This window comes from Heterodontus francisci, chromosome 31 (assembly GCF_036365525.1).
Source record: "Heterodontus francisci isolate sHetFra1 chromosome 31, sHetFra1.hap1, whole genome shotgun sequence".
Classification (NCBI taxonomy): domain Eukaryota; kingdom Metazoa; phylum Chordata; class Chondrichthyes; order Heterodontiformes; family Heterodontidae; genus Heterodontus; species Heterodontus francisci.
The window spans coordinates 54,391,816-54,513,711 of NC_090401.1; the positions used below are offsets into that span (position 1 = coordinate 54,391,816).

The following is a 121,896-nucleotide window of genomic DNA, read 5'->3' on the forward strand; positions in this document are numbered from 1 at the left end:
GTGGTGGTTTATGATACTTCACGAATAACCCAGAAGTAGTAGCACTGTGACATTGAATTCAGTAATGCTGGTATTTTGAGGGTGGACCTCCCACTCTTGCCTGGTCTGGTCAATACTCCAGCCTCACATTGTATGTTTGACTCTTAATACCACTTATGAAACAATTGATACGAACAAAAGTCCAATACAGTCCTTCTTAGGCCAACTTCATGCAAATGTAATGGAAATTTGGAACTTTCTTCCCCCAAAAAGCTATTGAGGCTTGATCAGTTGAAAATTTCAAAGCTGAGATTGACAGATTTTTGTTAGGCAGGTGTGTTAAGGGTTTCAGAACAAAGATAGATGGAGTTAAGGTCCAGATCAGCCATGACCTAATTGAATGGTGGAACAGGCTCGAGGGGCTGAATGGCCTCCTCCTGTTCCTCAGACTAGTTATGGACAACACAAGTAATGTCAGTCCAGGTTCAGCGAGTAGCACTCTTGCCTCTGAGTCAGAAGGGTGTGGGTGTGAGTCCCATTCCATTGTGAACACCGCAATCTAGGCTGACATTTCAATGCAGTACTGAGGGAGCACCACACTGTCAGAGGTGCTATCTTTTGGATGAGACGTTAACCTGTGACCCTGTCTGCCCCCTCAAGTGGATGTAACAATTTCTTGGCTCTATTTCAAAGAAGAGCAGGGGAGTTATCCCGGGTGTCCTGGTCAATATTTATTCCTCAACCAGCATCACAAAAAACAGATTATCTTGTCATTTATCTGATTGCTGTTTGTGGGAGCTTACTGTGTGCAAACTGGCTGCTGCGTTTCCTACAACAGTGACAACACTTCACTAAATACTTCAGTGGCTGTAAAGTGCTTTGGGATGTCCCATGGTCATGAAAGGTGATATATAAATGCAAGTTTTTTTTTTCACATCCTGAGAACAAAACTTTCAAAACCGTTCGGTTTTTCTTCGATAAACTCTGACTCTTCCATTCAAATATATGTCAGCAAACACAATTCAGACGCACTGAGATTACAGTATATTATTTTAATCATTATTAGATATTTGCAAGTTCTTTCTAATATTTAGTACATTTTTTGCATCATTTCATCTGTCTGATCCAGCCAAACTAATGTCAGTACCACCTGTACCAGTACTGAGGTTGTTACAATAGGAACACGCACAATATAAGTTCTTGCTATGGCAATGAGTATGCTTCACTTTCCTCTTTTTCTTCAGAGAGCTCAGGATAGCTTTCAGTAAACCTATCTTTAACTCAACCAGCTGCATCTTTTTCAGTATAACCTTTTGGATGGTGATTCCATAGTGCAATCTTCTCGTTTCATCAGGCGTAAGAGGATTAAGTTTGTAATGTCTTTCCTGAGTTGGAGAAAGTAAAATGGTCAGTGCAAACCAACATGCCAAAGGAAACTTTGTGATTTCAAACCACTTTTAAATATAAATCAAGTCTCCTGCACTTGATATGTGACATTTTGTCACTAACCAAATATATTCATAACTTTTTAATTATAAATGATTTCTATGCTATAATTGATATTCTACAGACTTGGTAACTAGCAGATATTCCCCCAAACACTAGCTACTTTTCTTGACATTTGGTACTTAAAATTGTCAACATTTTTCTGATAAGGACCTTTTCATCAATTTATCACTTCCTCTCTGCTTCATTCCTAAAGACATAGACTCCTGCTAAGGTACAGTTCCATGTGCAGCAACAACTGACTGATACCTGAAAAGGGGCCATTCTTCATGTGTAAGTCTGCATGGCGAGTGTTGGTGGGGAGCCACAAACACCAAATCCTCACCTTCATTCACCCACGTACATTTTCCAGCAGGTTTATTTTAAACTGGGAGCAGTAACCCTGGCTACATTTTCCCCAATCCTAATCATTTGGCTATTTAAAAAAAAAATTCTATCGGGTTGTGATGATCACTGGCAAGGCCAGCATTTATTGCCCATCCGTAATTGCCCTTGAGAAGGTGGTGGTGAGCCTCTGCCTTGAACCGCTGCAGTCCATCTGGTGCGGGTACCCCCATAGTGCTGTTAGGAAGGGAGTGAAGAAATGCCGATATAGGTCCAAGTCAAGCTGGTGTGTGGCTTGGAGGGGAACTTGTAGGTGGTGGTGTTCCCATGCATCTGCTGCCCTTGTCCTTCTAGATGATAGAGGTTGTGGGTGTGGAAGGTGCTGTTGAAGGAGGCTTGGCAAGTTGCTGCATTGCATCTTGTAGATTGTACACTGCTGTTACTGTACGCTGGTGGTGGAGGGTGTGAGGGCGTGAGCATGTAAGGTGGTGGATGGGGTGCCGATCAAGTGAGCTGCTTTGTTTTGGATGGTGTCGAGCTTCTTGATTGTTATTGGAGCTGCACTCATCCAGGCAAATGGAGAGTATTCCATCACATTTCCTGATTTGTGCCTTGTAGATGTTGGACAGGCTTTGGGGAGTCAGCAGGTGAGTTACTCGCTGCAGAATTGCTTTTATAGCCACAGTATGTATATGATCAGTCCAGTTAAGTTTCTGGTCAATGGCAACCCCAGGATGTTGATGGTGGGGGTTTCAATGATGGTAATGCCATTGAACAGCAAGGGGAGATGGTTAGATCCTCTCTTGTTTGAGATGGTCATTGCCTGGCACTTGTGTGGCACAAATGTTACTTGCCACTGAACAGCCCAAGCTTGAATGTTATCCAGGTCTTACAACTGGACACAGACTGCTTCAGTCTGAGGAGTTGGAAATGGGACTGAACACTGTGCAATCATCAGCTAACATCCCCACTTCTGACCTTATGATGGAGGGAAGGTCATTGATGAAGCAGTTGAAGACAGTTGGGCCTAGGACACTACCCTGAGGAACTCCTGCAGCAATGTCCCGGGCTGAGATTGGCCTCCAACAACCACAACCATCTTCCTTTGTGCTAGGTATGATTCCAACCAGTGGAGAGTTTCCCCCCAATTCCCATTAAAACTTCAATTTGACGAGGGCTCCTTGATGCCACACTCGATCAAATGCTGCCTTGATGTCAAGGGCAATCAATCACTCATCATTACTTCCAATTTTTTTTTTAAATGACCTTTTGATCTGAAACATTAACTTTGTTTCTCTGTCCACAGATGCTTCCAGACCTAAGTATTTCCAGCATTTTCTGTTTTCATTTCAGATGTCCGGCATCTGCAGTATTTTGCTTTTGTATTCATTTAAAAGTGATGCTTTAAAGTATAGTGTATTCATACAGATTTTTTTATAAAAACAGGTCTCACCAACTAGGTAGTTGAGATGTTAATGAGCTAGCTTCGTTGTTTCCTCATAGAATGTAAATAATAAGAAATTTGTCAGCATGTTAGAGTCATTGATAAACGCCTCACACCCATTGTTTTGGAAAGTAACTGGGCCTGGGCAGTTCCTGGAAATTCACCAAACCTTTCCTTTATGGCTGAGGATAGCATGTGATAAAGCAGACAGATGCAGGCAGTCAACAGAGCTACTCAAAGGTACATGCCTATATAGGATTCTTAAGTAGGTATATATATATCTGAAGGTATCATGCAATTTGCAGCACACCTAGAGTACCATTATCATTGTTTTCTTCTTTTCTAAAATATTCAAATCATTTTATTGATTAATCTGTGGTATTTCTAGTATGACCATAGTCCCCAGAGAATCTCACATGGGCTGTAGTAACTTAATTAGCAAGAGAATTATCACTAACCTTTGAAGGGTGATGGGAGAAATGTTTAATTAGAAAATTGACCACATGGACAACGAAGACAGCGAGGCAAAGGAATAAAATAACATCGAGCACAATCTGACTAAGGATTGTAGTTTGTGTTGTTGAAGGTTGGCTGGCCATCCATAGATTAAAGTCCTCTGGAACCATCTCCATCCTGACTCTTGATGTTCTGAGATCTTTTAACAGAAAAGGGAAAAAAAGGATGCTTGAAATTTTTCAGGGCCTGTAATATTTCAGCTCAGTTCATTATTAAACGTCATCGTGTTGAGCGTTGGAAGTAGGTGAACCCCACAGAGCAGGAAGGTCCCAGGCTCAAACCTCAATCAGCGTTCACTCAGTTTATCTCAGTTGGGGCAGTGGGAGGGTTGCTACAGTATAGGCACGATGGGCCAAATGATCACCTCCTGTGCTGTATGATTCTACATTTGGACGTGATGATTATTGAATGGACAAGCATGTGTGGACATCAGTGCGGACACGATCGTCAGCCATGGGCTAATAATCACAAGCAAGGCTCACACAGGAAGAATGGCCACTCGGGCAAAGTACTGGAGCATAACTGTGCAAATACCCCCCAGCAATGAGTCAACACCTTCAGGACAGGAGGGTGTGATAATGGTGGAGAAATTACTATGTGGGAGCAAAGTAGCCATGTATAAATAACAAAGTAACATTTAAAACTCACTTTTTTGTCAACTTTATGTTTGACAGCATGCAGTAAATCTGTTATTCTGCCAATCAATTGAGAAATAAACATTAGCAGTTCCTGTTTGTCTGATTATAGTGGGCATATTCTCGACCTGGAAGTGCATATCTCACATTTAAGCCCTGAGAACTTTGGTACAGGTGGGCGAGACCTCCAAGTCTGTGCAGGTGTTTAACAAACTAAAACGGTGCATCCTACCACCACAAAGCACTGGTAAGCTTCCTGCTACCTGTACAGATATGATCACCATACGCTATTGGCTTGCAGAGTTACCTGGAGTTAAATACAGACAATCACAACATCCAGTAACTGGTCTATGCCTCCAGCCCCCATCATTCAGCCAGGCTCACTGCTCCATCATTAACACAGCCCTGAAATACTGCAGTCATGCAGTCAACTTGACCCCGAAGATATTCTCTCTATCTCCTCAACCCTAACATCCCATACGAGAATAGGTAAATTAAACTCATTGGCGCATGATGAAATAAATTCTTTCCTATCGGTTTCTGCCACAGTGTTGCTTGTAGATTTAAGAGGCCTGACAAACTACAATGTGACCTTTCGAAATTATCTGGCCCTTTCGAATTACTCTTTGTGCTGTTATCTTTATGTTGCATGCATGATGTTTGCAAGCAGGGTGGACTCTTACACACATGACAGTAACAACCATATGTAAACATAAGGATGACCAATGGTTAGTCTGAGAGAGTGAGGGACAATCTCCAGATTCAGATGATTGCAAATTGTTTAAGGTTGGCTCTAATATTTTATGGCCTCACCTGTTTTGTTGAGATACTGCTTTGTGATGCACTCTAGCCCTCTTAAAGAAGCTGCACTGAAGAATATTGCTGCAATTTAAGTGATGACGAAGTGAACACCAGGGCAGTGAGAGGGTTCCAGGGTGAAGGATGTGTTGCTGGAGGCATTAGTGGTGGAGGTGGGCAGAAGGAGAGATGTCATGGTTCCATGGGGAGCAGGGCGGGGGGGTGTGGGGGATGCAGGAGACCCTCAAAGACCATCCTCAGAAGGAAATGGGAGCAGTGGCGGAGGAGGTCAATTCCCGGAGTCGGGACTCAAGGACCCAACAGCAGCGTCACACGAAGTGCAATGACCTCATGCAGGTGGGCACGGCCAGTGAATGCATCTTCACATGCCATCTCCTATCTACCACAGCATCAACCTCTCACGTTGCTCAATATACCACAACCCCATCACTCACAGCAGTACTCCCTGGCATTCAGGACTCACATCTAACATCCAAATACTCCACCTCGTCCTTGTACTCTTTCGAATGCTGCCATCCTCATACCTACCTCTTAGTGCCAACACACACCTGCTGCTGTTCAGCTGTGGCAAGCACATGTCACTGACATTCTGTCCTCTCTCTCACAGGACAAGGTGGCACACAATAGAAGGGAGCAGAGCAGAATCTGTGGGGGACAAGGATGCCTGCATCTCCTGAGCCCTATGGAGGAGATAGTGGTTCACATCGTGGGTCCAGCTGGGACGGAGCCATGGCACCCAGAGTCACTGAGAACATTGAGGATGATGGCATGCACATTCCTGCCTAATGCCCTTTCTCAACTCACAGCACACCCTCATCCTGCTATCTGGTATGATGAGCAAGCTGCTGATGGTGTGACCCCCATGGACTTCTTGCTTTACACCCCACACCAAACTCCCTCTTCTGAGCTCCAAGATGCCCAAGAATTGCCACTCGCCCAGCTACAGCAGCCCAAGGAGCAACAGAACAGCACAAATGAAGAGGCTCTATCACTATCACTAAGGGCGGCACAGTGGCGCAGTGGTTAGCACCGCAGCCTCACAGCTCCAGGGACCCGGGTTCGATTCCGGGTACTGCCTGTGTGGAGTTTGCAAGTTCTCCCTGTGTCTGCGTGGGTTTCCTCCGGGTGCTCCGGTTTCCTCCCACAAGCCAAAAGACTTGCAGGTTGATAGGTAAATTGGCCATTATAAATTGTCACTAGTATAGGTAGGTGGTAGGGAAATATAGGGACAGGTGGGGATGTTTGGTAGGAATATGGGATTAGTGTAGGATTAGTATAAATGGGTGGTTGACGGTCGGCACAGACTCGGTGGGCCGAAGGGCCTGTTTCAGTGCTGTATCTCTAATCTAATCTTAATCTGACATGTAGCCAGCAGCTCAGATTATGGCAGTGCATATACCTCGGAGGTTACAATACAGTGTAATCAGCACATGGTGAGTCACTGAGCATGAATGGGCTGCAGCAAAGCGAGGAGTAAAGGACGGTTCATTGGCCAGCTCATTGGAGGGTGAGTTCTGCTGTAGAGGACTCAGATGACAACCTCGATTGGGTGGCATACAGGAGCATGCTGATGGGCAATCACATTAAGATGTTGGTTGCATTGGCTGGCCTGCCAGGCAGCCTCCTGTCAGAGATCATGGAGGAGCCCAGCTCCAAGCTGGCATAGGCCATTGTGCAGAGCTTGCCCACTCCGCAGCCTCTGCTCCAGCTCCCTGTCATGCTGTAGACCCAGAGGTACTGCAACTGCAGCCCCCATAGCTGGTGCAGCCTTTGTGCAGTCAAGCCACCTACTCCTCTGTCCCCTCCTCCCCCTGCCGAGAGGATGCAGCAACACTCCCTGGCAAATCCAGGAACTCTCCACAACACCTCCAAAAGCACTCCAGAGTACTTCCAGATACTTTGCAATACAAAATGACCTTACCTGCAATTTGGCCTATAGTGCAGAACTCATTTTGCAGAAGAAAGGCTGCTGTTTGCACAGTGAACTAGGAAATTGTTGAGCTCTGTGATGGCAGGATAGCATTAATTCCTGGCCAGGGGAACCCCTGCATGCACCCTTCTCTTCACAGAACACCACATGAGCCATGCTGGAAATGACCAACAGAGAAAGGCACCCTTCAAAAGAGGCACTAGGCCTCCTTTGTGCCACCTCCAGCTTTGCTATGCAAGGGAATTTCTAGCCCACATACTTTTACAAGAAAACAATTATTATTTTCTATAGCTTGAAATGTATTGTTTTTATGTATTTCAATATAAAAATGCTCCATCCATCAATATTGGCGACCACGCTCTGGAAGTGGTGCAAGCGTTCACCCTACCTAGGCTCAACTATCACCAGTAACCTGTCTCTCGAGGCAGAAATCAACAAGCGCATGGGAATGGCATCCGCTGCTATGGCCAGACTGGCCAAGAGAGTGTGGGAAAATGGCGCACTGACACGGAACACAAAAGTCCGAGTGTTTCAAGCCTGTGTCTTCAGTATCTTGCTCTACAGCAGCGAGGCCTGGACAATGTATGTCAACCAAGAGTGACATCTCAACTCATTCCATCTTCGCTGCCTCCGGAGAATCCTTGGCATCAGATGGCAGGACCGTATCTCCAACGCAGAAGTCCTCAAGGCGGCCCACATCCCCAGCATATACACCCTATTGAGTCAGCGGCGTTTGAGATGGCTTGGCCATGTGAGCTGCATGGAAGATGGCAGGATCCCCAAGGACACATTGTACAGCGAGCTTGTCACTGGTATCAGACCCACTGGCCGTCCATGTCTCCACTTTAAAGACGTCTGCAAACGTGACATGAAGTCCTGTGACATTGATCACAAGTCGTGGGAGTCAGTTGCCAGTGATCGCCAGAGCTGGCGGACAGCCATAAAGGGGCTAAAGAGTGGCGAGTCGAAGAGACTTAGCAGTGGGCAGGAAAAAAGACAGAATCGCAAGGAGAGAGCCAACTGTGTAACAGCCCCGACAACTAATTTTATCTGCAGCACCTGTGGAAGAGTCTATCACTCTAGAATTGGCCTTTATAGCCACTCCAGGTGCTGCTTCACAAACCACTGACCATCTCCAGGCGCTTACCCATTGTCTCTCGAGACAAGTAGGCGAAAGAAGACTGTATAAACATGAACTGATTTATTTTTAGAGGTGAGTAACATAGATATATTTAAGGGGAAGCTAGATATGCATATGAGGTAGAAAGAAATAGGTTATGCTGATAGGGTTAAAGGAATAGGGGTGTGAGGAGGCTCGTGTGGAGCACAAATATTGGCATAGACCAGTTGGGTGCAATGACCTGTTTCTGTGCTGTGAACTCCAATACAGTCTGTGGTCTTAAGTAAAATAATTTCCATTCGTTGGATTGTGACATCACAATTAGGTATTTTTCCCTTGTGTAAAGCGAGAGATTTGTTTTTAACCTAACATTGAATACATAATGTAGTTTAGGCAAAGGATATTCCTTTTTTACTGAGGAATATAAATCCCAGTAGGATTTCAGAGGTTTCAATTTCAATGTAATTTGAGCGTTGAAATGTTTACCTGTCATGCAGACTTTCCACTTCTTTTAAAAGCAGTTCTATGGTGTTCAAAAAATATCAAAAAATAATCATGGGAACAATTGTTTTTGAGGCCCTTCACATGTGTCACAGTATAGGATTATTTTCATGAAAATTACTTAACACTCCTCTGATGCCAAAACTAGATGTTTCTTTTGGGATAAATCCCATTCTTGGACACTGACCCCTTTCTCAGGGTATAATACCACCACATGCCATTTGTGGTGGAAGCAGAGTCTTTGAATATTTTTAAGGCAGAGGTAGATAGATTCTTGATAAGCAGGGGGGTGAAAGGTTATCGGGAGTAGGCGGGAATGTGGAGTTGAGGTTACAGTCAGATCAGTCATGATCTTGTTGAATGGCGGAGCAGGCTCGAGGGGCCGAGTGGCCTAATCCTGCTTCTATTTCGTACGTTTATATGCTCTCTTGTCCTTTGTCCATATGGTTCTTCTTCATTATGGAGTCCAAGCCTGGGGTATAAAGGCCACCTTGAAAATAGAGGGAAAAAAAATGGAGGCCATCTTTTCTGATCCTTTCCTTACGTGCCCTATGCAGCAGGCGTCAATCAGGGTCAGCTCATATTTGTTACCTCTTCCCTAGGCGCAGTCAATTGTTCAAGCCCGAGGGCCACTCTGGCTGAGACCAGCTAACTTTATTGATGTGAGAATGTGAGACTTTCCAGTCTAAATCTCATAATTGTACCTAAATTTATCAACTGATGTGTCAAGGGATTGAACAGAAATGAAACTCTTGATTTTCACACTTGACAATGTTGTAATATATTTGTTGTTTCTCTCAGCTGAGTTAATCTGGTTTCCTCAACTGAAAAACAAATGAAGGCCTGCTTGGCAAGCTACACAGTTCTTACCAGTGAGTGACCACCAGACTCTTCCCTTTTCCGCTTGAACAGATGAATTCTGAAGAGCTTTTCTCAACAGACTTTGTATTGAAAATGGAAAGGCAAGGAGGGACATTATCTTCTTAATCTGGTCATAATCAGTCTTCTGATGTCATAAACCTTTTACTATGACAGCTTGAAACAGTCAAAACACACTTTGGTAGACCTTTTAAAAAATGTCTGAGAAATTTAAACTTTATTCTACCTGTTTTTTAGGTGTAAAACAAGATTAGAAATGACCAATTTCGTGGGATGTCTGGCATACATCCAACAGTGTATTGGCCTTGGATGATATTCAGGCATCCTGGGTGGCTGCTCTAAACAGGCATTAGGCCCCTTGCGTATGCCAATGAGGACCTAACATCTGCTTAAGGACCTCTTTGCCAAATTGGTTGTCCACGAGTGAATTACGTGACAAGCACACTCTTCTCAGGTTTTACAGCAACTGCTGCGGCCTAACCAGTGGCCACCCACAAAACAGTAGGCTTTTATTTTGATTTCACTGTTATATGGAGCCAGGAGGAGCAGGACTGTTTCTCCCAGCCCAACAGCACTCCTGAGGAGGCCCATGCTGAGCCCCTATCCCATTTGCCTTCCCCACCTCCTTCCTTCCTTTCAGGAACAACCTGAGGGCAGCTGCCAGGCAGTCGACCCAGATGGGTCTTGTTCAAACAAAAGACATTGACTCTAGATACCTGAATAACCTCAGCAGCTCAACAAGAAATCTGCTGATGAGGCCTGAAGCTCAATTTTGGGTGAACCTTAGGCCTCAGGCAATTTGGCACTCAAAAATGGACCTGAATTAATTTTTAGCCCAAATTCTACTTCAACCATTATTTACTGTTCCTTTATTAGAATTTTTATATTGAATAGTTTTGCCTTTTCTTTCTGTTCAGCTTAGGAAATGAATTAACTAGGTTGAAAAGTTACAAACTCATCGCTATCACATCTGTGCATGAAGAATATTTTTGTCTGCTCCTTGACGGTGATTGAGAGCAGATACATACCCGCAGGGAAAAGACCTGTACCTGAAATTATGCAATGTAGATAAGTAAGACAATAAGTAGTGTTTGTGTTGAATTCAAATATAAAGCCTCTGGCTGGTTGTCATTTAAAGACTTGAGGACATAGCACAACACTACATACTATTCATCTCACACTGAAGAGTGCCTGCAGAGTCTCATCAACAGGTTTGCGGCTGCCTGCAATGAATTTGGCCTAACCATCAGCCTCAAGAAAATGAACATCATGGGGCAGGACGTCAGAAATGCTCCATCCATCAATATTGGCAACCACGCTCTGGAAGTGGTTCAAGAGTTCACCTACCTAGGCTCAACTATCACCAGTAACCTGTCTCTAGATGCAGAAATCAACAAGCGCATGGGAAAGGCTTCCACTGCTATGTCCAGACTGGCCAAGGGAGCGTGGGAAAATGGCGCACTGACACGGAACACAAAAGTCCGAGTGTATCAGGCCTGTGTCCTCAGTACCTTGCTCTATGGCAGCGAGGCCTGGACAACGTATGTCAGCCAAGAGCGACGTCTCAATTCATTCCATCTTCGCTGCCTCCGGAGAATACTTGGCATCAGGTGGCAGGACCGTATCTCCAACACAGAAGTCCTCGAAGCGGCCAACATCCCCAGCTTGTACACACTACTGAGTCAGCGGCGCTTGAGATGGCTTGGCCATGTGAGCCGCATGGAAGATGGCAGGATCCCCAAAGACACATTGCACAGCGAGCTCGCCACTGGTATCAGACCCACCGGCCGTCCATGTCTCCGCTATAAAGATGTCTGCAAACGCGACATGAAATCCTGTGACATTGATCACAAGTCGTGGGAGTCAGTTGCCAGCGTTCGCCAGAGCTGGCAGGCAGCCATAAAGACAGGGCTAAAATGTGGCGAGTCGAAGAGACTTAGTAGTTGGCAGGAAAAAAGATAGAGGCGCAAGGGGAGAGCCAACTGTGCAACAGCCCCGACAAACAAATTTCTCTGCAGCACCTGTGGAAGAGCCTGTCACTCTAGACTTGGTCTTTATAGCCACTCCAGGCGCTGCTTCACAAACCACTGACCACCTCCAGGGGCGTATCCATTGTCTCTCGAGATAAGGAGGCCCAAAAGAATGAACATACTATTCATTGGATGAGATGTTAAATCAGGAGGTGTCATCCACTGAATGAGTCGTCTGTTCAGGTGGACATTTACAATTAGCCAATATTCCTTCCTCAACTAACATACCAAAATAAAAGTTTAACAGGTCATTTATCTCATTGCTGTTTGTCAGATTTTACTGTACACAAACTGGTTGTGATATTTGCCAACATAACAATAGTACTTTCAGTTCAAAGTAATTCATTTGAAATGCTTTGTGATATTTTAGCAGAAACAAAACGTTTGCTTTCTTCCTTCTCCCTCCTTGTGTCAGTGTAATGGTTCAGATAGAAGGTACATTTTACAAAATTTTCAATGGGTTGGGTTTGTAAAGTGCAGTGAATTAGCACTGCTGTTCATACTACATTGATTCATTCTTGGTATAAAAAATATGGGCATGGAGGAAACCTCTTGCCTGTAATCAAATCTATAGGAATATCTTCTTCTTTGGCCTCCTTATCTCGAGAGACAATGGGTAAGCGCCTGGAGGTGGTCAGTGGTTTGTGGAGCAGCGCCTGGAGTGGCTATAAAGGCTAATTCTAGAGTGACAGGCTCTTCCACAGGTGCTGCAGAAAAATTTGTTTGTCGGGGCTGTTACACAGTTGGCTCTCCCCTTGCGCTTTTGCCTTTTTTCCTGCCAACTGCTAAAAGGAATAGACCATTCAGCCCCTTGAGCCTGTTCTGCCATTTGATTCGATCATGACGCATCTGTATCTTAACTCCAATTACTCCCATTGGTTCCTTAACCATTAATACCCTTACTTAACAATCTATCAACCTCAGTTTTGACATTTTCAGTTAACCTAATCTCAATGGCTTTTTGGGAGAGAGAGTTTGTGTAAAAAAGTGCTTCCTGGCATCATCCCTGAATGGCCTGGCTGTAACTTTAAGGTTTTGCTGCTTTGTTCTGGACTCTTCCACCAGAAGAAATAGTTTCTCTCTCCATCCTACCCAAGATCTGACCCATGACTTTGACCTCAAAAAATGTCTCATCTAGCTTCCAAAGGGAGTCGCAAAAGTTTCATTGCTTGAACCCCCAAATGTTACCAATGGATTTTGGTGAAGTTGTATTATTTCTTACCAGCAATTACCTGCCCCAAGCAGCTCAGGAGCACTGCAATAATCTTTGTACTGATGGAAACATCCCTTACAGTCATTCACAAGATATTATCTTGTTAACTCTTAGACTGTTTGTTAAGAACAGTGGCGCAGTGGTTAGTACTGCAGCCTCACAGCTCCAGCGACCTGGGTTCAGTTCTGGGTACTGCCTGTGCGGAGTTTGCAAGTTCTCCCTGTGACTACATGGGTTTCTGCTGGGTGCTTTGATTTCCTCCCACAGCCAAAGACTTGCAGGTTGATAGGTAAATTGGTCATTGTAAATTGCCCCTAGAGTAGGTAGGTGGTAGGAGAATTTAGGGAATATGGAATTAATGTAGGATTAGTATAAATGGGTGGTTTATGGTTGGCACCGACTCATTGGGCCAAAGGGCCTGGTTCAGTGCTGTACCTCTCTTATGACTCTATCTAATGTCCCCTTAAGTCTGGCAAGAGCTGAGAGATTTCACCATCAGAATAAATCACATTAGGACTTTTACTTGCAATAGTAATTTACAGTTGCCACAGTGTCTTTTGCGATTTAAGAGATGGAGCCAATTCTGATCTTACTGGATAGGAAATTCTGAATAGAATTTGTTGAGTGAACAGGTGAGACACTAATTCAGGATAATCAGCTGGAGAGAATCAAGAATTGTCAGCACTCATAGATTCCAATTTCTTAAAACACACAAATGAAAATCAGTTTGGAGTCTCGAAAGTGACCTGTTAAAAACATTTTTTGGATAAAAGAAATTTCTGCTCCTCTGACTCTGCAAAGTGAGTTGCTCTGGAAGAATCTGCAGGATTGTAGGGATACAAACCACCCAGAAAAGCATCTACGTAGCTCCTGCTCTGTTTCTGTGGTGTGAAAACATTGGGATTTTCTGGTGAGCTTCCAATTTTCAGTTCAGCCAAGACGGACTCGATACCTTCAAGCTGCACAATAAACGCGAGAGCCACTGTTTTGATTCCAGTTAGAAGCAGAGAACAAAGAAAACTACTGACCCTATCAGCCCCAAACATTGAGAAAGTATACATTTGTTTAATGTCTCTTTCAAGGAGCCAGTTTTTAGTTATTTGAAGTTATGAAAAACTGCTGGCCAATTGGAGCTTTGTGAAACCATGACCCAGTATATAACTTATAGTTCCACATCATTAGTTACTGGACTCCAAGTCTTTGGATTGCTGGTAGAGTTCCCAGCTCTGTCAGAAGATGCAGAATTTGAACCCTGCTCTACATACACCCGGCGAGTGGGGAGAGGTGCTCTGAATTCTGGTTTGACATCCTGAGGGGATATTTGTGTATAGTTGGCGTGGACCTTCCCTTATTGTGGGGTTTGTGGAGTCTTTAAAACCATCCTGCCGTACAGGACTAACCGCCCTATCATCTGGTATCAAAGCTATGGTCATGAAAGGCGTATTCACATCACGGCCTGTTCATCTCTTAATCAGCCTGGAGCTTTCCACTACTTCACACATTTTTCCAAGGAAAGGAGTGTGGAGATATGAAAATAACAGCCACTGGTTATCATATGTCAAAACTTGCAATCAGGAATTCTACAGATAGAATGTTGCATCCAGTTCTGCTGATCAGAAAAGATGTGAGGATCCTTGAGAAGGTGCAGAGCAGAGTTAACAGAATAGCTCCAGCGATCAGGGAATTTAGCTACAAGGATAGCTTGGAAAAGTTGGGATTGTTCTCCTTGGAGCAAAGGAGACTGAGAGGAGATGAGAAAACTTTTTAATGCAGCAAGTTGTAATGAGCTGCAACTCACTGCCTACAAGGGTGGTGGAAGCAGACATAATGAATGATTTAAAAATGAAATTGGATGGGCACTTGATGAAAATTAACTTGGAGGGTGAGGGGGATAGAGCGAGAGACTGGGACAGATTGAAAATGCTCTAGAGAGCTGGAATGGACTCAATGGGCCAAATAGCCTCCATCTGCTCCTTTAATGACTAATCTTTGACTCTACTCCTCTAAAATGCAAGGCAATGTTTGCAAAGTGAAACAATGCATTATTTACATACATTATTTGCTTAAGATAATGAGGCCTAACACCTGCTGAAGGATCCCTGTGCAAAGTTTGTTACTGATGATGGGGGCTGATGTCAGGTTGGCCTGGCACAGGATTTTTCAACTGCCAACACCAGGTAAGTTTAAAAAAAATAATTTTGAAATTTAATTTTTAAAAAACCCTTTGTGGAGCCAGGAGGAACAGGAACACTCCCTCTACCTGCCCGTTGACAATCGTCTCCAACCATCCTCTTGAACCTTACTCGAGGTTGCTGAAATTTTGCTTGTTGGGCACCTTGCCCAAAGAAACTAGGAGAATGCGTCTGCTCTTTTTCATCTAGTGCCACGGGCTCTTTTACAAGCACCTGAGGGGACAGTGGTTTGATGTCTCATCCAAAAGACAGCACCTCTGACAGTGCAGCGCTCCCTCACCACTGCACTGGAGTGTCAGCCTAGATTTTGTGCTCAAGTTTCTAGAGGTTGGGACTCGAACCCACAACCTTCTGACTCCGAGGCGAGCATGCTACCAACTGGTGGCTGTGCTAACTACAATGAAAAGAATGAGGATGAACCTAGATGATAGGCTAGGAACTGGGAAACATGCAAATACTTCTCTTTCAGGTCAAAGTAGATAGCCAGCTGTTGAAAACAGTGTACTGTAATTAATCAGATGCTGTATATTTGGTTTATACAGTCCTGAAAGCCTATGAAAATATTCTTCAATCGTGATTAAATTCAAAATCACAATTAAATTACAAGTTTTTAGTGGATCTGGCTGGAATAGCTTGTCAGCCTGCCAAAGCTGGTTGTAAATTTGACTTTGCATTTCTGATCCAGCCAAAATAGTTCTGACTGGGCTTCAAGGTAAGCTATGTGCTGTCAGGGTTGGAATTAGATTCCACAGAATTGTTACAGCACAGAAGGAGGCCATTCGGCCCATCGTGTCTGCACCAGCTCTCCGAATGAGCAATTCACCTAATGCCATTCCCTGCCTTCTCCCCATAACACTGCACATTTTCCTTTTTAGATAAAGGTCTAATTCCTTTTTGAAAGCTACGATTGAATCTGCCTCCACCACACTCTCAGGCAGTGCATTCCAGATCCTAACCACTCGCTGCGTGAAGAAGTTTTTCCTCATGTTGCTTTTGCTAATCACTTTAAAATCTGTGCCCTCTCACTCTCTATCCTTTCATGAGTGGGAACGGTTTATCCCTATTCACTCTGTCCAGACTCCTCACGATTTTGAATACCTCTATCAAATCTCTCAGCCTTCATTTGTCACTCTTGGGATAAATAGTTGGCAGAGTGGGTTGTTGTTAATTGGAGATCAATTTATGGGAAATGTGTGGCTCTGGTATTAAAGTTGGGCCATGTGAATAAATTCCCAGCGTATTAACTTTTAATTTACTGGCAAAGCATGATGAACTTTAAAGTTTATCACTGGAATTCTCTGTATAAAATCAGCAACCAGATAAGTTTTCATGGCTGTAATTGTGATGACATTCTCCATTAACAGGAAGCACATCAGCAAATCTGATAAAAGGGAGTGAGGTGGTAATAGCATGAACACAGAGAAAACAATTTAGCTATAAGTAATATTGACAATTAAATGATAGCCATAAAAACTGGATCCACTGAGAATAGAGACTAGAAAAAAATTTGAATTTTACTGCAATAACCAAACGTGGAGTGGTTTTATACAAAAATCTTACTGCTGGCATCATTGGTGCCTGCCAAGAATTCGAATGATCATTTTCATTAACTCAATACTAAATCATCTAACTTTCACCATTATATTGTTTTACAGTGGAAACAGATGTGAACTTAAAACAATTTCAAAGTAGATAAAACATCTGAGCTGCACTAAGAGATGTACAATACAAATATAAAACCATCCATTGAAAGACTAGAATGCTGTGCCCTGCCCGAGATTAATGTGGTAAATGTACAGTTAATTTATGGTAACCACATAGTGATAGTTTCCAAAACAAATTACCCAGCGAGTTTCACGCATTGATTTACTCTTTGACGATGTGACGTCCTTGATACTTAATGTAAACTATGAACATTACTATTGCTGTAACAATACAGGCACTACCACACACAAGATAGGCAATCCCCAAGAATGGGTTCCTTCCACCCATCCAGGATATGGTGCTGAAAGTTACTCGTTTCTGTCCATTGAAACTTAACACTGGATAATCTGAACACAGAGTTAAGGAGAAACAGTACGATGGTTTTTAGCAATACTAGAGACGGTGGCATTACATTCCTTCAAAAACACTTTTGAAAAAACATTTGTTCTTGGGAAGTAGGCATCACTGGCAAGGCCAGCACTTATTGCCCATCCCTAATTGCCCTTGATAAGGAGGTGAGCTCCTTTCTTAAACCACCAAAGTCTGTGTGGTGAAGGTACTCTCAATGCTGTTAGATAGGGAGTTTAGATTATAGAGGTTATAGAGAGATACAGCACTGAAACAGGCCCTTCGGCCCACCGAGTCTGTGACGACCAACAACCACCCATTTATACTAATCCTACATTAATTCCATATTCCTACCACATCCCCACCATTCTCCTACCACCTACCTACACTAGGGGCAATTTACAATGGCCAATTTACCTCTCAACCTGCAAGTCTTTGGCTGTGGGAGGAAACCGGAGCACCCGGCGGAAACCCACGCAGTCACAGGGAGAACTTGCAAACTCCGCACAGGCAGTACCCAGAATCGAACCCGGGTCGCTGGAGCTGTGAGGCTGCAGTGCGAACCATTCTAGGATTTTGACCCAGCAACAATGAAGGAATGGCGATATATGCCCAAGTCAGAATGATGTGCGACTCTGAACGGAACCCAGAGGTGATGGTGCTCCCATGTGCCTGCTGCCCTAATTCTTTAAGGTAGTGGAGGTCGTGGGCTTGAGAGGTGCTGTAGAAGAAGCCTTTCAAAGTTAACCATTTTAATACATCATTTGCTCTTGAAATGAGAGTTGCTGGCAGGTCTGCATCTATTGCCCATCTCCAGTTGCCCAAGTGTCGAAGCTACTTCAGAGAGCATTAAAAGCCAACCATGTCATGTGAGGCTGGAGTCATTTATAAGCTAGATCAGACAGGGATAACAGATTCCCATCACTTGAACTTCAAAAAAAAAATACACAACAAATCGGCAGCTTTAATAGTCACATTTTTCAGATGCCAGTCCCACAAACTGTAATCGATTTCACAGTTCGCCATAATGGGATTTGAACTCATGACTTCCAGGTGGTTTCCAGCACCATTTCCTATAACAAAAATGGTTTGTACATCTTGGGTGAAAACCTAGTGCAACAAATGTGCAAAAAAGCATTGAAAGACTGTCAGCACCATCGATTCATACCCTTTCCAATAAATAATACCTCAACTACCAGAAAGACTTTTTCCCTGGGGAAGCAACAAAACACAAATGGCTATTTCAGGAAAAACCTTTTGGGAAATTTCTCCTCAGCATCATAAAGCAAGAGGGTGGATACGCAGGAAAACCTGATCCCATGGTTTTGCAATGCTACTCTTGAACTGGAAGCTAATCTGTAGAGGGGTGGAGTGCACAGCAGGGATGATCAGTATGTGCAACAAAAGCGTCAGCTTGTTCTTTATCAATGGATTTACAATTTTGTAACACATACCACTGAGGGAATCTTGCCTCTCACCCTAATCCCCTCCCCCTCCTGGTTTAGAAATGCCTTTCTTTAGTTCACTGTTTCAGTCAGATCCCACGCTCAGTCTGAGGACGAGCACCGCTCTGTGGCACATTCAGTTCTCAAAGAGTTTATGGATTTGTAATTCTCTACTGTGTAACTTCAGCAGACCACAAAGGCTTGTAGTGCAGAACAGCACCAAGACTGAACAGGAGGATACAATACAGAAAGTAATGGTCAGGTGGCACCAAACTTAGTTACTCAAAGACTGCAGACTGTCGGAGGAAGACAAAACTTACTGAATTGCTGGGAAAGAATGAGTTAAAGTGGGCAACGGAGTTTTGATTTCAATGAAGCAATGATACAGGGAGAAGGACGTTGTGTGTATTTGGAGCCCAGGTGTATATGAGGGGAAAGCCCGCGGCACTGGCTGCTCTTCCTCTGACGAGTGGATACTGTGCTGACCAAGCTGCTTCATTTGGGAGTGTGGGAGGGAAATGTTGAAAGACCAACAAAATCTCGATCAAGGAGAATCCTTTTATAATTAGATAGTTGAATAATTACATTACATAGAATTTACAGCACAGAAACAGGCCATTCAGCACAACTAGTCCATGCCAGTATTTATGCTCTGCATGACCCTCCTCCCACCCTATCAGCACATCCTTCTTTCTCCCTCAGGTACTTGTCTAACTTCCCCTTAAAGGCATCAGCACTATTCGCCTCAACTACTCCTTGCGGTACTGAGTTCCAGTCTCCGGATAAAGAATTTCCCCCTGAATTTCTTATTGGATTTATTAGTGACCATCTTATATTTCTGATTCGTGGTTATGAATTCCCCATCCCCCAAGTGGAAACATTGAATGCAGTGAAGTATTTGTCCCTAGGTTTCTTTAGTGAGTCCATTTTACATCATCCGGGTTTTAAAGTTTAATAGGATTGGTACCACGCTCTGGAAGTGGTTCAAGAGTTCACCTATCTAGGCTCAACTATCACCAGTAACCTGTCTCTCGAAGCAGAAATCAACAAGCACATGGGAAAGGCTTCCACTGCTATGTCCAGACTGGCCAAGAGAGTGTGGGAAAATGGCACACTGACACGGAACACAAAAGTCCGAGTGTATCAAGCCTGTGTCCTCAGTACCTTGCTCTATGGCAGCGAGGCCTGGACAACGTATGTCAGCCACGAGCGACGTCTCAATTCATTCCATCGTCGCTACCTCTGGAGAATCCTTGGCATCAGGTGGCAGGACCGTATCTCCAACACAGAAGTCCTCGAGGCGGCCAACATCCCCAGCATATACACCCTACTGAGCCAGTGGCGCTTGAGATGGCTTGGCCATGTGAGCCGCATGGAAGATGGCAGGATCCCCAAGGACACATTGTACAGCGAGCTCTTCACTGGTATCAGACCCACTGGCCATCCATGTCTCCGCTTTAAAGACGTCTGCACACGCGACATGAAGTCCTGGGACATTGATCACAAGTCATGGGAGTCAGTTGCCAGCGATCGCCAGAGCTGGCAGGCAGCCATAAAGGCGGGGCTAAAGTGTGGCGAGTCGAAGAGACTTAGCAGTTGGCAGGAAAAAAGACAGAAGCGCAAGGGGAGAGCCAACTGTTTAACAGCCCCGATAGCCAATTTTATCTGCAGCACCTGTGGAAGAGCCTGTCACCAGGCGCTGCTTCACAAACCACTGACCACCTCCAGGCGCTTACCCATTGTCTCTCAAGACAAGGAGGCCAAAGAAGAAGAAGGAGGATTGGTACCTAGACTGGACAACAAAACGCTTCCACTTTTAATGGAAATAACAAATTAGGGCTAACCCTGCCCCTGCTGTCAGAAATCAGATTCCATTTTCCTCAGGATGTGTTTGAACAATTTAAAATTGCAGTTTAAAAAAAAAATTCAAGAAACACATTGTGCTGACAATGTCTACTGTTGGTAAAACCGGACCATCACATCAACTCCTTTCAATCCAAATTGACAGTCAAAGGGATACTTTCTTATGTGAATGATGTGGACAGACTGCCACAGCCACAATGGCTGTGAAAAATCGAGCCAATGCTACACTGCTTGGTGCAGTGTAACTGGAGCATTCAACAACCTATCTTTAACATGACATGTTTTTTTGGCCATGCTAGCCCTTCCCATAATACCTGCTGAAAAATGCAAGGATACTGTAACTTATTTCCACAGAATAGTTTCCCGGCTGCATCTCTCCATCAATACGGCGATAGAGTTTGCGAAAGTTTGGCAAGGCCGCGGTCCTCATCCAGACAATGAAGTCTTCGTTGATAAAGCCGTTGTTTTCTGGGTTCCTGTCCAGCTCATAGGCAGGTCTGGGCCAATTGAGAGGCTTTACAGTTCCTGTGAATTGATTTTGATGAGCAAAATAAAAAGGGACTTACTTAAAAACCAGACATCACTCAACATTAACAAAATGACATTAGTGGTTAAGTGTTTTCCCCTCCTGACCAGTCTAGTACTGATAATGCTACTGGTCCACTGTCAATGTCACAACTTTAGACAAATAATCCAATAGCTGTATTCTAGCGAGACTTTAATGAGAATTTTACTCAACAATATTGCAGAAACAGAACTTAAGTCCCAATGAGCCAACTGGCTTTGTAGTGAGATGTTGTGCCATACAGAGTGAGCAACCAACTGTAGGCTCATCTCTCCTCCACTAACAAGGCAAGGGAATATACAATGGATGGTAGGACCTTAGGGAGTACAGAGGGTCAGAGGGACCTTGGGGTGCTTGTCTATAGATCACTGAAGGCAGCAGCACAAGTTGATAAGGTAGTTAGGAAGGCCTATGGGATACTTGCCTTTATTAGCCGAGGCATAGAATAGCCGAGGCATTGAATATAAGAGCAGGGAGGTTATGTTAGAGCTGTGTAAAATGCTGGTTAGGAGTACTGTGTACAGATCTGGTCGCCATACTATGGAAAGGATGTGATTGCACTGGAGAGGGTTCAGAGGAGATTCACCAGGATGTTGCCTGGGCTGGAGTATTTCAGTTAAGAAGAGAGACTGGATAGGCTAGGGTTGTTTTTCTTGGAGCGGAGAAGGCAGAGGGGGAACCTGACTGAGGTATACAAAATTATGAGGGGCATTCATAGGATAGATAGGAAGGAACCTGTTCCCTTAGAGGAGGGGTCAGTAACCAGGGGGCATAGATTTAAGGTAAAGGGCAGGAGGTTTAGAGGGGAGTTGTGGAAAAATATTTTCACCCAGAGGGTGTTTGGAATCTGGAACACACTGCCTGAAGAGGTGGTAGAGGCAGGAACCCTCAACATTTAAGAAGTATTTAGATGAGCACTTGAAATGCCATAACATACAACGCTATGGGCCAAGTGTGAGAAAATGAGATTACATTGGACGGGTGCTTGATGGTCAGCACAGGCGCGTTGGGCCGAAGGGCCTGTTTCTGTGCTGTAAAACTCTATATCTCTATGACTCAATTAGTCAAAACATATACTGAAAATAAGTTAAATTACCCTCGAATGCCTGCTTTAGATTAGTTCCATTGTCTGGCTTAGGGTTATTGAATTTAACGTTGTAGTCAGTCCACCAAGAAATTCCTTTGCCGTTTAGAGATATCTTGGTGGAAGATCCATTGCTATTTACCTTATATACCACAAAGGAATCTGAAAGAAAGAAATACACTGACAAGTTTATTTTCCAACATCGCAAAGCAGAGTTTATACTTGTCACTGAGTAATGAGGGGGAAAAGAGAGAGACAGTCGGACAATGTGCTCATCGCAGGAATTCGCCAGAAAAATTGAACAGAAGCAATCTTCACAAATGCTTTCATGATGTCGCCACACCTCAGAGATGTCTTCAAGTTATTTTGACTAACGGTCTAGTTTGCTGCATGTCCCCTCTTCCCGCTGCTCTGCTACTGGAGGCAAAACCGGCAGCCATCTCACCCCTGGACTCTGGAATTCTCTTCCCAAACAGCTTTGCAATGCTACCTCTCTCCTCCCCCACCTTCAAAAGCCTCCTCGGAACCCACCGCTTTGACTGTGGTCTCAATTTCCCTCTCCTCCCACCCCACCCTGCTTCCTGCTGTGTACATTGCTGCCTCTAGCAAAATACCTCAGGGCATTTTATTGTTCTGTATAAAAAACAATTAACATATTTTTCAATCTGAAATAGCAAGCAAGGTTTGGCCAAACTTTCACTGCTATCTATGTCCACTCTAGTGTATCACATGTTTATTAACTTAAAGGAGAGTTTTTTTTCAAAAAAAAAAAAGAGGACTGTTAGGACATAGAATATCTTAGCAGAAACAATGGTGGAAGCAGATCCATGAAGCTTTAAAAGGGGAGTGAATAGATATCTGATTTAAAAGATATAAAAGGGCAGAGCAATGGGACTAATGGATAGCTGTTTCAGAGAGCTAACATGGAAGCAGAGGAGGCCATTCAGCCCATTGTGTTGCAAAATTCTATGATTCCAATATCTAAATGCTGCTTTTGCTTAAGGTTCTACAGAGAAATTAAATGACTGAACCTTCCAGATGACATGTATATGGTATATGAAGAAAAAATGGTGGGGTTGAAAACATCAACTACATAAAGTGCAACACTGTCAACATATACTGTATGTTAATCTCAACTGAACTGTACAGTGAATCACAACATACAGGAACTCACCATTAAACAAGCTGTTTGCAATGGCTCCACAGGGAGCGATTGGCCGCTTTTGACTATCCAGACGGAATGGAAGGCAGTATTCAGAAGGGTTCTGTGAAAATATTAAGCAGGCAATGAAAGAATATTGACAAAGTCAATTTGGCAGATTTGCATCAAGTCCCAATGTGAGATTTACAAATACATGTTTGCTTTCATTTCCGTTTTTAGTGCACTTATGTGCTACTGACCTCCTTTCGAGGGTCAACAGGACACAGCTTCTAACTTCTGCACTTGAGTTTCATGAACTGTCGGGTAGGGGATACTGTTGGGAGTTCACGACTTTTATATTGTAGTGTGATGTCGCTGACAAATAATATGCCCCTCTGCTGGTGGCACTGTATGACTATTAAAGTAACTTTTCAGGAAGTGGGAGTAGGGAATTGAATTGGCTACTTTCCATATACTGGGTGATAGGAAGAAGCCAGTAGTGGTGAAAGAGCTCCACACATACACAAACACAGACTAAATTTATGCTCTCTCCTTTACAGCCACTATTTTCTTCCAATTGCTCTCGACAATCAGAAAACCAGAAACAAATAGAATGACAGTGTAACAGACAGCACAAGCTTTAAAAATAAAACAAACCTGAACGCATGGCTGACATGCTTGCTACAGTTATAAGCACACGAGGTTGGGTCACGCCAGGTAATCTGCTTTTCAGGTTTCAGTATGAGGAATGACCTAGTGTACAACATAACTGGGATCTCAGTCTCAAAGGCCAAAAGATTTGCAAATTATGAATGGTGCATGTGGCAGTGACAGTAGCCTGGATAAGTCATTGATTTTTTTTTTAAAGTTGTGATTCAAATGCTAGTTTAGTTCATGTTTGCCCTTTTCCATGTTGTCTGACTTTATGGATCCTGAGAATTTTTTCCCCCCCTTTCTGGGAAATTTCTCCTGTAGTAAAGCTGCCTCTTTAGACGGACGATGCCTCATATTTTGTGGCTATAATGATGGGGAAACTGCCAGTGCTTGCTGTCGTTGCTCTGGTGAAACTGACAGCAACGTCTGGCATCTGCATATGTGCAGTTAAACGCAAAAATCCAGAAGCTGCTGTAAGTGATTCCCCGCTTCTCTACAGCGTGCGCTGTGAAGTTCTCGCAGATGAAAATCAATTAGAAATCACTGAATTGATGTGAACTTCCACTTTTTATGCTTTTATCGCTGCGAAAACACTTGAGAAAGTTATACATTGTTGAATGAGATGTAACTGGATTTTTAAACGTGCTGTTATGCAGGCCCCACCTGCCAAGCATGAGGCATATTAATTTCGCCACATGGACATTATATTTCAAATGGCTGAAGTGAAGAAAGGACTTGCTTTAAAAAAAAATTGCCAGATCTTGGCTGGAAATATATTTGCATATTAACTGTCAGTGTTTGGAAGGATAAAGCAGCCATTCCCTGACACATTCAACCCACAGTGGACTTTTGATCACCAGACGTTGAAGGTGGGGGAGCTCGCATTTCAGGTTGACTGTTAAGATGGCCGAATACACAAACAGACATGGTCAAACCAGATAGTCACATGACTAATCTGCTGGGCAACCTGAGTTTTTTGAACTTGTACAAACAGTTCAGAGAAAGTCGGTTTGCTCCTGAACGGAGAAGATCGCTCCTGTCTGCTCCCATCTTCTTCTAACAAGCTTCTGAATCCACTGAAGACACAGGAACCTCAAGACAGAAAAGTCTCCTACAGCGAACAAGGTTTAAGAAGAATACCTGGCCCCAACAAAAAGCAAGATCAACTTACAATCAAGGACTCTACAGTGAGCTCGAAGAACCGTAACAAAAGCTCCTCAGATATTGCCTCAAACATTTCCACTTTATTTTTCTTCTGCTCTTTTTAGTTTAGTTTAGAGATACAGCACTGAAACAGGCCCTTCGGCCCACCGAGTCTGTGCCGACCATCAACCACCCAATTATACTAATCCTACACTAATCCCATTTTCCTACCACACCCCCACCTGTCCCTATATTTCCCTACAACCTACCTATACTAGGGGCAATTTATAATGGCCAATTAACCTACCAACCTGCAAGTCTTTTGGCATGTGGGAGGAAACCGGAGCACCCGGAGGAAACCCACGCAGACACAGGGAGAACTTGCAAACTCCACACAGGCAGTACCCAGAATTGAACCTGGGTCGCTGGAGCTGTGAGGTTGCGGTGCTAACCACTGCGCCACTCTGCCGCCCCTCTGTCTCTATTTGCATGGGTGTGTCGTGTATCCATAGGCTTCAACTGAATTAGAGTTTAAGTCTAATAAATTTCAGCTTTTCTTCTTTAAACCTAAGAAAGCCTGAAATAAAAACAAGAAATGCTGGAATCACTCAGCAGGTCTGGCAGCATCTGTGGAAAGAGAAGCAGAGTTAACGTTTCGGGTCAGTGACCCTTCTTCGGAACTGTTTGTTCTGGTTTCTTTGCCTTATAATTGGAAAGGCGGTGAACAAGGATTCACCAAGGGAGATCTAAAAACAGAGCGTGTTTAAAATGAAACCCGTTACGGTAAGACCAGGTGAAGGCTGAAAGGGAATCCTAGCCCTCTTTCTCACCTGATCATAACAGTGTACTAAGTCATAATTACTGTTGAGCAACATCTCTGGCCCTGAAAAAACTAATTTTAGATTTGTGGAATGCCAAGTTTTTCGATTCCATGCTAAAAATTCCAGATTTTTAAAATAAAAATCAACAAAAATTGCTTGATATTTCAGCTTCTACCTTCATCCCATGTGTATGTCCCAATCGTTATTTTGCTTTTTGTAAGATTATAAAAAGTAAATGATGAAAGTTGCTCGTCACTTCTCAGCTTGCTGTCTGAGAATTCTCCAATGTGACTAGCTGTTTAGCGTGCCTGATGACATCACCATGCCAGAGATCCCTTATAGCTGACACCAGAATGAAATTAATGTCAGGAAAGGTGAAATCCACGCTACGGAGCTTACTAGATCTTAAAAAGGTCACTTCACCGCTAATTGCAAAACCAGGGACAAAAGAACAATTCTCCAGAAGGAAGAACGTAGAACAGATTTGTACAATCAGCACACCAGGGACAGAAGCACCCTTTCTGAGTGTACATTTTCTGTAGGATCCTGGTGCAGGTTGCTGCAGGTGTGACACCAGAATCAGCCTACAGATTGACCTCGTGTGCATCTTCTGATGTTGGTAAGAGCACTACCCAGTAAGGACCTTCAGCCAGAAGGTGTTGAGTTTGTGTTAGGTTAGCTGATCCTAGAACCTACAGGTGGGAAGGAAGTTGAAATTCATCCAGGATTCCACTCCTGATTGGTTTCTGGGATGTGCATGCAAGTGGATATCAAGGGACCTCATGCCTGCCATAGTTGCCCAGACTGTAGATACTCAGTCCAGGCTTTTGCGTATAATAGCTGCTTGCACTGCCTGCCATTTTCACACACGAGGCAGAACCTTTAGAACAAAAAGGAGTGGAAATTGGATTTTTTTTAAAGAAGTACTCTTAGGCAATAGACTGTTGACTTTAGCATTCTCGCACTACGTGACACTTGCTGTGTGGTTAGGTTGAAAAGCTCAAGTGGGGGAAAGGTTGCCAAGTGTCCAGAACGATCGTCCTGGAGTCATTATGCTAAGAAGTATGAATTTGGAGGCAAAAATCAGAATTTTCAGCACCAAAGGCAGCCATTCAGCCCATCATGCTTGTGCTGACTCTTTGGAAGAGCTATCCAATTAATCCCACTCCCCTGCTCTTCCCTCATTGCCTTTTTCCTTTTGGATAGTTACTATTGAATCTGCTTCCACCATCCTTTCAGGCACTGCGTTCCAAATCATCATAACTTGCTGTGTAAAAAAAATTCTCCTCTTCTCCCCCCAGTTCTTTTGCCCGATTACGGAGGAGAACCATGGCTCTATGCAAACCTGCATTTGACATGATTTTTTTTTAATGTTCCAAAATCTTACTCATTAGGCACATATATCCCGTAATGTTCTGAGCAAAACCAAAATTTCACACAAGTTAAGCTCAGGATTATTTGGATTAACAACAAAACCTACTGGAAGTACACAGCAGACCAGTCAGGATCTGTTGAGGGAAAAGACAGGTTAGAAGGTTCGTCAGTTCGAATGAAGGCCACACAGCAGATAACATGATTACCGATCTTTTCTCTTTATGGATGCTGACTGACCCATCATATATTTCAAGCGTTTGCATATTTCCTTGTTATTTTTAAATTATATTTTAGTACTACTTCAAGTTCAAAGAGCTGTGCTCACGTTTGATCTGCAGAAGGTTTGGGTAGAATGCAAGGCAAGTTTAGAAAAATATTGAAAACATTTAGAATCACTGCAACCATTCATCAACCCTGTTCCAGCCTTTACCTTTAAATAGTTCAAATCCCCATTCAGCTGATCATCATCTCGGGAGATTCCATATTTACGATGATTCTGATAGAAGTTCGATAATTCATAGTACATGAAAACAGGGCCCTAGAAAGAAACACAGCATGCTCCATTTGTTATATTCAGCAACAACTCTTGCACAAATCTTTCTTAGCTGGACACTCAGTAAATGGGACATGTATAAAGCAAATGATTCCATTTTACCCATCATTACATTGCAGATCCCCATCAATATTTTCTTTTGAATACTTGAACTCCGTTTGCCAAATGTAATTTGGATCAACCTGGCAAATTATTAATAAGCTTCAACCTTGCTGAGTTGTCAATATCCTGCTAGTTTGGATAGATAAAACACAAATACAACACCTTTTTATTCGTTCACAGGATGTGGACATCGCTGGTTAGGCCAGCATTTATTGCCCATCCCTAATTGCCCTTGACAAGGTGGTGATGAGCTGCCTTCTTGAACCACTGCAGTCCATGTGGTATACCTACAATGCTGTTAGGAAGTGAGTTCCAGGATTTTGATCCTGCGACAGTGAAGGAATGGCGATATAGTTCCAAGTCAGGATTGTGTGTGGCTTGGAGGGGAACTTGCAGAGGGTGGTGTTCCCATGCAACTGCTGCCCTTGTCCTTCTAGGTGGTTGAGGTCGCGAGTTTGGAAGGTGCTGTCGAAGGAGCCTTTTTGAGTTGCTGCAGTGCATCCTGTAGATGGTACACACTGCTGCCATGGTGCGTTGGTGGTGAAACGAGTGAATGTTGAAGGTGGTGAATGGGGTGCCAATCAAGTGGGCTGGTTGCCCTGAATGGTGTAGAGCTTCTGAGTGTTGTTGAAGCTGCACCCATCCAGGCAAGTGGAGAGTATTCCATCACACTCCTGACTTGTGCCTTGTAGATGGTGGACAGGCATTGGAGAGTCAGGAGGTGAGTTACTCACTGCAGAATTCCCAACCTCTAACCTGCTCTTTAGCCACAGTGCTTATATGGCTGGTCCAATTCAGTTTCTGGTCATTGGTAACACCCACGATGTTGATAGTGGGGGCTTCAGTGATGGTAATACCACTGAACGTCAAGGGGAAATAGTTGTATTCTCTCTTGTTGGAGATTGTCATTGCCTGGCACTGGCATGGCATGAATGTAACTTGCCATTTATCTGTCCAAGCCTGAATGTTATCCATTTCTTACTGCATATAGACACAGGTGTTGTTACATGACTGGTAGTGTTGTCCATTCCTGAAATTTAAACCAATATCCTAACTGCTTGTTCAGATCGAAGTGATCCAGGAGAACTCCACGCTCTCAGTGTCCTGGCCATTATTCCTCTCTCAAACACCAAAAACTGATGAAATGGTCATTCAGCTGATTAGTGTTTCTGGGATCTTGCTGTGTTCAAAGTGGCTACCACATGCACCCTCCATGGTCAATTTAAAGTAATTCTGGGTAGCTGATGTACTTTGGGACATCCTAAGAAATGTGATAAAGGGCTACATAAGCTGATTATTAAATAATCAGAACACTGAAAGCTACAAAAAGACTAAGTGACTTTCTAATTATAACAATTTAAAAATCAGAAACACTAATTTGAGAGACATATGTCTGGTCAACCCCATGAGTGGATCAAACAGACACGATGGGCCGAAGGGTCTGTTTCTGTGCTGTATAACTCTATGACTCTATTCAGGAGTGTGCCCATACTGCTCAATATCTAAATGATAGCATAAGCCAAGAATGCAACATTTAGACCACTTTGTGATCAGAGCTGGGAATACTATCTTTCACACACGCCGTTCTCCAATTTTTCTGAAGGTGAACTGGAATACTTGGTGGGACTAAAGCCAGAAACAAACTATTTAAGTAGCTTTATTTTACAAACTGCAAGTGAATGTACAGAAGAACCTTAGAGCTGAGAAGACAAAGAGGAAATGTTATAGTTGTTTAAAATCCTGAAGGGTTTAGATAGAGTAGATATAGATAAATTGTTTGCTTTAGCTGAAGGTCAATAACCAGAGGTCACAGATTTTAAAAAAAAATGATTGGCAAAAGAACCAGAGGTGACATGAGGAAAAATGTTTTTACACAAGTGGTTAGGATTTGGAATGCGCTGCCTAATGGGGTGTTGGAAACAGATTCAATAGTAGCTTTCAAAAAGGAAATGGATACATACCAGGAGAAAAAAATTGCAGGGATATGGGGGAAGACAGGGGAGTGCGATGAACTGGACTGTTCTTTGAAATAAAGCCTGGCTGCCCGAACCGAACCAGGCTAGACCCAACTATGTGTCTGGTTCGGGTCAGGTCGGGCATGAAAAAAAATTAAAGGGCTCAGGCTGGGTTTTAATTTAATACCTGAGCCAGGCTTTACTTTGAAACAGCTGGTGCATACCCAACAGACCGAATGGCCTCTTGTGCTGTACTATTCCATAAGAACAGATGTAATCAAATCTCATCTTGATTTATCCAACTAAAGATCCCTCCTCAAGGACAAGAGAAATATGCCACACTATCCCGTTAGCTCATTTAACTGCCCACAGGCCTCCAAAGTTGACCACAAGGGGGCAGCTTGGGATGCTGGCCCTTTTTTTTTAACGGATGCGTTTGCTGACAATGCCACCATTAGATGGCACATACTGTCGCACACACAATTGACTGAAACGTCACTGCGACGTCTCAGGCAGCTGCCAGTAATAAAGATGGCGCTGCTCAATTTGGCACAAAACGCAAACCCTCTTCCCGCTTCAATGTCCGCTTCTCTATTCATCACTCCTACCTGCTCGCCACTCCCTCCCTTGCCTGACTGTGCGCCACTCCCTCTCACCTTTCCCGACTGCTCACTACTCCCTCCTGCGCCCATCTGCTCGCCACTTGTTTATCGTCCCTGTTGCTCGTGCGACCCTCTGCTTGCTTCTCTTTCGCCCCCTCCACTGCTCGCTCGTCACATGGTGGTGTAAAGTATGTAGTGACATCAACAATGCAAATGCATGGTGACCTTAATGCTGGTAAGCATGGACACACTTGGGATGACAGACTGTTGGTCTGTGTTGTCAGGAGATATTGTTTTTTTTTTTTAATTGTCCCTCCCCACAGGGAATGGCTGCCCTCAGCTCATTCACCACATTCACAGTCACATGACTGAGTACAGGGACTCAACATCCGGACGGACCACTCGGCATTGACCTAGGCACTGGAAACAACAATGGCAAACCTGTCGACCCTACAAAGTCTTCCTTACTAACATCTGGGGGCTTGTGCCACAGACAAGTCAAGCAACAGCCTGACATAGTCATAGTCACGGAATCATACCTGACAGACAATGTCCCAGACACTGCCATCACGATCCCTGGGTATGTCCTGTCCCACTGGCAGGACAGACCCAGCAGAGGTGGTGGCACAGTGGTATACAGTCAGAAGGGAGTTGCCCTGGGAGTCCTCAACATCGGCTCTGGACCCCATCAAGTCTCATGGTATCAGGTCAAACATGGACAAGGAAACCTCCTACTGATTACCACCTACTGCCCTCCCTCAGCTGATGAATCAGTACTCCTCCATGTTGAACATCACATGGAGGAAGCACTGAGGGTGGCAAGGACACAGAATGCACTCTGGGTGGGGGGCTTCAATGTCCATCACAAAAAGAGCCCCGGTAGCAGCACTACTGACCGAGCTGGCTGAGTCCTAAAGGACATAGCTGCTAGACTGGGTATGCGGCAGGTGGTGAGGGAACCAACAAGAGGGAAAAACATACTTGACCTCATCCTCATCAATCTGCCTGCCACAGCTGCATCTGTCCATGACAGTATTGGTAGGAGTGACCACCGCACAGTCCCTGTGGAGACGAAGTCCCACCTTCACATTGAGGATACCCTCCATCATGTTGTGTGGCACTACCACCATGCTAAATGGGATAGATTTCGAACAGATCTAACAATGCAAAACTGGACATCCATGAGACGCTGTGGGCCATCAGCAGCAGCAGAATTGTACTCAACCACAATCTATAACCTCACGGCCCGGCATACAGGGAGGCAGTGGCGTAGTGGTATTGTCACTGGACTAGTAACCCAGAGACCCAGGGTATTGCTCTGCTCACAGCAGAAGGTGGAATTTGAATTCAATTAATAAATCTGGAGTTAAAAAGCTAGTCTAATGATGGCCATGAAACCAGTCAACTGTTGTAAAAACCCATTTGGTTCACTAATGACCTTTAGGGAAGGAAATCTGCTGTCCTCACCTGGTCTGGCCTACGTGACTCCAGACCCACAGCAATGTGGCTGACTCTTACATGCCCTCTGAAATGGCCTCGCAATCCACTCAGTTGTATCTAACCACTAGCACTGTGGATGTACCTACACCACATGGACTGCAACAGTTCAAGAAGGCAGCTCACTGCCACCTTCTCAAGGGCAATTAGGGATGGACAATAAATGCTGGCCTGGCCAGCGATGCCCATATCCTATGAATGGATTTTTTAAAAATCCCCCACTCTACCATTACCATCAAGCCAGGAGACCAACCCTGGTTCAATGAAGAGTGCAGGAGGACATGCCAGGAGCAGCTCCAGGCATACCTCAAAATGAGGTGTCAACCTGGTGAAGCTACAACACAGGACTAACTGCGTGCCAAACAGCGTAAGCAGCATGCAATAACAGAGCTAAGCAATCCCATAACCAATGGATCAGATCTAAGCTCTGCAGTCCTGCCACATCCAGTCGTGAATGGTAGTGGATAATTAAACAACTAATGGAGGAGGTGGCTCCACAAATATCCCCATCCTCAATGATGGGGGAGCCCAGCACATCAGTGCAAAAGATAAGGCTGAAGAAACTGCAACAATCTTCAGCCAGAAGTGCCGAGTTGATGATCCATCTAGGCTTCCTCCTGAAGTCCCCAGCATTACAGATGCCAGACTTCAGCCAATTCGATTCACTCCGCGTGAGATCAAGAAACGACTGAAGGCACTGGATACTTCAAAAGCTATGGGCCCTGACAATATTCCGGCAATAGTACTGAAGACCTGTGCTCCAGAACTTGCCATACATCTAGCCAAGCTGTTCCAGTACAGCTACAACATTGGCATCTACCCTGCAATGTGGAAAATTGCCCAGGTATGTCCTATACACAAAAAGCAGGACAAGTCCATCCCGGCCAATTACCACCCCATCAGTCTACTCTCAATTATCAGTAAAGTGATGGAAGGTGTCATCAACAGTGCCATCAAGCGGCACTTGCTTCGCAATAACTTTCTCAGTGACATTCAGTTTGGATTCCGCCAGGGCCACTCAGCTCCTGACCTCATTACAGCCTTGGTTCAAACATGGATAAAACAGCTGAACTCAAGAGGTGAGGTGAGAGTGACTGCCCTTGACATCAAAGCAGCATTTGACCGTGTATGGCATCAAGGAGCCCTAGCAAAACTGAAGTCAATGGGAATCAGGAGGGAAACTCCCCGCTGGTTGGAATCACACCTAGCGCAAAGGAAGATGGTTGTGGTTGTTGGAGGTCAATCATCTGAGCTCCAGGACATCACTGCAGGAGTTCATCAGGGTAGTGTCCGAGGCCCAACCATCTTCAGCTGCTTCATCAATGACCTTCCTTCAATCATAAGGTCAGAAATGGGGATGTTCGCTGATGATTGCACAATGTTCAGCACCATTCGCAGCTCCTCAGATACTGAAGCAGTCGTGTAGAAATGCAGCAAGACCTGGACAATATCCAGGCTTGAGCTGATAAATGGCAAGTAACATTCATACCACACAAGTGCCAAGCAATGACCATCTCCAACAAAAGAGAATCTAACCATCTCCCCTTGACATTCAATGGCATTACCATTGCTGAATCTCCCACTATCAACATTCTAGGGGCTACCATTGACCAGAAACTGAACTGGAATAGCCATATAAATATCGTGGCTACAAGAGGTCAGAGGCTAGGAATCCTGCAGCGAGTAACTCACCTCCTGGCTCCCCAAAGGCTGTCCACCATCTACAAGGCACAAGTCAGGAGTGCGATGGAATACTCTCCACTTGCCTGGACGAGTGCAGCTCCGACAAAATTCAAGCAGCTCGACACCATCCAGGACAAAGCAACCCACTTGACTGTTTGTGGGTGCGGTGTCATTCACTCCCTCCCACCATAGTGGGAGCAGTGTGTACCATCTACAAGAGGAACTGCAGCAATGCAAAACGGCTCCTCAGACAGCACCTTCCAAACCTGCAACTTCTACCAACTGGAAGGACAAGGGCAGCAGATGCATGGGAACACCACCACCTGCAGGTTCCCCTCCAAGTCACACACCATCCTGACTTGGAACTATATCGCCGTTCCTTCACTGTCGCTGGGTCAAGATCCTGGAACTCCCTTCCTAACAGCACTGTGGGTGTACCTACCTCCTACAAACTGCAGCGGTTCAAGAAGGCAGCTCACCACCACATTCTCAAGGGCAATTAAGGATGGGCAATAAATGCTGGCCTGGCCAGCGATGCCCACATCCCACGAACGAACAAAAAAGAATAGGGAACTGATACTGTAAACCTATATCCCAACAGATCATAGCACAACACACTGGAACTCCTACAGGTCACATCAGCCTTGAAACTGCTTCATTTAACAATTGAGGTCCGTCTGATTTAGTTTTGTTTCTTAGTGTAATGTCAGGGTTGGATTTTAGAAACGTTTAATTGAATTGAATTAAGTTGGCTTACTTCCTCAACCACAATTCCTTCACTTCCATTACCAGGTTGACTACTCCATCTGTGGAGGACAGCCAGTAGGACCCAGCAGCAATCCCTTTCAAACAAACAGTCAGGTTATGAAGGTACAGCAAGAAAGAATCTTCACCAAATATTTACATTAGAGGTATCCAAAGGCACTATATAAAAGTGGCAGTATATCCACTTGTATGCAACCTTCAGAAAGCTAGAAAGAGTATAAGGCCATAAGGAGGAGGCCATTCAATAAGATCATGGCTGATCTGATCTTGGCCTCAATTCCACTTTCCTGCCAGTCCCCCATAACCCTCGACTCCCCTATAGTTCAAAGCTTTGTCTCTCAGAATATATTCAATGTCTGTCTTAACAGTTCTCTGGGGTACAGAATTCCAAAGATTCACAGCCCTTTGAGTGAAGAAATTTCTCATCATCTTAAATGGGTGACCCCTTATTCTGAAATTATGCCCCCAGTTCTAGATTCTCACGAGGGGAAGCATCCTCTCAGTGTCTACCCTGTCAAGCCCCCCCAGAATCTTCTACGTTTCAATATAATCTTTTATTCTTCTGAACTCGAATGAGCACAGACCCAATCTGCACAGAGCTGTAGCTGACTTTCCAGTTGCCACTGTTAAGCCCTCAGCAAGGACATGTATTGGAAAAATGTCTGACTTCCTGATGTTAATGGGTTCCATAGCCTCACTGATTAGGAGTAATGATGCCAATTACAGGCAGAGTATCACCCCAATCTAGTTTGAAGTGGCCCAGGTACTCCCTCTACAGCTCAGGTTCATCATGGCCAGATGCTCCATCTATACAATCGGGTTTGAAAGTGGAGTCATTGGACCTAGCAGGCTCACGAGGGCACTCCAGGTCATCGACAACGTCCATCACAGGCTGAACATATTATGTACCGTGTACAGTGTAAAGAATTATGTATGTGGACTTACTACTACATATATATTATTACCATCACTGTGTACATTTATCTTTGCCTGGCTGATATTTTCTTTTGGAAGTTAAGGTTGGGAATCCTCATTATTCTCACTATTTCCAGGAGTTCTGGATGCAGAAGCCATGGAAAACCATTGCTCTAAATTTCTTAAATCACAACACCTTCAAAAGAGTTCCCCTCAGTTTAAGATGACCTTTTCTGACACTTTTCATCTACATAGGTTCTCCAATTCAGACTGCCAAATTATGAACACCTTCATATAGTGGGCTCTTTCCCAACAGGAGATGAATTGAGACATTCCAAACTCATTTCACTCAGCAACACTGCAACCAGCAGAAAGAGAGGAGAGGAGACTTTCTCCAATGATGTGAGCTAGATTCAAATCCAGGATTCCCAAGTGGACTAGGAAAGTAAAATCTACTTCACTCTGATTAGAAATTTTAAAATGTATTGACATTTTCGATAATCTCAGTTTTTTTTATATTAGCTCACAACTAAATGGATCACTGAAGAGCAAAGAGGAATGAGGCACAAAATTCCCTGATCCATGTGGTATGACAGTTGTGCTATTTATTAAAATAAAGTAATTAGATAATTTTCCTTTTCATCCTCTCAATTTCCTCCTATCGTTTTCTCGTGGAGTGTCCCATGCTAGGCTATAGTCCTAAAGGCTGCAACAACCTCTGCTATCTCACCCAAGAGGTTGTTCTTCATGAGTGATACTCAGCAGTGAGTCATAGAATCGCACAGCACAAAAGGAGGCCATTCGGCCCATCAAGTCCTCACTGGCTCTTCCGAACAGCAATCCAGTTAGTCCCACTCGCCCACTCTTTCCCAATATCCTTGCAATTTTCTTTCTCCTTCAAATATTTATCCAACTCGCTTTTGAAGAATACCTTTAGGCTGTTTGACTTGCGGGTTGAGAAACGGGAAATAGATCTCAGCCTTAGCCAATGTCTAAAATGTGTGCATCTTGCAGTAAAGGTCACAAGTTAACAAACAGCAATGAGAATCTGGCTAATTTTTCCAAAGCATTGAAGCTAATTGCAATGCCTCCAACGCCAACACAGCTTAGATCAGCTAACTCAGGAAGGGTCAGGAATCCATCTTGAAACTCCTCTTGGTTTGTATGATTCCTAGTGGCTCCCAAATAGTCATATCACAATTACCTAGCTTCAGCTGGACATAGCACTAAGGAGCTGGACTTCAGTATTCCTGGTTGCAATGATGGGTTGATTTCAATAAAATACACTTGTTTTATACATTTATCATTTTATTCCTTTTGAAAACACTATGGGCTGGATTTTACAGACCCCCCCACCCCCTACATTGGGACTTGTGGCGGGGTGGTGGTGGAGGGGGAGTGGTGGTGCTGGAAAATGCCTCCGGCAGAGGTCCACCTCGGGCCTCGACGTCGGGCAGGCCCGACCTGATATTGCCTGCGGCGAGGCCTGTGGTGGTCCCCCCCTCGCCACTCAGCAACGGGACCAAAATTTAAATATGTTAATTTATTAAAATAAATGAACTAAGTACTTACCCGCTCCCGCCGTCCGTCCCGCTCCTACATTGGTGCCGGTGGCTGGCACTCCTGCGTCTTCGGATACCCATCCGGGAATCTGGAGCGGGAAACTGCGAGGTGGTGGTGGTGGCGGTGGGGAAAACAGGTATGTTTTTTTCAGTGCGGGGGGGGGGGATGTGGGGGGCGTAGGGGGAAGCGGCGCCAGATTGATTTGATCGGTGTAGGGGATGGTAGGAAGGGTAAAAGATTAAAGTTTGTGAACTTTGTGTTAGAGAGGGTCAGGTGCACAAGGTAAGTATTTTGGGGGGGCGGGGGGGGGAGAAAAAGAGGCCAAGGAGTTAGATCTATGGTTGTTGGGGAAGGGGGCAAATGGGAGAGGGACTAAGTCATTTAATTTAATTTTTTTTTTTAAAAGCCTATCCCTTTAATTTGTAAACGTAATGATGGGGCTTGAAGCCCTTTTAAAATGGTGTTAGTGCCTGTGCAATGGCTACTGATGCCATTGTTGGGGAGGGGCCGACTGCCCTCTCCATGTCATTGGGGTGGGCGGTCTGCCCTGGCCATTTAAATGAGCCGCCACGCTGAATAACACGACAGTTCCGCGACGTTCGGACTGGCGAAGCTGCCATTTTTGAAGCTCGCCGCCAATAAAATTTATCCTATGAATTTGCAGACACCTCAAAAGCAAAAGGTTACAATGTTTAAGTCTGAACCAAATATGGACCTACTTGTTGGGGAGAGCTCCTAATATTCTTACCGGCAAGATCTTGTCCACCTTGAACTGTATTGTGCACTTGCAATTCTTGGTAGCATTCTTAGTGCAATGGTGGCATGAGCTGTTTGGCACGTTGCCTGTATAGTCAAGCTGGAAAAAAAATTCCGATGTAAAACATTCAGACCATATACAATCAATCCATGCTGACCGTGGCTTGTTCTTAAAAGTTGAATCAAATTTGCTCATGCATAATGAAGGATTTATGTCAACAATTTTCTACTTTTTAAGTAATTTTCAGGTCTTCTGCATCAAGAGTCAGTTTCAGTTTTGTCTCCCAGTGTAGATATAAATAGGTTTCCTTCCTCCTTCACCTGAGCTATCATATTTGTGGTCTCCCAAATTAAAGCATTTGTGAGAAATTAGTTTCTGCTACTTTTTGTGCTTCTCTAGATGACCGAAATGTTAGAAATATAAAAGCAAAATACTGGAAATCTGAAATAAAAACAGAGTGCTGGAAAAACTCAGCAGGTCTGGCAGCATCTGTGGAGAGAGAAGCAGAGTTAACGTTTCAGGTCAGTGGCCCTTCTCTCCGACCGAGATGTTAGTGCTGGTAACTTTAACACTTTTCCATTTTGAGCACCCAATATCTGCATTGAAGACCTCCAGTCAAGGTACAACAACTTACATTTACATAGTGACTTTAATGTGAAAGAATGTCCAAAGGCACCCATCATATAGGCACAAGAAACACAGGCACGGAGGCAGTGACAGGAATTTTCCACGTAGTCCACTGGTTATTGACCTCTCTGCTAAAGGGAATAGATCCTTCACATCCACTCTATCTAGGCCCCTCATAATTTTATAGATGTCAATTATACCTCCACTCAGCCTCCTCTGTTCCAAAGAAAACAAAGCCCAGCCTATCTAATGTTTCCTCATTGCTAAATTTCTCCATTCTTGGCAACATCCTCACAAATCTCCTCTCTACCCTGTCTAGTGCGATCACATCCTACCTTAATATGGGGTGACCAGAATTGTATGCAATACTCTAGCTGTGGTCTAACTAGTGTTTTATACAGTTCTAGCATAACCTCTCTGCTCTCCTATTTTTTTTTTCCCAAAATATACTTTATTCATAAAAATCTGTAAAAATTACATTGCCAAACAGTTTCCAAACAGCACGAAAAAATACAAACATTGCAAAGGAGATCAGTTTCTTTCAATAATGTCATGAGTTTCTTCCCAACCCTTCCGTTTCACAATTGTCATGTCAATTACAGTTTTACATTTACAGCAATTGAGAATATTAACGATACAGTTCGAGGGGCTTCCCATGGTTCCAGCCCCTCAGTCCAGCTTGGTGGGGGAACCTTACACTGTGGTCTTTCCCCATTGAGCCTTTGCTGCGGCTGCCCCAAGCTTTAGTGCGTCCCTCAGCACGTAGTCCTGGACCTTGGAATGTGCCAGTCTGCAACATTCGGTGGTGGACAACTCTTTGCGCTGGAAGACCAGCAAGTTTCGGGCAGACCAAAGGGCGTCTTTCACCGAATTGATAGTCCTCCAGCAGCAGTTAATGTTTGTCTCGGTGTGCGTCCCTGGGAACAGCCCGTAGAGCACAGACTCCTGTGTTACAGAGCTGCTTGGGATGAACCTTGACAAAAACCACTGCATCTCTTTCCACACCTGCTTTGCAAAGGCACATTCCAGGAGGAGGTGGGCGACCGTCTCTTCCCCACCACAGCCAACGCGGGGGCACTGTGCGGAGGGGGCGAGACTTCGGGTGTGCATGAAGGATCTGACGGGGAGGGCCCTTCTCACCACCAGCCAAGCTACGTCTTGGTGCTTGTTTGAAAGTTCTGGTGATGAGGCATTCCGCCAAATGACTTTGACGGTCTGCTCGGGGAACCATCCGACAGGATCCACCGTTTCCTTTTCCCGTAGGGCCTTGAGGACATTCCGTGCAGACCACTGCCTGATGGACCGGTGGTCAAAGGTGTTTTTCCGCAGAAACTGCTCCACGAAGGATAGGTGGTACGGCGCCGCCCAACTGCACGGTGCGTTCCGCGGCAATGTGACCAGGCCCATCCTTCGCAACACCGGGGACAGATAGAACCTCAGCACGTAGTGACACTTGGAGTTTGCGTACTGGGGATCTACACATAGCTTGATGCAGCCGCACACGAAGGTGGTCATCAGGATGAGGGCCACGTTGGGTACATTTTTCCCGCCCATGTCCAGAGATTTGAACATCGTGTCCCTCCGGACCCGGTCCATTTTAGATCCCCAGACGAAGCGGAAAATGGCTCGGGTGACTGCCACGGCGCAGGAGTGGGGTATGGGCCAGACCTGCGCCACGTAGAGCAACAACGTGAGCGCCTCGCACCTGATGACCAGGTTCTTACCCACAATGGAGAGAGATCGCTGCCCCCACATGCCCAACTTTTGTCGTACCTTGGCTACTCGCTCCTCCCATGTTTTGGTGCACGCCCCGGCACTTCCGAACCATATCCCCAGCACCTTCAGGTAATCTGACCTGACGGTGAAGGGGACAAAGGATCGGTCAGCCCAGTTCCCAAAGAACATGGCCTCGCTCTTGCCGTGGTTAACTTTGGCTCCCGAGGCCAGTTCGAACTGGTCGCAGATGCTCATCAGTCTGCGCACGGACAGCGGATCCGAGCAGAAGACGGCGACGTCATCCATGTACAGGGAGGTTTTGACCTGAGTGCCTCCGCTGCCTGGGATTGTCACCCCTCTTATGCTCGCATCCTTCCTAATAGACTCAGCAAAGGGTTCAATACAGCAAACAAACAAGACCGGGGACAGAGGACAGCCCTGTCTGACTCCAGATTTGATCGGGAAACTTTCAGATTTCCACCCGTTGATTGACACTGCGCTACTGATGTTTGTGTAGAGCAGTTGGATCCAATTGCAGATTCCCTCCCCAAACCCCATTTTGGAAAGCACGTCCATCATGTAGGTGTGCGATATCCTGTCAAAAGCCTTCTCCTGGTCCAGACTGATGAGGCAGGTGTCCACCCTCCTGTCCCGTACGTAGGCGATCGTATCCCTGAGTAGCGCGAGACTATCAGAGATCTTCCTGCCGGGTACAGTACAGGTCTGATCGGGGTGAATCACCAACTCCAGAGCAGACTTGACTCGACTGGCTATGACTTTGGACAGAATCTTGTAATCAACATTAAGCAGTGAGATGGGCCGCCAATTTCTGATTTCTGCCCTCTCCCCCTTCTGCTTGTAAATGAGGGTGATGATGCTTCTTCTCATGGATTCTGACATGCTGCCGGCCAGGAGCATACTCTCGTATACTTCCAGCAGGTCCGGGCCGACCCAGTCCCACAGGGACGAGTACAACTCGACCGGTAAGCCGTCGCTCCCGGGGGTTTTACTCGTCTTGAAAGACTCGACGGCCTTTGTCAGCTCGTCCAGAATTAGCGGCTTGTCCAGTCTCTCCCTCCTGCTGTCATCTAGGACCTCTGTGATAGATGACAGGAAGGACTGGGAGGCTCTGCTGTCTGTGGGCTTCGCGTCATACAGCCCAGCATAAAAGGATTTGCTGATCCTTAGTATGTCGGACTGCGAAGACGTTACCGAGCCATCTTCTTCCTTCAGGCTGCTGATAACAGAGCTCTCTCTGTGTACCTTTTGGAAGAAGTAACGCGAGCACGTCTCATCCTGCTCGATGGAGCGGACTCTGGACCGGAAGATGATCTTGGAGGCCTCCTTGGCAAAGAGCGAGGCCTGCTGGCTCTTCACCTCTTGGAGGTCCTCCTTGACCTCGACCCCCATTGACTGCAACCGGAGTAGATTTTGCATAATTTTCTGGAGTCGGGACATTTCCCTCTGTCTCTCTCTCTCGCCTTCTGAACACCTTTGTGGATGAAGAACCTCTTGATGTTCTCCTTTATCGCTTCCCACCAGTGAACTGGAGACTCAAAGAGGGGTTTCACGGTCCTCCAACCTTTGTAATCCCTTTTGAGTTCCTCAACGTTCTCTGGGGTCAGCAGTGTCGCATTGAGCTTCCACGTCCCTCTGCCAACCCGCTGGTCGTCCTGTAAGTGACAGTCGGCCAGTAAGAGGCAGTGGTCGGAGAAGAACACTGGCTTGACGTCGGTGGATCCGACCGTGACAGCACGGGACACAAACAGGAAGTCAATCCTGGAACGGGCAGACCCGTCCGATCTTGACCATGTGTATCTGCGCTGCGCTCCGTCTGCAGGTTTGCTGAAGACGTCGTGCAGTTTGGCATCCTTAACTGTTTCTACTAGGAATCTGGACGTAGCGTCCAGTTTGCTGTCGTCACTGCCGGATCGTCCAGCCGCATCAATGATGCAGTTGAAGTCACCGCCTAGGATGACCGGCCTGGACGTCGCCAGCAGCAGTGGGAGCTGCTGGAAGACGGTCAGCCGCTCGCTGCGTTGTACCGGGGCGTACACGTTGATCAACCGGAGCGGAGCGTTGTTGTACATCACGTCTGCTACGAGGAGGCGGCCGCCCACCACCTCCTTAACTTCGGAGATGGTGAAGTTACCTCCCCGCAGCAGAATACCCAGGCCGGAGGAACGGCAGTCATTACCCCCCGACCAGATCGATGGCCCGTGGGACCACCATCGCGACCACTGCCTGTAGGTGCTGAGGTGTGGTATTCCACACTCCTGCAGAAACAGTAGGTCAGCTTTGACCTTGGCAAGGTAATCCAAGGTTGAAACACATCGCGTAGTAGATTTAATGCTACGCACATTAATGGAAGCAATTCTTACACCCATTTTTTACTAAAAATTAGTTGTTGCTTCCCATACCATTTGTCCTCGCTAGTCCCAGTCCTTCCCCTTCGGGATGTTCCTGCATACCCACCGTATGCGCAAGCAGTTTCACGTTGGTTGGGCTCAGAAACCCCTCCTGATTTTTCATGCAGGGTTTGTGCCGCTCGGGTGACATCGGGGGGGTCTTGTAGGCAGAGAGGATTGGGTTGTCCTCAGCTGCTTCCATCTGTTCCTCCTCGAAAACATCACAGCTCCCGGTCTCCCGGAGCTCAGGTGCGCCAGACGTGTCTTTGCTCCCGGTGTCCCGGAGCTGAGATGCGTTGGCCACGTCGTTACGTGTGGGGAATTGGGGTTGGGGCACGCCAGGCCCATCACAGCTTCCAGTGCCCGGGGGCTGGGATGCTTTATCATCCATCTCGGAGTTCTGCCCCTCTTTTGAAGGGGCTGTCATTCCAGCATTTCCCCGTCCAGTGAAGAGGAGTTGTTGCAGTCTGATTCAGAAGAGAGCCTCCTCTTGCCACTGGTTTGGGTGGTGGCTTTGGGATGTTTTTTCTTTGTGGTTTTCCTCTGGACCACTTGCCACTGACCTGTTTGTCCATCTGCTGCCTCCTCCTCCATTGATTCTGTCTGCGGAGGAGGGGTTTCCGGGCGCTGGGTAGGTGCTGGGTCGTTGGTTTCAGCCGCCTCCCCTTCCTTCTCAGGTTGAAGTTCCTCACTGCGGAGAAGGTTGCTGGTCTGCTTTCGAACAGCGGATGCCTTCGTCGAACCTTCGCCCGGCCATTCTTTGGACCTTGCCGCCTGAGCATAGCTGAGACAACGTTTGGGGCAGGTCTTGTAGAGATGGCCTGCCGCACCGCACAAGTTGCAACACTTAGTCCACTTACAGTCCTTGGTCTGATGGCCTTCCTCCTTGCAGTTCTTGCAAACAACCGTGCTGCAGTTGGCTGCCATGTGACCAGATTTGCCACAGGTGCGGCAAACTCTGGGCTGCCCAGCGTAGACCAAGAAGCCTCGACTTCCCCCGATAGCGAAGCTGGAGGGAGGGTGGATGATGGCTCCACTGGGATCTACCTTCAAGGTCACCTTGACCTGCCGCTTGCTGGTCCAGATCCCAAAGGGGTCCTTGACATCAGTGCTGCTGCCGGCCACCTCGACGTACCTGGCGAGAAAGGTGAGTACATCCACCACCGGAACATGGGGGTTGTAGAGGTGAATCGTCACCACCCGGTCCCGTTGTGACGGAAGCGTGAAGAGCGGCTCCGCTGTGAGGATCGACAGTGGAGCCCGGTCCCCTTTCTCCTTGAACGCCTTCAGGAACTTGATGCATCCCGCCACGTTCCGGAACGTCACGTCGAAGTATCCACTGCTGGGGAAATCCTGCAGGCAGAAGACGTCCGTCGCTTGAAATCCGCAGCAATCGAAGAGAATTTTCTTGATGAAGAAGGTGCGATCGACCGGTGCATCTCCTTCCTTGTCCTTCACGACCACCCGAACGGTGTTGCGCACTCCCTGGCCCGAAGCTCGAAAATTGGTTATAGCCATTTTACTCAAAGCTTCCCCAGGATCAAAAGGCAATGATCATGGTCTCTTCTCAATCAAATAAGCACTGATAAGAACAGATACTACACTTGATCTTAGCCAAAAGGCCGAGAAGCGACCTCTCTGCTCTCCTATGCCTTGACTAATGAAAGGAAATATCCTGTATGCCTTCTTAGCTACCTTATCTACCCATTCCGCTACTTCTGTGGACATCCACTCCAAGGTCCCTCTGTTCCTCTACACTTCTCAGTATCCACAATTTATTGTGTATTCACTTGCCTTGTTTGCATTCCCAAATGCATTATCTCATATCTATGGATTGAATGCCATTTGCCACTTTTATGCTCACCTGATCAGGTCATTCATAGCTTCCATTCTTTCTAGCAACCACATGGCCAATTTTCATATCATTCATAAACTTTTCAAATCATGCTCCGTACATTTAAGTCTAAATCGTTGATATATACAATGAAAAGTATAATAGACCCCCAGGTCTCTTTGGACCTCCACTGTTTTGAGCCTTTCATCATTTAGAAAGTACCCTATTGAATTTAGGTCCAAACTGAATGAATTTACTTTTGCCTATGTTGAAATCCACCTCCCTTAGTTTTACCCATTCACTTTATCTATCAGTATCTCTAATTCAATGCTTCCATCTACACTGCTTACAATGCCATCTATCTTTGTGTCAGACAAATGTGGATATATGGCTTTCTATTCCATCATACAAGTCATAAATAAATATGCTGAATAGTTGAGGCCTTGACAGATTCTTGCAGGACATCACTGGTTACATTCTGCCAATTAGAGTAACTGCCCATTATCCCTACTCTCTGTCACCTGCTGCTTAACCAAATTCCTAAACAGGTCAATAATTTGCCTTCAACTCCATGGGCTTCTACTTTAGCAGGTAGTCTCTTATGAGGGATTTTATCAAATGCTTTCTGGAAGTCCATATAAAATAACATCCATACACATTCCCCAGTCCAGTACTTTGCACAGTGGCGCAGTGGTTAATACCGCAGCCTCACAGCTCCAGCGACCCGGGTTCAATTCTGGGTACTGCCTGTGTGGAGTTTGCAAGTTCTCCCTGTGTCTGCGTGGATTTCCTCCGGGTGCTCCGGTTTCCTCCCACATGCCAAAGACCTGCAGGTTGATAGGTTAATTGGCCATTATAAATTGCCCCTAGTATAGGTAGGTGGTAGGGAAATATAGGGACAGGTGGAGATGTGGTAGGAATATGGGATTAGTGTAGGATTAGTACAAATGGGTGGCTGATGGTCGGCACAGACTCGGTGGGCCGAAGGGCCTGTTTCAGTGCTGTATCTCTAAAAAAGGTTCATCAGGCATGAGCTATCTTTTACAAATCCATGCTGGTTCGCTCTGATTAGCTGGAAGTTTTCAAAGTCCTTAGTCACTGTATCCTTAATTATACACTCTAGTAATTTCCTGACAACAAACGTTAGTCCAACTGGTCTATAATTCTCTGGTTTCCTCCTCTCACCATTCTTAAATAGGGTAGTGACATGTGCAATTCTCCAATCTAAAGGGAGGTTCCTGAATCAAGAGAACTTTGAAAATCCTGGGATGGAAACCATGTGGTCCTGGGTACTTGTCCCTCTTTAGTGTCATTATTTTCTTCATTACTGATGTTTTGCCTACATTAAAATTGGGGAGTCCCTGACCCTGATTCAATACTAGCTTCCTGGGGATTTCTGGCATCAGTTTTCAATAAGACAGATATCGCTCCTGACCAGTTTCTTTATCCTAATATCATTGTAATTTGTGTGTCAGTTTTGATATCCCTTCCAAGTTTCTTTTCATACTCCCTTTTTGTAGCTCTTACTACCTATTTTGTCACCCTTTGCTGTTCTTTGTATCTTTCCCATTTGCCAGGATATGTGCAATTTTTTTGCATTTTTGTATATTTTTCTTTTAATTTTATGCTGTCACTTACCCCATCTATGGCTTTTTTTCTGGCAAGTGGAGCTTTTGCCCCTTAGGGGTATAAACTGGTTCTGTATCACATTAAATGCTTTTGTGAACGCCTCCCACTGATCTTCTGTCAATTTACCCATTAACAAATTTTCACATCCGTCTCATTGCATGGAGGTCAGCCTTACTTAAATCGAGAATTTTAGTCGCTTTTTTGTATTTTGCTCTAACCACAACATCAACAGAAACAACTTGCTTTAATATAGCACCTTTAAAGTAGTAAAACGCCTTAAGGCATTTCACATGAGCATAAATCAGATTAAAAATGGAGATCGAGCCAAAGGAGGAGATATTAGGGCAGTGACTAAAAGCTTAGTCAAAAAGGTAGGCTTTAAGGAGTGTCTTAAACGGAGGAGAAATAGACGGAGAGGTCTAAAGAAGGAATTACAGAGCTTAGAACCTAGGCCGCTAAGGCACATCCGCCAACAGCGAGATGAAGGACAAGGAGAATATATGAGAGACCAGAAATGAAGTAGCACAGATGTCTCAGTGTTGTGGGGCTGGAGGAGGTTGCAGAGATAGAGAGGGGAGAGACCACGGAGGTACCCGAACACAAGGATGATGATTTTTTAAAAAATAAACCAAGGTGGTGGTGGATCAGGAGCCAATGTAGGTCAGCAAGTACAGGGATTATGGGTGAATGGGACTTGGTGCATGTTAGAATACAGGCAGCAGAGTTTTGAATGAACTCAAGTTTTTGGAGGGTGGAAGATGGGAGCCAACCAATTTTGACAGGCTATTAGTTCATGGGATGCCTTGTAACTGAGCTCAATTTTTTCCTTCATCCACATTTTTCATAAGGCACTTGATAACAATCCAGAGGGGGAGATATAACTCATTTCTTTGTCCCGACCCACGATCCAGAGAGATGTGAGGATAACTGCACCAATCCAGCTGCTGCCTTGACTGAGACCTATTAATTCAACATGGACCAATGATCAAACTAGAGACCTGTCTGGTCTATATGATTCAGTACTACATGACACAGCATTCACCCACAGTGTCACTGGGAAACTTGGCCAAATTTTTTCGTAGGAGTGATTAAGTCAGTTCAGAGTTATTAAGATATGAGGTGAAGGGAAACAAGTTACAAGATAGCAATCCTGTACACATTATCCAGTTGGGATTGCCCCACCAACACCACTTAAAGGGGAGTGACTATATATTATACATTACAAAAATTTTGTTAAGCAAAAAAAGTCATCTGTCCAGATTCATACCAACAGATCTTAGTACATTATGTTGGCACACAATAGATCCACATGTCTTCACTGCATGGTACATAGACTTGACTATACCATGTTCTATCTACAAACTAAATATACATAGATTTGCATATATTGGCTACTCCCCTGTGGCATTGCTCACTGGCTGTCTGGATTGTGGTTGCAATGTCTCACTATTAACCTGGCTTTCCATTTAAGGCCACTGCTAAGGTATTCCCTCTTGGATAATTGATCCAAACAGGTCCCAAAATCAATTACAAATTAATTCTTGGCAATATTGGAAGTTCTCTCCAAATTGTTAATGACATGGATGCTTTTGAAAAGAATTCTTCAATCACCATTTTACACAAAACATGACATCTGGAATGCGACAGAGTTCAAAATCTTTTATATAAATGGAAATTTATTTCCAAAATAAATCAATAATTATACTCTGAATAGAAGTAAGTTCACTGCTAGGAAAGAACAGAAGGATTTGGGGTGGGTGGGCAGGGATAACAAGTTCTCAAATAAAGCTACTGGAATTCTCGGTTTTAATCGCAATATGTATAGAATATAGAAGCCAAGAGGCAATGATAAGCCTATACGTAACCTTAATACGACATGTTAGAGTTCTTCTTTGGCCTCCTTATCTCGAGAGACAATGGATACGCGCCTGGAGGTGGTCAGTGGTTTGTGAAGCAGCGCCTGGAGTGGCTATAAAGGCCAATTCTAGAGCAACAGGCTCTTCCACAGGTGCTGCAGAGAAGTTTGTTTGTCGGGGCTGTTACACAGTTGGCTCTCCCCTTGCGTCTCCGTCTTTTTTCCTGCCAACTACTAAGTCTCTTCGATTCGCCACATTTTAGCCCTGTCTTTATGGCTGCCCGCCAGCTCTGGCGAACACTGGCAACTGACTCCCACGACTTGTGATCAATGTCACAGGATTTCATGTCGCGTTTGCAGACGTCTTTAAAGCGGAGACATGGGCGGCCGGTGGGTCTGATACCAGTGGTGAGCTCGCTGTACAATGTGTCTTTGGGGATCCTGCCATCTTCCATGCGGCTCACATGGCCAAGCCATCTCAAGCGCCGCTGACTCAGTAGTGTGTACAAGCTGGGGATGTTGGCCGCCTCGAGGACTTCTGTGTTGGAGATACGGTCCTGCCACCTGATGCCAAGTATTCTCCGGAGGCAGCGAAGATGGAATGAATTGAGACGTCGCTCTTGGCTGACATGCGTTGTCCAGGCCTCGCTGCCATAGAGCAAGGTACTGAGGACACAGCCTGATACACTCGGACTTTTGTGTTCCGTGTCAGTGCGCCATTTTCCCACACTCTCTTGGCCAGTCTGGACATAGCAGTGAAAGCCTTTCCCATGCGCTTGTTGATTTCTGCATCTAGAGACAGGTTACTGGTGATAGTTGAGCCTAGGTAGGTGAACTCTTGAACCACTTCCAGAGCGTGGTCACCAATATTGATGGATGGAGCATTTCTGACGTCCTGCCCAATGATGTTCGTTTTCTTGAGGCTGATGGTTAGGCCAAATTCATTGCAGGCAGCCGCAAACCTGTTGATGAGACTCTGCGGACACTCTTCAGTGTGAGATGTTAAAGCAGCATCGTCAGCAAAGAGGAGTTCCCTGATGAGGACTTTCCGTACTTTGGTCTTCGCTCTTTGACGGGCAAGGTTGAACAACCGGCCACCTGATCTTGTGTGGAGGAAAATTCCTTCTTCAGAGGACTTGAATGCATGTGAAAGCAGCAGGGAGAAGAAAATCCCAAAAAGAGTGGGTGCGAGAACACAGCCCTGTTTCACGCCACTCAGGATAGGAAAGGGCTCTGATGAGGAGCCACCATGTTGAATTGTGCCTTTCATATCATCATGGAATGAGGTGATGATACTTAGTAGCTTTGGTGGGCATCCAATCTTTTCTAGTAGTCTGAAGAGACCACGTCTGCTGACGAGGTCAAAGGCTTTGGTGAGAGCAATGAAAGCAATGTAGAGGGGCATCTGTTGTTCACGACATTTCTCCTGTATCTGATGAAGGGAGAACAGCATGTCAACGGTCAATCTCTCTGCACGAAAGCCACACTGTGCCTCAGGGTAGACGCGCTCGGCCAGCTTCTGGAGCCTGTTCAGAGCGACTCGAGCAAAGACTTTCCCCAGTATGCTGAGCAGGGAGATTCCACGGTAGTTGTTGCAGTCACCGCGGTCACTTTTGTTTTTATAGAGGGTGATGATATTGGCATCGTGCATATCCTGGGGTACTGCTCCCTCGTCCCAGCACAGGCATAGCAGTTCATGTAGTGCTGAGAGTATAGCAGGCTTGGCACTCTTGATTATTTCAGGGGTAATGCTGTCCTTCCCAGGGGCTTTTCCGCTGGCTAGAGAATCAATGGCATCACTGAGTTCCGATTTGGTTGGTTGTATGTCCAGCTCATCCATGACTGGTAGAGGCTGGGCTGCATTGAGGGCAGTCTCAGTGACAGCATTCTCCCTGGAGTACAGTTCGAAGTAGTGCTCAACCCAGCGGTCCATTTGTTTGTGTTGGTCAGTGATTATGTCCCCTGATTTAGATTTGAGGGGGGCGATCTTCTTGATGGTTGGCCCAAGAGCTCTCTTCATGCCATCATACATTCCTCTGATGTTTCCGGTGGTGCCAACGACGCAATCTTGGGTGCCTCCATGAAACCAGGTGACAGGGTTTAGTGTGAAAGAACGAGTTGGTGATGCAGAGGTTATGATAGGTACACAACTCAAGCACTCTCTGCCCGTTCTCATTCATCCTTCCAACGCCATAGCGCCCAAGGCAGGAGGGCCATGAGTCATGGTCGGCCCCAACCCTGGCATTAAAGTCCCCCAGCAGGAATAGGTGTTCAGTGTTGGGGATGCTGCTAATGATGTTATGGAGTTCCTCGTAGAACTGATCTTTAGCTTCATGTGGGGAGCAGAGTGTTGGAGCATAGATGCTGAGTAGGTGTACTGGACCAGAGGTGGTGAGCAGTTGGATGGACAGTATGCGTTCCGAGCCATTTGAGGGAGGCTCTATCATGCTGAGCAAGGAGTTTCTGATGGCAAAGCCATGCTGTCTTGGTTCTTCAGGATCCCTGCCCTGCTAGAAGAAGGTGTAGTCTTGCTCTGCTAGAGATCCACTCGTGGGGAGGTGAGTCTCCTGAAGTGCTGCAATGTCTACATTGAGTCTACTGAGCTCGTTGTTAATAATGGCGGTCTTCCGAGAATCGTTGATTTGTGTAAGGTCTTCCGACAGGCCAGGACACATAGTTCTGACGTTCCAGCTTGCAAAGCGAAGGGCTGGTACCTTCTTTCCTTTTTTCGTGTTGTTTGGTGCGGTGTATCAGTCCACCTTTCGGGCAATGACCCTGAGCTCCAAGCACCCATTGAAGCAGGTGGACTGTGGCAGGACAGAACCTTATTGACCGGGGGCTGCCCGGTTTGAGGCGGGCGGTAGCTGTCCAGTGATGTGCTATGACCTCTCCCACCGACAAAGGTAACCTGTAGCGCCCAGTTTCTACGCCAATTTATCTGGACATAACCCATAACTGCTGGGGGGAAAGTGGGGGGGGGGGGAAAGTGGGGGGGGAAAAGTGGGGGGGGGGGGAGAGAAAGTGGGGGGGGGGGAGAGAGAAAGTGGGGGGGGGGGGGGAGAGAAAGTGGGGGGGGGGAGAGAAAGTGGGGGGGGGGGAGAGAAAGTGGGGGGGGGGGAGAGAAAGTGGGGGGGGGGGAGAGAAAGTGGGGGGGGGGAGAGAAAGTGGGGGGGGGGGAGAGAAAGTGGGGGGGGGGGAGAGAAAGTGGGGGGGGGGGGAGAGAAAGTGGGGGGGGGGGAGAGAAAGTGGGGGGGGGGGAGAGAAAGTGGGGGGGGGGGAGAGAAAGTGGGGGGGGGGGAGAGAAAGTGGGGGGGGGGGAGAGAGAAAGTGGGGGGGGGGGAGAGAGAAAGTGGGGGGGGGGGAGAGAAAGTGGGGGGGGGGGAGAGAAAGTGGGGGGGGGGGAGAGAGAAAGTGGGGGGGGGGGAGAGAGAAAGTGGGGGGGGGGAGAGAGAAAGTGGGGGGGGGGAGAGAGAAAGTGGGGGGGGGGAGAGAGAAAGTGGGGGGGGGGAGAGAGAAAGTGGGGGGGGGGAGAGAGAAAGTGGGGGGGGGGAGAGAGAAAGTGGGGGGGGGGAGAGAGAAAGTGGGGGGGGGAGAGAAAGTGGGGGGGGGGAGAGAAAGTGGGGGGGGGGAGAGAAAGTGGGGGGGGGGAGAGAAAGTGGGGGGGGGGAGAGAAAGTGGGGGGGGGGAGAGAAAGTGGGGGGGGGGGAGAGAAAGTGGGGGGGGGGAGAGAAAGTGGGGGGGGGGGAGAGAAAGTGGGGGGGGGGGAGAGAAAGTGGGGGGGGGGGGAGAGAAAGTGGGGGGGGGGGAGAGAAAGTGGGGGGGGGGGAGAGAAAGTGGGGGGGGGGGAGAGAAAGTGGGGGGGGGGGAGAGAAAGTGGGGGGGGGGGAGAGAAAGTGGGGGGGGGGAGAGAAAGTGGGGGGGGGGAGAGAAAGTGGGGGGGGGGGAGAGAAAGTGGGGGGGGGGAGAGAAAGTGGGGGGGGGGAGAGAAAGTGGGGGGGGGGAGAGAAAGTGGGGGGGGGGAGAGAAAGTGGGGGGGGGGAGAGAAAGTGGGGGGGGGGAGAGAAAGTGGGGGGGGGGAGAGAAAGTGGGGGGGGGGAGAGAAAGTGGGGGGGGGGAGAGAAAGTGGGGGGGGGGAGAGAAAGTGGGGGGGGGGAGAGAAAGTGGGGGGGGGGAGAGAAAGTGGGGGGGGGGAGAGAAAGTGGGGGGGGGGAGAGAAAGTGGGGGGGGGGAGAGAAAGTGGGGGGGGGGAGAGAAAGTGGGGGGGGGGAGAGAAAGTGGGGGGGGGGGAGAGAAAGTGGGGGGGGGGAGAGAAAGTGGGGGGGGGGAGAGAAAGTGGGGGGGGGGAGAGAAAGTGGGGGGGGGGAGAGAAAGTGGGGGGGGGGAGAGAAAGTGGGGGGGGAGAGAAAGTGGGGGGGGGGGAGAGAAAGTGGGGGGGGGGGAGAGAAAGTGGGGGGGGGGGAGAGAAAGTGGGGGGGGGGGAGAGAAAGTGGGGGGGGGGAGAGAAAGTGGGGGGGGGGGAGAGAAAGTGGGGGGGGGGAGAGAAAGTGGGGGGGGGGAGAGAAAGTGGGGGGGGGGAGAGAAAGTGGGGGGGGGGAGAGAAAGTGGGGGGGGGGAGAGAAAGTGGGGGGGGGGGAGAGAAAGTGGGGGGGGGGAGAGAAAGTGGGGGGGGGGAGAGAAAGTGGGGGGGGGAGAGAAAGTGGGGGGGGGGAGAGAAAGTGGGGGGGGGGAGAGAAAGTGGGGGGGGGGAGAGAAAGTGGGGGGGGGGAGAGAAAGTGGGGGGGGGGAGAGAAAGTGGGGGGGGGGAGAGAAAGTGGGGGGGGGGAGAGAAAGTGGGGGGGGGGAGAGAAAGTGGGGGGGGGGAGAGAAAGTGGGGGGGGGGGAGAGAAAGTGGGGGGGGGGAGAGAAAGTGGGGGGGGGGGAGAGAAAGTGGGGGGGGGGGAGAGAAAGTGGGGGGGGGGGAGAGAAAGTGGGGGGGGGGAGAGAAAGTGGGGGGGGGGAGAGAAAGTGGGGGGGGGGAGAGAAAGTGGGGGGGGGGAGAGAAAGTGGGGGGGGGGGAGAGAAAGTGGGGGGGGGGGAGAGAAAGTGGGGGGGGGGGAGAGAAAGTGGGGGGGGGGGAGAGAAAGTGGGGGGGGGGGAGAGAAAGTGGGGGGGGGGAGAGAAAGTGGGGGGGGGGGAGAGAAAGTGGGGGGGGGGAGAGAAAGTGGGGGGGGGGAGAGAAAGTGGGGGGGGGGAGAGAAAGTGGGGGGGGGGGAGAGAAAGTGGGGGGGGGGAGAGAAAGTGGGGGGGGGGAGAGAAAGTGGGGGGGGGGAGAGAAAGTGGGGGGGGGGAGAGAAAGTGGGGGGGGGGAGAGAAAGTGGGGGGGGGGAGAGAAAGTGGGGGGGGGGAGAGAAAGTGGGGGGGGGGAGAGAAAGTGGGGGGGGGGAGAGAAAGTGGGGGGGGGGAGAGAAAGTGGGGGGGGGGAGAGAAAGTGGGGGGGGGGAGAGAAAGTGGGGGGGGGGAGAGAAAGTGGGGGGGGGGAGAGAAAGTGGGGGGGGGGAGAGAAAGTGGGGGGGGGGAGAGAAAGTGGGGGGGGGGAGAGAAAGTGGGGGGGGGGAGAGAAAGTGGGGGGGGGGAGAGAAAGTGGGGGGGGGGAGAGAAAGTGGGGGGGGGGAGAGAAAGTGGGGGGGGGGAGAGAAAGTGGGGGGGGGGAGAGAAAGTGGGGGGGGGGAGGGAAAGTGGGGGAGGGAGGGAAAGTGGGGGGGGGGAGGGAAAGTGGGGGGGGGAGGGAAAGTGGGGGGGGGAGGGAAAGTGGGGGGGGGAGGGAAAGTGGGGGGGGGAGGGAAAGTGGGGGGGGGGAGGGAAAGTGGGGGGGGGGAGGGAAAGTGGGGGGGGGGAGGGAAAGTGGGGGGGGGGGGGAAGTGGGGGGGGGGGGGAGGGAGAGAAAGTGGTTGCAGGTAATAAGCCATTTCCTCAGTGCCCACCATCGACGTCCGGAAAGCTCACCCACGTCCTTCAGGAGGTGAAGTATCTTTTGGCAGACTTACAGAGGTGATTACATTCGCTAAGGGTTTTTTTGCAGTGGTTTGTATAAAGGCATGCAGCATTGCTGACAGTGCGCTGCAGATGCTCGCGAGCCATCTCCCGTGGGCACTTTGAAGTTGCGGCTGGGGGGCCGTTCGTGGATTTTTTGGGTGTTCGGGGCACCTTTTCTCAAGACTTCCCTAGGGTCCCGCTGCTCTATCTTCCCTAGGGTCCCGCTATATCTTGCAAGATGGCTCCTGGGCTGTAAACTCCCTAGGAAGCTCCCTTGCTGTTCAACGATATCCATGGCCATCTGCTCCCATTCCTAGTGTTTTCTCCCCCAATCTACCCTCTTAAACGAAGAACAAAGAAGAACAAAGAAAATTACAGCACAGGAACAGGCCCTTCGGCCCTCCAAGCCTGCGCTGATCCAGATCCTCTACCTAAACATGTCGCCTATTTTCTAAGGGTCTGTATCTCTTTGCTTCCTGCCTATTTATGTATCTGTCTAGATACATCTTAAAAGACGCTATTGTGTTCGCATCTACCACCTCCGCTGGCAACGCGTTCCAGGCACCCACCACCCTCTGCGTAAAGAACTTCCCACGCATATCCCCCCTAAACTTCTCCCCTCTCACTTTGAACTCGTGACCCCTAGTATTTGAATCCCCCACTCTGGGAAAAAGCTTCTTGCTATCCACCCTGTCTATACCTCTCATGATTTTGTACACCTCAATCAGGTCCCCCCTCAACCTCTGCCTTTCTAATGAAAATAATCCTAATCTACTCAACCTCTCTTCATAGCTAGCGCCCTCCATACCAGGCAACGTCCTGGTGAACCTCCTCTGCACCCTCTCCAAAGCATCCACATCCTTTTGGTAATGTGGTGACCAGAACTGCACGCAGTATTCCAAATGTGGCCAAACCAAAGTCCTATACAACTGTAACATGACCTGCCAACTCTTGTACTCAATACCCCGTCCGATGAAGGAAAGCATGCCGTATGCCTTCATGACCACTCTATTTACCTGTGTTGCCACCTTCAGGGAACAATGGACCTGAACACCCAAATCTCTCTGTACATCAATTTTCCCCAGGACTTTTCCTGGGGAAACTGTTTAAACTCCCCTGGCTCTTTAAATCAATTCATTTTAGCCCTAACTAAAAGCTAACAGTTAGTTTAGTGTATGTTACCTGGGCCCACTGCCCTCCCCCAGCCACACCTGCTCTTTGTTTTCTCAACGAAATTGATCCGGACGAAACTGACGAGCACAGCTGTCGATACTTTAATCTCCGATCCTGCTGTCTTCACAGTCCAGAGTGTCTGCAGCCACGGCGGGCGGCAAAATGTTAGAGTACTCAGTATTGGGGGTCCAATACTGTAGGAAGAATAATGAGGCTCCCCCCCCACCCAAGTCAACCAACAACTAAGCAAGAAAGAGTTAAGAGTGATGGTAAACATGCTTTGTATATTACGAGTGGATTTGGCAATTAAGTTTGTAAACTTGTTGGACAACCTGTTAGAAAGGAAGTAGTCATGTACACATGTCGGGGAGGAGGAGATAATTGTCACTAACACTCACCTCGATCTCGATGACACTGTTGGAGGTGAAGTACAACCCGAGGCCGATCGCAATAAATATCAAGCCCAACAGGAAGAATGTAGGGAGGACGTAACCTGCGGATAGGAAGGGCTGCCAAGCCGGCAGTCTCTGCTGGGTGAAAGCGGTGTTATCAGGCTTGTTTTTTGAAACGGCCCAGTCTTCCTCTCGGGATGAGCCCGGGACCCGCGGCATCTCCGACCCTTTTCTCGAGCCAATTTCTATCAGAAGACAAAAAGCAACAAGTTAAACTCCGGCATCGTCCTGTCTGGTTCTTTAAACAACTGGGTAAAAGTTATCGATAACACACCAAACCAGCGGGCTAGTAGAAAGAGGAAACAAACTCTCGTCCCAACTGTTCTTTGATCCCGTGTCCTCCCCTCTACCTGCTGGATTCTAGATAACACTCCACCCAGTTCGTGACCTGAAGACAGCGTCACATGGCTGTTATTAACCAGTTTCGACAGTCCTGATCATCAAAGATTATCACAGAATTTGGCTTTTCTTTCTTTCAGGATTAGCATTGTCATTTGTTTTTAATTGCGGGAAATTAAGCTTTTAAATACCACTATTGTCAGCATTTACAATTGCTTCTGTCAGTAATCCAGTGGAAATACCTGCAACTAAAGGCAATTATTTTTAGATTATGTAATTTTGAGACACAAATAATCAGCCTCCAAATTTTAATTTTGAAAACCTCTTTTAAGTCCCAAAATCTTGAAACCCTGCAAAGACTTTATATAAATTCTCCAATGTAATGTGCTGTCCTGTGCTGACCCTTAGGACCAAGCTGATGGTTTATAAGGCCTGTGTTCTCAGCACCTTACTGTATGTATGTGAAACATGGGCAACTTACAGTTACCCGGAAAAGAAGCTCAATAATTTCCATCTTCACTGTCTGCGGAGCATTATGGGTATATCCTGGCAGGACAAAATCAAAAATGCGGTAGCCAATTCGATTCATTCTGCGTGATATCAAGAAATGACTGAAGGCACTGGATACTGCAAAGGCTATGGGCTCTGACAATATTCCAGCAATAGTACTGAAGACCTGTGCTCCAGAACTTGTGCACCCCTAGCTAAACTGTTCCAGTACAGCTACAACACTGGCATCTACCCTGCAATGTGGAAAACTACCCAGGTATGTCCTGTACACAAAAAGCAGGACAAGTCCAACCCAGCCAATTACCACCCCATCAGCCTACTCTCAATCATCAGTAAAGTGATGGAAAGTGTCATCAACAGTGCCCTCAAGCAGCACTTGCTTAGCAATAACCTGCTCAGTGACGCTCAGTTTGGATTCCGCCAGGGCCACTCAGCTCCTGACCTCATTACAGCCTTGGTTCAAACATGGATAAAAGAGCTGAACTCAAGAGGTGAGGTGAGAGTGACTGCCCTTGACATCAAGGCAGTATTTGACCGAGTATGGCATCAAGGAGCCCAAGCAAAACTGAAGTCAATGGGAATCGGGTTGGAGTCATACCTAGTGCAAAGGAAGGTGGTTGTGGTTGTTGGAGGTCAATCATCTGAGCTCCAGGACATCACTGCAGGAGTTCCTCAGGGTAGTGTCCTAGGCCCAACCATCTTCAGCTGCTTCATCAATGACCTTCCTTCAATCATAAGGTCAGAAATGGGGATGTTTGCTGATGATTGCACAATGTTCAGCACCATTCGGGACTCCTCAGATTCTGAAACAGACCATGTAGAAATGCAGAAAAACCTGGACAATATCCAGGCTTGAGCTGATAACTGGCAAGTAACATTCGCGCCACACAAGTGCCAGTCAATGACGATCTCCAACAAGAGAGAATCTAACCAGCTCCCCTTGACATTCAATGGCATTATCATTGCTGAATCCCCCACTATCAACATCCTTGGGGCTACCATTGACCAGAAACTGAACTGGAATATAAATACTGTGGCTACAAGAACAGGTCAGAGGCTAGGAATCCTGCGGCGAGTAACTCACCTCCTGGCTCCCCAAAGCCTGCCCGCCATCTACAAGGCACAAGTCAGGAGTGTGGTGGAATACTCTCCACTTGCCTGGATGGGTGCAGCTCCAACAACACTCAAGAAGCTTGACATCATCCAGGACAAAGCAGCCCGCTTGATTGGCACCCCATCTACAAACATTCACTCCCTCCACCACCGACGCACCGTGGCAGCAGTGTGTACCATCTACAAGATGCACTGCAGCAACGGTCCTTAGACAGCACCTTCCAAACCCGCGGCCTCTACCAACTAGAAGGACAAGGGCAGCAAATGTATGAGAACACCACCGTCTGCAAGTTCCCCTCCAAGTTACACACCATCCTGACTTGGAACCATATCGCCATTCCTTCACTGTCACTGGGTCAAAATCCTGGAACTCCCTTCCTAACAGCACTGTGAGTGTACCTACCTCCCATGGACTGCAGCGGTTCAAGAAGGCAACTCACCACCACCTTCTCAAGGGCAATTAGGGATAGGCAATAAATGCTGGGCTGGATAGCAATGCCCACACCCCATGAATGAATAAAAAAAAAAGTCATTGCAAAGGCCGAGCTCCCAAGTGTGTTGGCACTAATCAAACAGAATTGATTTTAGCAGGATGGAAGACCATTGCATACCCAAGGATCTCCTGTATGGTGAGGTAGCTGGAGCCAGGCGACCATTGGGGAACCCAAATCTATGTTTCAAGGATGCCTGCAAGCATGACATGAAGGCCCTAAATGTTGTCTATCACACTTGGGAGTCACTAGCTGGTGAAAGAAGGAAATGGCAACACCACCTGTAGGTTGGCATACGCCACCACAACCAATGACTGCAGCAGCTTGGCAACAGGCGCCAATGCTGGAAACAATCCAAAATGTCACTTGGCAGCTTCATGTGCAGAACTTGTGGCAGAACCTGTCTCTTAAGGATTGGCCTCCACAACCATCAGCAAAATTGCACCATATGAAGACACCTTATCTAAATGTATTGTTTGCTGCATGTCCATCATCTCTCATAGATGGAAGGATGGCAACAATAATGTGCCGTAAATATTTTCTGCTTAAATCTCCCCCGCATAAAAAGTCCATTTAAATGCACAACACAAAACGCCTGTTGGGAGTTAATGCAATGAAGGAATCTCTGGCTTGGTGAAGAGAGTGCACTCACCAGGTATTGACCCCAGAACACATACACCTTTGTGTAGAACAAAGCTTTACGTACCGGTATACGTGCTGACGCATTACCTGTGCGTGCGTGGAGACCATTTCCTCCTCACACTAACCTGCTTAGCAACCCGCCCTGCTGTCAATCAACATGATGGACATGCATACTATCCAATCACCGACCGGAATGTGGCGCCGGTCTCGGCCGGCTAGCCAATCGGAGTGCGCCGAAGGGCAGGTGCATCCGCAAATCAAGATAGGTTGGTTCGGCGTTAGGCGATCAATCGATTGTATTGGGGTTTGTGTTTATTTATATATTAAATAATTTTCTCCCCCTCATCTTTTTTTAAGCGAGAACAATCGATATTTTGCGGTTGATTATTGATCGGGGTTTTTTTTTTTGGGGGGGTTGGTTGATTTGATTGTGGGTGTGTGAGTGCGGCTGGGCCCCGGGGAGGCAGCGATGATGTTGTCGGCGAAGAAGAATGAGGAGAGGCCGAGCGCCGGCCCCGAGGGCCTGGAGGCGCAGGCGGAGGGCGGCCTGGCCTTGGCTGCGGCGGCCGCTGCCGCCGAGCGCACCCCCAAGAAGAAGGAGCGAGCGTCTCCCCACAGCAGCAGCAGCAACGAGGGCACCATGGAGGGAGGCACGGCAGAAACACCGGACGGCCGGAGGACCAGCAAACGCAAGCGAGCTAAAGTAAGGCTCTAGAGAGAGAGAGAGAGAGAGAGACCTCAAAATACAAATGATGCAGGCAGAGAGAAAGGCTCAGGCATCTTTTCAGTTTGGGGGTACAGGAGGTGGAAGTTCCGCCTGCCTTAAGCAGGGGCATTTCCTTTGTCTTTTGGCTCATTTCCCACATGGTTGCAAAATGTGGATTATTTTATTGTTGTGCTCTAGAATGTCTCTTTTTGTTGCTGGAAGGAATGGTTGGGATTTGTGAGCAGGGATTGCGCTTCGGGAGTTGCCATTTCTCTTTGTTGTAGCTTTCACATCTGAAACTGGCACTTCAAGGGTGCACCAGATCTCTGTGTGGTTGAGGCTTTGTCTCCTTGTCTGATGCATATTTTAAACAAATAAAGAAGCAAGAAAGAAACAACGTAACAAGAACCAATTTTAGGGATTTCCCCTTTTTTGGGAAATGAAGAATAGATAGCATTTTGCAAAGGATTGACGGATTGCCTTTTTTTTTAATCGATTTCCACATGGGGGTTGGCTGTTTATTTCCCACAGATGGTGTTGGACACTTTTCATTGACAATCGAAAGCGATACAAAAGAGGTGTAATTTTAAAAAGCGTCCAAGTAAGTTATTTGGCAGGGATGAATACATGGCGCATATCTGTGATTTGTATCTTTATATTCTTCAGGTAACAGATTTTGAAGTAAATTGTGGGAAGGTAACCCTACAATGATACTGAAAACTGATGCTCGTTGTCTTTGTTCTGTGCACAGGATTGATGGTAGTGCAGTATTTAGAACTTGGAAGATTACTTAACACTAAAGTTAGACAAAGAACAGTAGTTGCCTTTGGTCTTGTACATTCATATCATTAACTTTCTGTTTCAGAAGTTTTGCTGGCAATATTTTAAATAAGCTAGTCCAGATCTTTTGTCTGGTTAAAATGATTTGATTTTGGAATGAATAACTGCTGTATAAATCTAATGCAATGCATTTTGTCTATCCTGAATCTGGTAAGCATATACGGACCTATACGCTATTGCAAGTTTTACACTATTGCACTGCTGTTTTTAGAATTTTTGTGAGACCTAGTTTTGCATTAATTAAGGAGTTCTCCAAAATGTATTCAAGCAAATATGAATTTTTAAGATGACTTCAGAATTTTTGTGCATCATAAAGGAAATTGTGCAGTGTGTTTGGCAAAGTAAATGTAATGGCATTGTGTTCTCCCCAATGTATGAAATAACTACTCTATCAGTGCACAGGTTGTTCTTGAATGTGTGTTTTGTCATGGATGATCCCGTGGCCGTTTGCTTTGTACAATGTACCGTCCACCCAGATTTTTATTGTTTGTTTGAAAAAGGTCTCCTGTTGTGCAGACAGCCATGAAGTTGGTATAAGCAACTGCAGAATATGTAGCTGCAATGAAAACTAATTCCTCATGTTGCAAGACCTAAAAGGAGGAGTTGCAAGAGGAGTTGGAGAAGGGTGATGTGGTCAACCATGTCAAAGATGCAGAATGTGCAGCATTCATAGCAAATATTATAAATATGAAAATCTCATTTTCTGTATTTTAGCTCTTGCAACATGAGGAATTAACTTTCATTGCATCTACACGTACTGCAGTTGTTTACACAAAGCTCCTCCCTGTCTAGCTGGATGGGACTGTACTTGTCTGGTTCCATTTCTATCTATCTTAATTGTAGCCAGAGAATCTCCTGCAATGACATATCTTCCTGCTCCTGCACTGTTTACCTCTGGTGTTCCCCAAGGATCTATCCTTTGCCCCCTCCTATTTCTAAACTACATGCTGCCCATTAGCGATAACAGTTTTCACATGTATGCTGATGACACCCAGCTGTACCTCAGCACCACCTTTCTTGACCCTTCCACTGCCTCTAAATTGACAGACTGCTTTCTGACATCCAATATTAGATGAGCAAACATTTCTTCCAATTAAATATTGGTAAGACCAAAGTGGGTGTCTTCAGTCCCTGCCACTGACTCCATCCCTCTCCCTGCCAGTTGTCTGAAGCTGAATCAGATTGTTCGCAAACTTGGCGTCATATTTGACTCCAAGATGAACCTGTCACCACACAATCGTGCCATCACATGACTGCCTGTTTTCACCTCTTTAACATCACCCGACTCTGCCCCTGCCTCAGCTCATTTGTTACAGAAACCTTCATGCCCTTGTTACCTCCAAGCTTGACAATTCCTGCGGTCTCCTGGCTGTCCTCCTATGCTCTACTCTTTTGTAAATTTGTGATCATCCAAATCTCTGCTGCCCGTATCCTAACTCACACCAAGTCCTGTTCACTCATCACCCCCTGTGCTTGCTGATCTACATTGGCTCCTGGTTAAGGAAAGTCTTGAATTTTTAAAATTCTCATCCTTGTATTCAAATTCCTTCATGGCTTTGACCCTCCTTATCTCTCTGATCTCCTCCAGCCCTACAACCCTCTGAGATATCTGCATTTTTCCAGTTCTGGCCTCTTGAGCATTCCCAGTTTTAATTGCTCCACCATTGGTGGCCTTGCCATCAGCTGCTAAGGCCCCAAGCTCTGGAATGGAATTCCCTCCCCAAACCCCTTTACCTCTCTTTCCTCCTTTTGGATATCTGCCCGAATATGTACTTACGTGGCTCTGTGTGAAATTTTGTTTATAATACTGCTTAATGAAGCGGCTTAGGCTGTTTTATTACATTAAAGATGCTATATAAATATAAGTTGTTACATGGGCATCACCATTCTGTGACATACAATCACACCTGCACCTGTCCTATTAAATGGAACAATCCAAGTTCCAGAAACTAGATCCCTGTACCTATACCGACAGTATCACCAGTGCACTCTGAAGGAAATTTGCTTTGTCCTGACTTTCCATGGGCAAAGTTGCAAGTGTCCCACCAGTCTCACATAAAGGTTTCAGTGATATAATTTTGAGCCAGTGCAGGCTACAGAATTGTGCATTGCACGTTGTATCCAGAATTACATACTGCAAACTGGTGATCTAGTCATTTATCTTGTATGTGCAGTTCATACTTTTCAACTGATGCATTACAGAAAACTTGGTTTCAGTTGCAGCCAAAAACCCATTATCACTTTATGATAAAACACTATCGCTTACAAAAAAAATCAAATAGACAAGTGGCTGCTTTTCCATGGTGTCTGACAATGGCAAGTGAAACAACATTGCCATCACAGTGTTGTTGCTAAGGTTTTAGTAAAGCATCGATAGTGCAGAAACTTTCACATATCTATGCTTGTTCAAATTGTTAATGGCCAGCAATAGGTTCTTACTTTTTCAAACTTAATTATGCCTGAAGAATACATTTGGAGTGATTTAATGCGAGGGTGAAGTAATGGTTGCAACAAGTGTGTCATTATTTGGGCCAAATCTTGCTGCAGTGGGGTATCTTGTGGTGTACGCTGTTAGACTTTTTCTTGTACCCTTCAACTCCATTTTTTTTTTTGTGCAGTAACTTGCTTGAAGTGCAGGCTGATAAAAGTGCAGTGAGGACAATTGGTCATCTGGGATATTAGTGAATGGCAGGACCAGCAGTGTATTTCCTTAACCAATGAGATTTAAGAATTGCGAAAGAAACAAAGGAACGATGGAGAAGGGGGGATGAATTAGAATCAAATCAGGTACAGAAAAAAAATAAAGGCAGGGAAAGAAAGATTGAATTGAGAGAAAGAGATAAAGAAAAAGTAAGAAATTGTTAAAATTTGACCTTTTAAATCTCCAACAACAATTTACTACATGCAGGAATGAGATTGGCCAAGTTAAATGGTTCACTTTCTGGGTCAGGTTGATTGGATTCATTAGCAATTCCTATATCGTGAAAAAGGTACTTATGTTGTTGCGTTCCACCCCTAACTTGCAGCTGCCACTTTACTGCACAATTAATATACAAATTCAGCAAGTTCCTAAGGATAACAGAGATGCCGTTTGTGAAACAAATGGCAGAGTGATGCACGTTGATCAGGTTCTAGAGATTCTGAACTCATGGTGTAGCTCTTAATCCCCTGAATTAGCTGACGGATTTGCCCATTCATAATGACGCGCGGCGTTAATGTTATTTTTCAAGCTACATACTGGCCATTGTATTTGGAGCAATCTGAAATGATGAGCTAAGTGTCGAGTCCAAGGAAAATATTGGTGCAATATTAAAGTGTATTGTCTCCATAGATATTTACTGTTTCATTAAACCTATTGCCAACACCTTTGCTTAGTGAGTTGTTGTGATCTGGAAGGTGCTGCCAGAAAAGTTTGCGGAAGAGATTTAATAGTAACTTTCAAAGGGAATTGGATAATTACTTGAAATATTGCGGGTGGGGGGAGAGAGAATGTGTAGGGCTTTGAAGAAAGTGCAGGGGAGTGAGATTATTTGAAGGCCCTTTCAAAGAGCTGCCATAGGCACGGTGGGCTAAATGGTCTCCTGCACTGTATCATTCTATGATTCTGTGTTTACAGTGTACAGCAAATGACTCCTTGTAGATTCACTCACAAAATCAAAATGTTATGCAGAGAAGAATTTTGTAATGGTGTTCTAAGCCTGTGTTTCATGCCATAGGGATATCTGTGCCCGTAAAACGCTGGTATGGTTATTAAAAATATAGTTTGTAATTTTTGAATGGTCTCCGCCACAGTGTGGGAGATTTGACCTGCAGCTAAGAGTTCTATTTTTTGTTCCCTGCCATACTCTTTGTAGGTTGAGTACAGGGAGATGGATGAGAGCCTGGCAAACCTATCAGAAGATGAATATTATTCAGAAGAGGAACGCAATGCAAAGGCCGAGAAAGAAAAGAAGCAGGTGCCGCCTCCGCAGCCTCCACCACCTGAGGAGGAGATTGAAAGTGACCCAGAAGAACCATCTGGTAAGTGACATTTACTAAGATTGGTGACTATATAGTGGGATGGGGAGGAAGTGAGGAAACCACCAAAAACCTGAAGGGTCTTCAGTATCCACTGGATGTCAAATTCCCCAAAACTGTTGCTTGGTCATTGGAAGTTTAGCAAGAAATAACAAACCCCAAATTTTGTTCTTAAACTCCGATAAGATTACAATTTGTGTGAGCTGATTTCTACTACGTAATAACTGTTCACTTGTCCTGCATTCTGATGCATAGCAATAAGTCAGGGTTGCAAATTAAAATGTTATGAGTCACCAGTGATTATGGTACAGTTCAATTGCTGGTTAGAGTTAATGGAATTGCAGGTATCTACTCCCAGTCCTCTACCTTTCCCACTGTCGAGATGTGTGATATGTAGCTTCCCATCTTGCTCCTTGCGAAGCTCAGCTGTGTACCCTCTGTGCACAACCTGGGCTGCATGACTAGCCAGTTCTGTACACAACTCCCCAAGGTCAGACTTGGGTCTGATAGTTCTTTCATGGTATCCAAGGAAGATAATTATTTTGGGTTTGTCTTTTTTAAAACACCTAGCCAGCACCTAATCTGTCCTCTAAACTGTGCCTTCCTTGAGAGTTTCTGGCTGTTCAAAATTGGACCTTGCTTTAATTTGTTTTGGCACGTGACAGAACTCCAGTATGTGTTGGAAGCAAGGCATGTGGAAGATTCGGCCACTACTCTCTTGAGGACTCTTTTTGGCTGCTGTAGGGCTGACTCTTTGATACAGCTCATCAGTAGTACTGACCTGTACCCCTGAGACTGCATCAGACTTATTGGTTGCTTGTGGTGAGCCCTTAATTCAGATTTGGACCCGGCAATTGGGTAGTTGATTCCCTACGTGGTGGTTTCCTATACTGGAAGTCCTGCCTTCAGATTTCTGTTCTCCTACTAAGAGATCTTCTAGTTTTCTAATGATTTCCCCTTTACGCAACCTTCAAATTATTCCAGTGTATCTCTTTCCTCCCCTTCCCTCTACCTTTTGCGTAGTTTTTGCCACCAGCTGCTTTACTGGCGGGCCACCATTGAACTTCCTGCCATTGATCTTTGATGCCCACAGTGAAGGGTTAAAGTTGTGGCTGTTACTGTTAATGGTTGGTTGCTTGCAAACTATATAACCAGGATATAGAAGGGAGAGAAAAAGAAATACCTAGTTCCGATTTCATTCTGTAATTCAATCTTGAGATTAAGATGATCCTGCTAATCTTGCTCCAGCTTTGTTGAACTTTATAATATCTTGATTTAATTACTGTTTTAGATTTAAGTGTTATGTGCACCATGTAAACTGTTGGAGGAAGGGTAGACTGTGGTGAAGAGGTAAACAGTTTTGATGTACTGGGAAAGGATAAGTTAAAATAGAACATGCTGCGATGAGTCTTAATTTCAGCAATAGACGTTGGGAGTAAAAAGACCATGTAGCATAACATTTTTGGCATTTAGAAGGAAGAAGAGAAATCAGAGGAATAATTGTCTATATACACAGAGACAATAAAGATTCGAAACAAGAAATAAGCGAAAGATTGCAGCTTCGATGGCAAGCTTTTTCTAGTACGATTCTAGTAGTTTAGGATTGTAACCATATTACATGAGAAGCTTTCCTAAATATGGGGGGAATTTCAAGTAAAACATGGCCTTGGGGTTTTTTTGAGTGTGGGAACAGTGGTAGAGAGGGAAGTGGCCTGGAAAGGAAAAGCAAGCTTCTTCGAGGCAGCATAGAAATGGTGATATGGGAATTTCATTTGAGGTCAGAGAAGAGCATGGGCCAGTGCAGATTTTCAATCTTGGCCACGAGCAGAAATCCTTTGCTGCTGATGTGGTGCAAGAACATACACACACACATGTTGTAAAGCTTACTAATGAAGGATTTTTTTAAAAAAAGCAACTGTGTATATTCGCATATAAAATGTCTGGTAGCAGTCATAGTCTAGTAGTTTATCCAAGTATAGTATACTCATCCATCAATACAATAGGAGACTCAGTCATGCTTCAGAAGTATGTATGATATAAAATAGTCCAGACTTGATGTACTCTAAGCCCAAGTTTGTATCTTTTTGTAATTTTGTTTTCATAGTGTTTCGTTTCCCTCCACCCTTTTCTTTCCTTACCCCTTCTGATGCTGGGGTGCAGTTTAACAGGTACTGGCAGCCTCATGTAACTTGGTCAAGCAGCTAATCTTCATTTGTGAGCTTAGATGGTGAGCATTAGCAGGCTACTTGAACGTAGAGGGTATAATTACTATGTCTCAACCTGACATCACCTGATGTTTACATGTGCCTACTTTCTATCAGGGATCACTGAATAATGATTTTTGCTGCTTCCCTCTTCCTCCATTTCCTAGTTCTGGGAATTTTGAGGTCTATTCTAGTGCAGTTATTGCTACTTCAGTTGAGGTCAACTATGTTTGGGCAGACCAGACTTTGAACCTTGGTGCTTCCTGATCTGTATAGTTCCAAGACCACACCATGATGTGGAATTGGGACATCCACTTTTATTTATTGTGTCATTTAAATCTTATTAATGTATAAGCTATTCTAATTTTTTTAAATCTTTATACAGCTCCAACAAGTTTTTTTGTATAATTTTATCTATATATTTGTATAGAAAATGTAATTTTCAGTAAACAATGAACTCTATTCTGTAACCTGTTCCCCTAAATCTTGTGCTAAAATTTCACATTGGGTTTTAATTATAATATGTAGAGCTCTTCTGTACCTACCAATATTAGAATAGCTATGGTATAACAATCAGCAAAGAAATTGTCATTTAGACTGACTAACCATACAGTCAACCCCAAGTTGGATTGAATCTGACAATTTATTGGCCACCAGTAATAGCATATTTTCATGTTTATATCATTTGTGTCTACTTTTGGGAGGCAGTGGAAGGCGCATTTTGTAGAAAAGGGGCACTAAAAATATAAAGATACAGTAATATAATTAGTGTGCTGGAAGGGCTACTGGGGCAGTTGTCATGGAATGATCCTACAGAAGGACGATGCAGCTGATAACAGCCAACCCATAGTGGTTTGAGGTAACTGCCCTGGCAACCTTTTCAGTGCTTTTAATGTTGTATTTATCTGCCAGACATTAAATATATTAATGTTAAATTTAAGATACTGTTTTAATACAAGACCGCGGAAATTAGGGAAACGAGTAGTGTGCGCATGCGTGTGAATGTTTTTACGTTCGTTCCCGCAGTGCATTGGAGCAACATCAATCTGGCAGGGTCGATCGCAGGTATGTATTTTTTTTAATTACTTTTTTTTTATTTTTTTTATTCTGTGCGCTGGTTTAGTTTTAATTTTGTGTTTATTTTTTTTATGTCGCAGGTAGTGTTTGTGAGGAAGGAAGGTGTTGAACAACTGTTGGGTTGTGGGATCTGAAGTATCTCCAGCTAAAGTTTGATCTGTGGGTGGGAACCTGATGATCAGGGATCAATCTTTGACGGTTATTTAGGACAGTTTCCAGGGGCAGAGGTGGGGAAACCGCGCATGGAGGGGATCATGGACGATTTCTGTTAGGGTCAGCCGTCACGTCCATGAGAGAAGTTATTGACCCTGACGTGGTGTTACAAGGCAGATGGTATTTTATTTTTAATTGGAGGCTTTTTAGGTTTTCGTGCTTCTTCACAGCCCTAGGTTAAAAGTTTTATTGCACTAATTTTGTGAGTTCATTCTTATCAGGTGTTGAGGGTGCTGCTTTCCAGAGTCGTCTACCTCACGATCGCATGACCTCACAGGAAGCAGCCTGTTTCCCAGACATTATCAGTGGTCCTGCACAGACCCAGAAGGTGTTTCTGTACATCAGAAACCGCACAGTAAGTTTATATACAAAAACATAATTTCTTAATTCATGCTGCTTATTACTCATTTTCTTTGGGGAAGGGAAGGAGAATCCTCTGGATTTGTATTTTTTTTACATACAATACTGCATCTTGAGTATTAAAGTCTAACCACTAGCAGTGGGATCTTTTTGACTGTCTGTTTAGTTTAATTTTCAGAACTCCCACCTGTGGTGGCCACACTGAAGTTCTGGGTTACTATATGGAAATTAAAAAACAGATTCACTGGATAATGAAAAGTGTAAGATTGTTAGAAACTTTGAGCAGGTCGGTTTGCTAACTTTTTAAAGGAAAAATACAGCACAGGAGACTGAGTGTCATGCCAATGTGATGTACTTACTCTTTGTTTTCTATGTATTTCACACACATTCTCGCAGGGTTCCTTTGTTAACTCCAGCAAGTATGCATTTCGTCCACCTAGAAATGAGCAGAGTGTACTCTGCTGATATTGAGTAGACCCACTTCACTGGCTGCTACTAATTGCCACGTAGTTAGTTGTGTTAAAGGATATTTCCATCTATCTTTGACTTTTCTGATACTTTTTGTTATATTGGTACTTTAAAACTACATTGTAAAGAATCTGTCAGTTAGTACTTCTGAAATGATAATGCGGTCAAGTTTGCTACTGAGAAGACAGAGTGATCTGTAAAGGGTGACTCTTGGTAATCTCTTGGGAAAGTACCCCCTGTCAATGAACACGTGACATAAAGGAATGGTTTTGATCAGGGGGTGCCCTTTGAAGAAGCTGATCTCCTCTTTAAAGGAAGTATGGAGCATATCTGAGCGGTATGTCAAGGATGTGCAGTTTACTCAAGTTAGTATATAGAATCATAGAAAGTTTAAGGCACAGCAAGAGTGAACTTCATGAGATTAGAAGTGTTCCACATATTTTCAAAAGTTTAGATTAGAGATACAGCACTGAAACAGGCCCTTCGGCCCACCGAGTCTGTGCCGAACATCAACCACCCATTTATACTAATCCTACACTAATCCCATATTCCTACCAAACATCCCCACCTGTCCCTATATTTCCCTACCACCTACCTATACTAGTGACAATTTATAATGTCCAATTTACCTACCAACCTGCAAGTCTTTTGGCTTGTGGGAGGAAACCAGCGCACCCGGAGAAAACCCACGCAGACACAGGGAGAACTTGCAAACTCCACACAGGCAGTACCCAGAATCGAACCGGTGTGGATCTTCAAAACATTTAGTTAAAGAACTTAAGAATTCAAGCAATGTTATTGGGGTTGTGGGAAGGGTTTGAAGTATTAGTTTAAGACACTTGCATGTAAATTTATTTATTTCAATAAATCTGACTTCTAGTTTTAGCCTTGCCTATATAGTATAGTCTCACACCATATTGTTGTCTTGCCTATCAAAGAGGTCAGGAAAATATGGTGGGTATCATGTAGCACTTCTATGCAGCCTAAGGTAAGAAAATATAGTTGTTAATCTGGTGGCATGCTAAGCCATCCACTGAACTCCAGATTACAAATTTAGGTTCACTGGAAGTGGGCACTGAATTGATGCTTTGAGCAGATAGATTGTTGGAAGAAAAGCTGAGTTATGATCAATTGTGAGGCAGTGATGGTCAAATAGTTATTCTGTTTATGTATTTTTCAGTTGTATTTAATGATACAGCAAATAAATCCTGATATTGGTCGATTCTTAAGGTTATTACAAAGTACTTACAGCACTGAAACAGGTTAATCAGCCCAAATACTGGAGCTGGCTTGAGGGGCCATATGATATACTCCTGCTCCTATTTCTTAAGTTCTTAAATAAATAGGTTGGTTGAGATCATTTGTTATTCACCTTCAGCATCAAAACAAAAGAAGGCAACATCTAAAGGGATTTAGATCTGAATCAGATGCTGCAAGACTTGTTTGAGAAACTGAAAGCAGATTTGGAATTTCATGTCACTATTTCAGTGAGGGTGAATGACTGCACCCATATTATGCTACTGACTATCTCTCAGACTCCAGCTGGCAGCTGTGGCAAACTGCATTTCTCATTTCATTGCTGCCCTGGTGAGGTTTAACTGCTCCATCTGTTTCTTGTGAATTCTTCAGCAACAAATGACAACCACTTAGTTTGACTTTTGCTATGGCTAATTTCCTCTCAACTCTGGTGTATCCATTGTCCATCATACTTGGGTGCGGCCTGTGTCTGTTCGAGCACCTGCACTGAATGACATGTCAACAATGCCCCCATCTGCAACCATAATTATTTCTTGTGCGGTCCGTACTGGCCAGAAAATTTCAATAGTCAACTGTAGACTCTGCCTGTTTGGTAAGTAGGAGTTGTAATATTTTGTCATTATTGTGCCTTTTAAATAGCTTGTAGTAATGTGTCATCTCAACAGGTGTATCCTGAAGTGCAGCCATAATAATAAAAGCAAAATACTGCGGATGCTGGAAAATCTGAAATACAAGAAATGCTGGAAATACTCAGCAGGTCTGGCAGCATCTGTGCAGAGAGAAGTATAGTTAACGTTTCAGGTCAGTGAGCCTTCTTCAGAACTAGCAGATATTAGAAATGTCCAGGGTTTTAAGCAAGTAAAGCAGGGGTGGGGCAAGAGATTACAAAGGAGAAGGTGCAGATAGGACAAGGTCACAGAATAACCGACCAGAAGGTCACAGAATAACCGACCAGAAGGTCATGGAGCAAAGGCAAACAATATGTTAATGTTTGCTCCATGACCACCTGGTCGGTTATTCTCTGCGACCATTTCCTATCTACACCTCCTTTGTTATCTCTTGCCCCACCCCTGCTTTACTTGCTTAAAACCTTGCACATTTCTAATATCTACTAGTTCTGAAGAAGGGTCACTAACCTCAAACGTTAACTCTGCTTCTCTCTCCACAGATGCTGCCAGACCTGCTGAGTATTTCCAGCATTTCTTGTTTTTATTACTGAAGTGCTACCATATGGCTTCCAACAATGCCAAATCCCCAAACCTGAATACAAGAGCAACATAATGAGGCAAACCAGTCAAAGTCTTTGTGGCATGGTGTACTCTGCAGCAGATATTTGTTGGTGGATTGATCTAGCCCGAGCAGAGGATAATGATTGACAGATGGATGGAAGAAAAAGGGAGGTGCTGAAGATAATACCTGGCTATTCAAAATATATTTACGCAGAATTCCTTCTTACAAAAGCAAAGATAAACGTGTTGCCTTTGCTTTTATCTCCCCTTTCCTCATCCTCCCTTCTGTTATTAGACAGTTCTCTGCCTTGGTGGGGTGGAGAAGAAAGAAGGGAAGGCAGCTAAATAGCAGTGTTTTTTCTTGGGCATCTTGCAATGCCAAAGCGTAACTGGCCACAAAGAGGTGTATTAGTGTTTGGAGAGAATTGCCATTGTATTGCTTATTGTGAAGATCCTGACCTCCAGTAAAGACTGTTTGAGATTTGACCTCCATCCATCATGATCAGGAATAGTGATATTGCTTTCATAGGAACATGGGAATTGCTAGATGAATAAAGACCGAGATCTATCTAGTTTCCCTTCTACCATCCTGTTAGTTGCATGATACATGGTAATGGTGTTGACTAATCAGAGCAATCGATCTCTATCAGTTAGTCTACAACAGACCAGAATTGACATGTGGAAGACCTCCATGTGGATAAGGGGTTTGGGAACCAGTGGTCCAAAGTCAACTTTTTTCTGTGCAGACAGATAAAAAGTTGAAAAATAAACTCTAGGAACTATTCACTATTTGCTGAAGTGAGACTGCACAGCTTTATTGTTCCCTTTCTGGGCCTCGAAGGTTGAGTGGCTTGTCTGGATAATAAATCAATTCACTGGGTCTTTGCAACAAAAGTATCAACCCCAAATGGCTGTGGCAAGATTATTCGCATTAATGGAGTAAATTCAGCATTTTCATGGCTTTCAATGAACTTCAATGGGGACGCTCAGGGTAAGGTTGCAGTTTTCTCAGTTTAGTCGAGGCTAATGGAGCGGTGCAAATTGACTAGCAATTTTTGGAGAATTAGATCTTGTGTCTTCTCCCCACATATAGCTAAATATTGTGCGAACCAATAATGGCTTGTGCTGTTAATTCTCTTTTTCCCAGCAATTTCTGGCCATTAATTCCTAATTATTGCAGTCAACTCCATGTTGCATAAACATGTTAATTTATTTCCTCCCTAAACCTGGAAAACACTTTGCATATGTGAGGGGTTTGAATTTCACTGAATGCAGACTTATTAACAGTATGTTATGGGATGGTTAATTCCCATTGACACTCTGTTCTCTGTGCAAAATCTCCAATAGAATAGAGAGGACTGAATTTGAGTTTCCAGTCGATTGGTATCTTGTACGTATTATTGGTCTTTAAAAGATTATCTTAATTACCCATTAATCCAGTTCTAGAATGCTGCTAATCCACCCTCCCTATCAGAAATCTAATTACTGTTGAAACCTGTTAACATAAATGCGGTTTTTAATTATTGTGGTAGGAAAATGGATAACACGGCTAAGTATGTTAATGCCTCAGATTTTCTGTTGAGAATAATGGCGAAGTTAGCAACGCTCACTGTTATTATGGAGCAAATTGAACAGCAGCTCCCATAGTATGGATCCGCATTGTCACATGCAGAAATCAGATGCAGTCAGAGCTACCCTGCATCTCCATAGGCTATGCTACAACAGTACCTTGCTGATGGACGCAGCATTGAAATCAATGTAAAGGCATGAAATTGAGGTACTTGCCCACTAAACACAGTAGAAAAAGTTAGGGCTGGTCCATTTGGGTGTCAGTGAATTTTTAACAGTGTGATAGGTCATGATTACTGCTTGACAACCTCTCTGGCCCTGAAAATTTAATTTTACACGTGTGGAGTCTCATTCTTTTTGAATTTAGTAAGTGTTAGAGATTTTAAAAAAAAGGATTTTTACTTTTGTTGTCTGTCTCTTTTATTTCTCTCAATCCCATTTTTAATTCCCTCTCTTTTATTTCACTTTCTGTACATGATTTAAATCTAATTTATACTGCCTGGTTTAGACTCTTCGTTTCTGCCAGGATTCTTTAATCCAATTGATTGAAGAACCTTGCTGTTGCTTGCCCTGCTCACTGGCGCAACAGATACAGCATGATGCCCTTTACTCGGTATTAGAAGCCCAATGACCGCAAGTCTCCAGTCAAAAGCCTGGGAAAACTCTGTGGGCAGCTGTCAGCATTGTCCTCTTTACAACTGAGCACACATTTTCATAAGTTAATTTGAAGTGCAATTATTCATCATCTTTTTTTTCCTATTTAAACAGCTACAGCTCTGGCTGGACAACCCTAAGGTGCAGTTGACCTTTGAGGTATCTCATCAGCAACTGGAGTCTCCATATAACAGTAAGTGGTATTCCGATAAGTGAGCTTGCAATGTTACATACAAAGCTTTTCCTGAATTCTGGCTGATATCCGAATAGGCTCCAATCTGTGACTGTAATGAAAATGCATTACTCTTCTAGAATAATGAAATGGTCCCAGAGCGCTTTTGTGGAATTTAAATATAGAAGGAAAATACTAATTTAACCTTCAGATTATTTTCAGTCATGAGTTAAATTGTCTAGAGTACAATTTGAACTCGTAATTTCCAGAAAGCTCATGTGAAACAGATGTACAGTGTTTTACCGGATTATTTTTAAAGTTACACATGTAGCTTGTTACATGGAAACATCTGTTTGGTTTGTGTATAATGTATTTTGATAATCCAGTTTGTCTAGCCGCACATTGTTGATTCCTGTTTGTCTTAGGTGATGCTGTACTAGTTCACAGGATACACAGCTACTTGGAACGCCATGGGTTAATTAACTTCGGTATTTACAAACGAGTGAAACCTCTTCCAAGTAAGTAATTGCCCAATACCGTAACAATTTTTACGACATACGTGTTCATTCTAAAAAGAAAGCTCACAACACTTAATTATATCGACCAATATTCTTGAATTTTCTTAATAGTGCAATACTATTGGCAGCAAACAATTAAGTGATACACTGGCAACATGTTCAAGTAGATGTGGTTACTAACATCAACTACAACTTGCATTTATATAGAGTTATGATTCCCAAGGACCACCAGCAAACCAAAAGAATCAAATCCACCGACTAGCCTCCAGTTGAGGAAACCAAAAAAACAAAATATCAAGATTTTACTTTTATAAATGTTACTTTAACGCTCATACCAAAATCAACATCAATTAAACATGAACTAACAGCTAAATCATGATCGATATATATCTTAAAGGTTACACGTTAATTAGCAGATGCATCAAGGAAAATCCTTAGAGTCTGCTGATCAGCCTCACAGCACAACAAAACTGGTATCTTCCTCGGGTAACTTTTCAAGTCCAGTCCTCCAGGATACAGCTATGGAAGTAATGATGTCCTGTTGATAGCAAGCGATGCAGTTATTCCTTTAACAGTTTGGTCTTATTGCCTCTCAAACCACTTCGGCCTGCCCACTGCCATCCTGATAGTGTGGCTCGGCTGATCAATTTTCAGTCCCCGAAGACAATGGTAGCAAGTTGTATCTTCCAGAGGGTCAGCTACCAGAAAAGATGTTCCAATTCAAATAGCTTGTCCTTTTGAAATAAACAGTCTCGTGGGAGACTTTTTTAAAACCAGCAACATCTGGCTCTGCAGCTGGCTTCTTGTGAAAACCACACAGCCTTTTTTCTGACTTAATACACTCTGGTGTTTTCTTGACAAACTCATACACCTGCTTTGCCAGCTTAACACCCTGTAGAGACTTCTTAACAAACTGAAACTAAAAATGACAGTTACATGTCCTTGGTAAAAAAAAACAACTTAATTTGCTTTCTCTCAGTCACAAGAGTGTTTGTTTGTCTAAATTCAGTTTGAGGGCGAGCAACTCTGGTCTCAAACCAGTGTCCTCAACTTAAACAAGGGCAATTATGGAGGTCTGAAGAAAGATTTGTCTAAAGCGGGCTGGAAAAATAGACTAAGGGAAAGGTCAGTGGATGAGCAATGGCAGACATTTAAGCAGATATTTCATAACGCTCAGCATAAATTTATCCCGGTCAAAAAGAAGGACTTGAGAAGGGTGAACCACCCGTGGTTAACAAAGGCGGTCAAGGAGAGAAGCTAAGGCGTACAAAGCAGCGAAAACTAGTGGTAGGCCAGAGGATTGGGAATTTTGTAGGAACCAGCAGCGGATGACTAAAAAGCTAATAAAGAGGGAGAAAATTGATTATGAAAGTAAATTGGCAAGAAGTATAAAAACAAACAGCAAGAGCTTCTACGGGTATATAAAAAGAAAGAGAGTAGCTGAAATGAGCGTGGGACCCTTGGAGGATGCGACTAACGAATTGATAACGGGGAACAGGGAAATGACATAATTTCAACCAATATTTTGCATCGGTCTTCACGGTGGAGGACACTATAAACATCCCACAGATATCAAATAAGTAAGGAGCTAATGGGAGGAAAGATCTTGTAACAGTCTCTATCATGCGGGGCAAAGTATTTGACAAACTAATGGGACTAAAGGCAGACAAGTTGCCAGGACCTGATGGCCTGCATCCAAGGGTTTTAAAGGAAGTGGCTGCAGAGATAGTGGAGACATTGGTCAAACATTCCAGAACTCACTGGATTCCGGGAGGGTCCCAGCGGATTGGAAAACTGCTAATGTGACGCCCCTGTTCAAGAAGGGAGGGAGACAAAAAGCAGGAAGCTGTAGGCCAGTCAGCCTAACATTGGTCGTTGGGAAAATGCTAGAGTTCATTATTAAGAAAGAAATAGCAGGACATTTAGAGAAACTTAACACAATCAAACAGAGTCAACATGGTTTTGTGAAAGGGAAATCATGTTTGACAAATTTGCTAGAGTTCTTTGAGGATATAACAAGCAGAGTTGATAAAGGGGAACCGGTGGATGCGGTGTATTTGGATTTCCAGAAGGCATTCGATAAGGTGCCACATAAAAGATTATTGCACAAGATAGGAGCTCACGGTGTTGGGGGTAATGTATTAGCATGGATTGAGGATTGGTTAACTCACAGAAGACAGAGAGTCGGGATTAATGGGTCTTTTTCAGGTTGGAAAGACGTAACTAGTGGAGTGCCACAAGGATCAGTCCTAAGGCCTCAATTGTTTACTACCTACATTAATGACTGAGGAGGAGGCAGAGTGTAATATATCCAAATTTACTGACGATACAAAAATAGGTGGGAGGGCATGTTGTGATGAAGACATAAGGAATTTGCAAGGGGATACAGATAGGTTGAGTGAGTGGGCAAAAACTTGGCAGATGGAGTTTAATGTAGGAAAGTGAGGTCATGCACTTTGATGGGAAGAATCAAAAGGCAGATTATTATTTAATTGGAGGGAGACTCCAAAAAAGTGTAGCATAGCGGAATCTGGGTGTCCTTGTGCATGAAACACAAAAAGTTAGGATGCAGGTGCAGCAAGTAATTAAGAAGGCAAATGGAATTTTGGCCTTTATTTGGGGTTGGAGTTTAAAAATAGGGAAGTATTATTACAACTATACGGGATATTGGTGAGGCTGCACCTGGAGTACTGAGTACAGTTTTGGTCCCCGTATTTAAGAAAGGATATACTGGCATTGGAGGCAGTTCAAAAGAGATTCACTAGGCTGATTCCTGGGATGAAGGGGTTGACTTATCAAGAATGGCTAAACAGGTTAGGCCTTTATTCATTAGAGTTTAGAAGAATGAGGGGTGATCTTATTGAAACGTACTAGATTCTGAGGGGGCTTGACAGGGTAGATGTTGAGAAGATGTTTCCGCTAGTGGGGGAGTCTCGAACTAGGGGACGTAGTTACAGAATAAGGGGACACTCATTTAAAACAGAGATGCGAAGGAATTTCTTCTCAGAGGGTAGTGAATGTCTGGAATTCTCTATCCCAGAGAGTTGTGGAGGCTAGATCACTGAAAGTATTTAAAGAGGATGTAGATAGATTTTTGAAATATCAGGGAGTTGAGGTCTGGGGCAGATCAGTCATGATCTTATTGAATGGCGGGGCAGGCTTGAGGTGCCGAATAACTTACTCTTGCTTGTATTTCTTATATTCTTATAAACTGGGTTCAACCTGGAAATCCCCAACCTCAAATCAGGGACCATCCCAAAAACACAAGCACGAGCTGCACAGAACTCAGCTTATCACAATAGTACCTTTAACATAGCAGAACTTACCTTGGGACATCACAGGAGTGTAAGAATCATAGAACGTTTAAGGCACAGAAAGAGGCCACTTGGCCCATCGTGTCTGTGCCGGCTGAAAAATGATCCACCTATTCTAATCCCACCTTCCAGCATTTGGTCCGTAGCCCTGCAGATTATGACACGAGGTGCATATCCAGAGTCCTTTTGAATGAGTTGAGGGTTTCTGCCTCAGCTACCCTTTCAGGCAGTGAGTTCCAGACCCCCACCACCCTCTGGATGAAAAAGTTTTTCCTCATCTCCCCTCTAATTTTTCTACCAATCACTTTAAATCTATGCCCTCTTGTCACTGACCTCTCTGCTAAGGTGACTAGACCCTTCACTTCCACTCTATCCAGGCCCCTCAAAATTTTGTACATTTCAATCAGATCTCCCCTCAGCCTTCTCTGTTCCAAGGAGAACAACCCCAGCCTATCCAATCTTTCCTCTTGGCTGCATTTTTCCAGTCCTGGCAACATCCTCGTAATTCTCCTCTGTACCCACTCTAGTGCGATTACATCCTTTTTGTAATGAGGTGACCAGAACTGCAAACTACTCCAGTAAGCAGAAAATAAAATTGACACTGCGCCTAAGAAAGAGACATTAGGACAGGTGGTCACTGTGGTAGGTTTTTAAGGGTTGACTTAGGAGAGCGAGGTGGCGAGATTTAGGGAGCTGAATTCCAGAGCTTAGGACCTAGGCAACAGAAGGCACAGCTGACAATGATGGCCCAAAGGAAGTTGGGGATGCACAAGAGGCCAAAATTGGAAGAACATGGACTTCTTGAAAGGTTGTAGAGCTGGAAGAGGTTATAGGAATGCGGACAAGGTGATGGAAGGACTTGAACACAAGGATGAGAATTTTAAATACCAGGAGCCAATGTAGATCAGCGAATGCAAGGGTGATGGATGAACAGGACCTGGTGTGTGTTAGGTTATAGACAGGAGGGTTTTGGGTGAGCTCAAGTTTATGGAGTGTGGGAGGACAGGCAGGGGAGCATTGGAATAGTAGAGTCTGTAGTTACAAATGGTTGAGGGTTTCAGCCGGAAATCCAGTTTTCTGCTGGATTGAGGCAGTATATTATGGAGGTGCAATTAGATAATAGTGATAGAGAGGATATGGGCTCAAATGCTCAGCTCTGGATCAAATAAGATGGCAAGGTTGCAGACAGTCTGGTTCAGCCTGAGACAATGGCCAGGGAGGGGGGAATAGAATCAGTGGCTAAGGTTTGAAGTTCATGGCTGTGAGAAAATAGTGCCAAAAGATGCTCCAAATGAATTAGAAAATCTAAATAAAGTTATGGCACTCTGGTAGTTTGGATGATCTGTGTTTCCTTTGTTCAGTAACTTTGTGAAAAAATTATGATTCATAGCAAAGAAGACGGGAAAGGTGATAATCATCGGTGCAGGAGTGTCGGGATTGGCAGCGGCTCGTCAATTACAGAGCTTTGGAATGGATGTCACTGTCCTGGAGGCAAGAGTAAGTTTTTTTTTGTTCATTAATGAAGAAAACCTAGCGAGAGGTTTGTGATATTTAAATATTCCTTTCAACAATGCAGCAAAATGGGCAAATGAGATCACGTCAGCATTTTATTTAACAAAATGAAACTCACAATCAACCTGCTGGCCTTTTTTTCAAAGTTTAGTGCACAGATGTGTTCAAAAACTGTATTGTCTTATACTTTTACTAAGAAAATCATTCAGGAGCACTCGAGCATGATAGCATTCTTTGAAATAACTATTTTTGAGTCACGAGTGTAAAACTGTTTTTTAAATCAACTTATCCCATTTTTTGACAATCAAATAGAAGAAACACTTTACTCTAGTAGGTAGCTTCACTGATGGAGGCAAGAACAAGTACTGGCTAGCTCAGTGTGCTGCAGGAGGATAGAGGGAAAGACCATTTTTTTTTTGACCCGCAGACTTGCATATAAAACAAGTGAAATCCGTATACTTAGCTAGCTTCTGAAAATAATTTAACCAAGATATAGAAGACCTATGTTCACCAGAGGTTTAATACAATAATGCAAAAGCAAAGTACTGTGGTTGCTGGAAACTTGAAATAAAACAGAATATATTGGAAATTCTCAACAGGTTAGGCAGCATCTGTGGAGAGAGAAACTGAGTTAAAGTTTCTATATACCAGTGGATTTCCTGTGTTTTTGACCATGGAAAATCTCGACAAAGATAATTTCCCTCCGTGTATTAGTAATGCTGCAGGCATGGTTATGGGGACAGGGAGATAGCTTATGGATCTGTCTCCAGTGGTGGTAAATGTGCAAGTGTGATCATCACAATGGTAAACCCAAAATCAGGAGTGTGAACTATACCCAGCAATTTTATTGTTATATAGATATAAACATACTTACCCCTTCATAATCACTTTAATTGCAGGACCGTGTTGGAGGAAGAGTAGCCACATTTAGAAAGGGAAACTATGTTGCTGACTTGGGGGCCATGGTTGTGACAGGACTTGGTAAGTTTTGTATGGCTTCAAAAATGTTTTTTTCTCAAATATGTTTGGGATGTGATTTGGGAGGAGACTAAATATGAGGCTTTACTAAAGAAATAGCAAAGGAGGATACCTTACAGACCCTTGAGCCTGCACCATCAAACTCTGAGATCATGACTGATCTGTACCTCAACTCTATTGTTTTTAGAACATTACAGCGCAGTACAGGCCCTTCGGCCCTCGATGTTGCGCCGACCTGTGAAACCATCTGACCTACACTATTCCATTTTCATCCATATGTCTATCCAATGACCACTTAAATGCCCTTAAAGTTGGCGAGTCTACTACTGCTGCAGGCAGGGTGTTCCACGCCCCTACTACTCTCTGAGTAAAGAAACTACCTCTGACATCTGTCCTATATCTATCACCCCTCAACTTAAAGCTATGTCCCCTCGTGTTTGCCATCACCATCCGAGGAAAAAGACTCTCACTATCCACCCTATCTAACCCTCTGATTATCTTATATGTCTCTATTAAGTCACCTCTCCTCCTCCTTCTCTCCAACGAAAACAACCTCAAGTCCCTCAGCCTTTCCTCGTAAGACCTTCCCTCCATACCAGGCAACATCCTAGTAAATCTCCTCTGCACCCTTTCCAAAGCTTCCACATCCTTCCTATAATGCGGTGACCAGAACTGCACGCAATACTCCAGGTGCGGTCTCACCAGAGTTTTGTACAGCTGCAGCATGACCTCGTGGCTCCGAAACTCGATCCCCCTACTAATAAAAGCTAACACACCATATGCCTTCTTAACAGCCCTATTAACCTGGGTAGCAACTTTCAGGGATTTATGTACCTGGACACCAAGATCTCTCTGTTCATCTACACTACCAAGAATCTTCCCATTAGCTCAGTACTCTGCATTCCTGTTACTCCTTCCAAAGTGAATCACCTCACACTTTTCCGCATTAAGCTCCATTTGCCATCTCTCAGCCCAGCTCTGCAGCCTATCTATGTCCCTCTGTACCCTACAACATCCTTCGGCACTATCCACAACTCCACCGACCTTAGTGTCATCCGCAAATTTACTAACCCACCCTTCTACACCCTCTTCCAGGTCATTTATAAAAATGACAAACAGCAGTGGCCCCAAAACAGATCCTTGCGGTACACCACTAGTAACTAAACTCCAGGATGAACATTTGCCATCAACCACCACCCTCTGTCTTCTTTCAGCTAGCTAATTTCTGATCCAAAGCTCTAAATCACCTTCAACCCCATACTTCCGTATTTTCTGCAATAGCCTACCGTGGGGAACCTTATCAAACGCCTTACTGAAATCCATATACACCTCATCCACCTGTTTGGTCACCTTCTCGAAAAACTCAATAAGGTTTGTGAGGCACGACCTACCCTTCACAAAACCGTGCTGACTATCGCTAATGAACTTATTCTTTTCAAGATGATTATAAATCCTGTCTCTTATAACCTTTTCCAACATTTTACCCACAACCGAAGTAAGGCTCACAGGTCTATAATTACCAGGGCTGTCTCTACTCCCCTTCTTTACATGCCTTTGCTCCATATCCCTTGATACCTTGACTTAACACATTTCTATATCAGTCTTAAATTTAAATTGACCCAGCATCTATAGTTTTTTGGGGAGAGAATTCCACATTTCCATGACACTTTCTGTGGGTTGGGTGGGGGGGGGCGGGGGGATTGAGTGCTTCCTGACTTCACCCCCCCCATCACAGAAAATAGTTTCTCTGTATCAAGTCATCTTTATCATTTTAAAGATCTTGATTAAATCACCCCTCAACATTCTAAATTTGAGAATAAAAGCCAAATTTATGCAACCTGTCCTCCAAATTTAACCCTTTAGGCTTCAGTATTTTCTGGTAAATCTGTGCTGTACTCCTTCCATGACCAATATATTCTTCCTGAGGCACGGTGCCCACAACTGGATGCAGTGCCCCATATGGAATCTGACCAAAGAGAATCTCTCACAGTTTCATTCTTCTCTTACTCTCCTCCCCTACCCTATAAAAATGGTGAATACAAAATTTGTTGGCTTATTGGAGTACCATGGATCCTTCCAGTACCTTTTCCGTGTGACCAGTCTTCATATTTGAACATTAGTAGCTTATGTGACCATAAAGGGCCTCGTAACCAGACTCTGATCTATTTTCATGTCCATGTCCCCACCTGTGTACTTTCCAGCAGAGGTGACTGGATTGTAATCAGGAGTGAGAACCCTGACTGGTAATATGAAGGGAGTTTTCTTTTGGACTCTTAGCCACATATTTGTGCAAGTTTATATTGAACATGTTTCAGAGTGTTTTTATAAAGTCTATTTTTCTCCATGTTTCTTTGTAATGTAGTTAAATTCTAGCAGAAGTCTAGCCTATTATAACTATTCATCCTATTCTGCAGGTGGGAACCCAATGGCAGTGGTCAGCAAGCAAGTGAACATGGAGCTGGCCAAAATAAAACAAAAGTGTCCCCTATATGAGGCAAATGGGCAGGCTGTAAGTTTAAAATAATGGGTTATGATTACAAATACAACACAGATTGTGTAATAGTTAGACTTGGTTTACTACATGTAGCTATAATGAATTTACCCTTGTATTAAAGTTGTCATGTATACTGCTCCGTGAGGTGATAGAATGTTTCTTTAGGCAAGTGATTCCCAATTCCAGCCATGTTACTGGGGAAGAATTTGAATGAATGACAAGTGCTTCCCTAGCGGAAAGTTGGTTGTTAGTTACTGCACACCACACTCTTGCTTTTCCTAGAGACTGGGTAAAGAATTAAGTTGATAGGCTAGAGATGCGTCCCAACCTGTCATCTTAATGAAAGTGAAGGTGTTATTTGGGGGGGGGTTGGGGGCAGGGGAATGGAGAAGAATAATCCTATGTAAGCATACTATCTTTGGTTGCAAATAATTCCAAAGTTAAGTCGTAACTTAACAGCATTCAAGTTTTAACTCTGGTCTGAGCCAAGAGTTCCTTTGTATTTCATAGAAACATAGAAAATAGGAGCAGGAGTAGGCCATTCGGCCCTTCGAGCCTGCTCCGCCATTCTTTATGATCCTAACTGACTCAATGTCTCCTCATACATCAGTCCCGCCATCCCAGGAATCAGTCTGGTAAACTTTCGCTGCACTCCCTCTATAGCAAGAACATCCTTCCTCAGATAAGGAGACCAAAACTGCACACAATATTCCAGGTGTGGCCTCATCACTCTGTATAATTGCAGCAAAACATCCCTGCTCCTGTACTCTAATCCTCTTGCTATGAAGGCCAACATACCATTTGCCTTTTTTACCGCCTGTTGGACCTGCACGCTAACCTTCAGCGACTGGTGTACGAGAACACCCAGGTCTCGTTGCATATTTCCCTCTCTCTGTTTATAGTTGTTCAGATAATAATCTTCCTTCCTGTTTTTGCTACCAAAGTGGATAACCTTACATTTATCCACATTACACTGCAACTGCCATGCATTTGCCCACTCACTCAACTTGTCCAAATCACCCTGACGCCTCTCTGCATCCTTCTCACAACTCACCCTCCCACCCAGTTTTGTGTCATCTGCAAATTTGGAGATTTTACATTTAGTTCCCTCATCTAAATCATTAATATATATTGTGAATAGCTGGGGTCCTAGCACCGATCCCTGCGGTACCCCACTAGTCACTGCCTGCCATTCAGAAAAAGACCCATTTATCCCCACTCTTTGTTTCCTGTCTGCCAACCAATTTTCTATCCATCGCAATACACTACCCCCAATCCTATGCGCTTTAATTTTACACGCTAATCTCTTATGTGGGACTTTGTCGAAAGCGTTCTGAAAGTCCAAATAAACCACATCCACTGGCTCTCCCTCATCAACTCTACTAGTTACATCCTCGAAGAATTCTAGTAGATTTGTCAAGCCTGATTTCCCTTTCGTAAATCCATGCTGACTCTGTCCGATTCTACCACTGTTCTCCAAGTGCTCTGCTATAACATCTTTGATAATGGACTCCAGAATTTTCCCCACTACCGACGTCAGGCTGACTGGTCTATAATTCCCTGCTTTCTCTCTACCTCCCTTTTTAAATAGTGGGTTTACATTAGCTACCCTCCAATCTGTAGGAACTGTTCCAGAGTCTATAGAATCTTGGAAGATGACCACCAATGCATCCACTATTTCTGGGGCCACTTCCTTAAGTACTCTGGGATGCATACCATCAGGCCCTGGGGATTTATCGGCCTTCAATCCCATCAATTTCCCCAACACCATTTCTCTACTAACACTGATTTCCTTCAGTTCCCCTCTCTCTCACTAAACCTTGTGTTCCCCAACATTTCTGGTGTGATCTTTGTGTCCTCCTTTGTGAAGGCAGAACCAAAGTGCGCATTTAGTTGGTCAGCCATTTCTTTGTTCCCCATAATAAATTCCCCTGTTTCTGACTGTAAGGGACCTACATTTGTTTTCACTAATCTTTTTCTGTTCACATACCTATAGAAACTTTTACAGTCAGTTTTTATGTTCCCCGCAAGCTTGCTCTTGTACTCTATTTTCCCCTTCTTAATCAATCCTTTGGTTCTCCTTTGCTGAATTCTAAACAGCTCCCAATCCTCAGGTCTGTTGTTTTTTCTGACGAATTTATATGCCTCTTCCTTGTTTCTAATGCTGTCTCTAATTTCCCTTGTAAGCCATGGTTTGGCTACCTTTCCTGTTTTACTTTTGCGCCAGACAGGAATAAACAATTGTTGCAGTTCATTTGTGCGCTCTTTAAATGTTTACCATTGCCTTTCCACCGTCGTCCCTTTAAGAAACGTTTCCCAATCCATCATAGCCAACTCGCGCCTCATACCTTCGTAGTTTCCTTTGCTAAGATTCAGGACCCTTGTCTCAGGATCAACTATGTCACTCTCCATCTTGATGAAGAATTCTATCATATTATGGTCACTCATCCCCAAGAGATCTTGCACAACTAGATTGTCAATTATTCTTCTCTCATTACACAATATCCAGTCGAGGATGGTCTGTTCTCTAGTTGGTTCCTCAACGAATTGGTTCAGAAAACCATCCCGTATACACCGCAAGAATTCTTCCTGTACGGTATTGTGACTAATTTGATTTGCCCAATGTATATGCAGATTAAAGTCACCCATATTTATAGATGTTCCTTTATCACATGCATCTCTAATTTCCTGTTTAATGTCATTCCCAACATCACCACTACAGGTTGGGGGTCTATACACAACCCCCACTAACGTTTTTTGCCTCTAAGTGTTTCTCAGCTCTACCCATACAGATTCCACATCGTCAGAGCTAATATCTTTCCTCATTATTGCGTTAATTTCCTCTTTAACCTGCAATGCAACTTCACCGCCTTTTGCTTTTTGTCTGTCCTTCCTAAATACTGAATACCCCTGGATGTTCATTTCCCATCCCTGGTCACCTTGCAGCCATGTCTCTGTAATCCCGACTATATCATACCCATTTACATATATTTGCGCGATTAATTCATCCACTTTATTGCGAATGCTCCATGTGTTAAGGCACAAAGCCTTTTTAACATTACTTGTCCCCTTCCCACTATTTTTCACTGTGGCCCTGTTTGATTCTGGCCCTTGATTTCTCTGCCAGTCACTTTTCTTATTCCCCTTACAGTCTTTTGTTCTTGTCTTTGATCCCCCTCCTCTGAATACTTGCAAAGGTTCCCATCCCCCTGCCATTTTAGGTTAAACCTTCCAGCCACTCTAGCAAATACTCCCCCTAGGACATCAGTCCCGGTCCTGCCCAGGTGTAACCTGTCTGTAAGTGAGACTCTCTTTATATTGTTGTAATGAGTATATGGTCTCCACTGCTTACAGCAGGCATATTGATGTTCATATGGTTTGCCCGCTATATGAGGCAGGCAATGGTACGGGTCACGATCCTCAAACATTAGCCTGACATTCACATGGCCCCCAAATCACCAGTTATAAAAGTAAAACAGTGACTATGCAGATTCATGAACTTAATTTAAGCCTCACTTGTGTAGCTACTTCTGAGTGTTTTCTTTTTGGATATTTGTGTTCTCAAACTATAAAGAAAAATATACCGTTTCCTGTCTGAAGTCTTTAATTTCTATCATTTGCCCTTTAGCAAGGTGCAAATGGGCTTACTCACCTATCCACGAGCAGACTGTAAATTACTTTGTTTGCCATTGGCAGACCTTTTTTAATGTTTTCATATGAGATTGACCTGATTGTGTTTGATGTGAATGTCAATTTTACTTTTCGACTGGTTGATAAAACATTTTGTTACCAAAGTCCAATGTTAAAAATTGTTTCTAACTCCACAAGGAGGTGGGAGCTAGGTGGCAGAAGACAGCTGGTAGGTGAAGTATTTTAGTTTTTTGCAGGAAAGGATTAAGGTAAGCCTACAATAGAAAACGCTATTTTAAATAATCTTCCCTTCCCCTATTTTATTTATGTTTTAATTTTACTTTCAGGAAGTAAAGCAAGCAAGATTAAAGTATAAATTTATTTAAAATTGTGTTTGCTATTGTAGATCAGGTTAACTGAATTGTAGTAAAGCTACTTCTGACAATTGGCTAATTCTATTGCTGTACTATTATTTGTGTTGAATGGTGAGAGTTAAAAACCTAAAATTTGGGTGTTTCTGGGAGATTGTATTTGCCTAGACTTAACAGAATCTAAGGAATAAGATTCAGTTTGGCTTGAAACATTGCATATGTTATGTATATTTACCATAGGGTTTTTTTCTGGTTAGCTAATGTGACAGCCAGAAGCCATGTTAGGTTTTCTATCCTGACAACCTCAACGTCAAGTACATATCATTAGCATGCACTATATTGAAAGCTTTGCAACTTTCTGTTCTTTTTAAATTGAATAATTATACAGTTGGTAGTTAGTTGTCATTAGGGCTCTTGATGACTACTTCTGGAATTTCTACATTCAGTTTGTTCTGAATTTCAGGGAGGAATCCAGGACCTTGCGATACAGTAGTGCACAAAGTCTTCCTTTATGTTCAGGACAGTGAATTGACCAAAGACTAATAACTATTGGGATTTCAGTAGCATTGACTTGTTATGTTTAGTATACAACACTACTTCTAATTGACTCATTGCCAGAATATTTGCTCAGATGAGTCACTGTGGCGATACTTTTGGTGAGTGAAGATGTCCTTTTGATGGTATTGCTCTGTTGATGGTGCAGTTGAAGTGGACATAGGAGAGCTGTGGATTGCTTCAGAGTTATTGTAATATCTGACTTGGGGAAACTGATATTACTGGATGCAAAGTAAACAATGTTAATCTTGTGCTGAGCTTTTTTCCTGGCACGCAGTGCATTGCACATACTCATTGAAAGAATGAGAACTCTTTGCATTCTAAATGGACTGTGAGCTTGGCTCATTTGGGACCACTCTTGCCTCTGAATCAGAAGATTGTGGGATGAAGCCCAGGGTACAGAACCCAAGCAAGTAATGCAGGCTGATATTTCAATGCAATATTGAAGGAGATGCTTTCTTTCAGATGTACAGGTCAGCATTAATAATTCCTAAGTATGATTCGAGGAAGAGCAGGGAGTTCTCCCCATGCACTGCTGAACATATTTCCCTTAATCAAGATATCCAAAAACAGATGAACTGCTCACTCATTTTCACTACTGTTTTGTAAGCAAAATGGCTACTGCATTTACCTACATAACAGCAGTGACTACACTTCTGAATAATTAATTGTACATGAAGCATTTTGAGTCGTCCTCAGGGACACGATAAGGCAATGTATATGTGCAAGTATATTTCTTTAAAGGTTGAACACTTCAAAATTGTGCTGACTGGGTCAAGACGCTAATAACTTTTCCTCCTTTTTTCTATGTCATTCCTGGTGTTTGGAATCTGATCCTAATGCAGGGAGAAAGATGCACAAATGTATGTATTTTTACTTTTACTAATGGGTATATGTTATGAAATTGCACAGCAAGCAGGAAGTAATTGGGGAAAAGAAAGATCTGTTCGTTTGTTAGGAAGATGTTAGAATCGTGGATAATTGTAAATAAGTGCAGATATAGTTTAATAGTATAACACATCGTCAGAGCTGCATCAACCTCATATGATTGCTATAACTGTATAGTTAATACCTGTTCATCTCCAATGGCATAGCACTTGAGTGAAGGCCAGGTGTAGTCTTGAGGTAAAGCGGGGTATAACTTACTTAGGGTTATGGATGTAATTTTAAACCCATACATTCTGTCTTTATTTTTTATTTACTGCTTTGAGTTTATATTTAGTTAAATAGAAAAACTTATGGCAATTTGACAGTCAAAAGTAGAATCAGTGGGAACATAGATGTTTCTCGACAGCACTGCTAAGAAGCTAGGAGAGGCATGGCTGAGGAACTACGTTGTCACAACTGATGGGAGGATGTAATTGTTGCTTGACTAGTTTATAAAGACAGATGTCATTACAAATGTGAACATAAGAATTTATATTAGGATATGTGCAGCCATAAGATAGGGAGACATGCTTATTATACAAAGTTCATTGGTTTGAATTCAGTTCATTGGGACATAGCTGCAGTATATTGATGAATATTAATATTCTGTATTTGTGGCCTTTTTATCCCATTTAGAATTCTGGATTTTATTCTTTACAAAAATACATTGGATAAATTATGCAGATTAATTAGTAGTGCTAACATTCCTAATCTTCCAATCTGAATGCTTAGAAGAACGTGAACCTCAAGTTGAGGCCTACTGGTTTGTCTTGGGTTGTGGTGACGATTGTTGTCCTTCCACTTGGCATTGGTTTTGCTTTTATATTAAGGTTTTAGTGTCTAACATACGCCTCACGACAAACTGATCACATACGTTCTAGGTTAGGGTAGTGGAGGCAAAAGCCCTAGCTGTTTCGTGCGCTAGGGTGTGTGCTAATCATTTGCCATTGACGCCAAACCCGAAGCAAAACCTAAATAACAGCCAAAGTTTCATTTCTCCGCCCCAGACAATAATAGAATGATGGCAAATTTAACACATTCGTGAATCCTGCCTTCCAAATGTTTGCGCTAGCTTGTGGATCCCAGCTTTGACACTCCCGCATGGTTGACAGTTCAGTTTCCACATGTGGCAAGTTCATAGTGAAAATCACTCTTCCCTTGAGTTTGATAAAAATGTCTCATACAGTGCCCAATATGTATAGGGGCAAAACGTGTTGACACCAGTGCGCCCATTATAAGCAGTGGGGACCAGTGTTCCCTCTAAACCCGCGGCTGTGCAGCAACACGAAAGTCCCTGCACAGGCCACACACAAGTCGGTCGCTTTAAGTTACCATGTGTGCTTGGCCAAGCAAAAAAAAAATTAAAAGGGGCTATGCACTCCAAAAAAAAATTAGAAGGCACGTTGGTGGGTACTGTACTTATTGTTTTACCTACAGCACTTCTTGATCACCATGCACCGATGCCTGTGGGGATTTTCTCAAGGCATGAGCAGCTTCAAAATGAGACAACTCTTTGTTTGGGGAGGCATTAGTTCTGAAAGCTCAGATCTCTCCTAAAAGACATTAGATTTGTAGCCTTTTTTTGGGTGTGTAACTCCATAAGCACAAAGTGCTGCTAAACCCTAAACTGATTAGAGATGTTGATATTACTAATTTGGCTGTGGTGCATTCTTGCAAAAGTAAATGATCCTGGCTCTGCTTTTTAGGTAACAACAATTTTCCTTCCTGTGTTTCAGGTTCCCAAAGAAAAAGATGAGATGGTAGAGCAGGAATTCAATCGTTTGCTGGAGGCCACATCTTACCTGAGTCATCAATTGGACTTTAACTATCTGAATAACAAACCTGTATCATTAGGGCAGGCATTAGAAGTTGTCATACAGTGAGTATTTGGTCCTTTAACAGATTTCACACTCTTGCATGCATTACCATGTAAAGTCATGCAGTAAGCCCAAATAACAAATTCCATGATCGCCTCTTGTGATTACTTGAAAATACAGTTGACCAATTAGTTGGCAGAGTCAGTTGCTTCAATAAGCGATTTTCTCATTTGTAATGTGTGTCTTATTTTGCTGGCTTGCTTTTGGTCCAAGAAAAGGATGTATTTAAAAATGTCAAGTTTTTAGAACCCTGTCTTTCACCCCAAGTATTTTTTCTTTTCAATAATTGTACAGCAGATGATGCAGTGAGATTAACATAATGAATATTAAAGAAAGACATGCATTTATATAGCATCTTTCATGATCTCAATGTCCCAAAGTGCTTTATAGCCAATAAAGTAATGTTAAAGCATTATCACTGTTGTAATAATTAACAATATAAATATAATGTAACGAGGAATAAGCCCAAAGTATTGATTTTGTTAATAATTTGAAACCTTGTTAGACTGCAAGAGAAACATGTGAAGGATGAACAGATTGAACACTGGAAGAAAATCGTGAAAACACAAGAGGATCTGAAAGAGTTGCTTAATAAGGTAATTTGAACTTGTTTTGATGGTCATTATCTAGAAGCTAGGAATAAAGAAAATAAATTGTCTTAACTTTGACATTTGCCCACTAAATCCCATCTTTAAGAAAGTTAACAGTACTTGTTAAACAGTGAGTGGTTGTATCCTTCTCCTGTATTTTTTGATTTGTCTGAGGTTCGAAGATGTTTCATGCCTGCTTCAGATTAGAATGTAGCACTACCTCATACTACTTTTACACATCCTGACACGTCGCTCAAACACTTTTTTTTAATTCATTCATTCATGGGATGTGGGCGTCGCTGGCCAGGCCAGCATTTATTGCCCATCCCTAATTGCCCTTGAGAAGGTGGTGGTGAGCTGCCTTCTTGAACCGCTGCAGTCCATTTGGGGTAGGTACACCCACAGTGCTGTTAGGAAGGGAGTTCCAGGATTTTGACCCAGCGACAGTGAAGGAATGGCGATATAGTTCCAAGTCAGGATGGTGTGTGACTTGGAGGGGAACTTGCAGATGGTGGTGTTCCCATGTATTTGCTGCCCTTGTCCTTCTTGTTGGTAGAGGTCGCGGGTTTGGAAGGTGCTGTCTAAGGAGCCTTGGTGCATTGCTTTGCATCTTTCTGCAAAAGAAGATTTGATTTTTCAGTGGAGCTGTTTTGAACGGTCTTACATGAAGGATAATGTAAGAAGAATGTTTGACTAATTATTAGATCTTCAAATGAAAACACTCTGCACATAACCAAAATCCAATCAACTGCACTCTGTAGTTCCTTTTGAACAGGATCTGTTGGTGAGTAGTTTGTTTCTCCTGGGAGGGAACTTTTAGTGCCCTTGCATGGTGCAGAAAGGAAAAGTCAATTAAGTAGTAGACTGAGATTAAAATTGTGTTAAACAGATTTTTCTTTGCCTTTTTGCTTACTTGGATATGTTTACTGGAATGTGGAAGATGAATGAAGGTTGTATGTGTTCAGTTGTTAGTGTTGTGACCTTAAACAGAACATTTTTGTCCTCTTTGGGTTGCATCGAATATGTTGAGAAATTAATTTGAAGATTTAAGGAGTTTTCTTGTTAAACTTAAACCGCAGAAAAAAAGACTTGCATTTATATAGCACGTTTCACTGCCTCACATTGTCCCAAAATACTTCACAGTCAATTAAGTAATAAAAACAGTAAGCGCTGGAAATACTCAGCAGGTCTGGCAGCATCAATGGAGAGAGAAGCAGAGTTCACTTTTCAGGTCTGTGACCTTTCATCAGAACTCAATTAAGTACTTTGGAAGTGTAGTTACTGTTGTTCTGTAGGAATCTCAGCAAGACCCCACAAACAGTAACGACCTAACTACAAGATCATCTGTTTTTAGTGATGTTGGTTGAGGGATAAATATTGGCCAGGATAGCGGGGGGTACTCCACTGCTCTTCTTCGAAATAGTGCCACGGGATCTTTTTGTCCATCTGAGAGAGAAGATGGGGCGTTTGTTTAATGTCTCATCCAAAAAATGGAACCTTCAACAGTATAGCATTTCAATACTGCACTGGCATGTCAGCATAGATTATGTGCTCAAGTCTCTGTAATGTGACTTGAACACTCAACCTTTGGACTAAGGTGAGAGTCCTACCAACTGAAGCACAGCAGGCACTTGCTGTGTTGCTTGACCCTGATCAAAATTCCTCCCCCACTTCCGATCTGTAATCTCTTGATGAAATAGGATCAATAATTGTAATATTTCTTCAAATGTGCATCTTCAGTGCCGAAGTGCTCTGTGCTAAATGTGGAAATTTAAATATTATAGAAACACTCTCATTTACAAGGGAGATCAATCATGGTCTTTGCAGATCCCTTGATGTGTGGTTATTAAATTTAAGTTGGGCTGCAGTACCGTCTTCTACCCGATGACGGTGCTGCTGACGGTCATTAGTTTTGCAACCCTGATCTGGTTTTGAACTACTGCACTGTGTAAATGCTTGATCCTCTATTTTGTATTTGTATTAGAGACTGGGCCAAATTGTTTGTGAAATGTAGTCTGTAGGGAAATGGAACAAGTATGAATATATATTGTTCATAAAATCTGTTGCATGTTCTGTAATACTGGGGACTGTTCTTTGATTATTTTTCAACTGCAGAGGACAATAACACTTGGCATAGTATTTACTTACACTTTGGTTTAAAATTTCAGTAAAACATCTGAGCAGTAGAGCAGTCACTGCAGCTGTTTGGCTAAATTAATATTTGAAGAGCAATATATCCTTGTTAAAGTTGATTGACTTTATATCAACATCGTTGTAAACCTTATTTTCAGGCATATATGAAATACAAATAAAAAAAATTACAGGAATCCACAGCAGATCCTATCAACGTCTGTAAAGAGAAAAGGTTAACCCTTCAACTGCAGTCCCTTTTTCAGAATTAGTTCTGGGGTAAGGGTCTACATGAGATATGTTAACCCGTCTTTTTTTTTTTACAGGTGCTGATATATTTTCTGCTTCTGCTTTGGAGTTTTGCAATTTGTAGTTTTTTTTTTATTGCTGTCCAAGCTTGCATGAACCTGGGTTAAAGCTGCTCTGCTCCAGGATCTTTAACACAATTACTGTGTGAAAAGCAATTTAATATGCTTGTTTTAGTTTTTGCAATGTTATGAAATGCATAATTCTGTTTTGTTAGTTAGAGATACAGCACTGAAACAGGCCCTTCGGCCCACCGAGTCTGTGCCAACCATCAACCACCCATTTATACTAATTCTACACTAATTCCATATTCCTACCGCATCCCCACCTGTCCCTATATTTCCCTACCACCTACCTATACTAGGGACAATTTATATTGGCCAATCTACCTATCAACCTGCAAGTCTTTTGGCATGTGGGAGGAAACCAGAGCACCCGGAAGAAACCCACACAGACACGGGGAGAACTTGCAAATTCCACACAGGCAGTACCCAGAATTGAACCCGGGTCGCTGGAGCTGTGAGGCTGCGGTGCTAACCACTGCGCCACTCTCCCACCCCTGTGTGGCGAATAAAGTGAGCAGAATGTTATTAGGAATTGTAGTTTCCAATGACAATGGCATTTGAAAGGATTTTTACAGAGGATTATCTTATGCTGTTCAGTCTTTCATATATTATCCTTTTTATTGTTTCAGATGGTATTGCTGAAAGAAAAAATAAAAGAGCTACATCAGCAGTATAAAGAAGCCTCTGAGGTGAAGCCACCTCGTGACATCACCGCAGAATTTTTGGTGAAAAGTAAATTGAGAGACCTGACTGCATTGTGCAAGGTGAGTTTTGTTTTTGTGGCTTTTCCTTTTTTCTTGTTATTTTCACTCCTCTTGAAGGCAGCAACGCCTGGAATTTGGAGGGGATGTGGAGAGGAAATGTAATGGTCTGACTTGAATGTTATGTCTTGGTTAATCTTTTTGTCACTACATGCTGTTCAGAAAGCTGCGTAAGGGTACTAATGACTTCTGATGGGACAGATGTACTGTGTTAATAAATGGTTGCTGGTGGGTCTTTGCATATTTTCTGCTTGCTTGCACCACAGAAGTATGCCCAGCCATTGGAGTAGCACGTTGTATGCATTTATCAGAATTTGTAAAGCAGTTGTTATGAATAATTGTTCTTGACTGCGAATGTTGTAAATATTTTTGCTGTGTTGGTAGCAGGAATATAGTAATTTGGCATGAATTTTAGATAAACTATTCATATCATTATTAAGGTGTACTCATCTGAAGCTTAGAAACATGAGAAGCTATTTCTTGAGTCTGAGGTAGCTCATTTTGTGAATGAACTAATGGAGAATGTTAATTTCGAGGACCAGCATCTCTGTTCTGATGTGTGACAGAAAACTTTCTACCTTTTGTTTGATTAGCTGGTAGCATCGCAACATTAACTATTCTACCACATGCAACATCATATCAATGCATTTAATTCAAAGTAAATTATATTCTGAAGAGAAGTAGGCTTGGAGCTGTGGATTAGCAAAAGGATTTATTTAGGGTGGCAGGTTCTCAGGACATTAAAGAGAGCACCTTAGGTTGATGCGACTATAGAAAGAGCCACTGAGCCTATATAAAACTTAAATAAGACTTCAGTTAAAGTACATATCGCAGTATGGGGCTGCACACTATTGAAAGGGAATAGAGACTTATGAGAGGGTACAGCACAGTTTCACTTGGATGCTGCCAGGGTATGAGGAAATGTGCAGAGGATAAATGCCAAAGTGGATTGCTGGATTGAATGGCCTGTTACCTTGCTGCAACTTCAATATAAATAATTAAATTACTTTTGAAAACAATAGTTTTAAGGACTTCTCCTTTTCACTTGAATAGAATGAAAGCATTAGAGGAAGCATTGCTTAACCAGGTGCAAGGATCTCATATGAAACGCTTTTGGTTAGTCCAAACCCAATTTGTAAAGATTTGAATACAGAACAAAACTACTCCTAATTCTGCTCAGATTGGGAGATCACAGGAATGCTGGTATGAGAAATGAGGAAATTACTGTTAGTGATGCAAAGGTTGATTTTAATGATGTTTGGGGATGATATTTGGGTTAAGACAAGCTTTTGGGAGAGAGCGTTATGCTATTGTAGACTTACGCCAATAGAATCTAGATTGAAATGGTTAATCTTCTACCATTTGGGACACCCAACTGTCATCAAAGGACTTTAGTCTCATCAGTCTGGGCTGGATTCCAGCCCAGTTCCCAAGGTGAAGAGAGAATTTTACTGTACCATTCAGCAAGTAGCATTAAATTCCTTTTTACAGGATCATTTGACATTCATTTTATTTAAATTTGTAACAGGAGTATGATGAGCTCGCAGAAGCCCAGGTGAAGCTTGAGGAGAAGCTCCAGGAATTAGAAGCTAATCCACCCAGGTATTCATGCACACAGTTTACTTGTTAAAAATTAAATGCTAGTAGCTTACCAGCATAATGTTGATTGTTGGTCAGATTGCTTCACAGTGTGACCCAGTATAATTGATGGGTTTTTGTTACTGAGCTACAGTTGGGAAGTTGTACATTGTGCACAGTTGTGAACAATGCACAATCTACCTTTTAGAGGATGAGTGTGAAATTGCAAGTTTTCCTGAACACCGAAGGCTGAATTTTGTTGTCCCACCGCTGGGAAAACAGAATATAGCGGCCGTCCTGCGCAGGACCCACTCCACCGCAGCTTTGCAGTGGGCGGCCACTTAGCATATTTACAGCGGCCCCCCCCCCCTCCCCCACCAAATCACATGGTGGGGGCAGCATTGGCGACACTGTTCAGGGCCTCACCTGATGCGGGAGCAGGCGCTGGTGCCATTTTTGAAAGGCTGCCAGTCCTGCCGACAGTTCAACAAAATGCAGCGGTGACCCTTCTTCCCGTGTGTCAGCTTTTCCTGGACAGGAAAGTGAAGGCGCGTGAGTGCTGGGAAAATTGCAGTGGTCGACATGGTAATATATGCAGACAGGTATTTTAAATATTTAGACCAGGGTCCCATTGCAAAGCTGGGTAGGGGCAGCCACAGAGCCTCCCTGCCGCCGGGAAGATCTGGCCCTGAGAATCCCGGCATCGAGCTCTGTGGTGTCTGTTGCCGCTTCGCCTTTCCAGCCCCCATTCCACCACCCCCCCCCAGCCTCGAAACCCAACATTGGGCTGAGAACAAAATCCAGACCTAAAACACTAGCGGTCTAGTGTACTGTAACTTGTAGTACTTTGTTTCTCAAAGAGAAAATCTTGAGTTGTTTTTGATGTATGTTTTTACATGTTTTAGTGACGTTTACCTGTCATCAAGGGACCGACAGATCCTGGATTGGCATTTTGCCAACTTGGAATTTGCTAATGCAACACCTCTCTCCACACTTTCGTTGAAGCATTGGGACCAGGTGAATAGATATTTAATATACAGTGCACATTAGTTCTTAACCATGACTAACATAGCATGGACTGGTATGGTTGATGTACGAATCAGCGTTCGCTCCAATGTATGCTGTATAATCTTTATCCATTCCAATAACTTACTGAACCACTCATGTATTTTCTTAGAGTCAGATGGCTTCAAGGCTGGTCTGAAGTCATTGGCTCCATTGCAATAACTGGAGGCTCTCTGGGATGTATGTGGCTGCTCGCTGCTGAACAGTTTGCAACTTCAAGGAAGAACGTTGGCTAGGACACTGGGAGAACTCTGAATTGTGCCATGAGATATTTTGTAATCTCCTGAGCAGGCAGATAAAATAGAAACGGGCCACTCAGCCCAGCCGGTCTATGTTGATGTTTATCGTCCATATGAGCAGGAGTCCTAATCCCATAACCCATTATTCTCCTTTCCTTCACCCATCTATGAAACCCATTATGCTTCAATTATGAGCTCTTGTGGTGTATTCCACAGCCTCATCTTCTGTGTTTATAAAAAAAAATCCCTTTTTGTCTTAAATCTCTTACAATTAATCTTGCATCAATGTTCATACGAACATATGAATTAGGAGCAGGTGTAGACCACTCTGCCCTTTGAACTTGCTCCACGTTCAATAAGTTCATGGCTGAACTGATTACTCCACATTTCCACCTACCCCCGATAACCTTCCACCCCCTTGCTTACCAAGAATCTATCTACCTCTACCTTAAAAATATTCAAAGAGTCGCTTCAACTGTCCTTTGAGGAAGAGAATTCCAAAGACTCACGACCCTCTGAGAGAAAAATTTCTCCTCATCTCTGTCTTAAGTGGGCGACCCCTTATTTTTAAACAGTGTCCCTAGTTCTAGATTCTCCCACGAGGGGAAACATCCTTTCCACATCCACCCTGTCAAGACCCTTCTGAATCTTGTATGTTTCAATCAAGTCACCCCTTACTCTTCTAAGTTCCAGTGGATACAAGCCTAGCCTGTCCAATCTTTCCTCGTAAGACAGCCCACCCATTCCAGTACACTTTCTCTGTACTGCCTCCAACATATTTGCATCCTTGCTCAAATAAGGAGACCAGTACTGTACACTGTACTCCAGATGTGGTCTCACCAATGCCCTGTATAGCTGAAGCATAACCTCCCGACTTTTGTATTCAGTTTCCCTCGCGATAAAGAACAACATTCTATTAGCTTTCCTAACTAGGTGCTGTACCTGCATACTAACCTTTTTTGATTCATGCACTAGGACACCTAGATCCCTCTGCATCTCAGTGCTCCGCAATCTCTCGCCATTTAGATAATATGCTTTTTTATTCCTGTGAAAGTGGACAAATTCACACTTTCCCACATTATACTCCATTTGCCAGGTCTTTGCCCACTCACGTAACCTATCTATATCCTTTTGAAGCCCCCTATGTCCTCTTCACAAGTTACTTTCCTATCTGTCTTTGTGTTATCAGCAAATTTAGCAACAATACCTTCGGTCCCTTCATTTAAGTCATTTATATAAATTGTAAAAAGTTGAGGCCCTAGCACGCCACTTAATACATCTTGCCAACCAGAAAATGACCCATTTATGCCTACTTTCTATTTCCTGTTAACTAGCCAATCCCTTTCCTCAACTTCTCAACCATTGAGAACAGTCTGTTTCTATCTACTCTGATCCCTTCAAACCTCTATCAAATCACCCGGTAATCTCTTCTAATGAAAATACTCCCAATTTTTCAAGTCTTCCTTGTTATTGTTAATCGACAGTGCTGTGTGCCAATTTCTCTCTCCACCTCTCCTCAGCTAGTTCGCTCCTCATCTATCTTAACTCTGTCCCTTATATTTTGTTGGAAAATACAGACAAGTAGTCACTTTGGCAGTTTTTGTCTGGTTATATGTCCATGCAGTGTCTTGGGACATTTCTTTACATTTAAGGCATTGTATAAATGAAAGTTGTTGCTTTTTATTTTGGATGTGTATCCTTCTGTGCTCTTCGTTCTTATTTTATAATTACATGTGCAAGCATTTTAATTGTGAATGGTCGATGAATGGGAGCAAGTGGAGGCATGCAAGTTTAATTTGCTGTTACTTGCGAATGGACTGAAGTAAATAAAGTGAAATGTTGCAACCGTGATGCACACAAACAATGGAATCGTTTTCTATTTGTTTTCTGTTCAGGACGACGACTTTGAATTCACAGGAAGTCATTTAACAGTACGGAATGGTTATTCTTGTGTTCCTGTGGCACTTGCAGAAGGTCTTGACATTAAATTAAATACAGCTGTTCGACAAGTCCGCTATACTGCCTCAGGTCAGTTGGTACAAATTATGTCGGATAATTTGTCATAAATTCTAATGTTAAAAACATTAACATCCTGTGGCTCTATCTTGATACTTTTAAAGTTTGTAAATTCAATTAGGTGGATTACTTAACCATATTCATAATTGATTAAATTGTGTTTCACGTGATACTTCAACTTAATTTCAAGGGTTGTTCTTGTCTTTATTTGCTTTTTGTGGATAGATGGTACACGATATGAGATGCAAAATATTTAGCTGCTGATTTGATGGGATGAGATGAAATAAGGTGGGAGGAGGCTTGTGTGGAGCATAAACACTGGCATAGACCTTTTGGGCCAAACGGCCTATTTCTGTTCTGTAAGTACTATGTAATCCCATGGAGAACTTAGATTATGTCACTTAAAGAAGTGCTGAATGGCCCCATACAGATTCTAAAGCTCCCTCCGCTGCTAAATAAAATACTGTAGAAATACCATATACAATAGTACTCCTTTTTAATTGTTCTTGATAGCTTATGATACTTTTCTTGTGTCCAGCACAAAGCATTCTTTCCATAAGTAAGCCCGTATTTCCTGTAAACCGAAATGTAACCTTGTGAATGAAGCAGTCTTGGATAATGCGCTGCAGGGTTAACAATGAGCCCTTTTACTGATGAGTACACACTGGAAGTAATACAACTTACCACTGTAATCCCTAATCTGTGTGACTGAAGGACAGATAATATACTGACAGGCCTTACAGTTCAGGCTACAAATTAAGAATCAGGCTTATTATTAAATTAAATAGGAACAAGTCCAAAGACAGTAGGTTTGACCTGATTACATAATCTGGAACAAAGCAGTGAAGGTTTGGAATCTTTAGCAGTTTTCTGCAGTGCTTTAGATAACTTGCATCCTTGATGAAATGCTGTTCATTAGACAGATCAATTTATGAGTTTCTGCCAGCTTCCCAGCAGCGCATTAAAATGGGAGCTGAAGAATCAATATCACCAGATCCAGTTGTATTCCTCCCTTGCTCTAATTTGAAATGTAGGCTTGGACAAAGGAAAATTAAAATGGTATTGTTCAAAATTAAAGCTGTCAATCACGGGTGTGTTCCAAAAGGGTGCACCATTTACCTACCAGGCTTTTCTGATATAACATTTATACCCATGAAACTGTTCCTTATGCTTGGCATTCATTATGGCTAACACATGTGACATAGTCCACTAGACAGATAACTTGATCTACCTTTTGAAGTGGCATTGTATGAGAGAATGTACTGCTTTCAACAAGCAATAACCAACTGAAGTGCCAAGCTGACCAACTATCAGAATTTCATAACTAAATGATGAAAATACATTGGCCTGAATTTTGTTCGGACGCCGAGCTTTGAGGCGGCGCTCTTTGAACAGAGTGGCGTGCCCGGATTCAGCAGCTGCCGCCAAGCCCCCGCGATACTTTGTGCGGGGGCTCATTTAAATAGAGGGGGAGGAGTGGCTGCCCCGCGATGAAAGGGGGCGGCCTCCGCATCCCTGGCAACGGCGTCCGGCGGCACCACCATTTTTTAAGGACTGCAAGCCCTTAGGAGAAATTAACATTTTTAAAGGAATATTGTGAAGGATTATTAAACAAAAATTACATAAATAATGGCCATTCCCCCCCCACCCCGAGTGTTTTTTAACAGGACATTAGCAGAAAATGAAACTTTATTATCAACCCGCACTTTCTCCCCCCCCCCCCCGCCAACCTCTTTACATTTGCCCTTCAACTCTTCCCCCAATCCCCACATCCAATCAAAATAGTTTTCCCTGCTCCTCCACCCCTTCCAACCTGAAAATTTTATTCCTCTCCTCTCCCCACCAGGTTCTCGCCTTAGAACTCCATGTGGAGTTCCGAAGGTGTGCAAAGGCCAAACGGAGGCTGTAAAATTGGCATGGGACGACAGATAAGTTAATTTGAACATCATTAATGTCAATTTACATATGGGGATGAAGGGCCCGCTACCAGGCGGTGGGGAGGCTGCACAGAGGTCCCCCCGCAGCCGGTAATATGCGGCGGGCCCTTCTCGACGTCCTGGGTTGAGGCAGGCCTCCCCCCGCAGAATTTTACCAGCCCCTCCCACTGTGACCCGCGGTGTCGAGGGGCTGGTAAAATTCAGCCCATTGTGTTTTACCATTTGAAGCAAGACCGATTTCTATTCCATTGCGGCTCGAACAAAAACAAAATTATTCTAGACTTATGCAGCCATTTTTTTTGGTGTTGGAAGCACTTTTCCAAATATCTGTGCTTGAGTAGAGTAATTTTCCATATTTCTGCACCTTTTCAGACTGAAGTGCCGAACAGTCTAGACGGCCGACTTGATGGTGCCCCACCCCCCCCAAGGATCTGTGTTTGGCCCCCTCCTGTTTCTCATCTATATGCTGCCCCACAGTGACGTTATCCAAAAGCGCAGCGTTAGTTTTCACATGTATGCTGTCGACTCAGCTTGATCTCACAAGCCCTTCTCTTGACTTCTCCACTGTTGCTAAATTATCAGACTGCTTATCTGACACCCAGTACTAGTTGAGCAGAAATTTCCTCCAATTAAATATTGGGAAGACTGAAGCCATTGTTTTCAGTCCCCACTCCAAACTCCGTTCCCTGGCTGCTGACTCCACCTCTCCCCCAGTAACAGTCTGAGTTTAAGCCAGGCTGTTTGCAACTTTGGTGTCACATTTGCCTCCGAGATGAGCTTCTGACCTCATATTCATGCTATTATCAAGACCGTCTATTTCCACCTCCGTAACATCACCCGACTTTGCTCCTGACTCAGCTCACCTGCTGCTGAAACCCTCATTCATGCCTTTGTTACCAATAGACTTGACTATTCCACTCCTGGCTGGTTGTCCACATTCTGCACTCCATAAACTTGAGGTCATCCAAAACTCTCTTACCCGTGTCTTAACACGCACCAAGTCCTGTTCCCCTATCACTCCTGTGCTTCGCTGACCTGGTCAAGCAACTTGAATTTAAAATTCTCATCCTTGTTTTCAAATCTCCCCACAGCTTTGCCCCTCCCTATCTCTGTAATCTCCTCCAGCCCCACAACTCTCCAAGATATCTGTGCTGCTCTAATTCTGGCCTCTTGTCCATCCATGATTTCAGTCTCGCTCCATTGATTGCCGCGCCTGCAGTTGCCTGGTGTCTGGCTCTGGAATACCTTCCCTATACCTCTCTACCTCGTTTTTCTCCTTTAAGACTCCTTAAAACCTACCTATATGACCAAGCTTGTGTTCATTTGACATATCTCCTTTTGTAACTCGGTGTCATACTTTGTTTTATAATGCTCCTGTGAAACACCTTGGGACATTTTATTACATTAAAGGTGCTATATAAATATAAGTTGTTGCTGCTACACATTGATTAGTCAGTTTAGGAAGAAAAGTCATAAATACTGGGATTGAAATTCTAGTCTCTAAATTGAAAGCCTTAATCCGGTAACATTGTTAACTTAGTTTCTTGTCCTTTCTTTCTTGTTTTTAAGAAGTCAGTTTTTAAAAAATCCAATTTTAGTTTTACTTGTGGCTCTGTAATTTACATTCCTATAACTCCACCCTTGGGCTAGGATTCCAAAGTAAATTATTCATTGAAAGCTAATGGAAATTCTGCTGTGGACTGAAGTAAAATAAACCTATGTGACAAGAACAGCGAACATTACACCTTCTGTGCCGAGACCATGCGGTGGGATGTTTTACAGTTAACTATGAAAGAAAATTATAATACTGGCTTTAGAAGATTTATTTCACTTCTGACTGTGATTATGAATAACTTGAACAGAGTTGTTTTCTATTAATCTTTCTGATTATGTCACTCCCTGTGTTTTTTACAGCTATTTATTGCTACGTTTGCATAAATATTTTTCAGGATGTGAAGTAATTGCTCAGAATACTCGTTCAAACAGCCAGACGTTCATTTACAAGTGTGATGCAGTTTTATGCACACTCCCGCTAGGTGTATTGAAACAACAGCCACCAGCAGTTCAGTTTGTGCCGCCCCTTCCTGAGTGGAAAACGTCTGCCATTCAGCGTATGGGTTTTGGAAATCTCAACAAGGTAAGGCAGCGCTAAGCTTGGCCCTCTGGAATTGCAAGGCCTATCATGGTCCTTGTAAAAGCATTAATCAAATAATGGAAAATGCAAGTAGGAAAGATTTCGAAGTGTCTGTAGAGTGCTGCTGTTACTGATCGGTTATCTTTTATGGTGATTACTTTTGGCTCATTGGTGGATATGCATGGACAATTGCAGTGACTCCCATTACTGTGAGGGTAGTAGCTGCAAACGCGACATGAAATCGTGTGATATTGATCACAAGTCGTGGGAGTCAGTTGCCAGCATTCGCCAGAGCTGGCGGGCAGCCATAAAGACAGGGCTAAATTGTGGCGAGTCGAAGAGACTTAGTAGTTGGCAGGAAAAAAGACAGAGGCGCAAGGGGAGAGCCAACTGTGCAACAGCCCCGACAAACAAATTTCTCTGCAGCACCTGTGGAAGAGCCTGTCACTGCAGAATTGGCCTTTATAGCCACTCCAGGCGCTGCTTCACAAACCACTGACCACCTCCAGGCGCGTATCCATTGTCTCTCGAGATAAGGAGGCCCAAAAGAAAGAAAGAAAGAAGTAGCTGGGTAACTGCTGATATACCATAATTGATTGAAACATGTCGAGAATGAATAATTTGGCATCTGTTAATGCTATCTTTTTATTCCCTGCAGGTTGTATTATGTTTTGATCGTGTATTCTGGGACCCCAGTGTAAATCTCTTTGGTCATGTTGGAAGCACTACTGCCAGTAGGGGAGAATTGTTCCTTTTTTGGAATCTTTATAAAGGTATTTGTACACTAGAAATGGCTTATTATGTACTAAAGAAATCTCACTTTCTTTGACAAGTAAGAAAGAATAATGAAATGTGATATAACTTTGGCAGCACTAATTTAGTTTTTGATTATGAAGAAGATAGATTTCTTAACAGGCAATATCTGCTTACATTCAACTTCGTCTAATCATTAGAATAGTTTTGCACTTGCATAGTTGTAAACTTTATATCTCATTATCATTTAAAGCAATTGGTAGAAAAATTACAGGGGGGAATGAGAAAAAACATTTTCACTTAGAGGGTGGTGGGGGTCTGGAACTCACTGCCTGATAAGGTAGTTGAGGCAGAAACCCTCAACTCATTCAAAAGGAGTCTGGAGATGCACCTTAGTGTCGTAATCTGCATAGCTACAGACCAAATGCTGGAAGGTGGGATTAGAATAGATGGATTGTTTTTCGGCCAGCACAGACATGATAGGCCAAGCGGTCTGTTTCTGTGCCTTAAGCTTTCTGTTCTATGATTTATATAACTATGCCAGCTTTAAACTGCTGTCAGCTTACAAACCATAGACACTTATGGAGCTGTCAAAAATTTAATTTGTAATTTGGGTGATAAGTATTGCATTATGCGCATGTTTTTGAGGTAACCTAGTTTTGTATCTGAAAGTCTGTATAAAACGTCACCGTCTAAACTAAGCATTAAGTATGGCAAAATCTGATATTTATAGCTCCCTCTTCAAGTTTTCACCACCAGCAGAGCTGCAGCTTATTTAAAGGAATTGCCAGAATGTTTACCTTGATATTTCCCCCACCAACAGAATCCATTTTATGCATCATTGTGAATAAATATTTTTAAGAGCTCCAGTTCATGCAGCCCTGTGTCAAATGCATGCTGCTTGGAATTATGATCCAAAATGGTGCTCCTGCCAATGTTGGGCAGAGGTTGAGGCAATAAAAAGTTCTGCGCTACTATGAGAAATCAAATTACATAAATTTTATGATTCTAATTACATGGAACCTCTGTTCTAAGTATCTTGCTGACTATGGGTTTGAAATTTTGTGTGAAAAGGTCATAGTCTACATGTTGGCCTGTTGCACAGTCAGCTAACACCAGTCTCCTCCTGTTTGAATGAAATCAATTCCCAAGCCTAAAGAAGATTAAATTGAATTTGTGATATTTATATTCCTTTTGGCTTCATTCCTGCACCAAGCGTTTGGTGTATTGTATATGTCCAACCAGGGTTTGGGATTCTAGATTGTTGGCTGTTATCCATTGACTCCAGGGATGCCCCCTTCATCAGATTAAATAGTAATAACTGTATGGCATTTAGCTCCTTTAAGTAGTCTAGGCAAGTCCCAGAATCTTTAAAGTTTTATTTTATTTAAACATCTTGTATTGTTAAATGCTCTCCAAAGGGAACATTTCACATCCTTTCAGCTTTACCTGCTGCAAAACTTAATCCAACATTTGGTAATTTAATTCGTGGTTTCATTTTCATTAAGAACCACCAAATGATTTGAATCTTGAAAGCAAATCTGCCAAATGTCTTGGTAAGCTCAGTAGAAGCTGTTGTTTTGCTACTCATTGTTTTTTATGCTCAGATTTAAAAGAATCTTGTCTGTGTGGTCTGATGGAAAATATTAAAGTCAGAAAGAAATTATCTTTTTGGTGAATAACATGTATCTATGGTTCTTGCATTTTAATATATTGTACTGTATGCACAATAAAAATTAATGGGAATCATGGTTTTAGCAAATTTTCGTCTTTAGTGAATTGAACACCAGAAACTAATTCCAGGAGCAAGTCAGAAAAATCTAACCATTGCTTATTTTTGAAATAATTGTTGATATTGTACTTGATCCTTTAGTACCTACCTTGACCACCATAATATTTTATACTCTGGTGCAGTAATTTTAATTCTATTTAACAATCCCAGTTAATGATGTTCAATTTTAACATAACTTTTTTCTTTGATCAAAAGTAATTTTTTTGTGAAGTTATGACCTTTTTTTGGGGGGTGGGGGGGGGTGTGCAGGAACAATTAATGTAAAACTCAGGTTCGGACGTGTCCCCACAGAGAATGGGATCCATGCTGAAAATTGTTTGTAAAGGTTATGTTCTGCCAATCAGGATAAGACATGTCTGCACTTTGTAGGCACATTTTATTTCGTCCAAACCCTCCCATAATTACGTGTGCTTGTCATAATAGCTAATTTTGCCTGATCTGAGCTTTAATTTACACTGCAGCAGTTGTTAAGCAGCTGCACCATTGAGTTTTTACTTTGATACAATGCAGATATCATTCCAGTCATGATTTTTAGTGCAATACTATTTAAATGATATGTGGTTCACTGCTTAAGTGCTCTGAATATCCCAACTAGATGATGCGTTTTGTTAATGCATTAATGATCCTTGTTCTGCATATTGTGTTGTGGTACAGAGCTTCATTTAATGATAAGGAAAGCGTACAAATTTAAACAGCTGTAGCTACAGTTCAACAGCAACAGAGCTTTGTTCCCTAATGTGACTATGCTTGTTCACATTCTAAATTGACTCAATTTGGAATAAAATGTGCATTTTTTTAATGTTCTACATTTTTGGGCATATTTGGATCCGTCAGTAGTCAACTTATACATTCTGAGCTCCGATAAGCTCTCACTGATTCCCTTTTTCTGGAAATGTATATTATTCATAACACACTTCTAAATATTTGGACATCTTTTAATCCGTGAATGTTGCAGTTGCTCTGTAGTTGCACAAATATGGAACCTGCTGTGAGCAATCATGGGCATGTGGTTATAATTCCTTTCATTAGTTATTTTGTCCATTACCAGCCCCAATCCTATTGGCCCTAGTGGCTGGAGAGGCTGCCGGAATCATGGAGAACATTAGTGATGATGTCATTGTCGGTCGCTGTCTAGCCATCCTAAAAGGAATATTTGGCAGCAGTGCAGTCCCACAGGTATGAGGCTGCTTAGATTGCTTATGTGTTTTTTTTGTAATCTGTGACTATCTTGGTGGAAAGTTGGGGGGGTGTGGGGGGGTGAAAAAATGGAAAGACAGGAGAGATGGTTTGGGTTTTGAAACTTAAAAACAGTCAAGTTATTTTTAACCTAACTTGAGGCTTATTATTTATACTACAGTATAAATGTTTTGATGATTTATGAATTCTGGTGGTAATTCCAGAGGAGGTATATGAAAGCTGATTTTTGTATAAGGATTAAGTAAACAAGCTGGGGTGATAATTCCAGTTGCAAGTGTTCAAACCCTTAAGCTAAATCTGTTTCCTTAGAGATGCCAGCATATGGTACGTTAACGTACCTAATTAGAAGCCGGGTGCTGTATTTAAATCTCTCAGCCCCAACAAGGTCCTTTGCGTATTCTAATGCAATATACAGCACAAAGTCCTAGGTTTCTGCACTAACACCACAAGCTGGAATACGGAAAGAAGCAAGATGAACATGTGACTTCCAGTCTAAACTTTTTCACTCATGTCAACCCTTCAGCCAAGCATTGAGTTTCTTTGACAATAGCTACATCACTACCAAGACCAGAAGGAAAGACAGATGCATGGATAATTTATAATGCATGAAGAAAATGTCCAAGCTTTATCAAACTACACAAGCTTATAGGGAAAGCCAAACTAAAGCAAAATGCACTGAGCAAAAAAATTTCATTTTGGCATGACTGCACTAAAGATGAATCAGTTATGGCTGGAGGAACAGATTGGAAAATATTCCTGAAGTTCAAGCATCTACTCCAAGGCCCAGATCACTGGTGAGTGTACGTTGCAGTCTCTGAATTAAATTTGTTAATAAACTTATAAATAATTCTAAGTACAATAGTCCACTGTTACACCCGCTTTTATAAATCCCTTTTAAAATGCCATCTACGTCCCTTACCACAATTTTGTTTTATTGTCAACAGGTCTGTTGTGGAAGTTATTACCATTTCAGACAAGACTGAAAATATATCAAGCAGCCAGAAATTCACATGAGAAGTTGTCTCTACCTGTAGAAAAATACCCATCCAGGAAGAAGGGTTTGATATATGCTGAAAAGTGACACAATGATCCATTGCCCGTTGGATACTCCAGTGCCTCTGCAGAGACATCTCAAATGTTTAGTGATTTATTCTTCACCAATATAGGAATTTCTAGACTGAAAATATTTCTTCAGAGCTTAGGGTAAAAATCTGGCCCTAGATTGGCTCATTTCTCCCCTCTTCCCACTCCCAGGGTATCACCCAATGAAGCATCCTTCACTAGATGGGTTCTCCCAAGCTCTGGTAGCTAGTTTTTCTTAAATCTGAAAAGAAGTGTCTTATGCCCTCAAGAACATTCTCTACAGTTAGAGCAGAGTTAATTCTCTGATTTGCATTGCTTTTGTTTTACAGACATGATGGCTGACATTGCACTGAAGTACATTTAAATGTTGTGTACCTTTGATGTATTGCAATGATGACCTGCCCTAGATTATGGGATAACTGTGTGTTTACTGTAATAAAGAATAACTATATTTTAATTTCATTTTTTTCAAGTCACAGGAAAAGACAATCTATTGTTCTCACTATGTCTTCAATGTTATCCAAATGTACTCCATGCAAATATTGGAACAATGTTCCTGCAGAGATTGGACCCTACTTGGTGGAACTGTAATCACTGCTTTTAAGTCTGACCTGGCACCCAGCAGTGTTGTTTAGGTGCCCTGTCTGATTCTGGTTACAAAAAGTACAATTATATTCACTCTTAGTATAATTTTTTCCATTATGTATATGCAATGTTCCCTCTAATTTGCTCCTAGAGTGCACAGGTGATTTATTTAAATTTGCAGCCCCTTTAAATCATTTTGTGCAGTTTCACATGCACAGTAACAAAGGGACCAGCCTGCATGGGGACTTTTGGGTTGCTGCACAGCTTACAGGGAACATTTTATATATGTCGCACTTTTGAACCTTTTAGAATATGCACTCCTTTAGTGTGATGGAGGGAGCAATGCATAGCATACATTTTAAACATGTTTGCAATTCTCCATAGTGATGCATGATTGCTCCCTGTGCATCAGTAAAGGGGATTAGCTGTTTCCATTGCTGCTGTTATGCATGGCAAAACAAATTGTTTGTCTTTGCGCTGACGAACATTGACTTCAGGCTTTGACAGGAAATTCAGGTAAATCAGCCACATTGTGATTTGGTAATCGCTACTTAAACCTGGTTAAAATTTAACCACGCCCCAGTAATTAGCCTAATTATTGTTAATCATGCATGTTAAAAAATTTTACTACCCTTTGAAATCCATGAGAAAAATGTGACCCATCATTATCACTGTCAGCATTTTTGAACCAAATTATTCTGTGGTGGTGTGGCATATTAGAATTAATGTCATCTCGATTGTGCATTAGCACGCATGCTCAGTTTCTGAAATGATATCTATTACTTCTGTCTTTTAAAGAGATTTAAATCAACCAATATTAGAGCATTTTTTTAATGAGGGGATAATCATGCAGTATTTGGCACATCATGTTCTCAAAAGTTTATTGCATGTAACTAGGACTGTTTTTTTTTCAAGGAGTGCACTTTTTTCAGCAGATTTCCAGGAGTTCCACAAAGTCAGGATGACTTATTTATAATTCAAAGAAATGTTCTTCGTAGACTATAGAGCACTGATTAGGTCCTCTCAACTTCATGAAGGTTCATTGACGTAAAAGAAAATGCATTCTGTGCAAAATGTGTAGCCATGCATGTAGCATGGAATTAACTGAAAAAGTTATTCTGTTTTATAGGTAAAGTGTGGTGTGACAAATATTTGCCACTGTACATCTCACTTAGAGGTTGGCACATGCACAGGGCAGCACAAGGGTCACATATTATGGGCTGTTCTCAGCAGTCAACCAATACATCAGGTTGATCTGGTTACAGGAATTCCAGGACAATGGCAACACATGCTACGGATGACAACCCCATGGATAAATTCCATTTGTGGTACTTAGTGGAGGACTAACTTTGAACAGCATGGGGAAAAATTCTCTCCACCCTCTTGCCTCTCAGCAGGGGTGGGGGGGTGGTGAGGTGCCATTAACACTACTTGAAAGGCAAGGCTGAGCCTTCAATGTATGAAGCTGCTATTCTGATGGCACAGAACTGTTCATAAAGAAAAAAAAATTAAAAAAATAAACAAGGTGATGAAGTTTGCAAAGAAATAAAATTTTTCTTTCCTGGTACATATTTATTATGCTGGCAACCAATACTTTAGCTATAAAACTTCACTCCTTTCATCCCCCACCCCTTTCACTGGCATGATCAGCCACGGCTTTTAAAGACTGAATTTCTGAAAAATGCTTCAATTACTTGAGGAATGGTCATAAGACAAATAATCATTGAATAGCCCTTAGTTCTGAGGTGGAAAGGTTGTTTGTTACTTTCTCAATTGAATACCCCCTTTTATTTTTATCCTTGCAGCCTAAGGAGACTGTTGTCACTCGCTGGCGTGCTGACCCATGGGCACGTGGTTCCTACTCCTATGTGGCTGCTGGCTCTTCTGGTAATGACTATGATCTAATGGCACAGCCAGTGACCCCAGGTCCCAGCATCCCTGGGGCTCCTCAGGTAAAAATCTGATCATTTGGCTTTGGCAGTTTTACAGTGAAATAATTAGCTTGAGAAGAGGCACACTTTTTGATTATTGGAAATATTAAATTTTTCCTCATAATATTGACATTTATTTTCAAAATCACAAGTATTGGAATCAGATAAATGAACTTATTTCATCACTATCCCAATATCTGAATGTCAGTAGAATTTCAGTAAAGAATATCGGAGGGAATGGGTGAAATTGTCTTCCCTTTTTCCAATTAAAAGCACCTAGCAGTCCATTTATAAATATTGCCCTTCCACAATTGGAGAAGTACCAAGTCTGTCACTGTTGATGGCGAAACAAATTTGGGGCTATGAATTCAGACTACAGGTCCGATGTCCAAAATTCGGCACCCTTGGGACCAAGACCGTGCCGGATTTTCAATTTTCCTGGATTTTGGACTGTCACTTAAGTTATTCACATGGATATTTTTAATAGGAAACTTATGGATTTACTCAGAGGGTCAGGTATATATATGACCAGGAGAAGTCATGGTTTGCAGAAGATTAGGCACAGCCTGCATTCCCATTCACTAACTTGCCACATATATCCTTTGTTGGTGTTGTTTCGTTTATTGTTGATGTTGGTGTATGAATTTCATTCACTAATGGGTGACTGCTAGTTACGATATGGTTTATTGATTTCTTTGAGTATTGTGCTGTCTCTTGTTAGTTCAAGGAGTTTGATAACAAAACAATGCAACTAGTGCTGTAGTATGATTTTTCCAATGCATTGGTTTCACTACGTATAGTTAACAAGTAGCACTGAGACGTTGCATTGCCTTTAAACTGACAGTACTCATTCTGAAGACCTGGCCTTATCTCTAACTGTGCTCGTAGCAAAGTTATGAGCTCAGGAAATGACGCAACATTGAAAATAAAACTGAAATATTTATTGAAATCCTTTCAATGGATTTCTCTTTTAAAGGAATGAAAGCAGGTAAATATCGTAAGATTGAAGTTTAGCCTTTTTACCTATGTTTGGCTGGAGTCACATTCTTTTTTGCTGCCAAAGTCTTCTGCAATGAAACAATGGGACAAGAAAGTCACTCTGCATGTTGCAGGCACTGGCTCTCTTATTCCCTATAAGAGCTGGCTCACAGCCAGATCTCACCTTGTCTTCACCCGAAAGCTTTCATGTACCCTTTGGTGTCTATGCTAAGATTTTTTTCCCCCTGCTCCTCTCCCTATCTTAATGTGACTCCCAGAGATAATTATCTTCTGGCGCTGTCCTCTTTCTCCTTTCTGTACGCTCAGGCTCTGTGTTCAGCACATCAAAAGACCCCTACTTAACACTTATGGTTTAAATCTTCAAACTGGGAGTAACAGCCTCGGTACATTCAGGTTCCTCACATCCTACAGTCATGTCACTGCATGTTCCTGCAGCAATTACCAGGGGAGAGAGGCAGCCGAATAAATCAAGTAGTGTGTGTTGTCTCTCTCGACTCCGTGCTGTGGCTCTGATCAGGAGTTCAGCAAGATTCTGTTTGAAATGAGAATATACTTATTTCATCAGATTCTCCTCTGAGAAGTCCCATGTGTCCAAGCATGCCAAGGGTCATCATTTTCAAAAATGTCTGGTTTTCGGACAGTTCCGGCTTTCAGACAGTTGGATTTTGGATCTTGGACCTGTATTGCGTAAGGAGTGTATGCTCGACACTGAAGTGCAATTTTTGTTGCAGCTTACTGATATAAATGCAGTAAGTTTGTTTGTAAGACTGGACATGTCGTAAACTGTTGTCCCTTTCCTAACCATAATATGACAATGCAAGTAGGAGTTAGTGGTCTAACTCAGAAATCTACTTCTGTAAGAACTGTATATGCAACGCAGAACCTACTTTAAGATAGCAAATTCAATTCATTGCAATAAATGGAAAGTGTCAGAAAATACTGTTTTTCTGTTGAGCAGTCAGCTACTGCAAAATGTGTGACTTCAATCAATCAGTTACAATAGCGTTTTCCAGTTTGTAATGAGATACAACTTGTATTCAGCACTTGCATCATATACTGTGGAAAGCACAAGTTCAGCTTGCCTGAAAGAAGTGTGAGCATAGTTTGTGGCAGAAGCTAAGAAGACCTACTTATTTGATTTTGACAAGTGGGAGGATAATGTGGAATTGAGTGGTTATGAAAGGGGCGAGACATGTTGAAAAAAAAAATTGAGATGGAAATGAATGTTGTCAAAAATTTGCAACTGAATTGACATGTATACTGTACATGCTTTTCAGATGCCCGAAATCGTGGAAAGCGCTAACTCAAGCTCGACTGTAATTTCATCAGCAATATTCCGTTAGCAGGCAATCGTTGAAGAATATGTTGTGTCTGCTTAACCTAAATCATACAATCATACAGCACGGAAGGAGGCCATTTTGCCCATCGTGCTTTTGAAAGAGCTATTCAATAGTCCCACTCCGTTACAATTTCCTCATGGTCCTGCAGATTTTTCCTTTTCAAGTATTTGTCAAATTTCCTTTTGAAAGTTGCAAATGAACCTGTTTCCACCACCCTTTCAGTTAATGCATTCCAGATTATTAACAGCTTGTTGTGTAAAATAAGTTCTTCTAATTGTCTTGTTTTTATTATGTATAATCTATTTATAAAACCTTGGGCTCCATACACTCTTTTTCACAGTCTTATCAACTTGTCCTGCCACCTTCAAAGACTTGTGTATATAACTCCCCCCAGGTCTCTGTTAAAGTTATGCTAACCCCCTTTTAAATTGTACCATTTAGTTTAGAAAATAAGAGATAGGAGCAGGATTAGACCATATGGCCCCTCGTGCCTGGTCCGCCATTCACAATGATCATGGCTAATCTTGGGTTTCAACTCCACTTTCCCGCCTACTCCCCATATCTCTTGATTCCCTGAGAGACCAAAAATCTGACTATCTCAGCCTTAAGTATATTCAATGATGGCGGGCGCATCCACAACCCTCTGGGGTAGAGAATTCCAAAGATTCACAACCCTTTGAATGAAGAAATTTCTCCTCATCTCAGTCCTAAATGATTGGCCCTTATCCTGAAACTGTGCTACCTTGTTCTAGATTCCCCAGCTAGGGGAAGCAATGTCTCAGTATCTACCCTGTCAAGCCCCTTCAGAATTTTGAATATTTCAATGAGATCACCTCTCATACTTCTAAAATCCAGAGAATATAGACCCAGTTTACTTTCATCATAGGATGGCCCTCTCATCACAGGGACCAATCTAGTCTACCTTCGCTGTACTTCCTCCAATGCAAGTATATCCTTCCTTAAATATGGAGACCAAAATTGTACATAATATTCCAGGTGAAGTCTCACCAAGCCCCATACAAATGTAGCAATATTTCTTTCTTCTTATACTCTAATCCCCTTGCAATAAAGGCCAACATGCTATTTGCTTTCCAAATTGCTTGCTGTACTTGCATGCTAACTTTTTGTGTTCATTGTACGGGTACACCCAAGTTTCTCTGAACATCAACATTTACAAAATACTTTATAAAAAAAAAAAAATTCTGCTTTTCTTTTATGTCCAAAGTGAATAACCCCACACTTCCCCACATTATACTCCTATCTGTCACCTTGTTGCTCACTCACTTAACCTGTATATATCTCTTTGCAGCTTCTTGGTGTCCTGACATCTTGCATTCCCACCTAGCTTTGTATCGTCAACAAACATTACTCTCTGTCTCTTCGTCAGTCATTAATATAGATTGTAAATAGCTGAGGCCCCAGCACTGATCCTTGCAGCACTTCACTAGTCTCAGCCAGCCAACTTGAAAATGCCCTATTTATACCCACTCTCTGCTTCCGTCCACAAGCCAATCCTTTATCCATGCTAATATATCACTGCCCAACACCATGAGCCCTTAGCTTTTGTGTGGCACTTTATCAAATGCCTTTTAGAAATCCAAGTGTACTACATCTACTGGTTCCCTACCAGTATCTACCCTACTAGTTACATCCTCAAAAACGAATAAATTTGTCAAACAGCATTACCCTTTTGTAAAACCGTGTTGATTTGTTTTAATCATACTATGCATTTCTAAGTGCATTATTAATACTTCCTTAATAATAGATTCCAGCACTTTCCCAATGACTGATGTCAGGCTCACTGGCCTGTCGTTCCCTGTTTTCTCTCTCCCTCCTTTCTTGAATAGCGGTGTTACATTTACTAACTTACAGTCTGCTGGGACTATTCCAGAATCTAGGGAATTTTGGAAAATCATAGCCAGTGCATCCACTATCTTTCCTCATTATTCCTTTCAAAATGCATCACTTCACACTTCTCTGCAATAAATTTTGTCTGCCGTGTGTCTGCCTATTTCACCAGTCTTTCCATGTCCTCCTGTAGTAATGTGCTACTATCTTCCTGTTGTGAGTGCTTCTATATTTTTTCAAGTTTTTTTTTTTGAGGACTCGTGTATTTTAGAGCTGGGACATTGGTTTATTTTGGGAAAACTTAAAAAAAAACCCACCCATGGAGTTTTTTTTTATCAGGGTCACTGAGATGTTTGGCTTTGAAAACAAACTGTTACTGGAAGGCACCTGTTTTCAAATAATTATCCAGCAGGGGTTGTTTTTGACTTGGGGAAGATCTTTACAGAGAGGTAACATTCGCACCACGCAAGTGCCATGCAATGTCCGCCTCCAACACGAGGGAATCTAACCCTCTCCCCTTGATATTCAATGGCATATCGAACGCTGAATCCCCCACGATCAACATCCTAGGGGCTACCATTGACCAGAAGCTGAATTGGAGTAGCCATGTAAGTACCGTGGCTACAAGAGCAGGTCAGAGGCTACGAATCCAGCAGCGAGAAACTCTGCCTCCTGGCTTCCCAAAGCCTGTCCACCATCTACAAGGCACAAGTCAGGAATGTGATGGAATACTTTCCACTTGCCTGGTTGGATGCAGCTCCAACAACACTCAAGAAGCTCGACACCATCCAGGACAAGCAGCCCGCTTGATTAGCACCCCATCCACAAACATTCCCTCCCTCCACCACTGACGCACAGCGGCAGCAGTGTGTACCATCTACAAGATGCACTACAGCAATGCACCAAAGCTCCTAAGACAACACCTTCCAAACCCGCAACCTCTACCACCTAGAAGGACAAGGGCAGCCTTTGCATGGGAACATCACCACCTGCAAGTTCCCCTCCAAGCCACACACCATATTGCCGTTCCTTCACTGTTGCTGAGTCAAAATCCTGGAACTCCTTCCCAACAGCACTGTAGGTGTACCTACCCCACATGGACTGCAGCGGTTCAAGAAGGCAGCTCCAGGGCAATTAGGAATGGGCAATAAATGCTGGCCTAGCCAGCGACGCCCACATCCCAGGAATGAATAAACAAAAAAGCGACAGGTCAAGATTTATAGGGGTCAGGTGGTTTGACTCACGTGACACTGTTTATGGTTTTGTTTTGGACATTGAGTTGGGATATGGGCAATGATTTTAAAAAGACAGTGGGAGAAAACTTGCCAAGAACAACAACTACCTCAGTCTGTTCCAACAGTTTAGAAAAAGCCTGCCAGTTTTCCATGTCACGAGGAGCTGAAAAGCAAGCGTAAGAACCAGACAGAAACTGTGACTGCATTCTTCCTATAAGGCCTGTGTCTGAAACCTCTGCTGCATTTCCTGGAAGCCTACTCCAACTGATCTTCAACGTCGCCTGAAATGATTTATTCTAGGAAGATCCCAGTGACGGCCGTCTATATGCGTTTGGGACACCAAGCCTAAATAAACAACAACTTTTCATATCTTCTCTCTTCAAGAATTAACAAGTATTTAACCCAAGTGTTTTTTTGTCTTTTTTATAATAAAGCTCTAAAATGCAAAACCCTTTTATTTTTTCGGTTAACCTGTGTATGTATGTGTGTGACTGTGAGGGGCTTAGGTAAAAAGGGAACTTTAATATTTCAGTCTGTGTGTTTGTGTTTTACTTCATTACTGGTTAAGTCTTGTTTTATAATAAACTGATAATTTTGTTGTTTATTAAAGAAATCTGGTTGGTGTGTTTTATTTTGGGATAAAATTAGACCCTATGATTGACCGTATCAGTAAGTGGGGAAAAAATGTAAATATATGTGGTGACCTGTGGAGCAGTGGAACTAGAATAAACAGTGTACTCCTCCCGCCTCGGTCGTAACACTTCCTTATTGTTTACTACATTTCTGAGTTTTGTGTCATCAGCAAAGTTTGATATTAGGTCCTGTATACCAAAGTCCAGGTCATTAATCTACATCAAGAAGAGCAGTGGTCGTAAGACTGACTCCCAGGGGACATCACTGTATACTTGTCTCCAGTCTGGATAATCGACCATTCACCACTACTTTCTGTCTCTTAGCCAATTTCGTATCCATGTTGCCTTTCCCCTTTAATCCCCTTTAATCCCTTGGGCTTCATTGTGCTAATAAAATCCTTAGCTAGATCTCCCTGGATGATAAAGGAAATAGTGATTAAAGTCAAATAGAAAAAGGAGGTTTTTGACGTGCATCAGGTACAGAATACAGTCGAAAATCAGGAAGGGTACAAAGAGTGTAGACATTTAACTGACTGGCATGTGGTTACTGGGTTTAATCTCTCTTTTTTTGGGCAGTAGTATAACATTTTCAATCCTGTAGTTCTCTAGCACCACTCCCAAATCCAAAGATAATTGGAAGATTGTAGCCAGAGCCTCAGCAATGTCTACCCTTATTTCCCTCAGCAAATTAGGATGCATCCCACCTGAACTGGTAACTTTTCTACTTAGTGATTTCAACCTTTTAAGTACCACTTCTATCTATTTTTATCTTATCCAATTTGTCTACCATGTCCTCCACTACAACACTGGCAGCCTCCTCTTGTTTTGTAAAGACATGTACTCATTTAGTACCTCCGTTATACTCTCTGTCTCCACATGACGATCTCCTTTTTGGTATTTATTCACCCCCATCCACCACCCTTCCTTTGACTATCCTTTTAGTATTTATATATTTATAAAATACTTTAGTGTTCCCTTATGTTACGCATTAATGTTTTTCTCATACTCTCTTTACCCCCCTTTTTATTTTCTTTTTCAGTTTTCCTCTACACCTTCTGTATTCTGCTTCATTTCCTCCTGTTTTATGAATCTGCCAATTATCATAAACCTTTCTTTCATTTTAATCTAAATGTGGATTTTTTTTTTTTTACAAAAGTTATTCTTGGAGAGGGGGAGTAATTAAATTTGTGTGCAAATATCCCAAATGAGAAGCCATACTTTATTGTCTGTCTTTACTTCTTTCTGCTTGAAATACATTTTCTCCTTTTGCCTGTCGCTGTTGCTCAGCTGTGTGAGGAGACTGCAGGAAATGGGGAATGTGCTGGCTACTGAAGAAGTCCATTGGAAAAGTTCGAAATTGGCAATGGAACAAGTGGCAGGCAGGACATGCCTGGAAGAAGCACATTATGACTGATGCAAAGACTGATTAGTTATAAACTTTCCTGTGTGTCGGAAAATACTGATTAAACGCACATGCCCTAGAGACTCTTTCTGAGAGTATAAAAGTCCATGAACCAACCATCCTTCGTGATTCCCTCAGATGCTTTCACCTGGAAAAGTCTTTTGACATATCTGGAATGAAATAAAGAGTATTGAATTGTACAAGATTAAATTGCATACTGATTCCTATCCAGGGACAGGCTCATAACTCAGTTTGAGAGCTTTGCTGTGAACAGAATGATGCGCTGTCGTGTGCGCAGGAGCTGATGTGCAAGGAACTGGGCTTCTAATCTAGTAGTAAATTCACTGGATTTAAAATTAACTGAAGGTCAGTTACCTCAGATTGTTTTGTGGTAGCGATACATCAGTATGGCCCTTAGCTATTGTAATTTCCCCTGTGTGCTGGACAGTATTTATCCCTCAGCCAACATCACAGAAACAGATTATCTAGACATTATCACATTGCTGTTTGTGGAAGCTTGCTGTGCGCAAATTGGCTGCTATGTTTCCTACCTCACAACAGTGACTACATCTCAAAATTACTTCATTGGCTGTAAAGTGATTTGAGACGTCTGGTGGGCATGAATGGCGCTTTATAAATGCAAGTCTTTTGCTGAAAATACCAGGTTTGTTTCCCAATCTGTGCTGAACTAGTCCAGGCAGCAGTTTCTGCCAACTCCAACAATCAGCACCGGTACCCCTGGGCTAGAAAGGAGATTTATGAGTGATTGCCAGCATTAATTAGAGAACCATTGGACAATTGGGAGGTGCCAGCAGATTGGAAAATAGGCAAACATGCAACGTTTATTCAAAAAGAGTGGCAAATAAGGTATAGATAACTACATACCTATCAGTCTTGCATCAGTCCTGTGTAAAATAATGTAATAGACTGTCAACTGGATTATCTGCACAATAATGACGTAGTAAAAAACAGTCACCACGTATTCAAATGGGGAAGATCCAGCCTCATCAACTTCCTTGACTTTGGGAAAGTAACGTCCCAAGTGGGTTGTGATAAGCCCTACAGCATGTTGTACAGAGACTTCCAGAAAGAATGACAAAAGTTCCATCCAAAAGGCTATTAAGCTCCAGCTGTGGGGATGAGGGTGGATATTGGTTAGGAATAGGAAATTGACCAAAGGGTAGAAAACAATGAAAGATCAGAGAGATTTTGGCGTTCACGTAGGCAAGACACTGAAAGCAATACTTCAGATGGGTACAACTTTTTTTTTTAAAAACCTGACTGAATATTGGGTTTTATGGGTAGAGGTGCAGAATATAAAAGATGAGGTGTAATGCTAGTGCCTTCAGAAGAAGATAAAGTGCAGCATAATTGAGATTCATTTTGTTTAATCTTAAAATCATGACTTGTAAGCCTATTAAACATAAAATGGTAAAAAATAACGGCCTTAGTTTAATAACATTTTCTGGAAAACTGATTTTATTTTCTTTCTTTCATTACAGCCAGTACCTCGTCTCTTTTTTGCTGGAGAGCACACTATCCGCAACTACCCTGCGACAGTTCACGGCGCTTTATTGAGTGGTTTAAGGGAAGCCGGTCGAATTGCTGATCAGTTTCTGGGTGCAATGTACACTCTTACACGACAAGCTACACCTGGTATCCCTACCCAACAACCCAGTAGCATGTAACTTATTAAAGGGAAAGAGTCATATGATGGAAATCAGCCGAATTAGATTTCATCCGTGGGGGGAGGAAAGAAAGCTACTGCAGCCCTACAGTAGACTCAGTGTAGTGATGCACTGGTTTGAAACCTCCTTTTCTTCCTCCCCATTACTGCCAAGTGTTTGGGACACCATGACCATGAGACTGAGCCAAGTGGAGCAGCTTACTCTGGGGGCGGGGCACTTCTGACCAAATTATGTGACAGTCTGTTCTAATGCCTTCAGTATTCTGTAGCATTAACTCCTGTGTAAATGCATCAGACATTTTGTTTGTGAGAGCAAGAGTGCGAGTGATTGTACTGTTGATGGTGTTTTTTCCCCGCCATACTCGTATGTGCTTTAGGATATTTTGAGCGTGAATTTGCATAAATAAAACTTTTTTGATGTGATGGTCAAAATTTTTCATAAAATTGGCATTTGTTTTAATGTGTGGTTACTGTAAACACTAGGGCTATTAATGGAACAAGGTAGCTCAATATTGAAGTTTGTTCAGACTGCATCACTGTTCCAGTGCTTACACTGCATAATCTAGGTTTGTGAGGAGATTCTTTTGGACCATTCTTACTGTAATGAATTTCAGTATAACCATGTCCCCTAATTATTTTGCGTTACTTTGCACTCTAAAGTATTTAAAATGTCAAGTGATCTTTGCATGTGTCACAACTACCATTCTTGTTTTTTTTTCAAAATGCTACCTAAAAATGTGGCGTAAACTGGAAAATGTTGGAGTGTATTGAAAATACCCGCTGCATCTAACTGACACTTAGTGTTGCATATCCACTCTCCCTTTGGGCCCATATCCTATGGAGCAGCATTACTCAAACCTTTTGCTAAGGGCCACAACACCCACTAGTGTCTGACATAAGGAACACTGCAACATTTTGTAAAAGTGAGGTGGAACACTGTTTCCCTCAGTCATGCCACAAGTAGGAGGAGCTGAGCTCCAACAGCTTCACTGGACTTGAGGTTGTGTTTCAAACTCCTATTTAATGTTTTGCTTCTTAAAGTCAAGGACTTGGGGATATTTGATTCCTTCCCCTCAGCCTTATAATGCAGCCCATTTTATACCAACAAATAGTTTCTCACACTACTTAGTGAAATCACTTCTAGTGGTCTTGTGGATACAGTGATCAAATAGAACTTGCCAAACCTATTTCTATGAGCTCGCTGGATTTTCCATTGGATGTTTTGATCAGGTTTCTGGTTGAATGCTCATTGATGCACAAATGAATAGTGTTGATGTGATGCTTTACATTGCTTGTGATCTTGGCACTCTTAATGTTCACCTCCTTTTTCATTCCATCCATTTTCTGTCCATAGCCAGTACTACAAACATACAAATTAGGAGTAGGAGTTGGCCACTCGGCCCCTCGAGCCTGCTCCGCCATTCCATAAGATCACGCCTCCACATTCCTGCCTACCCCTGATAACCTTTCACCTTCGCTCCTCTCTGTGCAGTATGCTCTGTTTTGTTTTAGGAATGTGAACAACACTGTTCAAAGCCATGTTTATTGCTTCATAGAAGGTGATGGGTCTCCTTGTGATCGTTTTGTAACTGAGTTAGTTGCCAGACCATTTCAGAGGCCAGTTAGAACCAACTGCATAGCATAAACTAGAATCATGTGCAAGCCAGGTCGGGTAGGGCCAAAGGGCATTAGTGAAACAGTTGGGTTCTTGCAACAATCCGGCAACTAACAGATTTATTGCTTTAATACAAAGGCAAAATACTGCAGACGCTAAAAATCGAAATATAAACAGAAAACACTGGAAATGCTCAGCATGTCTGACCTATTTCCCGCAAAGTATCTTCAAATATCACCAAAGCAATAAATCTGAACTCGACCTCTGGATTACTAGTCCAGTACAGCACTCATGACACTTTAAATAGATGAGGTTTTCAGTTGTTTATTATGCAGGTAAGCATTGAACAATATCTCATACCGAGTGCCTTTGGGCTGAAAATGAATCAAGTGGAAAGAGCACCAACATTAAGAGTGCTAAAATCATGAGCAGTGCACTGGGAGGAGAGATTGAGTAGCTGCTTATAACGCCAGTCAGCAGTACTGCAGACTTTAAGAATCACCTATACTGATCAGCCAATTTGAGCAATTGGCAAATCAATCACTAAATTCGTTATACTCTATCATTATGGATTTTTAAGATATATTCCTCCAATTTCCCTGTATCCCATTCTCCCAGGAGCTTATGTTTAGGCTCTTTATTGTGATGATTTTAGTAATGTACATCCAGCTATTGCATTTCCTACAACAATGACTACACTTCAAAAGTGCTTCATTGTCTGTAAAGTGCTTTGGGGCTTCCTAAGGTTGTGAAAGGTGCTATATAATTGCAAGTTTGTTTTATTTCCTGAGGTGGTACATTGTGTAACATTTGATAACCTAGCTGAAGATTAGTTCACCATAGTACCTAAAGCTTTAATTTTAACCACTGTACCAATGGTTTCCTTTATCAGATCTCTTTACTGTGCCAAGATGTAACAAGATTTTTACTGTGAATTATTGACATTTAACATTGTCAACCCTAGTGTCTACAGTCAAAGCAAATTATGTTATGCTTTTTATTGGTTGTAAAAATGATGGTGTAGATTGATTGAATTACAAGGACAGTTTCTGAACTAAAGTACATTGGACTGACTTTCCATTAGAATTAACAGCTGGTCTACAGATATGCATGAAATGCCAATTGGACTTTTTGTTTTATACACATTTTAAACAATGGAAAAGCAGTGTAATTTTTATTGTCTTGCCAGATTTATATTTTGGCATGCAAGAAGGGTGTAATTAATGGCACCTTGGTTGCTAAATTCTAGAAGATTTTGCACTTTTTGTCATCGGTGTGCTAAGACTACACTTTGTGTAAGGCCATAAATATATTTTAAATAAAAAGTTGAATGAGATTTTGAGTTGTGATGATTTTTAAAAATCAGTCTTTTGTTCATAAAATGGTATCAAGGTATCTACATAGGTTACGAGCAGGTATGTTTGTTTACTTTTTCCAGGGTCATCTTGTTTCTAGTGACTTGCTGGATTGACGCACTGCCTGATTTACTGAAGTGTTCAGACCAGCACTGTCAGGTTTGATCTCTGGTTTACAGTGTTTGCAGTTGGAGCCACCACAGTGGCTCCAGTGCACCTGGGCTGGTGGAGAGAGGCAAGAACAGGTTTGTGTTCC

General features: G+C 43.4%; 2 protein-coding genes and 1 pseudogene across 5 annotated transcripts; 1 reads left to right on the plus strand and 2 right to left on the minus strand.

The window, feature by feature from the left end:
* Positions 1-16,581: 16,581 nt before the first annotated feature.
* tmem30b (transmembrane protein 30B) lies at positions 16,582-55,733 on the minus strand. Its single transcript, XM_068011002.1, has 8 exons — positions 55,603-55,733; positions 55,275-55,513; positions 37,614-37,721; positions 27,661-27,768; positions 23,272-23,362; positions 22,110-22,259; positions 20,785-20,973; positions 16,582-17,139 (listed from the first exon to the last, which is right to left on the minus strand). The coding sequence occupies exons 2-8, from the start codon at positions 55,485-55,487 to the stop codon at positions 16,955-16,957; spliced, it is 1,044 nt and encodes a 347-aa protein (XP_067867103.1). The 5' UTR covers positions 55,488-55,513; positions 55,603-55,733; the 3' UTR covers positions 16,582-16,954.
* LOC137347374 (U2 spliceosomal RNA) lies at positions 43,899-44,007 on the minus strand (annotated as a pseudogene).
* Positions 55,734-58,651: 2,918 nt separating the features above from the next.
* On the plus strand, positions 58,652-121,621 carry kdm1a (lysine (K)-specific demethylase 1a). 4 transcript variants are annotated; one of them, XM_068011656.1, is made up of 21 exons: positions 58,652-58,727; positions 63,824-63,989; positions 67,217-67,255; positions 67,702-67,835; positions 73,132-73,210; positions 73,615-73,707; positions 78,412-78,518; positions 79,433-79,514; positions 81,926-82,020; positions 87,407-87,424; positions 89,225-89,367; positions 89,871-89,961; positions 93,086-93,220; positions 94,746-94,819; positions 95,701-95,812; positions 97,995-98,127; positions 102,002-102,189; positions 102,845-102,959; positions 105,780-105,907; positions 109,402-109,548; positions 118,486-121,621. In XM_068011656.1, exons 2-21 carry the CDS (start codon positions 63,839-63,841, stop codon positions 118,669-118,671), a joined length of 2,250 nt encoding a protein of 749 aa, XP_067867757.1. In that variant the 5' UTR covers positions 58,652-58,727; positions 63,824-63,838; the 3' UTR covers positions 118,672-121,621. The 4 variants fall into 4 exon arrangements, with proteins under 4 accessions (XP_067867757.1, XP_067867758.1, XP_067867755.1 ...); XM_068011657.1 differs by having other exon boundaries at positions 58,666-58,689; XM_068011654.1 differs by having other exon boundaries at positions 58,674-59,126.
* Positions 121,622-121,896: the final 275 nt, after the last annotated feature.

Coding starts and splice junctions, on each gene's coding strand:
- tmem30b (XM_068011002.1), bottom strand. CDS start 55,487: ATGCCGCGGGTCCCGGGCTCATCCCGAGAGGAAGACTGGGCCGTTTCA. Junction 37,722..55,274: donor ACAGTGTCATCGAGATCGAG/GTGAGTGTTAGT, acceptor TTTTTTTTCCAG/CTTGACTATACAGGCAACGT. Junction 20,974..22,109: donor TCTAAAGCAGGCATTCGAGG/GTAATTTAACTT, acceptor ATCAATTCACAG/GAACTGTAAAGCCTCTCAAT.
- kdm1a (XM_068011654.1), top strand. CDS start 58,893: ATGATGTTGTCGGCGAAGAAGAATGAGGAGAGGCCGAGCGCCGGCCCC. Junction 63,990..67,216: donor TGACCCAGAAGAACCATCTG/GTAAGTGACATT, acceptor TCGTTCCCGCAG/TGCATTGGAGCAACATCAAT. Junction 98,128..102,001: donor AGTCCGCTATACTGCCTCAG/GTCAGTTGGTAC, acceptor AATATTTTTCAG/GATGTGAAGTAATTGCTCAG.